At 46.0% G+C, this 144179-nt stretch overlaps 1 protein-coding gene across 1 annotated transcript; it reads left to right on the forward strand.

The window, feature by feature from the left end:
• The first annotated feature begins 1275 nt into the window (after window positions 1–1275).
• On the forward strand, window positions 1276–98828 carry LOC144137954 (allatostatin-A receptor-like). Its single transcript, XM_077669994.1, has 3 exons — window positions 1276–1830; window positions 91569–92628; window positions 95836–98828. The coding sequence occupies exons 2-3, from the start codon at window positions 91660–91662 to the stop codon at window positions 96139–96141; spliced, it is 1275 nt and encodes a 424-aa protein (XP_077526120.1). The 5' UTR covers window positions 1276–1830; window positions 91569–91659; the 3' UTR covers window positions 96142–98828.
• The last annotated feature ends 45351 nt before the right edge of the window (window positions 98829–144179 follow it).

A 144179-nucleotide genomic window follows, 5' to 3' on the forward strand; every position in this document is an offset into this window, starting at 1 on the left:
TTATGAATCTAGGAAGTAGGATAAGTGAATGGCAGTGGACGAGGGAAAATACAGATTTTGTATTGTATCACCCCGATCAAAAATATTCCTTGCTTGTAACAATATATGGCAGCGGGAGACAGCCTTGATCAAACTTGATTTTAAACACGCTTGCCAGTGCAATCGGTTGTCATCGACTAAGCCGAGGTATGTAAATGAATGGGTACTTTCGAGTTCATAATTACTTTTTAATACTGCTGAAATTATTGGTAGCATGTCGTGAAATATAATGCATTTTTGTTTTCCCCCTTGAGAATGAGTTGATTTGTCGTGAACCAGATTCATATCTTCCCTAGTTCGGAATTACTTTCGGTCTTTTTTTCTTGTGTATTTTCCCCCGTAAAAATTAATGCTTTATAGTCCGTGTTCTTCATTTTCGGTATTTTCGCGGTCGTTATTTTTAGGTGTTTGTTAGTTTTGCGATGTTGTATACGTGCATGCATGCAGTGTGTGCGGACACCTTGTGTCTGCACTTAATTTAATGGGCTTAATTTCACCCCCTTCTTCCCCGCCGTACTATCCTTACAGGCATCTGAGCCAGCCCCTTCCCTAATAAAGTTACATCTATCTCATTATTTGTGTACAGCAGTAGCCTTGCACAACGAGATAATCATCAGTAAGTCGTTACGTTTAATATAAAGAACACAAGGATAAGTAAGGACAGATCCCTGCGTGACCATTGGGCGTATCATTTTTTCCGAACGAGTGCCACCCTGGGTAACAACCTATACTAAAATGACTTATGCAACTACAGGAGAACAGAAAGATTTTATTTCAAAAGCCTTCGTTTGTAATTTCTTCTGAAGGTGAGAAAGTTCTGTGAGGCCCCATCGAGGTTTAGAAGAGGTCCGTATCGTTCACTGGTTGTTGTGGTGAGATTTAGGTCTCATGCGTCAAAAAACTTTTAAGGTTGATTCGGTTGATTTCGAAATAAAAGCGCAAAACTTTTTTTGTTGGTTTGTTTGTTTTCCTGGAGCAAAGTGTAAGCTATAAAATCATTTCCCTGCCCTAAATTTCAACTTAGGTAACAAAGACATTGCTATTTCACCCCTTCGCCGCACACACATTTTGATCTGCCCGCGCATTTCGACTCGCTAAGCGTTTCCTTCCAACAACGCGAGAGGGCGCTTACCATCAACCTTACGGCGCGCCCATTGGCTCTGCGGCGTATAAGGGGCGGGGCAACCCGGCCACTTCGCGCGGTGCCCTGATAGCTTTGCTCTCCCTCTGCTTCACTGTCACCTCTTGCCCAAGAGCTGGAGGAAGACTAAAACAAATCGCGACTTGCGATGCCACCAGACGATAGGGTTGAAGCGCGCGAGAGTTGTAACTTCCGAGACGCGTAGCTCGCACTCGCCGTCTGCTTGGCGCCGCCGCTGCCACCGGCGCGTCGTGTGCTGCGAGAGGAGTCGTCCCCTGCCTTCTCCGCTTTAAGAGAAAAGTCGTCTGCTCGATGCGCTGCGGCGGACACGGTTAATAGGCGGGCCACGTACTGCAACCAACGGCCGAGAGGAGCGCTCGGGCACCGATGGATGTTTTACGGGATTACCGTTTCATTCCACGTGACTGAGCCGGCGCCTGGGGAGTAATCGACGCCGGAGAACGGGAAAAAAGGGAAAGACTGAACAGGGAAATAGGGAAAAAAGAGGAGGACCTCCGTCCTGAGTGCGCAACGGGAGGGCTCTCCAAGCGACGGCAGTTTCTGCGCGCGGCCACTTGTTGAACGAGTGCCCTGTGGAGTGTATCCAGCTGCTCCTTTCGACAACTCGGCGCGCCGTAGATTAATAAAAGGTGAGTTATTTGAGTTTTTCGTCTTGTTGCTTAGTTTGATACTCTGAAGAATATTCGGTGCGCCACCAATTGACTCAAATCTGGTAATATGATTCTACACTCAGTTTTCTCAGCATGACGGGACAGGTGCCTTTTGGCGTTGTTTTACTGAAACTATTTTTCTTGCGTATACCTGGTTTAAGATTTCCTCCACGATCACGAAAATGTTCCTGCTCGGTTAGTACCTATAAAATGGCTTTTCGTATAAGCATTTGAAATGCATTTCGTAGGATGTGAAGCCTCCTCGAAACACGTAAAGATAGTTATATATTAAGTCACCCTTGAGCAGCACGATATTATTACAAGAAAATTCTTAACGATGTATACCGACAGCCTGAAAACTTTTTCAGCTTGTACAAAATGATATACTGATTGGCTTTAGTGCACGAGTATTTGTGAAGCCTTTGGCTAGGACTTAATTACAGCACAAGCTTTTCTTCAATAATGTATACTACTTCTCACCAAAAACATCAGTTCCTATCTGCAGTGTTATAGTTATTACGGGGTGCTTTAAGGACTAAAAGTTCTTAAGCACTGCGGCGGAAGCAAATTTAATTAGTTTTACTTGCTACACAAATTTTACCTTCCTGGCTGCACATTAAGCTATCAACGAGTATATTTTGCGTCCTGTAAATTCTCTCTATAATTTCCGGCCATGCTTCCTCCTAGGTTAGAGAACGGTACATTTGGAAAATGATGTGCGCGTCGCTTTGTATAAATTAAAAAAAAGTGCATTTGTGTTTAACTTACCCAAAGCCTGCAGACTTGATTACCTTTATATGAAATGGAAGGAATATTACCGCAGCTTTCTAATAGGCGCGGCTATACGAGCTCTTGCGTGGCTGCGGGTGGAGATGTACATATGCACCCGGCTGAAACAGCAGCAATTAAACCCGCCGGTTTTTATTAACAGTAAAAAAAATAAATCTTGCACACTTTCCCGTTTTCCTAAATTATATCAGTTATGTAGTTTTTAAAAATTTTAGAATGTAGTAAAATTTCAATTATTAAGGCCACTTATTATTACTCTCTGATCTCGGGCACCTATACCAGGCCGTTTCATGTTCTTCGTTTTCGCTGCAGACAGTTACGAAGCAAGCTTAAAATAACGAGCGTGTAATTTTTTCGGATTGAACTCTTTGAAGGCACCTTATGTGGTTTTGTTCTGCCTGTTTAGGTGTGTAGATTGACATCTCAAGTACATATACAGGTTGCTAAGAACTTTTGGCCACTTAGAAGTATTTGGCGGAAGCTTGAATACAATAAAACGATCGAGAATATTTCATTTATGTCATTCCAGTTCCTTGTAAGGCGTTTTCAATCACGGAAAAAAATTTGGCGCGAAAGATGCTTGCCGCAACACTGAATAATTCTTTCAGCCTAATGCACGCAGAATCTTCGCTAATATGCGCATGCAAGAATTGTAATAAAAAAACCTGCATCCATAAAGAAGACAAAATTCTCATAATTAAAAAGTTTGCAGCTGTAACCCTACTAAAATCTTAATAATGTGTAAGTAACTGTTTCAACTAGCCATCTTATTCTGATGGTTGAAAAGACGAAAATGAAATTCATACAACTGTGACTATAGGTCGAAACGTTGGGTTCCGCAGCTACAGAAAATATCTATTTGGGACCCGGCAAACCAAAGGCAGAAAAAAGACGTTCAAGAATTGGTTGTGCCCATGAAAAAATCCCTAGGGTGCAACGTTCCAAAGAAAACTACGACGTAAAGGCTGATTCTTTTCCCTTCTCCATGGAATGAGTTCAATTAGATTGTGCTTGACTTAAATTTCTCCATGTGTTAAAGCAAAGAGCCAAAAAATAGCTGCAAAACGCAGTAAATTCAGATTACCCTTTGCTATAATTAGGTATTTTTTAGCAAGGCCAAAGACATAAAGGTTAGCAAGTTTGTTCTAATGCATGTGCAGGTTTGTTTTGGGCTCATGGCAGTCTTTACAATACAGTTGAACCTGGTTATTGCGAATTCAGATCTACCGAATTATTGGCTATAGCTAAATAAATACGAGCTTCCGTTGCTCACGCTTCATTTCAATGTCATTTATTATTTTATAATGAAAGTGAAACGTTCATAGCCGCGCGCGCTATCCGATATAACAAAGGAATATTTGCCCAGTAGGCTCAAAAGGTGCTTGGAAAAACTCCCGGCGTCCAAACCTGCAGAAGCAGAAAAGGCACCTTTGTTCGTGGACACTGTGGAAAACTTCATCCTGCTGTGTGCTGTGAAAAGCCTGCAGGCAAACATAACACCCTTCCTCGAGAAAATAGAAACGCAGGCCTGTTTTGTCAAATGAACTTTGTTCTAGCTGTTGTGATTTTCCGCTGCATGTTCCGGTTCAATGAGCTTGAAATGCCTCTAGGGAGGAGATAATGGTTAACTTGTTTATAATATGTTCCAAGATTGAAATATTGCGTTTTTGCATCAAGGATATTCCTGGGAGCCAGATTACCAACTAGTTTGAACCCATTTTTGCTCTACTGTCACAACGAATATCGTTTAAAACAAACTTAATTACTGTCCCGATTCTACTTCGGTATAAGTTCGACTGTAGGGCTTACTCTGCAGTTATTCGGCTGCATGTAGAATATTTTCGCGCAGCTAATATAAAGGACGAAATCTTACTTTGTGATCACTTTCAAGTCTAACACGTTGCGCGACCAAGCTCCAGAGTCATGGAAACTATCTCATAGAAATACATTGTAAGTAAAGTTGATAGCGAATTATAGAAAAAAATGTTGAGTATCCTGGAAATTCTTCTAAAGGTTTTCATCATCACCTCGGAATCTTGGGTTGTGCCAACTATCACTTTCCTGAAGAGGTCTTACTAGGTTCCTGAGAGGTCCAAATTTTGAGCGAGACAGGTGGGAAGAACAATTTTGTTTAGAACTATTCGTACCCGCTGTGATACTTCGTTCTCAAAAGTATCGAGCTTTGTGTAACTACGGCAAGCAATATCTACAGCGTAACGTTTAATATTTGGTTTTTGCGTGATATCTTCTGATATCTGGGTATGCTGGTCACAATTTTCTTTGTAGAATTTTGTTCCTTCTGCGAACGTTATATCTAAATTTCTAACAAATGAAAACGAATTAAAACAAATTTCTAAATAGCTTTCTACTAGAACAATAAAATAACTTCTCGGCGTTTTGCAAACAATCGCAAGCAAAATGAGCAAGCATAATGTGCGACCTACATTGCATTCGCGTGAATATCAAAAAGTTGTTGCTTACAACTCCAGGAAAAACACATGACAATATATGAAAGATATATCCTTATTTTTTATAACTCGTGTATATTAACTATTTCATGTATCACCCTGTATTTTCATGTGCTTCAAAAACACCTGGCAAACTTCAATACTCCTATAAAAATCCTGCCTCGTGTACTATAAAAATAACACCTTATTACCCACAGACTCGCATTCACTGTTTTTGAAGAGCACGAAGAACGCCACAAAACTCAAACACTCGACAAGCTGTAAGATTGTATTCCTCATTCAATGCTGTTAAGCCACGCAGTTCATTAGTAACGAGCACTGATAGCGATGGTCGCTTCACGTAAAACGTCATGTGAAAAACCGCCGAAGAACATTACGCCACTTTTACCTACTAACTGTCTTTTGTGACTATTGGAGAATACTTCTTGCAGATGCAGATATTTGCGAAGCGAAAGCGCCAACTTTATATGACGTAAAAGAGCGAGAGAGAGAATAAACGTTTAATTGAACCAACGGTGGGGTGGTCTCGCAGTCCTGGCCCTTGACAGCAGCCCTGGCTCGGGTTACCATAAAAGTCTCGGCAGCCTGACTGGAACTAGTCAGCAGGCCCTGCAATTTTATTTTTCAAGTGATTGTACGATTTATCACCTTTTCACGTTTTATTACACGCCATACATTTCGTCTGATAATTCGTACCACAAAAACATGTGAACACAGTCTTTCATTTGTTGAAATGAACCGGCTAGATTTATTTTCAAGTCTAGATTGCATATTGTTGTGCCTAGTTATATTAGGGCCACTTCCATAGGCCTAATGCACTTTGCGATAACACAGATAAGATTCTAGCCTCGTTATCTCTACACTGCTCATCCTTAATAAAGTAAGTTATTTGTAAGGTGCAATAAGATATTGTAAAACAAAGTAAGGAATCCACACACGACGAAAGTTTGAGTGTCATATTTTAGAAATGTGAAGAAATTGCATTCATGGACTACAAGCTAATACTCTTCCAGCAGGTAACGGTGGATTTATGGCAAATTTTACTTCAAATGTTCTCCTCGGCAATAAACCCGGCCGTGAATCCTACATTCATAGATTCAAAATTAGAAAAATAGGGCCCACGTACAAATATACATATTGACACTTCGATTGTTGTTTTTATTGGCATGTCAATATATCGTGCGTACGTACAAATTGAAGTGTAGCTGCATTGGCACGTCACTTTTTTTCTACTCAGAGTTCTGCCAAATCTTCAAGCAAAGGCGGATTTCCCCCAAAGGCCTTTTTATTATTGCTATATTGTAAGTTAGACGTACACATTTTGAAAATCTAATATTGAATGATGCTTCATTAAAGGAGCCATGAAGACAAAATACAAGTTGGATTTATTAGAAAGACTGCTTAGTCCCGATAACAATGATACCAATATCATCTCAATCTTCGCACAAATAACGGAGATATTAAAGAAAACGTGTGAAGCAGTCGCGACCCCCTAGCCAATTTCCCGCAACTTTTCTATGACGTCACGGAACCTTGTTTGTGCGATTGGCGGCCCCCTAACTGACCTGTCGCTACGACACAAGACCGGACGTCTGTAATGGGGCCTCTAGTTCCATTTGACCGCATCACTTGAATGCTAACGTGCAGTTAACGCACTGAAAATTATGTTTTATTGTTGGCCCGTATGACGTCATTCTTGCTCATAACACGTCACTGTGGCGCAAAATTTGAAAGTTTTTATATACTTCTTGCTTTTTTTCGTTAAAAAAACATATTTTGTGGCTGTAATGTAGCTGAGTGAGATACTGAATCCTAGTTCTTTCAAACTAAACGAAGTTGTATTTTCTCTTCATGGCTCCTTTAACGCAATTTGTTCCAGCCCTTGTGAAAACAACTGCACAATAGCCCGTAGTCTGTTCAGAGGTACGTAACAGGAAAATTCTCCTAAAACCATTTACTCATCGCCTATGGCCTACAGGTTATCATACAATTAAACAGGTTCTAAAAAGTGCGTGCGGCCGTAGTTTATTACATAAGAACCCCGGTGCATTTAGGGAGATTAGAAAATGAGTAAAGTGTTCTCTGGTTTTCGCGTCACATTTCGGTGCCCGTTTTCTTCCATGCGGTCCGCGAGGGTCAAAGCACCCTTAACAAACGCAGCATGAAACCTTCGATTATGAAAAACAAAAGCAAATGGCCAAGAGGCAGCGTCATTAGGCACTCGGAATCTGGAAGGCGATACAATGACGACATAGAACAGTCATTAGTGTCACTAGAAAGGCGATCACGGCAAGGTCTTCTGTTACGAATTAATGATATGAAGCCACTGCCAGAGAAGCAGCTAGGAGAGGATTCGCTTTCACAGCACTGTTGCTAAGGTACGTCGTATCTTGTGACAAGTTTTGTAAAGCTCTAGATGAATAACTGCTCTCTTTTTGTACTTCAGTACAGGCTATGTTTGAATAAAGAGGTCGCGGACACTTGCTCTAAACAGCCGTAAAACGATAAAAAGCCGTAAAAAGATGTAAATAGAAAGAAAAAACTGAAGGGTGTTTACATGCCTCAGTTATTCATGCTGGAACCCAATATTTTTTATTAGATTTTTAAGCACCTATAATACAAACTTACGACACTTCTATGTAACAATATTGCCTGTCGTTATTAAGACTAGCGCTTTAAGTACCGCAGATGCACTTGGCAAAGAGGTGTCGGTTTTTCAGAGCTGCGGCCTTTATAAAACTCCGGTGTGGTCTAACTTCTGCTGAAATCTGCGCCAAGATGGGACATTTTTGCGTCCCTCAAGAAAGCAAACGAATGACTCCGATGATGTAATGTACAGTCGTGCCCAATGTGAACATTTAGAGCATTATTCCACTTCTGTTTGGTACTATAGTACTTGGTAATTAAGTGCACATTAGAAGCAGGACAACTTACTGTACCAAAATTAGGATTGGGTGCCACTATCCGTTCTTTTGAACTCACTGTTGCGATGATACTAGCCTCCACCTGGGCGAACGAAGCGCGACTTTACATGGCTTATTGTGTAAGCGGGGCAGACGCGACCAGATGGCCGAGAACCAACACTTAGGGGAAGTTGACGATGGACAACTAGTCGTGCCATATTGCTATTTAACCTTTGTAAATCATTAATTCGGAATCTAGTGGCACTGTAAAGCCGTGGTGGTGAAAGCAAAGAACTGCATGCGCTATTCGCAGTGGCCGCACTAACGATCACAATTGCGCCAAATTGCTTTGGAGCGCCCTTTATACTCTCTGCGACTCCAAACTTTTGCGTTTGGCTGATTTCATTTTCACTACCCGGTAATGAATTTTAAACTGTTACTGCAGGACATAGAGGTTCGTCCACTCGAAGAAAGTCCCTCGCTGGTCGCGTGCCTTCATGGCCGGGAAAAAAGCAGCTGTAAGCGTTCCGTTTCGGGTTGGTCTGGATGGAATAAAAATAATAAATACACTTCTTTATTGATAACTAGGCCTTAGGCCATGCGATGTTATTTGTAGGTGAGAAAAATAAGGGCGAAAGTTTCAACCGTACCTTCGCGGGACAAAGATACAGCGTTTGTTTTTGTTTTCACGTTACATGAAGGTTTAGAACATTCCTGAAAACTTTTATTAACCATAATATACATAGATATATTAACTTTCTTGCCTAACAACAAAAAATACGGTGTTCGCAGCCACGGGCCTTTTCAGCCTGTTGGCGAGCCCTGCAAAGAAACACTCGAACGCATCTTGGCTTTACACAAGGACGCGATCACTGAAGCGCAGCTCCCCTATACACTAGCGCCAGGATTCCGCCTAGTGTGTATCAGTGGAAGACTGTTAGATACCGGGTTTTTGTTTGCACGCGCAGAGGTCGCGCTGGGCAAGCATGCCAGAAATTCGCTGAATGTCGACCCACGGCCTTGACATTGTGCCGCACAGGGGACGACAGGAAAATGGCTGGGAGTATAACACGAAAACTCCGTTGCTTTCAAACTCACTTTTGTCGTAAAATATAGCTGTAACATCGCCTTAAACACTTGGGAAAATGTTCTACATGTGGTGGACTTTTTTTCCTTGTAAAGTTACTTTGAATATTTAAAACTGCCTTCCTTGTCTTTTTAATGCCTGCTGCAAAGGGGTTAATTAGCCTATTTTGGAGCGGATGTGGCCACAGATTGCGAAAGTGAGGGTTTAGCTCCGTAGCATGTTTCGCAGTGGTAAATAGGGTAAAGATTCGCCTCTCGTACAATCCGCCGTCGGCATGTAATGACAATAGAAGCTGTGGTTAGCTTTCTTGTGAGTGACCAGAGAACATCCGAACTAACCCATTACAGTGGACGGTTTATTGATGCCACGAATGAAGCTTTTAAATTGGTGTCTTGTGTGGTAAAGCTGTACCTGCGCTGTGAATGTCCACTAGTTGATTGCTATGGAATAATATATTCCGCCTTGGTGTTTTTGACGCACGTCAGTATACCACAGTGTTGTTCTTCTCATGCCCTCAAAAAGAGAAAGCCGCAACACCCGAAAATTGAAATCGCAACTTCATCCTCGTACAACGCCATAGCAACAACGTACAACGAGCCTTCAGGGTACCGCTTGATTTCTTCGGGCCATACCAAAGCAGTAAAGAACAGCCACATGATAATCGGTTTGCTGTTTGCCTGCATTTATTCATTCGGAAATGCCTACCAACAGCACGAGGCGTTCAGGGGTCACACACGCTTGAAGTAGAAAACGACGGACAAAACTAACAATGAAGTATGTGTACTAGTTGCCGAGTGGAGTTGCGGTACTAACTACACACCCACCCACCCACTGCCTACTCCCCTCCTCCACACACACATACAAACGCACACATGCACACACACACACACACACAGACGCACACACACGCATACGCCCATATATACATGCATATACATATTCGGCGGCTACGGTGTGTCGTATACAAAACTATCCTCTTCTCGCTGGCCCACGTTCTGTCCTTGAGCAATCTCCACAGCAGTCTGTTCCTCAGCGCATTTGCCGGCGAATAAACCTCTACGCAATATACATGGCTCAGAACAAATAAAGAGCTGTAAATCCTACGATAAGAACCAGACAATAATACAGTTACCTGAAAACACGCTACACCATAATTATTTTATTCCTGCAACCTCACCCCTCTCATGCAGGCGAAGAAGGACAGCTGAAGTTGTTTTTATTCACGTCTTCCTTCTAGGACAAATGTAGGGCACGTCAATATGTCACTTCGTGCTGTTAGTCGTTCATTGTTTCGTGACGAGCCGTCAGTCGGCTCGAAGGAACTTTGAGTGTCAAAAGCTCTGCGCCATAGCTGCTCACCAGACCTTTACACGATCAGAGGGAACGAAACTTTCGGCTGGTTTTTGTCCTTCTTGATGAGTTTTCGCTGCTAGTGACGTCATTCTTAATTAGCGAATATGGACGTCGTTTCTCGCTTTTAGCGGAAGTAGTTGTAGATGGTTTTCATTTTTTGCTCTTCTCTTGCAGCGAACTCGGTGACCTTCTAGGAATCATCTCTCTGATTATTCTGTCCTCTAGATGACTCTGAGTATGCTGTCATCCGATGGTGTCAGCTGCGTTGTAGGTGTTGTGCAAGTCGTTTCAATCCAGCAACAAAACGTAATGCTGACGTACACTTGATGCTATGTTGCTTGTTATTCACACGCGTTGTAACAAAATTCATCGTTTGCCACTTGAAATATGTAGTCATATCAATAGAACTTGATTAGTATAAAAGTGCAAGGCTAAAGTAATGCGGCCATCAATAAAGGCTTAATTAACCAAATACACATCAATACACTGTTCTGTCACGATTCATTTCATATGAAGCTAAGATTTTCTGCCTATCAACAGCATGTGCAGCCCAGAAAAGAACAACGACCTGTACACAGAATCCGCATAAAGAGCATGGCGTGAATTTGTAGGCTGAAAAAAATCCCACCCCAAAAGTTTTACTGCCTCTCTGACAGCACCACTTGGAAACTCAACTGAGTAAAAAAAAGGTGATAACGTGATGGTTTGGGGGATTGAATTGGCTCAGGTTTTATCATTTTATTTTGCAGTGCCAATGCAAACCACCCACACTGGCAGCCGACCGACTAGTCGGAGATTGGCGTGATTTATGGCGTTGAACTTTTTCTTGGCACCCCGTAAATGCCATCAATCTTTGGCTAGATGCGACCGCCCGTCTACGATGCGCTGATGGCAGCAGTGAGTTAGGTGGGGCGTGTGATAAGCAAAAAAAAGCGCCTACAAACTTCTGATAGAGCACTGAGCATTATAACCGAGGAATTCATTGTCTGCTGTCATAAATGTTTTTTTTTTCTTTTCGCGGTGTGTTGCTGGTTAGACCTAAGTTTTTTGAAACCAAAACAAAGAAAGCACACAAGCATGTATGCAGCCGAATTTTCGGCCCTCAATGCTATGCTTTCTTCGGTGAGATTCAAATTTTCTTGCAAAAAGTGGAAGAACTTCACCTGGCTAAGAGAACCATTTGTTTTCAAACGAACAACCACAAGACAAAAAAACACTCAATTTGGGGAGCATGACCAAATGCTTCCTACCCAAACCATGACCAGTGCCAGAAATAGTTGCACGCAACAAACCATAAGTGCTACGCCTTTTTCTGCTTGGATGTACGCGTTTTGTGCGCCTTTATACTTTAGATAACGTTTGTTTTGTAACTAATATATTGAGTTTAAAATTTTTCGAGAAGACAGCAGTGAAATGATTTATGATCACTCAAAAACGGCACCAGTAGGATCACTTCCGGAATTACTTGTCGGCAGACCATTAATTAGGAAAACGGTTGGGCAATACTTCGTAACCGTAAAAACGATTGTTTCTTTGAAAGTTCTATTGTTTATTTTAGATGCGACTGCATCTGATTCACTCGCCTTGTCCCTCCATACGGCGTTGTCCGCACCTCCCCCTACACAATAAAATAAAAAAGTAGTTATCGGCGCCCGGTTTCGATCCCGTGACCCTGTGGGCGGAACGCGAGATACATGGTGCTGTTCCCAGCGCCTCAAAACCGAGACAGAATTTAAATGCTACGAACGCGCCTTATAACCTTGACTCATTCAAACTACGTCAAGATGCTGCTGATACAACGCATGATGGGGCAATGATTAACACTTGCAGTAAAAGAAAAGAAGCTCCCAGTTAAAGCAACAATGATGGAGTAAAGGTCGTTGCGACAGCGAAGCCCCAAACATACCACTTAGAGAGATTGACCAAGATTGGCCAATAAAACATAATAATAATCATAAAACATAATAGCCATACGCGTTCCCGACACGTTTCACGCGATTTCAGAATCAATCCAACGGTAACACCAAGTCAACCCCACGATGCGTCGCATCTACACAAGGTTCCCCTCGCGGGGAGGTGGGCGCAATTTTTATATAAATAGGTGTATGTTGGTGCGTGTTCATTAATTAAACTGTTTTATGTTGAACGATGAGAGCGATTGAGCTGTCAAGTTATATAGCATCTTTATTGAAAAACGTATAGGGAATCACATTGCGCCTAAGTCCCGAAGCATACGCAACCCGATACCGCATGCTGCTGAGCAATATTTCAGACTGGTCGCAAAAAGGCGCCACAAAAGTTCACATTGTCTGAGAACTCACTGATATGCAGGCGAGATGTTCACACCGACTCAGACGCGTCATACGGCAGTGAGAGCAAGAATGCGCTGCTCTCACGTGCCCTTTAGTTGCTTAAGGTCTTGTAGCTGTCCACAGCCACCACATCCAGCCGCCACATTTATGCACCAACCAACACGTGCTTGCTTGTAATTTGCGATTCAACGTGCTTCCTAGTAAATTGGATGAATGAAACTGGGAAGGACCAGACTTCTGTCCAAGCAGAAAAATAGGGGTCTGTGCGTTTCCCTCCTATAGGAGACCACGTATTGGCAGCAGACGGGCAGTTCACAATCTTTGCAACTTCACTGTGTACTACGTAATTAAGAAAAGTAAGCCGAACGCCGTATAGACTGGCCTGAGCGGCTACTTGCCATATTATATGTTTGCTAACAGTGTTGATAAAACAAGAGGTAAATTCGTTTCCTGTAACCAAACTTCCTCCGTGCATGGTCAAATAGCCGGCAGTCTCGTTGTAACAGCGACTGCTAGACTGTAAACTTATCGTGACAAGTAAATTAAACTCGACATACTATTGCGGGCGTGTTGGCGCCTAATTTTAGTATTGTACTTTTTCAACATATTATAATACAAAATACAGAACATCTTGCAGTACCGCTGGAGTGAGCGCATGCAATTCTTTGTTGACGCGACCCGATAGGCGCATGCAATGTCAGAACGTAGCTCAAGACAGCTTCACCGTAAAAATAAATCTGCTGAAACTTGAGGAGGACAGCACCACCGAGTGAACCTATACAAAGCAAACAGAATGAGGCAATCCTACTGCAAGTAGGTCATAAATGCCAGTGCTGTTTCAAGCACTTTTGAGGCGCATAAAAGGAGGGTGTGATTTTGGGCGCCTACAGCCGCCTCTCCCGTCAAATTTGAGTCATAACTGTGACATTATAAATGGCAACTAATACAGAAGCGTGTTAGGAGGCGTACTGTCCATTGTTACTAATTTGGTCAATACTGCCCTTTGCGCCGTCTGTATTATTTTTTTACTAAGGATTTTTCAAACCTTCGTCTTCTACAGATCTAACGGTGTTTTTAAGAACCCTTTTTTTGAGCGGACGTTTTGTGCTTCAAAATTTTAGACAGCCCGAAACCGTTATACACTTCGGCCCTTATAAATAACGACGAGGTTCACATTTTGTTATACGGCAATTATGCAAGGCATATAAGTTAAAAGAGCAAGTTCTGCACATTGAAAGCAGCACAATATATTCACACCTTGTCGAGGACAGTGGAGTTTAGTACACTTTCTGTTGATATGTAAGCCGACATTCCTAACTTCGTTATGACCTCTCGGTTGCATGCGTGTTACATTGCCCAATGTTGACTCATTCTGGGCCGCAGTCAGTGCATGGCAGGCCATGGGTTGCTTTGACGCGACCTTCAAGAGCACATTACCGCACAAGCACGACGTATGCACCGCCATTGTTACCTCCGCTAGCGCGCACGACAGGTCCGATGACAAGGTGTAGATGTTGCGGCAATTGTTTAAGAGTTATGCCGTGTCAACTGCACTATTTGTTGATTCAAAGCGTTTGTCTCGGAGCCGCCGGCTATTCGAAATTGCTGTATTTCCGCAATGCAAGAAAAGATCTACACCCTTTTTGTCCAGAACAAACATCCTCAGATCAAACCAAAAAGAACCTTGACAGGGTGTTTTTAGCGATAAATCACCCTTTTTAATGGTTGCTGTAGTATTTTTGGTAGGCTTTACGGGTGTATAAACGACAAAACACTCAAAGAGTATTTGTTTATGCTTTTTGGTGCTGGAGTGTAAAGGGGCTATTTATAGATAGTGATTTACTCCCTTAATGGTGTAAACCATTTTACTGTTCCGCCAGCTATAGAGCTGCAGAAAACTACTGGGTTACTCAGCCGGCCGTCATGGCTTATGTTCGAGTGACGGTCCAATCAATGGCTACCCTGCTGATGGCATGGAACTTGTATCCATGCGTCCTTAAACGGGAAGGTGCAGCGTCGCCGGTGAAGAGACTCAGGCCCGCTAAAAAAAATCCGCTCCTTTACTAAAGATGGTTGAAACGCAAAGCTTCCTTTGGTTAAAAGCCAATGTTTTGGACTTAGGCCGTTCCCATTTTACCTTTAATCTTAGGGTTTGAATACATTGTCTTTAGACATGAGGACGCTCCTTGTTTCAACCACCCTTCACTTCACTCATGACCAAGAACCGAGTTCGAAAATGTTGGCCTTTCTGCAGTTTGTTTAGGGGCAACGCCGTCGTCATTGACGCATAGAAAGCTCCCCCTTAAAATACGAGCGGCTACCTCATGCTTTTGCTTTCGTAGAATAATACGCATACCATGTTCTCTATTGTGCAGCCTCTTGTCGCTTGGTGCAAGCCATCCCTGTTTGCTGTTCGTTACACTTTCGTGCGGAGCAAACGGATGGGACCGCACGAAGGATCGAGTGCTTGCGTCTATAGCATTTAGTAGCACACACTTTGCCTGGTGTAACCCGCAGTTAAGCGTATCGGCGTTTCTGTGTGCGCCCAGAAGTACTTCTTCCTCAAAAGACATTAAAAGTTTGTGCCCATGCTCTAATGTTTTCCGAAAACTTCCAGAAACAAGCAATCTGGTGCATGCAGCAGACCAGTTCAATTATATATATATACGAGCCACAATTCTCGGTATGCTTTCTCAGTCGAACGGAGCATGTCACGACAACTACTCTTTTTCTTGAACCATGTGGTATCGTCCTCATGGCGAATAACAGAATGCATGACCCTACAAAGTCCTCTCCGTGACCTCACCCCAAATAGCCAACGTCTCTCGTCGCTCGTTAACCAAGCTTCTCGCAACTGCATTGATATGATGGAAGCGAATAGTAATGGAGTGACCCTCAACTGGATGAGCCCCCCTTATACCAAAATGGCGGCACGTCTCCGTTCGTGCGTGCCGGCGAAAGGAACACATCATTTCTTCGGTGGAGCCTAGGCAGCGGGATACCCCGTCGAAGGGCATGGAATATTTATGTTGACCTTTCGGGAGCCGGAACGCCTGCAAATGCGTCACGTTGCGGCGACAGGGGAATTGATTATCGTCCTGACTGGGGTTCTCGAACATCACTCTTGGGCTCGTGTTTTGGTTATGCTTTTTTACATGCATGTGGAGGTATTCGCATCCGAATAACCTTACCTGATTACAGGGCCAGCGCACATAATAAACGTCACCCAGAAGAGGAACCCAGCACCCCCGTTCGTGCCTACTTATGCAGCTGTTGTTATCTTAGGAATGAACGGAAACACTCAGTGTGCCGACGAACGTGATCTTTTTGATTGCGTTCGCAGGGCTGTTAATAAATTCCGTTCTGCCTCTGCCCCTTTCGGCACCTCTTATCATAAGAAAGACGAATGGAATAGCAGCTGCTCTCTTTATTATATCTGGCGTGTTTTCTTTGTGTGTTACTGGGATACAGACAAAAAATAGCGATCGTCTGCATTGGAACCGCGGTCAGGTGAACTTTTTGCAGTGTCCTTAAAGGAGCCATGAAGAGAAAATACAACTTCGTGTAATTTGATAGAACTAGGATTCAGTATCTCATTCAGCTCCATTACAGCCCCAAAAATGTTTTTTAACGAAAAAAAGCAACAAGTATTTAAAACTTTCAAATTTTGCACCAGAGTGACGTCTTATGAGCAAGAATGATGTCATACGGGCGAACAATAAAACATAATTTTCAGTGCGTTAAGTGCACGTTAGCATTCAAGTGAGCCAGTCAAATAAAACTAGAGGCCCCATTACAGACGTCCAGTTACGTGTCGTCGCGACAGGTCAGTTAGGCGGCCGCCAATCGCACAAACAAGGTTTCGTGACGTCATAGAAAAGTTGCGGAAAATTGGCTAGGGGGTTTCGACGGCTTCACACGTTTTCTTGAATATCTCCGTTATTTGTTAGAAGATTGCGATGATATTGGTATCATTGTTACCGGGACTAAGCAGTGTTTCTAATAAACCCAACTTGTATTTTGTCTTCATGGCTCCTTTAAGATCCTTTCTTACGCACATCAATTTTTTTCCAGCGTTACGGCCTGGCACTAGTCTGCTTTTGCACCAGTAATAATTATTTTAATAATAAGGGAGTGGTTTTACCTTTATTGCCCAGTCCCCGTGGGGTCACGTGTCATGTGCTCTGTGTACGCGAGATGAGTATTGACCAGTTAGAGCTTGCAGTTAAGCGTTTATGTTTAGTAATGTGGCGAAGTCTAAAAACGTAAGACATTTTTTTCTTCTCGTGGGACTTTTTCTCGTGGGACAAAACAAATTAAACCCCAAAGTTTTAACTAAGAATCTCAATTGACACGTTTCCGAAATATTCCGGTTTTCAACCTGAAAACCAGAGGGCGTAGGTCTGTTTCCCAAAGCAAAATAGAATTAACGAGTTTTGGCTTTTATTTCTGCGATCGGCTGCACTTCCACCGTGATGTCGGGGATGAACACGCGCTAAACCACCTACGGTGAGAGATAAACGCGCGGAAAAAAGTACTTCTTTTCATAAACTAATAACGCGTGTCTCCGTCGCGATGTTGCTGTATACAAGCGAGCGGAGGTTCTGGAGGTACAGAAATTCCAACACTGAATCCTTTATCTAGCTGTAGTTATCCCTTTATTTGTTGCGAGAAACGCACATTAGTTCTTCTCATAACTTCTGACGATCCAAGCCTACTCAGTGTTTTGCAAAAGTACACCGCAGATGAAACCCGCAACTATTAAAGAAGCGATTTTGCTGCCCTTATCTACACGTGACAAAAGGAATCTATATTCACGTGTAGATAAGGCACAGATGTACTGGAACCTTGAAATCCGACAAAGTAAATATGGGGCTAGGTAGATATTAAGCGCAAACGGAGCAGGTCCTTGGAAATATGTTCACACACTATTCATACGAGCGTTGCAAATTGGCCGAAAGAAATGGAATCTGCCCTGCACGTACTACATAGACTAAACTGTATGCTTGCTTTCCGGCCTGCTTTCCCGCTACTGGCTTGCCGTGCGGGCTGATTCTTGTACATCATCTCCTGGACATCTTTCCTCAAATTCGTCCGCTCAAAGTTTTTCCCTTCTTTTTCTGCGCCTCACTTCAGCTGTTGACAAAATTCATGACCACCAACTCCATCGGCACTCTCAGTTTCTGCTGCTGTGCTAATCCAGTTTGCTGTCTCGGTTTACTTAAGGGATGTATAGCGCAACAAAAGGACGAAGGACGGAAAAAAACACGCAAGGACAAAGCGCTAAGTTTTAGCGCTTTGTCCTTGTGCATCCTATCCGTCCTTGCCCTTTTGTTGCGCTATACATCTCTTAAATATGATCGACCGACTAGCCCAACTCCATACCTTATTCTCTCGGTTTGAAAACTTCTTTGGCAGAACCTTCCATCAAAAATGAAAGCAAGCACTTCACCAATGTCCCCATTCTCCGTCCACATAGAGGGTTATATATGCCGTACGTTTTATTGACCTGGCAAAAAAGGGCCACGTTTTAGAAGTGGTGGCTATCCCCTGTAGCTCTAGGGCTCCGTGCACCATATTAGAGAAGCTATCAGCCTTTGCATAGTGGAACGTACACTTAGAAGTTGTGCCGGTAATGTATTAAAGGGTTTCATCTCGGAGGTGGTTCCACTACATAACTGAGTGCCGGCCTTGTGGACGAAATTTCTCGACCAACTAAACGTTGCGAAAACTGCAAGTAATTTTGTTCTGCCGCACAAAGGCTGATTTCGGCATTAAACGTTTATTCTGTTTTGTTTCGCATTTGCTTTCCCAGACAAGTTATATGCCACAATCACTCTCAGAAATACTATTCCAAGAGTGCAAAGCACAGTAACAGTTCATAATCGGACGTTGTCGCTTGGGGGAAAAACAAATTTAAAGGGTAATTTACTATTCGTTTAATGATTAAACCCCACCGTATTTCAATTTTCAAGAAAAAAATGTTTTATTTAAAGTTATGGTCGTCGAAGACAATATTTGATTAGGCAGAAGTTTAGGAGCCGAAGTTCGACCGGTCCTGGTAGAGATAATTGAGTTAGGGGAGCGAGACCGTCCTTAAGCCCAGAAACGAAAAAAATGCTATACTAGACAGCACATAATGTCGTCAGCCCAAGTAGGCCGGAACTTTAATGCGTGTTTCGTCTAGGTAAACAGCTGTCCACATCGTTTAATATGATCCAATATATTATAATGAAAATAAGCAAAAGTGGAAAAATGGGGAATGATGACGCATCTGCGGGAGCACGTTCGACGTAGATAGTTGCTTTAAACAACCTGAGTCGTAAGCACATGTCAAAAGGAAGGGAAATAGTTAGAGTCATTTCTAAGCTACTTAAATTATACAGCCATGCGTTGCGGAATTCCTTGGAAGTTACTTGTAACTATACACCAATGCTTTACATTGAATATACAATGTCCCTATGACCAGCTCAAGACCGGTTGTGAGCTTCTGAATTGAAGTTCTTTGTTGTACTGGTATGGAATACTTCTGCTCTTTTACGCAATGTATACCGTTTTAAAGTATTCCCCAAGCCAGCGACTACTCAGCCGGGGTTGCACAGTTGGCGAGCTCCATTATTAGCTCCTTGGAAGCACCTTGAGCTTTCGTGGCGGGGAAGCTCTGGTTTTCGAAATGAAACAAAAGGTATCTTACAAAAACTAGTGCTGCTTGTTGGGTTTAGCTAATTTGGTATTTAAAAACAAAAAAATATTGTGTCGTGAAGTTTCTCACCTAGCGTTCGTTATCAGAACGAAATGAAGAATGAAATCTCAAAATCACATTTCAGTGCTTACAAAATCGGACAATAGAGGGCAACTGGGGCGCTCTTGTCTTGCTGACGGCAACTCTCCTGATGTGCTCGTACTATCACTTGCACGCAAGCTATCCAAGTGATTCTCAGGCTGATGCTCATGCTTATGCTTCCTCATGCTTTGTTGCCACTGTGCAGCTCACTAACGGAAGTCTCGGGTAACTCAAAATCACGCAACAAAGAAGAATTCTCAATCAGCCCTTCCGGGAGTTCTTCAAAAAATAGGCATTTGAAAGCATATTTTGTGTGATGCTTTACGGCCGTATTGAAATATTCCCTTGCTCAGCGGCATTTTATGGCATGTGGAGTCTATGGCCACACGGCAAAATAAAAAAGTCATGATCAATGCACGGGTAAGAAATGGTAGGCTGTCCGCCGTGGACTGCAAGAAAAGCGATCGTTTCACTCGCGGGTGCTATCATGCATTGGGACCAAAAAACATTCATCTGAAAACAAAGCTGGTATTGATTTTTAAGAAACAGCAGCATAAACCCTATTTAATGGGCTATTACTGGATTTCCCGTCCTCTCTAGTCTCAATCAAATCATGTATGCCGGGCGATTGTAGCACTTAATAGACGCTGTCATTACTCTGAGTTTATTCAGAGTGTTAGCGCAAATGTGTTCTTGTAAATCTTCAGATGTCTTGTTATTTCGCCACACACAGAAGCACCTGGTGGGTGGAATATATTGCCTTCCTTGTTTTCCTGTTAAAAACCAGCAGGGGGAACAGGCATATAATTTATATTCCCTCGTATCACGCGCAGTGCAGTTTTACCAAATTTTGGTGGTATCACAATTTTTTTTTATATTGAGCTAGCGGGAAGCTTACCCCAAACCCAGCTTCCTACATTTCTGCCGCCATGCTGAAATCCAGTCAGCGAAGCTTCGTCCTTTTCGTCCAGCAAGAGCACATTTAGTTACAGCAACAAGGCGCAGGGACTCAGCGGCAACGCTTATAAAAATACGCGCTTCTAGAAACGGCGAATGCAATAGTAGCTGCCATTACTTCCCGCTGTGTAATAAGTAGTGGCGCGGGAGAAAGCTTAAGTCCGGAAGGACCACCGCACCGGAAATGGAGCCGCAATGTCGTTGCCAGAGGCCATCTGTCAGGTCCTGTCCCCGCCTGACAGGGTGCCATGGAAAGACGACGTGGCACGTGGTGAGCCAGATGGTGCCGGAAATCAATCGTTCCCGCGAGACGGCGCGTGACGGTGACGGCAACGCGGCAGACGTGCTTGACCTTCCACGTGCCTGCAGGATACTGCAATGATAAGTGTGTATGTGCCATTTTTTTGCCAAGCCAGGGAATAATTTCGACGAGACAGACAGGAAGGCGACAGAAGGAAAAGGCAGGGGAATAACTAGGCTGCGAAGCCCTTTTGTAAACCTGACTGTGGACAGGAAAGTACGGATATTTGATAACTAAAAATGTGCAGCAGAAAACAGGACATCCCGCACGCACAAGATTTTTCACGTTACTGTTGAATATACATCTCGTCCAATGACCAGTATACCCGAAATACCAAAAAACGAGATACGTTGGAAGAGCCACTACACAACAGACAATTAAATACGGCCAAAACAGATTTCCTCGCAAGCACAGGCAACTCGTATATGGACGCGGGGGATTGGAATGACCAGCCTTCCTGCAGACACAACCCCAAACTAACGCCGTGCTTTCATTACCGCCTTTAAAGTATGACAATGGCAGCATTATGATGAGAGTGAACAATACAAAGCTCCAAATAGTGGCATTCGAGGACATGGTAATGCAATGACGCGCTGTTGACGGGGCAGCTGAAAGACCCTTTCAAGGGCGAGGCGCAGTGGTATTAATTGTCTTCAACGCCTCTCTTCTTTTCCGGAACAAGCCGAAGTGGCTTTTTTTTGTAGCAACAGGACAACTTTTCTCATAACTTGTGCAACTACGAGGCATACACATTGTAATTTTACTAAGACGTCTGAACGTACGCGTGGGATTCCTATGCTCACTAAAGCCTTAACCACATGGACGCGAAATCACGCGTCGCGCGAGCGTCGGCTTCGTTCGGCGGCAACGCGCGGACGCCCAGGAGTGGGCGAGTAACCGCATGAGCCCGGCGAATTCGCTCCAGCCGCTGGGTCGGCTTGCGTTGCTGGACATGTTTGTATTCACCATGCCATTCGGTTGAAGGCATTTAGGAGCAGTTATTGTCGATTGTTGAACTGCAGTTATCAAGACCCTAACCTTATAAAAAAATTGCGGGGAAACGTTGACATGCTGCGAAATGTATTTCAAGTCATTACCGTCAACTCTGAACAAAATAAGATAGGATGATGAACAAAGATGCATCTAGCGCAACTTTACTTGCTTCTTGATTTAACCTTGCTGTTATATACTGACCACACCTTCGTGAATTTAAAGTGTACGCAAAGCAAATTTCGGGGCTGCCTTGATACTGAGGTTACCGTCGAACGCCACTTGTAGGTTAAACGGCAAGGCACTCCGGTCCCCATTGTTTGCCTTGTAAAAAAATGTGATGAAACCTACATGGCAAAAAAAACAGTGATGTTTTGCCAAGGCTCGAACCATAGGCTTTCAAAACAAAATGCAAGCACTAGAGCACCCAAGCACTTGACCACGCCAGAAGACTAGGCAGGATCGAAGAATTTGGTACCCTAACATAACAGAGGCTGCCCACGAATAATATCGATTGTTTTGCGTTGGTCGTATTTGAGAGATTTGAGCCATGGTAACGCCTGTTTCGTACGCACCGAACTTGGATCCGTGTAGTTATGCTAGTACTACAAGCGATGTAACCACAGCCCACTTATTTGAGTCAAGAAAAGCTATCGCCCAACCTCGGTCTCCCCTACACAATCACGGTAGCCACGAATGAAATGGCATGCACCGCTAGCATTCTGGCGTTGATAAGGCCAGGTCGTCACGCACCAATCTTGCCGAGAAGCCCCATCATGCTAATACTGCAAGCGACGTACCCAGAGCTCCCTTATTTAAATAAAAAAAAACTATCACAAATACCCGATCTCCCCGATGAAAGCCAAACAAGCCACAAAGGAATGAGCGCTTTCGAACCGAAATAGCTTGCAGTTTCTCTCAAGGCAGCCCATAACCGCAAGTTAAAAAGAAATTTATTGTTTTCTGCTCAAAGGAATGACCCCAAAGCACAAGCAGGATGTGAAACCCGACCGCTGCTGCCCGCGTTCCGCTGCTTTCTCGCGCTGCGTCGACGCCGATATCTGGCGAGCGTAAACATCGCCGTTGCTCGCGCGTCAGCACCCACCGCCGTGCATTTTTGGCGACGCGCGCTGACGCGCGTCGATGTGGGACGACGTCGACGCGAGAAAACTCCGAAAGTACGCTACACGTGGTTAAGCCTTAAAACGCCATTTATTAGCAGGCGTCGTGTCAGGTATTTTGCTACTCATATCAACACTAATCATCGTCACAGCTGCCGATGAAGCGTTTTTACAATACCGCAAGCGGAATCTCATGACAGTTCCTGTCGGGCAGATGACGTGCGATGGGCCGAAATTAACTCTAAGCCGTTTTAGGTTTTAGCTACAGCTTTTAGGTTTTTAGGTTTTAAAGGTTTTAGGTTTTAACTAAGCCGTTTTAGCTACAATTTAAACCAGCCGTTCGTTTCACAAGTGGAGAAAAAGCTACGGAGTATAACTATAGACAAAAACACGTGTTAAAAACCCCAAAATAAACAGTGGCAGGAAGAGATAACCTCCTTTTGTACTGAGAAATCTCATTGAACAAAACACCTCTTTCGTAGCTCCAGTATTGTTACAAGTTGTCTATTAAGGGGAATGTGATCTCCCCTTTGGCACTGTTTGACTCTATCAGAGTGCGCTACCTTCTTGCTAGAGTGATGCCTCGTTGGTGTTCAGCAAACTTGATGACGATAAATAACGTGTATAAGTAAAAAATCAAAAGCAAAAGAAAAACATGGGTAACATCTTTGTAGTTAAGGAAGCCTCAGGTCGTAGCCACGGCCCCAGCGCGGGATATCAGGTTGATCCTATCCTCGAGGTGAGCGATAGTTAGCCCACACTCCCACTGGTCCTTGGAAAGAGAAGGGAGATGATTAGGGGGGTCAGGCTATTCCCATACGAAGTGATAGCTGCTGCTCGTTGTGGGGCATTTCGAGCAGACGTATGGGTGTGTCTTGGGACACATGTGGCGCAGGATGGTCGAGTTGCTGCTGTGTTTTTGATCCTAGCCATGTGAGTTATCACCATGAAAAAACATTCTACAGAGTTCCGGTTCTTTCCTATCTTGCGCACAGCAACATCTGTTCTCTTGCTATTTTTATACCGCAATCGCATGTGTTCCTATTTATTTATTTATTTATTTATTTATTTATTTATTTATTTATTTATTTATTTATTTATTTATTTATTTATTTATTTATTTATTTATTTATTTATTTATTTATTTATTTATTTATTTATTTATTTATTTATTTATTTATTTATTTATTTATTTATTTATTTATTTATTTATTTATTTATTTATTTATTTATTTATTTATTTATTTATTTATTTATTTATTTATTTACTCGGGCGCCCCCCACGCCCGAGTGCATTATTGAGGGGAGTGGTACATCAGGATGTTCAAACACTTACAAACAAAAAATATAAGAAATATGCACAAAAACTACACGACCAATGAAGAATAAAAACATCAGTAAAGTAATAAGTAAACTCATAATAAACACCACATATTTCGACTAAGCCTTGCGATTCCAGAGGAATGCGTACGCCCACTGCCGTTTAAAATTAAACGGATTCACGGTGTGATACATTTAGTTTAGGCGCTCCACGGTAGGCGTATACAGCCCGCCGAGTGGGCTACCATCGACTGTTTTAAAAGCACTCTTTTGTTGGCTTTTCGTAATCGTGCAATGCAGTTTTATGGAACTGCGGATTTCTATAAATTTTTTCAACCACTACATTTAGTCGCTTTTTTCTTTGCGCGGTGCCATGTGGAGTAACTTCAGCGCCTAATTTTAATTTCGTCCTGCAACGTATCTCTTTTCCTCGTCTTAAAATTAGCCTGAACAAGTAATACCACTCGCGAAGAACTTCAACTTTTCGCGCGGAATGCAATTTAAACTTTCAAGCGCGCCAGGAAAACAAACATCGCTCGCTCCCCCTAAGGCGCTAACCGGAAAAGCGTCCTACGACGATCGGCGCTTTATTTTCTTTTCTCTATTACTTCGAAGCCCCCCACGTGAAAAAAGCGTGCGGTTACAATAAAGCGACGCCTGGGAACAGCTTGCGAACCTGCGCGGGCTACAGGAAACTGTTCTCGCTAGAGCGCAGCCTTCGGGTTTCCATCCCGCAATAACAGGAAGGGCTGCGTATAAACATAAAACATGTAAAGGAATGGTTGCGCAACGCAACGCACTTAAGTGAACTCGAAGTGATGCTGCAGTTCGCATCGTCTGAGACGCACACGTGTCCAAGCAAAACGGCAACAAGAAATGAAGCGTGAAGCGATGCTTCTACTCGGTGGTTTCCACTCAGCGCGGTTACACCTTCAGGCTCTTAGGAAACGAAAAGGAAGAAAAAAGACGCTGCGCGCGGGAAAAAATACGTTTCCAAGTATGCCCCCTTTGGCGCCGAGTCAAGTCGTAAAAAGGCGTGGAAACATCGCCTTTATGACTTTTGACGTCTCCGAGGGGCGTAATGGTGAATTGTTGGGAGAAAGCTAACGACGGAGAGCAAGAAGAAGGAAGAAATCGAAAGTAAAGAACAGAAAGGAAAAATGATTCGAACACATCCGAAGGGTGTCCGCAGAGATAAACGATGGTCCGGCGGGTTATTTTGAGTCCCCGAAACTTTTAAAGTGCGCACTACAGCGCTTTATGTCTTCCTCGCCCCGCGCTTTCTGGTCTCGTCGAAACCGAGGTTTCGCGGAAGGGTGAGATTAAACGAACACGTAGTGGGAACTGGCGGAAATTTTAAAACGCACAAGCAACACAACTTCGCGTTTTATTTTTATATCGGGCGTGGTGGAAAAAAAGAACAACTTCTGTCATTCCATTTGCCCAACCTCGAATTTTGTTTTCGGAAAGACAGTGTTCCTGTCATCATTGGAGATCCTGGTTCACCAAGGTTGAAATTTGCTGTCTAAAATCTTGAACGGAAATGTCCGCCCAATTTCCGCCGGGACCGACGTGGTGTTGGAGGTATTAGTATCTAGTTTCCTGTGGAGTAGCACAGGGTTGGCGGGTTTTAAAAGGATCTTCTCCCAGAAAGAATGTGTATCTCCTGTGGTTTTCTACCAGGAACTGTTACTGTTATTGCGCTGTTTTCCTACAGCGACGGTCAGGGACAAGTTTAGACTCCGAACTTCGGTGTACTCTCTTCAAATTTGGTGTTTCCATTGCATTTGGAACATTCCTGAGGAATAGTTCCTGGGTTACGTCACAGAGAGCGGCAAAGAAAAAGGCACAAACCTCTACTCTGTTCACAAAGAGCATTAATTACCGGCGGTGTCTTCAGTCACTGGTTAGCCTGGGAAACCAATTAAGAAAGCCAATACAAAAAAACACATATCTGTGTTTCAATCAAGCGTGAAAATAATTGAATGTTTTTAGCGTGAGACAAGAAACGAGAAAACGAAGTACCCAATTAAAAATTTAGCACCTTGAACATGGTGGACAATAAACTGGGGGGTATCCTAATGCAGTTTTTGAAACTTCCAAAATGCTACCCAAACAAACCTCACGGATGCATTTCGCAAATTACAAAAGAGCCCGTATCCAATAGCCCGGTATTCTGGAGCCCACCGAAGGGTCCAAATTGCATATTTGAATTTCTACGAGCACTGACAGCACAGCTCTCGGAATTCAAAGCAGAGAAGGCTTAGCTCAGCCTGTTTCTAACTGTGCTACACCCCGCTTACGGGCATTAGCAAGAAATTACTTTGAAGGCAGATTTTCAGGGCAGCAGGATATTTCCTCCCTTTACGCCATACACTGCACTGATTCAAATCAAGCAAAACATAAGAAAGCACGACCCACCAAATCCACTCCGTGAAGGATGATGACAAGGTAAGCTTATAGCGAACTACACATACGTCACACCCGACTTAGGGAATGGGTACGTGGACGTTTAGATACAGAATTACAGGATTACTCTGTTCAGCCATCGCGATAAAGTTGGCGTTGCCGTAAGGCTTGTTTGCCCATGCAGAATTGAAATGCGCCGATCCCAGCATTAGTCCGTCCAGCTTTTGAATCACTTCGTCCTAAAAGTTGGGTAGAAACAATAAAAGAAATGTTCTGTCGTCGGGCTCGGGACGTGTCCTGCACTCGAACCCAGGTTCAGAGATTTTTTCGCGAGGAAAACGTACACCGCGGTGTGTTCAAAAGATGTGCGCTACCGATAAAAAAAAAGGCCGTTAGAAACATGAGAGGGCACAAACCGCAAGGTTTGTTTAATCATGTCGCTTCAAAGACACGTGCAACGTCGGAGGTTTAACACGCAGACTTAAAGAACACACAAAACCGTAGCCATTATCATCATCATCTTCATCATCATTACCAGCCTCTCTACGCCACCTGCAGGAGCAGGGCAAAGGCCTCTCCCATTAATCTCCAATTACCATGGTCGTGTGATCAGTGTAACTAACTAATACCCACAAACTTCTTTACCTCAACTGCCCATCTAACTTTCTGCCACCCCCTGCAACGCTGTCCTTCTCTGGGGATCCACTCTGTTACCCTCAATGACCAACGGTTATCTTAGCTTCGCATTACATGCCCTGCTCACGTCCATTTATTCTTAATTTCTACTAATATGTCCTTAACACGCGTTTGTTCCCTGACCCACTCTGCTCTCTTCTTGTCCCTTAATGTTACGCCTATCATCTTCCGCTCCATTGCCCCCTAAGTCGATCTCAATTTAAGTTTAACCCTCTTAGTGAGCCACCACGTTTCTTCCCCGTAGGTGAGTACCGGTAAGATGCAGCCATATTATCTCCTCTCAAAAAATTGTTTCCGTCCCAGTAATACTAGTCTACGCTTATGAGCGTGACTCGAGTGTCTACGACATTTCAAGAATGCTCGACCACTCTCTACATGTCGTAGAAACTTGAGTCATGGCCCGGGTGCTAAAAAGAAGGTACCCTTCGCCCAGAGTAGTCGGAGTGGCGCTGGCTACCACCCCCAAGCACATGAAAAATTACCTTGACATAAATACAAAAGAAGGTGGAGGGAAAATAGTCCCGCCGGTAGCGTAGTGGTCATCGCAACAGAAGTGCGTTCTGGAGGTCGTTGGTTCGGATCCCAACCGGCGGCATTTTTTCACCACTTTCTGTAATTCAGAATTCTTTATCTGTTTCAATGGCCTACTACATTCTCCCCTTTGCTTTCCGAGGTTTTCTTGACTGCCACTACTTATTTCGGTCCTCTCTCTCTCTCTATATATATATATAGTAAGGAAATGAGGGGCTCGTTGAGGAAATACAGAAAGATAGGGCAGCAGTCTACAACGCCAAAGGAGGCATAGGAGTGTGGTTAGTCTCTTTTCTTTTTCACTACGGTTAATTAAGTAAACTTTTTTTTTTAATATACAGAAGAAAGAAAGAAAGAAAAAAACGCGCCCAGAGTGGGGACCGAACCCACGCCTTTCGATCGCTCTGAACCTAAAGGCGCAGATAACTACGACAAAAATAGAAACACACAACTGAACTCGGCTTCCAGCGTTTTCAAAAGCCATTCTCTAGGCCGCGTGACATGACAACACCTTCTCACCCTCTACCTCCAAGAATTGACCAAACTTCACTTTCCGCTTACCATGTGTGCAGCTAAAAATTTTCACCTTTTTGCCTCCCCAAATTATCCACCCACCCACTCCCAAACCAATCCGGCTCCTACACTCCCGTTTTTTGCTCTCTCATTATCTTTCTCTCCTTGAGGACTGTCCCTATATAAAGACTGTCAGCCAGGGCAGTGTTTGTCCTTACGAAAACAAGTCTGTTGCTGAAAAGTTGGCAACAACAGTTGTCGCTGACTTTTTTTACTTTTCTTTTCTTGTGTTCCCTATCACCTAGCAACTTTACTGCTCCATATATATATATATCGAAAGGCGTGGGTTCGGTCCCCACTCTGGGCGCGTGTTTTTCTTTCTTTCTTCCGTATATATAAAACAAATGGTAACTTCATTAACCGTAGTAAATAAACAAAAGAGCCTAACCACACCCCTATGCCTCCTTTGGCGTTGCAGACTGCAGATCTACCTTTCTGTATATATATATATATATATATATATATATATATATATATATATATATATACAGAAAGATAGGGCAGCAGTCTACAACGCCAAAGGAGGCATTGGGGTGTGGTTAGTCTCTTTTCTTTTTCACTACGGTTAATTAAGTAAACATTTTTTTTAAATCTACAGAAGAAAGAAAGAAAAACAAGCGCCCAGAGTGGGGACCGAACCCACGCCTTGACAACTGTTGTTGCCAACTTTTCAGCAAGAGACTTGTTTTCGTAAGGACAAACACTCCCCTGACTGACAGTCTTTATATAGGGACAGTCCTCAAGGAGAGAAAGATAATGAGAGAGCAAAAATGGGAGTGTAGGAGCCGGATTGGTTTGGGAGTGGGTGGGTGGATAATTTGGGGAGGCAAAAAGGTGAAAATTTTTAGCTGCACACATGGTAAGCGGAAAGTCAAGTTTGGTCAATTCTTGGAGGTAGAGGGTGAGAAGGTGTTTGTTGTCATGTCACGCGGCCTAGAGAATGGCTTTTGAAAACGCTGGAAGCCGAGTTCAGTTGTGTGTTTCTATTTTTGCCGTAGTTATCTGCGCCTTTAGGTTCAGAGCACATTATGGGGTCGCCTTGCCGTCTTAGCTCTGTAACGGTCGATGCTACTGCCGGAATCAGGCGGCGCAGTGAGATAACGCACATAAATGGAGTCTTCTGTCCAGGCGTCAGGAGGTAACGCTGACGCTTCGAAAACCACGCGGTTTCAATAATAATAACCGTTCAAACTTCGTCGACCGCTGGCGTTTGTCATGCATCTCCACGTTATTTAGCGCAAAAAAAAGTGCAGCTACATTGGGGCAAAATGTATATGTAACCCAAACATCATTTAGTTAGGAATGCTCGTTGGGTTCGTTTTTACGATAGTAAGCGAAAAAAACGGCCACGAAAGAAAGAAATGCCGCGTTCGAGAGGACGCAGAATAGGTCCAGCCGCCCAGAAAAAAAATGGCACGTTCGAAATGCCGCGGAAGTGCTCGAGACGAAATTAAAGCAAGCGCAAAAAGAACTCCCGCTTGCGCAGTTGCAGGCAGGGGGCGTGAGCGCTGCGAATGCGGGAAATTCGAAATTCATTCGGTGGCAGCAGTGAGCGGATAACGGCGCTACAGTCCATTTTGGCGAATGACTTCTCTGCACTTCTGGCAGCTTTCACATTTTGTGGAACGGCTTGAATTTCTTTTGTCTCCAGCATGCAGACACCTTCCGATAACGACTTCCCCTATGCCCTAATTGGCTTCCGGCCAATATATATATATATATATATATATATATATATATATATATATATATATATATATATATATATATATATATATATATATATATATATATATATATATATATATATGTATATATACAGAGAGGGAGAGAGGGAGAGAGAGAGACAACATGAGGGTTGGCAGTCAAGAAAACCCCAGAAAGCAAAGGGGGAATGTGCTAGGTCATATAAACAAATGACGAATTTTTTAAGTCATAAAGAAAGTGGTGGAAGTATACCCGCCGGGTGGGATCCGAACCCACGACCTCCAGAATATCGGTCTGGTGCTATAACCACAAGGCTAATGGCGGGGCTGTTTCCCCAAAACTTTCTCGAGAAGTTATGGTAAGATATTGTTATTTGTTTCCTGCACTTGGGGGTGGTAGCCAGCGCCACTCCAGAGACCGGGTATATATATATATATAACATAACGACACCGCAGTGCAAACCTTTCAAGCGTTGATAATTTGCCTTCTAAATAGCTGCAAAGCTGCCGCCACAACTGCATGTGCTGTGAACTAAACAGCGTTATTCGCGACGAATTTAGGATTTTACACTTGCAAATCCGTTATTCCGAAATACCTTACTTCCTAATCACATGCACGCACGCGGTTCCCGCACACGTAAATGCAACTTTAATAAAACAATGTCAAGTTATTAAGGTAAATAAAATAATGGCAAGCTTTCGCGCATACATCTTGATGCACGGGTGCTTATCGTGGAGACGCAAACCCCAGCTCCATGAAAATGGAAGAAGCGGCACGAGACGTACGCTTCGAAAGAAATGAACAAATAAGCTAACTTCGTCTGTGAAGAACGGGAACCCTTCAAGGGGATAGAGAGGTAACAAGGGCGCCCTGAAAGATCTCTTGGTCGGCGGCGACGCGGTTAAGGTGAAACTAATCCCGCTGGAAAATGGTGGGTAGTTGCTTTTGTGTAGGTATCTCTGGCCTGAGAGACTGGAAGCCGGATGAGGGGTACACATAAAAAAGGCACCGAATCAGAGGATACAGCAGCGAACAGATTAGTCCGAAGAGCTTTCAGGGTACGGTTGGATATCAGAACGGGTATTCTTGCTCGTAAGTGCTTGAGGCCTATTTGGGAGAGCTTTGAGAGCTGTGCCAGCAGTTGCCGACAACATGTAGGAGGCAAACGGTTTTGTGGGCAGTTATGAAATCATTGCAAAAGCGCCGGCAACCAATCCCAGCTGAAAAGTTACAAGAAGGATCCATGCGCTACTGGGCGCGTCTGCGACTGACGTTTGAAAGACAGGTTCCCGAGAACCAGAAGAGAAGGGTAATAAGGGTTGTAGCGTGGGAAAATTACCGCAAGCAGCCTGAAGATTGAAGTATGATATGATAGGATATGTTTTATTTCTCTCAAACAAAGTACACAAACAAAGTACACAAAGTACACAACGAGAGAGGACGGAAGGGAAGAAGCTGCCATATGCAGCTTGAAGACCCCTTACGCCCCACTTAGCAGTTATGTGATTAGAGCAGAAACACAACGAGACAGTTTGAAAAATATATGCAACTACAGAAATTCAAATCGGTAAAAACATTGTTATACAATTCTAAATATATACAAGTACACAATCCCACACAAGTATCATGTAACGGTGAAGAAGTAACTTCCTCCAAAGGTAGACTTAACTCGTCTCTCTCTCTCTCTATGTATATATATATATATATATATATATATATATATATATATATGGTAAGATCCCTAGAGAAGGCAAGCGTTGCAGGGGGTGGCAGAAAGTTAGATGGGCAGATGAGATCAAGAAGTTTGCGGGGATAAATTGGTCACAGTTGGCACAGGACCGAGGTAATTGGAGAATAATGGGAGAGGCCTTTGCCCTGCAGTGGGCGTAGATAGGCTGGTGATGATGATGCTGATGATATATAGATGTATATATATATATATATATATATATATATATAGATGTATATATATATATATATATCTTTTAGCAGTAGAAGAAACCTCTCGAGGAACCAGAAGAAATATTTGAGAAAATGGTTGACTCACGATTAAAACCAAGAACAGATGTTTACGGACGTTTCTACGGGATGGCTAGTCTTCAGTCATCTGCGTAACATACAACCTAGAAGAAAGCACGCTTATTTAGGTGCAGAAGGTGTGCTACAGTACACCCTTGTTAAGAACACTGGCGGGTTGGGGCGAGGGTACAGAGAAATGGTGGGCACTGTACATTAACGTGCAAAGTTTTGTGACGTTGTGAACCTCACAATCTCTCCACGGCAAAGAAAAGAAGAAATAAAAGAGCACAAAAAGCAATCCATTCCATGTTTGAAGCGCTGACAGACGAAACACGAGAAGAAACAGTTGATAGAAAGCGCCCGTCTGGTCCTCTTCTTCTCGTGTTTCGTCTGTCCGCTCTTCAAACATGAATCAGATCCAACTAGCTCAAATTTTTGTTCTACTACAAAAAGCAACGTTTCATAGTAACAGGAAATGCGGTCCCGCGGGCGACAAGCTCTTGTCTAAAAAGCAAAGCAATAACTAACTTCATTCTATTGAAAAACGACAGGGGGGGAAGCTGGTGAGAAACAGACACATAACATACTAATTACAAGAACAAATGAATGGTGCAGCGAACGTCTCAAAACACGAAATGCAAAGTAAGCATGCAGGCTCCCAAGAACAACACATACAGAAGAGAGGCCACCGGTGACACATCCATTTCTGAAAATACCAATGTCCGGCGGCGTGAGAAATGTCAGGATAGTTCACAAGTTCACAGGAGTCCTAATGGCGCACGCGCCAGTGGCGCAGCCAATTATAAGAATATGTGCTTGTAGTAGTGTAGTAGCCAGGTGTGTCCTGCGTGGATGTTGCCATAAAATCGGTCACCAGTAACGGTGAAGAAGTTTCCGCGTATGTGACCAAAGCATATCACAGCAGAATGGAAAAATAGAACGAAGTGGGGAATAAAAAATTCTAGAGTTAACAAAACTGTCCAAGTAGCGAAGCGGTGGGGAAACCGCGAATGGCGAATGGCGAACGGTGCGGTGCGTTCGCGGTAACAATGTCCCCCCCCCCCCCCCCCTCCAAATGGACTGGCAACTGCAGTAAACGCCCCCCGCCCCGCTCACCTAGAGTAGGAGGCTGAAGCGGAGATGTACTAGAAAGACCGCTGCTATTCCGCGGAAAAAAAAGAGACAAGAAAAAAAGGTGGGGACGTATGGTGGCCGACAGGTGTTCGGTATAGTCAAATAAACAAACAAAGCAAAGAAGGGTAAAAATGGTAAAAAAGGTTTTTGGCACCCAGCAAAGAAAACATTTTCCCACAACTCCCATTAATGCCAGAGGAGGCGGAATTGAACTTGTAAACGAGGTACGATTCGCGGATTAATCGATCACGGTGAGAGCGAAACTTAGATTCTAATATCGTAGCTCTGAGCTGGTCAAAATAGTGCCCAGGAAGGTTAACGCGTTTTCTCAACGGGAGAGATGGCGAAGTTTTAAAATGTGACTTGTGATTATTAAACCAAGTTCTGAACGACGTTTGTGTTTGCCTCAGGTATTCTAGGTGGCACACCATGCACTACACGGCACTCCGCAGACGGAAGGTCACTTACCATCGTATGAAAAAACGCATTTCTCACACTTCGGCAACTTAACGCGTTACAAGAACCAGGCTTAAGGTGAAAGGGTGCCTTTTCGCGAACTTTATGCACTTTACTAGAATCAAGATTTTTGAGAGGCTGCTATCTTGGATACTATAACAGGGCAAAATATTCTTGTGTCTCGCCAGCGCAGACAGCGGTTAAATTGTGCGCTGATCATAAAAAGACGGAACTTTTCGTTTTCTAGCAGCAGGATTCATCACCGACATATCGATAGCACAGATAGAAGTGGAGACGCACGACTACACGCCGACATGACGGCCTAGCACATCAAAACTTACGTCTGGAACCGAAACTGCACTCTCACATGGAAACGTACGGAATTTTGCAGTGCGGGCGAAAAAAAAAACACGTAAAGGGTAGTTGCTCTCTCTAGCTGGTGGGGTGTCACGCTACACAAGCAGAAACAAAGTGACTGCTAGGTTAGCCGCGGGATGGTGCTGGTACCAGCCCCGCCGTTCATCATCATCATCGTCATCATCATGACAATTTCGTGCTTAGGCCATCGCAGACGTTTCTATTGATCTTGGCTCCTTAAGGTAATGCTACTGTTCGCTAAATTAATCCATTTCTCCGACCCATTTTTGAGTAAAAGTACTAAAAACAATGACCTATCCCCTCGCCGACTTTGTGACATCAAGGTAAACCGCCGTTGCGTTTCGTTACATACAGCTCACAAACACAGGGGCTTCAATGGGGGTGTCAATGGGGAATAGAAAAACTTCGTTAAATCCAGGCATTCGTTTCATAGAGGTTCGTTACATCCAGCTTTAACTGCAGTACTATTACAACTAATGTTTAACAATATATATTGTAAGCTATGACTAAGGCAGACATTAGCAACCGTATGTGGACATTCTCCTCAGTGGCTATGTGCCAGATGCTATGTGCCACCAGCCTCGCTCGCCGCGCACATCGTCGTCCACGCTATCATCATCGGGACGTTCTGGAATCTCTGCGCGCTAGCCTGTCGCTCTCGGCCGGATTAGCTTAATAAACCGGTGCCCGACGACTCCTGGCCTGTGCCTCACAATATATATATATATATATATATATATATATATATATATATATATATATATATATATATTTCACTTTCTCTATCTCTTTCAAACAACTGGATCTGCTTGAAGGATAAGAAATGAACTACCACATCCTCCCCTGTGCTTTTCTTGGCTTTCTTGACTGCCTACCCTTATTATTGTCTCTCTCGCTCTGTATCTAATTATATATATATATATATATATGTATATCTGGAATTCACAAGCCTCAATACCGACGTAACAAGTTCAAAAGGTTTTCGAAAATGCAAGAAGGGCAGTAGAAATGAAAGCGAATACGAGCACGCAAAGCTTTCCAGGCAATAAAGCGGAGCCATCGTATGTGCAAACCGAAAAAGGGGGCGCCAGAGAGAGGATAAGTTGGAGTGGTTGGAGGGAAGGAAGAAAAAAAAAGTGAAAGTCGGCGTTAGTGTCCCGCAGCAATGTAGAGGCAGAGAATAGTAGCCGGGTTTCCCGCTGTCCTCGCCGGGCCGGCGCACCAGCTGGTGGGGAATTATCCGAGAAGTTGAGCGCACAGAGTCCGAACACTCAGCCGGTTGCCCCGGGGGACTCAGATCCGGAGCTTAGCGCCTGGTTGCGGCGCGCGCGTTCTTGTAGCTGCGAAGAAAAAAAGGGGGCTGAATAGGCTAGGCACTCAGCGGGAAAGCTACTCTCCAGTGTCGACCTAGGGAAGAATAAAACCACTCGCAGTGGAGCTGGAAAGATTGAATGGTATCCTAGCAGGAAAGTTTCGGGCATACTTGTGTTTTTCTGCGTTGTAGGAGAATGGGCAACGCCGATTAAGGGAAAGAAGGGAGAACTGAGAGCAATGACTGGCCGCAGCGAGAGTGAGGCTTTGTTGAACTCTAAGGTTTGTCAGGAATGTCTGCTCTTTAATGCGGCAAGTTTTACTGCAAGCGGTTTTGCAGCAAAGTTGTTGTGGTTGAATGTCGCTACTGCCTTAATATCTTCTTCTTGGTGCCCGAAACGTGTTCGGCGCATACTTAAGTTCAGCGTGCTTTGTTACTCCTGAATTGTTATGATATGTACAAAAATGTTTGCGATAAATTTAGAAGTTATAAAGAAATATGCGGAACGCCGAAATATTTTGAAAGACTAAGGATCTTCTGAGTGTGTGAGGGAGTTAGGAAGCCAGGGCGGTAGGGAGGGAGAAATTGAGTGAGGGATTGATTGAGTGAGTGAGTGGGTGTGGGAGGAAAAGGGTAGGCATGGAGAGAGGGAGGGATACAGGTAGCGAGCGAGCAAACTAGCACTCACGAAAACAAGCGCTTGTTTCTTCAGTTTGTATAGCCACAGCGAGTAGTTACCCTATGTAGTGCTGCTCGACGCCATTTCTAGTCAAAAGGTGTGCCTGCTCTAGACAGCAGTCGTGCCTCTCCTGGTGGCAGATTAGAAAATTTTTGTTTAAGTACTTGTATACATGACGTCTACAAATTTATTTCTTATTAAAACAAAAGCTCAGGTGAGTCGGTACATTAATAGAAAAACTAAACGGTGTAAAACAATGAAACGCAAGAAGGACGGTACGAATGAACACAGTGCTCTGTCTGTTCGTACCATCCTTTTTCTGCTTCGCTTTTCTGTGCTGTTTTTGTAATAATGGTTGCTGTGTTCAGTTTCTAAAAAACATTCTTCGACAGTATGCAGCATTGGTATACAGGTTTTGGTTATTTAGGGGCACACTAAAACAGTGTCTACAAATTAGAACTTCGCAACCATTTATCTCAATGATTTACCGCGGTTCCCGTCACACCAAAGCACTGAAATCACCGAAATACAAGTCGACAAAATCGTAATTTTTCTGAAAGGCCACAACTCTTTCGGGACAGACCAGAAAAGTATGCGGGCAGTAATATTTTCCTTTTAAATCGATAGCAAACAAAAATCTCATGCATGGAAAACAGGGAGATTTTTATTCGTATATGAATCCCTGTGTCGGGGCTAAAACCATCCTTCAGAAAGAGATGATGCTAAGTAGTGAAAATGTAGAAAAAGAAGCTCTTCTCAGACAAAAATTAAAGTTGTTCCACTCAATGTGAAAGCTGTCAGAAGTGCAGAGCAGTGATTCGCCATAATGGGCTGCAGCGCCGTTATCCGCTCACTGCTGCCACACAATGCATTTCAAATTTCCCGCGTTCGCAGTGCTCGCACGCCCCCTACCTGAAACTACGCCAGCGGGAGCACTGTCCCTTTTGCGCTTTGCTTTAATTTACTATGCTGGACGGGTTTGGCGTCATTTCGAACGCGCAATTTTTTTCTTGCGAGGCAGCTTTTTTCGCTTAATATCGTGAAAACCAACCCAACGAGTGTTCCTAACTAAAGGAACGTGGAGGCTGCCGGTTGTATACACAGATTTTGCCTGAAATGTACCGGCAGTTTTCTTTGCGCTAAATAACAGGGAGATGTATGACAAGCGCCAGCGGTTCCTAGATTTCACGGTTATGACTATTTAAACCACGTGGTTTTCGCAGCCTCAGCGAGACTCCCTTAGCCCAGGATAGAAGGCCTAAGTTGGGTCCGTTATCTCGCTGCGTCGCCTGATTGCGGCAGTTGCATCGACAGTTAGCGAGCGAGGACGACAAGGCGAACCCATAAAGTGTTCTGCACTTAACAAAAGCCCACTTGTCTCCTCACAACGTTCTAACCTTCAAGCGTCACCGCCACTGAGCTAATGTTTGAATGAAGAGCTTCTGGCGACCGACTTTGAGGAAGTACAATTGAATTCAGGAAGGTACATGTTTCCGCTACCACCATACCCGCCCGAGAAAAGTGAATCGCGTCGCCGAATAATACATCTGCTTGATATATTTATTTTTGAATATATAAAGTTTATTTCTATCAGCTTGTTTAGAGATTTTCTGTGGCGGTTACGCTACATTTCTAGAAACTGTTCTTACGCTCTTGATGTGGTTAACGTTAAGCCCTGCCTAATTTGCGTTTGCTCTCGCCGGCCTCAGCCAATCGCGGAGCTGAGCGTATGACATCATAGGTCGTGTTGCGGGGAATTATCTAGTGGTTCGCAGGGTCATTCTTTTCTTCCTAATTATATAGCTGATTTGAGCGAAGCGTGCGTTAAAAGTCGTGTCAGTACAATTCTAATGAGTCAAGCTATCGAATGATCCAAACTTGTGTTTTGTAGGCGTCGCCGATTTAAGGGATTTATGCACAGAAGTTTATTCTGGTAGGGAAGCAGTATTTATTCAAAAAATAGTGAACCATATGTCAGAAAATGCTTTTCTTACGCGAAATAGAATTGACACATTTGGTTTAGAAGATAAGCGGTCTGCTGAGGTGCCCACCAGTCACTTTAAGTGGAAGGCCGCCAAATAATCTTTGCTTCCACGCAGCCGCGACGGTACATTGCACGATCCACACATAAATGCCGTTCTTCAAGGCTGCGATTTTGTACTGCACATACTGTACTGTAACGCACCTGCGCTTCGTGCAACTTTTTGGCTGGTGGTCATGTATGGTGGCCACACTAGGTGGCCACCAACTTCAGTGACACGGCATTCTCTGCTAAATCTTCCTAGCTTGCTCAGTATGAGCTACTTATACAACATATTATCCCATGCTCTCAACTCAGCAAGGACAAGACACCTTTATTTCTATAAAAATCACTGAGGATCATCGTGTGATTCGCGCCGAAGACAACAGAAGCGGGTAGAAAACAGACAAAGCACGTTCCATCGGAACTCCTGCAGTTCCTGTATCTAGCTCCCTAGATGAGCAGAGTTGCGCGTACATCCGCCATCTTGAGTTTTTAAGTCGTGCGGGAAAGCCACCCGTCAGGCGCGTAGGAGCCGACGCCGTGCCATTGTGGCAGCGGCCGGGAGGAGTCGGCGCATGCGTGTGCCCACAGCTGCGATACTGCCCGACTGCGGGTATAGTTGGCTGCTTATCAGCTGAGCGGATTCCGCTGCCGCCACCACGGCAACCAGCGCCGGTCACTTCAGCAGAACTGACTAAAACGGTGTCTTGTGCGCAGCCCTGAAAGCGGGCTTCGCTGCCTCAAGGTGGAACCCGGTGCATGTGGCAAACAGAGGCGCAGCTCTTGCGCTACGCAATATACACGATCTCTAGAAATTTCAAGCAAGCAGCCCCGTCTCTATGAGAATGGCAAAAACTTGAAAAGGCGGCATGTGTGAGAGTCGATAGGCGGTGCTCGCCCACTTTAAGCAGAAAAACATGAAGAAGAGGTGATATTTGAGAATCGCAATGTTTAGACCCTTGTAGAGATAATGGTGTCTTATGGAGGTAAATAATAAAGTTAATGTAGCTTCCTATAGTTTGGTAAAGACAGCTTTTACTCTTTTGTAACAAAATATCTCCTCAGAGAAGCATTTGTGAATGAGGGCGAAGTCTATTGTGAAGGGGCTCGCGTGTAGCGGTCCGTGAGGATACACGCAGTTTCTTTATATGCAGTAGAAGACTTTATTGCCTTCACATTTTCATCTAAGACTTCTTGTATTGGCGGAAAGAATGTCTTTTCAGACTGAATGTCTGTCCAGTATTAAAGCTGACGGTAAAATGAAGCTAGGTTTTAGAGCTTTATAGGGAATTATTAGTAGGCTTTACAGCATTCTTTCTTTCTTATCAGACTGCTTATAGGGCACCAAAACACGCCTTTTAAAGAATGCATGGGTGGGTAGAAGTCGAGATGACTCAGAAGATGCTTGTGTACTGGGTTTCGTACGCACACATTGGTCTTTAGAGGCGTTTATTTTAAAAGCCCATAGGTCCTTCATATATTCAAACAAAACCTCCTGTATTTTTTATTCATATAACATAAATACACTTACGGAAGTTACACATATCGTTGGGGGTAAGAAAACGTTTATCCTAAAACCCAGCACCAGTTATGGAAATACAAACATATTCCAGTCGAAATGCATAGCATCACGACAAGGGCACGCAAAGAGGGGGCAACAATTATGCAATTACAACATTCGCATGTTCACGATAAAAAAAAATACAATCATGAAAAATGATATGCACAATTTATAAATTGACGAATGACTGCAACTCTTTGATGGATGAGTCGTGGTTAATGAGGATGATCATGTTACCTGGGAGTTGATTCAAGAGACGAATACCAAGTAAGAGTTGCGAGAAGAAAAAGCATGTCTACGCGCGAATAATGGCTGGACTTGGAACCCATGATCTAGGCGAGAAAAAATATAGCTCTACTTAGCCAACGACAGAAAAATGAACGACGGGAGCACTTGGCCTATCGTTCTTTCTTGTGGCATTGTCGAAGTCGCGCTGTATTTTTTCGATCATAATGCACCAGGTTGCCGAAGAGGTTCATTTACACGAGAAAAAAAACATGATTGGAGAGTTTTTGTGCGAGAAGGCAAAAGAAGACTGGCTGTGGCACAGCCTATCAAATACCGATAAAAGACTATGATGTAGCCGGTGTTGCAGAGGTGGTATGCTTAGGGCTTTTTCATGTATGCTATGCTTCATGTACGTATGTAGTTCCTGAGGATGAATCGTGCCGCTTTAATTTGGAGTGCCTCAAGTTTATTTTCTAAATACGAATGGATGGGGTTACAGATTAGTGCTGCATATTCTATCTTTGATCGAACAAGTGTTTGGGGGGCCAGAAGTTTGGTGGTCGAGTTAAGTGAATGCAGATTGCACCTAATAAATCTCAGTTATCTAGATGCATTGCTGATTATTGTATCGATATGATGGAATTGCTCCCAAAAGTGTCTTCTCGGCAACGCATTCCAGTATAGTAATCAAGCCAACTTTTATTGTTCGTCATATATGATATTTTTATAGGTACACGGTAAATTATGAAAGTATTTATTCAAAAACCTCCAAGCCCGTCCTATTTAGAGCTTAGACTGCTGATATTGTGGCTACAAACATCTTCGCAGCAGTAAGACGTTCGTTTAGCGATTTATGCGGTTGTATGGGTGTATTTACTTTAAGGCTCTAGGGATATCGTGTCTTCGTAGAAGACATTTTATATTGCCCCTAGGAAAAAGATATTCTTAGCAAGCTCTTGGGATGCGGTAGTGAAGCTGATGTTAATGAGGCTGAGCTGTATAACTCTTCAAGCTGTATAACTCTGAGCTGTATAACGGGTACACGCAGTTTCATCGAAGTATTTACTAAAGCTCCCGGGCTTTTCTTTCTTTGGTAACAGACTGCTATGGCGCACCTGAAAAAAAAACATCTTGGCAGCAATTCACGCGTGTGACGTCTTGAAACTTACTTTAAAAATGCTCGGTGAATAAAAGAGCCTCTCAAACTTCAACTCGGTAATTCTCGCTTGCAAGATTCTATATTTGTTCTCCGTTTTTGAAGCGGCCAACTCATGACCTAGCACGTAACATCGCCCGGGTGTGCTCTGCGAAGCCCATACACGTACATCAACAGCTGTCAAGGTGCGTCGGCCTTGGAGGGATTGTGCAACCGTTTTCTGGAAGCAGTACCCTTCCGGAAACCGTAAAGCTGGTATTTGTGCAAAGCGTTCCCGCAAGCATGCTGCGTCTTCTGTTGTAAGTAAAAACGAGCCCGTCACTAGAAACAAATACAGCATGGCAACAAGCTAAGCAAGTATGCCCACGTTAGCTCCGCGTAATGTAGTCGCTCCGGGTCTTTTATAATGCAAAGATATTGGCTTGCAGGATCCCTGAAATGGTTTATTGGCCCGCAGAAATTTTTCACTGTCGCTTGAGAGCGAACGCACTTCAAGCTGCTGGTTCTACAAGTCGTTCACCAAGTCTTCTCTACTTTTCCCTGCCAGTCGCTTCGAGTGCGCCTTCATCCGCCTCGGTAATGCGTTTTCCACTGATACTGCCCCTAAGCTCATCCAATACTAATGGCGTTTCGTCGTTAGTCGTTATGGCTAGATGCTGTACTGATGAGACGTGATCAAAGGAAGAAGGCACCCTGGTTTCCCGCATAGTGCATCAGGTTTTTTTGTGTCTACGTGTGGGTGTAGCGAGGAAGAGTTGGGACTTGTTCCGGGTAGTGATGAAACTTAGTTGAACTAACGCGGTCAGACGTGGATGGCCGCAGCTTTCCTAATCAAGACGAGAACCAAAGTGTTTCGGGAAATTATATTCGGAAAGCTCACCAATCATTCCATATTTTACGATTCTTTAACTGCAATAACTATACCGATTTTTGTTAGTTGAGAGTCATTTCACAGCCTTGTGAAGTTTAACAGTTTCTTTGCTTCCTTAATTGAAACTGGTATTGTAAAAGTAACAACGTCTTTGATGTTTTTAGCGCAATTCTTCGCCGTCCAATAATATCCTAAGTTTAAACATATGTAGCCTGTCTCCAAAAAGAACGTCCGCCTAAACTAATTAAAACTCAACCTTGTGCATGTGAGTGTACAGTGAGCTTGTGTGATAGCCGATGGATTATGAAATGAATAACTCATGCACATTGCTTTGGATTTGAGAACCCTTTGTTTAAAGGTGTCTTTACCCGGGCGCTCTCCCAAAAAACGCCACACTCAACACAATTTTTTTTTCATTTGCAAATGTTAATTCCAACCTATTCATTCTAATGAACGGTGCGATGAATACTGGTTTGTTTTGCAAAGAAACAAAGGTCCTTCCCTTCTGAGGTGCTTTGAGCTTCGGCTGGAATGGCTGAAGTGGGGCAGATTGATGATATTTGTCATGAAATACGACTGAAATGGTTAACGATTACAGCTGCTGAGTCTTCAAAAACATATTTATTCCTTTTCTGACCCCAAATTACATATTTTGTTAAAGGAGTAGTTCCAATGGTTACAGCCGTAGTTGCCCACATACTGACATGAAATGCGAAATACGAATTCTTTATAAAGTCGACGTAAAAATCGTAAAGATGCTGAATTGCGCAGTGAATTTGTTTTCAAGATATCTACATTACTTGCAGGCTTACAGATCATTCGCAAAAACGTTGGCACTGCCACACACCGTATTCTGCTGACGCGCCACAACTGAAAGAACTTCCAAGGCTAGAACCACGTAGCACTTATTTCTTAAACCTCAAGCATACAAGAACACTATAGAGCATAAGGACCACTACCGGCGGATGACACCACAGGAACATTACACTACGAGTTCATAATAAACACTACACAAGGAACATTAAAATGCGCGTACTCCTGGATGATGTGGTACTACTAATGAAGGATAATTGTCGTTAATTTATACCACAGATCGCCCTGTAAAAATGAGGCTGGAGATCCAGTGGAAAAGAGAGAAATTGCTGACTAATGACTGGACGTGTACTGAATCACGAGTACAGGTCCTGATGACGCGGAAAGGCCACAGCATAGATTGCGGCAATGTGAAATAAGCACGCAGAAGATGGGGTGGTAAGAAAAGCGGCATTCGGATAACATTGTACTTTCGCATGTATGGTCACACATTGAGTGAGTTTATTTCAACAATCTAAAAGCGTCTTCCGAAACCCGTTTAAATACTAAACTTAGCCGAAGTACCGTTATAAAAAGCTTAAAATTTGGTTCGACGTCTTCAGTTCGACTTCTATAAAAGCTTGCTTGAAATTCATACCGTCACTAGTCAGAGGCAAATTAAATAATAAGAAAGCCTCCATCAAAAATAATATTTCACCTGCTACAAATCTTGCTTCATAAAATTGGTGCAACAAATTTCAAAATATTTCAGCCCAAAATATTTCATCACCAACACCTGCATGATGAACCAATTTGCTTCCATTGTACGTTTCTTCTCGCATTGACCAAGCTCACATGGTCGGCATAGCATCGAGCCGAACGAACGCATTTCCCCAGTCATTTATTCCTCGGACATCTTTAAAATGGAATCGCCTCTCCTCACACATAGCAACCATTCTCAACCATACGCTTTTCAAAAATGCCATAGTCAACATTGTATAAACCATTCCTCGTTGTGTGCAGTTACGTTTGCATGGTGCGTTTTTTTTCTTTTGCCTAATTTTGTGCAAAGACCAATTTTTTGTGTATTACCTTTGCTGCTTTTTTGTTGTTGTACTCATGAGTGTAACCACCCCCCTCTATAATACCATTGGCCATGAGGGTATTACTAATAAATAAATAAATATATCAAGGAACGGCAAAACTGGTAGTTTTTAAGACCCAGACTACACAGACTACATAGACAAAGACTATACCAAGACGCAGACTGCACAGACTGCGCTTACGTACCTGCCGGATGCATTTCTAACAGCCAAGTCTGATAACGTCAACCGTGTCACTTCCAATGTCTGGCGCACGGTATGACTCTTCGCCCAAACCACGAGTGCCTATTACGGAGGTGAGGAACGTGACATTGAAACTGATAAGACATCCCTCAGAACACAGCTTTATCGCAACGGCTGGTTATATACGGCGCGCACTGCTGTGCTAAGCCAATCGAGCCTATTTAGGTCGAACCACGCCACTCCATAACTTGCCTCTCGAGCTCTCGAAGCCAGGGCACCCAATATCCCGGTGGCTTGATTAAAACTCGGGGCTTCCGGTCCGACGCCACTGATGAGGGCCTATCGTGGGGCTGCAACCCCAACAGCGGCCTCCCGGATGCCCCGTGATCCCATTTGGTTCAGAGCAGCGTGTCGGAATTCTTAAACAGCCGCAATCAGGGTGGCGTTACAATATGCATCGCCACCCAACTCCCTTAGTCCTCCGCTCTTCGGAGCCTTCGAAAACCTAAAGCATGTGCCCCAATGAGAGGACTTGTCGCGGTGGACCGAAGGCCAGGAGGAAGGGGGCGCAGATAAGCCGGGTGAACAAAGCGCACTGATTACGCAACCAATCCACGTCGCACCGCAGGATTTATGGCCTTCCCTTCAACCCGCACACCCGGCTTTGAGAGGGCTCAGGGGTGCTCAATTAGTAGGAGCGAAATTTACTGCCCGTATCATGATTACAGCAGGCGGAGATCCGCTGCTTGGTAGCGGCGGGGAAGTGTCTGGTGTAACGCGACCGTTCAGAGATCGAAGCAACGTATACGTTACAAGCGTTCGCCAAGTGCGACGAAGCGTATCTCGAGCACGTGGTGGTGGGCGGGTGATCGATTTGTCGAATTTCTACTCTGTCTTTCGAGTTCGGGAGAAAAGCCAGTTGCCTAGAAGCGCGAGGCATGAAACGTGCCATCCCTTTTCAGCTTAGAAAGCAATTGTGCAATGGGAATTTTCGATGCTATACAACAAATTTGGCTTTTATGAAGAGCGTCAAGGTATTTCTGCACCGCTGTATATGGCACCGCAGACTAATTTACCAGAATAATTTCACACGTTCTTACGTGGTTGCATGAGGAATATGCTATGAAAGGGTAACTTCAAGCGGAAAACAGCATGATGCCTTCCTAAACTTAAAAAATATTCAGGGAAGATTGCACTCCCGCGCAAGTATAGAATGGCGGAGCTGTTGTACGCGAGAATTGCCGGACACATAGTTACGTTTCGGCCCCAATTTTTATTTTCATATTAGCGGTGCTAGTAATCGTCATCATATGCATCAAAGAGGTCGTCGTCATCTTCGTTGGGAATGTTGGGATCCGGAAATCACCCCACGAAAGAGTGGCATGCTCGTAGCCATGTGTTCCAGACAATGCAGTGGCCGCGGTGACTTCTCCCAAACAGGGTGTCTTCTCAACTATAGCATTACGTCAGGAGTTTTATTTACGTGCTCGGTAGCGTATCACGACATCCCAAGATCTCTTTTTTTGTTCTGCAAAAGCCACTGCGCAAGCCTGGGACTCGGCGGTCACCGAGAGGCACGCACCCACGAGGGCTCGGATTTTTCTCGCTCTTCGGTGTTTCTGTCACATTTCTTGTTTTTTTTTTTTGCTAAATCCACTCCGGGTGGCCGGACGCTCGGCGGTAGCTGAGAATCACGCGCTCTCGAGCGCTCGGAACATTCGTGCATACGTTTCTGAGACCAGGTGCCTGCCCTGTTAGCTTTCATTATTCGCAGTGTCAAAAGTGCCGCCCGACGGCACTCTAGCTGATCGTTGTAGGCATGGCTAGTGTGCCGTCCGAAGAAATTCTAATATTTAACACTAGGCTAGCACCGGCCAAAGAGTCTCTCGTTGCAGTGCAGGGGATCCTCCTCAGCTTCTTGACCAGGAGTTCTGTGGTTCGAGACCGGCTCTTGCCTCGGTTGTTTCTTTTTTTTCTTTTTGTTCCTTTTTTATTTAGTTGAAGTGTAATTTTTATGCCTTAGGTTAGTCTTGGTGTTCTAAATAATTTTTGTGTGCGTTAGGTTATCTTATGTTATGCTTAGGTTAGGTTGCCTAGCTTTACGTTATCTAGGGCGATGTACTGCCAGACGCGGCAATATTGCCACAAAACACCGGTGGACGTCGATATAGTGGAGTGCTTATAATACCATCGGACGGTACTCCAGTCACGGCCTTCATTCTTGCATGTGCTTTTTCCAGCACACTATGCTCCTTTTTTAATCCCAAACTCTACTTTCCACTTTCAACCAATTCTATTCTGTTGTAATGCCCTCTTTCTGCGTATAAAAAGCTAGGTTCATACTTTTCTAGTGTTTTAAGCGGGCACATTCACCCTCGTCACGCCCGATTACTGGGCAATCACCCACGTGGGTATGTAGAAGTCACCAGGAACTACAACAACAATTTTCTCGCTCCTCCGGGTTTTTGCCAGTTTTTTTTTTTTTTGCTAAATTCAGTGCCCGTGGCGGGGGAGCTCGGCAGTCGATTAAAGGCAGGCGCGCTGACAAGAGCTCGGCATTTTCTTGGTAATATTTCCTGCAAGAGTGAACTTACCGCCAGTAAGCAGTAGTGCCACTTCATTTTCCATTGGGTTCAGGGTAGGGGGGTGGCGGAGGCCCCTTGCGTTGTGAGGTCAGAGATCCCCAGAGCCAGCTCGCAGAGAGAGTGAGAGGGGAAAGGGGGAAAGGGTCGCGCGGACACTCACAGAGGCAGTGGAATAGTGGTTCCAGCGCGCCGCATGAGATCACCATCATCATCATTTAATTACCCTTAAAGGCCCTGCCTAGGGCATTACATAAGGGGGGGGGGGACAAAAACGAGAGCTTCCGATGGTCATGATAAAACAAGGGGAAAACACAGGGGCAACATCAAAGCCCCGTAAACACGACAACAGCAAGAACAATAAGACTACATAAACATGACAACAGCAATAACAGGAGGATTGCACAAATGGGGGAGGCGAAAAACATGAAAGCGTATACATGTTCCGAGAAACAAAAGAAAAAATCAAGACAGGAGGAAAAACAAATGGAACACCAAAGAGAAAGATCGGGCAACATGTAAAGCAGAGAAAGCCGTTTGGGGGGAGAACCAAGAAGGGACTCATCCCAGCAGCCGTTTGACGGCATGAGGTAACAATGGCTTAAGAAAAATAAAACGAGGTAACAATGGGGTAACAATGGCTTAAGAAAAATAAACGAGGGAGAAAATACAACAGATTTAACATCATTCATGAAAAGGTGAGCCAGAAGTATGGAGGACACACAAGCAAAGTTGGCGCACAACAGGCTTGTAGTGATCCCTTCAGTAGTTTGAGCGCATGTAGTCACAAGAGGAAATAAGGAGGACACGATACATCGGGCGCCAATAGGAGGAGGGTGTGTCAACATGAATCAGATTACCGCATGAGGTAACAGCGATAAAAAAAGAGCAAGGAGAACACGATACATGGAGATGCAGTGAGGGGAAACGAATTGATGTGGGTAAGTGTGCACAAGGAGAGTGCGGTGTGGGAAAGTGTGGGTTTGTAAGAGCCGCCACATGTGCGCTGCCAGCGGAGTAAGTGAAGGGTGCGGGGGAGGTAGGCTCCTGCGGATGAGGCGGTAATGTTATGTCCCTGTGCGTAAGTATATTCGAGCTGGACATTTCGGTGACGCCGTGTGTAGGCGTAAAGGAACGGGAGCCCGGGATATCATAGCTCGGGCGTGTTGGTATGCCGTCTCGTTACAATCTACGCCGGTGTAGGCCGGAGTCCACAGCAGCATCACGGGATGGGCAGGGCGATTCTGAAGAATAATTTTAGGGCTGCTACGGAAATGCCGACCTTTGTGTATTTTCGTATGGCAGTTTGAGAGTCAGAAAAAAATATCTGAGGGTTAGATAATTGAGTAAGGGCAAGGGCAATGGCCGAGCTTTCCTCAGTTACCGAAGAGGTTATGGCGACAGTAGCTGAGACCTGAAGGCAGGAAGGGTGGGGAAGGCCGCTGCGTCTACGTAAAGACTGTGCTCAGAGGGAGAGTAGAGGGAGAAGTGTGCTTGGGCTCGGGCTAGACAGCGTCCACGGTGGCAGTCTAGATGCATATTTCCCGGTATCGACTAATGTGGAGACGTGCGCGGAGAAGGCGGGGGATGTGAGCTGGAGGATCTAGTAGAAGCGGGGCGTCGGCACGAATTCGATCGAGGATTTTCGACCAGCCGGGTTCTGGGAAAGGCGTGTGAGCTTGGCCAGGCGATGGGCTTCGGTTAGTTTGTCCAGTGGTATTGTGTATACCAAGCACAACAGCTTCGATGTTAAAAATGGCAGATTGACACCTATGTGTACGTATGTTACGGCTGTGCCGCTGGGCACGAACACTTCAGGAAATCCAGTAAGAGACAATCGTAGTTTGATATTCAGAAGCGTCTGTGTACTTCGTATGACCGAAAACATTCAGATAAAAATTCCCGCTTTGAAGAATTCAATCGTCCTGGTGGCTTTTGTAAGCCATCCATACGTGCACTCACCCCTATATGTGTTAGGATCTTTCCACCTAAGTCGTTATTTACAGGTAAACGATGTAACATTCCAACGTAGTATATCCCTTTCAGTCACCGTGTCTCCATAAGGAGACACGAATTTCTTCGGCGTTTTCCTCGTGAAAACTAAGAGAGTTCATGCTGCAGAGCCGCGCGGCTGGTGTTCGAAACCTACGGAAGTGAAACGTGGCAACATGTGATGTGTAATGGCGGAACCGCACTTATAAATATCGTTTTAAAATGGACACCACCACGTTTTGTGGGAGCTCCGGTGTGTTGCCATCCTAAGTTCTCTTTTCCTGCGGCGTAAATTATTTATAAAGGCTAAACGCACCTGTTTCATGAGCAGAAATTATTATTTCTCCTCCTTGTTTGCAAACTGCCTCAGGATATTTATTATTTTTATTGGGAAAATCAGAATTGAGTAATGGTGTCTTCATATGAGGACATGACGCCATTTGCGTAATAAGCGTTCTAGAGAGACAACCTTTTTTTCTTACCTCTAGACACTTGACACTGCTAAACCTCTAAGTATGGAATTTTTCTGCAGTGAATATATTAATTCGTGACTGAAAGGGATATAATGCAAATAAGCGTCGGGAAAGTTGCATCTATCACTTTTATTTGAGACTTATGAAGCATTATGATGATCTACACATAAGGGAATAACTCTAGAAGTTGGCGCGGGTTGCCTTTACTGGTACACCCCTGAGCGAACCATCAACGTCCCAAATGTGCCATTAGGTTCGTAGCTGTATTTTTAATCTCTGACATGGGATTCACGTGGAGGCAAAAGAAAAAAACGCCCCTGGTCGAGATTTCACGAACGTGAAATATCTCCAGTTGGTCCAAATAAATCCGGAGCCCTCTGATACGAGCGCCTCATAGACTAGGAGTAACTTCGGTGTGTTAAGCCTCAAAATTTGACTTGGGCTCCGCAAATAGCGTCCTTTTGTTCTGCTGGAGTAATGGCACAAAGCGTGACAACGTAAAAATAACTGAAAAACTGTGTTAATTCGGGCTTTTTTGTACATACTTAGTTTGATAACAGCGCTAGGACAGGACACAGAGAAGGCGACACGAGAGTGGGCGCTGACTAACAACAAAGGGTTTATTTCGCCGGAGCTGAATATATACCCTGGGAAATAAAAACAATAAAACACACAAAATAATAAAATTGCGAAGGCAAGGGCTTGTTTCTATAAAAACGCACATGCGCTAAGATTACAATCAATGACTTAGGTAATCGTGCTCCTTTTTGTGCAAGTCAATTGACGCCATGCTGACGGAATTGCCATTTCGTGAATGGATAATGTGGGCCTCAAAGATTTCCCTGGTGCGTTGCTCCTTATATCTTCTTAGTACACGTGTCTGTTCAAGTCTTGGCGTGCATCCACACTTCGTACAGTGATGGGCTAGATTGCTGCCTTTTCCTGTTTTTTGGTTTCAGGCGTGTTCCCGTAGCCGGTCGTTTAGGCAGCGGCCTGTTTGGCCCGTGTATGACTTACCGCAGGACAGCGGTATGTCGTACACTACCCTCGATGAGCACTCAACGAATCGCTGTCCGTGCTTCTTAGAGCAAGGCCGCGTGGAGGTTTTTTCCGCATTTCCTCGTCGGCAGAGACCGCTTAATTTGTTAGGGGCGCTGAACACTACATTTACACCGACTCGAGCAGCAACCTTCTTGAGTTTGTGGGAAACTTCATGAATATATGGAATGACAGCCCACTTCCTTCGATCTGTCTCTTCGCGCTCTTCCACTGGTTTTCGCCTTCGTAGTTCCTTCAGGAGGGTTTCTGATATACTGAACATCATGGGAGCGGGGAATCCTGCCTTTGTCAGCCGTTCAACTTGATTAGAGAAGCTGGGCCCCATCTCATGCCAGCAGGATCGGTTGAGGGCGTTGCGGAGAGCCGATATGGCGATGCCTCTTTTGACAATTTTTGAATGCGCTGACTTGAAAGGCAGTAGGCTCTTCTTGGAGCGAGGCGAGTATTTCCAGCACACGTGCTCGGGGCGCAGTGTCAGCATTAGGTCAAGGAATCTAATGTGGTCATCAGAAGGTTCTTCGGCCGTCAAGGTGAAGCCCCGAAGGGTGGATTTGAACAATCTGAGAATGCAGTGCACTTGTTCCTGACCACACGAAGTTTCATCGCGCTCATAAAAAACCAAAAAAGCATCCAGGTATCGAAACACCCGCTGAGTCCCACTACCGACCAGGCTTTCGGCAAGTTTCCTGTCGTAGCGTGCAAGCAGCAAATCGCTTAGTACCGGAGAGAGGCAAGCGCCGATGCACACACGACCGAAGAACCTTCTGATGACCACAGAATGGGGGGAATATTACAGAAGCCGCACTTAGGCCAGCAGTAACAGGCGTCCCCGCTGACGATCCGGTTTTGTTATTTTTTGGCGATGCGAATGCCGACATGCGCTGAGGCTAATTAACCGAGAGAAGAAAAAAATGGCGAAAAAGAAAAACATTGACGCGAAAGAGGCAACATATTGTTTCCACTCACTAATTGCGATAGACAGCGCATTGGATACCCGAAAGCGTTATGCTCGCACCGACATAAGATAAAACTTGAAGTCGCCGTCTGTTATAAAAGACGTTCCCTTGGACGTGACGTGGGTTCTGTAATTCTGACCGTTGCTTCACCTACACGAAATGGTGATTGTGCCATCCCAAGGTCCCACATCACCTCGTACAGTTAAACAAACCCGCACAGTTGTTATGGCAAATTAATCCTGATGACAGTTGCCTGGCTATTCTGCGGGTACACCAGCTTCCAATATCGACCAAGAACCCCACACTCCTCAGGGCCGACCAGTACTGATGAGGCCTTCCCTTCCACAAACACACGATAAGAGAGCACAGCCGTTTGAGTTGAGTGCCGCTTGACGTGCACAGGACACGCCATCAAAGTGATGAAATATTTTGGAGCTCAGCAGTATACTGCCGGGTCTTCAACGTAATTTAGGTTCCTTTGACACAGGCAGCCATGAATTACGTTGTCACTGTAACTTGGAAGAATACGATAAATTTTCTCCCAGGAAGTCACTCTCGCATCGCCAGAGTTGTAGATGCCTTTGTTCGTCCACCTTGAAGTATTTACGTTCGTGTGTCTGCCCTGTTCCTGTTGTTTGTTCTTCCTTCAGAGTCACCGGCAATGTGGTTCTTGCCGTAAGTTTCATGTGCATGTAGTTACGCTGCTACTGAAAGAAGTAAAAATTGAACATGAGGCAATCTGCCCGAGGCACATTTTTTTTTGTCCTAGAATAGTAAGAATATTATCAACGAAAAAAGCTGCATTCCTAAAGTATTTATACAAGTATGAGACACGCGCATTTCACGCTGTCGGAACATTCAACGTTAATACTCACAGAAAAAAAAACTACTTCCGATACCGAGGAGCAACTCCTGATTGTTTATAACAGGTTCGCGTGGCCAATTCATATCCCAGGTTAAATTGTAACAATTGAAATTATACATATTGACTATATTTTCTTCCACGATTTCAGGAAGTAATATCAGCAACCGAAAGCAATTGATGGTGTGTAGTTATTGTGGTGGTATTTTCAGAGATACCAATTTTAAATCGGAAATTTCCTCCGCTTGCTGTCACGTTTTCTGTTTCGGTTTGTCATCGTGTCATGTTAAAGTCACAATGACCAAAATAGAAATAACTCTAAACAGTTATAATAAGATGGGCAACCGTTGGCTTAGTGGTATTTCGAACTGAAATAACGACCACATCAGTCCCAAGCATAGACACCCTGCCAAACTGACATTAAACGACACTTGTTTCACTTATAAGACAAAGGTGATCCCGGGGATGTGGACGTGCTTAGAGAATGTGTGACATGCTGAGCATATCACTATGCGCCCCTTCGATTACTAACTCGATCCTCTAGCTTCACCACTTAGCGAGCACTCTGTCTTATGGACCCTAACGAAGAATTTCATAATGTAACCCACATTGTGGCCTTATCCGTCCTCCGTAATACGTGACGTGGAGGCAATAGGTGCTAATACCGGAATTACCTGTGCCCTTGCATTAGACAGCCCATCGCATCACATCACCGAGCCCACCCACTTCATTAAGCGCAATAAAACGAATTGCTGGTCAATTCGGTTGAGTCGCACCAAAACATGTACCCACACCAAACAAGCACAGCACAGGTGTGGTGTCTTCCGGTAGTGCATGGAAATTTCCTGCAATAGCTTTAAATGTACAAACCAGGAAGTGAAATTATCAGAGTGGGTTGGTCGGCCGACGTCGACGGTCTGTGATCGATGATCCGATGAAAAGACGACTCGCTGGCTCGTTGGCGGACGGCACATAGTCGACGAAGGTCTACTCCAAGTCAACTCCAAATGTACAATATGTACAATTTATTTACACTACGTATTCACAACTCGTGGCTCGTCATCGCAAACAAGAGGTGAAGTAAGGCCCGCGTCGAGCGGGGCTCGCAGCTCCTCTCCTCTACTTCTCTCTCTGTCTCCTCTGCCCCTGTTCCCCCTCCACCGGCTTTTCAAACAAACGAAGTAAATACTCCTTCTTCGAAATCTTACATCGCTTTCAGCTATTATAGAGTGACCGACGCGTAAGTAGGCGTCGTCTCCGGGCCCGCTCATCGGGTGGACACAAAAGCGCGGCGAATAACAAAGAAGCGTCCGTGGTTTCTCCTTACACCCCTCGCGTCCAACTCAGACCGGCCGGCGGGGAAACAAGCACAATACAGGTAAACAAGCCAACCCCAACGAAAGATGTCTAGCAGCTGGGCGGTTTTAATTCCGAAGTGAGGGGCCCGAACATGACACCTCCCAACCAAGAATTTTATCCGTACACGTGCTGTACGTACAACATAAACTCTGGTGGTGGGTTATAAAAACCCGATAGACGAAACAGCAAAAAAACTCACTCGTAGCAATCGCTATATAATTTACTGCATGCAACACTCTCAAACGTACTGTAGCCTAAACGCTCCGCAGGAATAAAACGTAAGTTCTGAATAGTCCCAAAGAACACTTGCAGCAAAGAACAAAAAATACAACAAGACTCCTCACTTTCCTCACGAAAGGCGGTGTGCCTTCCGCAAACTCCAAAACTAAACGAAAACGCTCAACCACAAAGAATATACACTTCAAACTGTCCTTGAGGGCACTCATTAATTAAAAAAAGAGTAAACAAACTACCAACCAGCCTCCAAAAAGGCGACAGCTTTAACATTAACACACAAAAGCGATCTCGCTTTATACCCGGCACACGCGGAAAACCTTGCCCTTGACGTTCAGAGGCTACCAACCGCACGAAAGGTGTAAACACTTTTCAGTACAACTGAAGTAATATTACAAAGCGCAATACATGCAGCTACAAACGCATGCAGGATAATTCTTTCACTCCAACAAGAGAAAAAGACACTCAAACACTGCAAAAAGCAAGGACTACGCCTTCTTCTGTAGCAATGAAAACATGTTAAAGAAAGTTCGCATCGTCTCTTTGCGCACTCGCGGACGAATGTTCTTTCCGAATGCGGAAGAAAGATTGTTCATACCTGCTGCAGTTCACTGGCTGTGCGCTTGCGGTGCACTCAAGGTTCACTTCGTTGCCTGGACCAAGCATTCAAGGCACTGTCTCACGCACAAAAACCACGGATGCTCGCCTCTATCCTACACCTCGACGCCCCATTTTGGCGCCCCTTCTATGGTGACTTGTGGGCGCCACTTCTATGGTGGGCGCCCCTTCTATGGGTCACTTCTATGGTGGGCGCCCCATTTGGGTTGTATTGCGCTCATTCGGACGACGCTGCTAGCACCATTGTCCGAATGAGCGCAATACAACCTAAATGGGACGCCCACCATAGAAGTAACGGTTTAAGCCGATGGGAGGAGAGGAAGAGGCAAACGAATAAAAGCTAGAGCACTCGGGGCCAAAAAGCAAGAGCTCGTACTTAAACAAGTCCCTGGGTTGCCCAGAAAGCCCACCTAACGAAAGCCCGCTTTTGGTCCCACCCAAAATCGAAGTGGGCCACTCTAAATGCTCTATGCCGGAAGGGTCACTTCCCCTTGCCATCATGGAACTTATCACAGGATTTTCTACCTGCGTCTGCACGCCGCGGTACTGCACTTCGCATGCAACTAAGTGCACCGCCTTTACATAGTCGCAACACCGGCTTTTGGGCACTCGGCGGACCAGCAAATGGAAAACACGCGAGTCGCGACATCGCCAATTGTGCCGCCGGCTCCCTTGATACGCCCTTATCGTCTTCTGAACCGCATGCCCCGCAGCGCCGTCGCTTAGTTGGCCCTCGGACTCACATGCGCCCGACACAAGCTCGAGTCTGCTCACCGGCAATACGCCGCCAACCGATTCCGCACACTCGCCACCCGGAGTGCGTCGTTCGGAACTAAGCCCGACGATAGGCATCACAACACCACCCCTCGGGGCGCCTATCTCTGGTTCGGGTTCTACAACATGCGCTGCGGCCTCACCCTCTACAACTGCGTACATCAACTCCAGCTCGAGATCGCACGTACAGTCTAGTAATGCGCAGCCTACTGCCAATACGCACCCATCTGGGGCAGGCGCTTCTACACTGCGATCAACCTCGACGGCACAAAGACTTTGCTCGCAAGCCACTAGCGCAAGGAATTGCCGCACAATTGGCTTGCTCCGCCTCCCTCGCAAGCCGCTGATCCAAAGCCCGTGTCGCCTGCTCAATCTTGAGCTCGAGCTGCTCGATCGCAGCGAGGGTTGCAGCCATTCCCTGCTCTATCTGCTCAGGCGACAGGACCACCGCCATTGTGAAAGCTTTAAGCCAACCCGACTCAGCAAAAACTACCCTGAATAACGCGCAAAGCAACTTCCACTTAATACACTCGTACAGCAGCGGTCGCATAAAGAAGGGCAAAGGGACTCTCTTTGCCACCGCTGTCCGCACGCTGTCCCGGGGGGACGAGCAAGAGGGTGCCGAGGACGGAAGACCGCTGCGCCGCTCTTGATGCTCTCGTTCACTTGAGCGCTCCAAGACCCACCGTCGCCGGATCCAGGTGCTGCCTCATTTATTCCAGCTCTCACCCTGTCCGCAGTTACCTCGCTGGTGTGGAGCGTTTGCTCCCCGGCGCCTCTGGCGAAGACGTTGCACCACCCCCCGAACTCCTGCTCGGACCCTCGAACTCTCGCTGACGCCGGGTGCTGCCGTCGAGAATGCAGCTCTCTCCTGTTGTCCGAGCTCGTCCTCGGTACTGCAGCCTGGAGCTTCTGCTTCCCGGGGTCTCTCACCAAGATGTCTACCCGGACTCTGGCCTCGTGTCGCCGCTGCAGCCTCGATTGTCTGCTCCCTGAAGCCTCTCACCAGGATGTCGCTTCAGCCATGGAGCGGCCTCCCCGTCGTCCACCGGAAGGCATCTCGACCGATTCCGGTCACGGTCCCAGTTAACTTTCAAAGGTGGATCGACTTCGACGACCGATCCACCTTTGAAAGTTAACTCTTGGGTACACCGCAAGAACTAGTCCTCATTGTCGTCGTCTGTATGCACCCACTCTTTACCGAAGCGTTCCCTGGTATGCAGCACGCAGTCTTCCTGGTGGATATCTCAGTGTGAGCCCGCTAGAGCCAGGTGTGCTACATCTCGTCCACTCAGCAGTAGGCAGCGAAAGATAATTCTTTTTATACCTGCCTTAACCCACTTGGCTACTCTACCACCAAGTCGTTCATACTTTTCGTCTACCGAACTTCTCAAAATTTCCTTATCCACCACATATTCTTCCCCATCCACCCACTTACAGTCCCCTGGTAGCCGTGGTTTCCTACAACGGCCTGATTCAATATTCTCCATCTCGACGCATAGGCTCACTGATCCGTCACCCACCTCCGCAAACAATCCCTTCAAGTAACGCGTGCTTTCGTGCGTTGCCGTTCGTCGACACCCTCAAGCGGGATGCCTTGTGACTTGTTCCCTCCCTCCGCTGTGTCCACTTTCCATACAGCCTGCCGTGAGTCACCACCAAAATTACCATCATTACCATAATCATCATCATCATCTTTGTATTTCGGTGCATTGCAGAAATAATGATTTGATTTGATTGTAGTGTTTAACGCGAAGATGCAACGCAGGCGATGAGGCGCGATGTATTGGAGGGTTCCGGATTCATTTGGACCACCCGGGGGATCTTTAACATGTGGTGAAATCTCATACACACGGGTGTTTGCGCTTTTCGCCTCCGTCAGAAAAGCGGTAGCTGCGGGCGTTGTAAGACTAATGCCTCTCTGGCTTGCGCTTCTACAGCCTGCGCAAGCTGCTGCTGAACGGTCCCCCTACCACTTCGATAGCCCAGACTCGTTACAGAACTGTGCTCATCGACTCCTTTGGCTTGGGCATTTGCTAAATACTCTACGTCTTTCCACCCTGATATCTCTCCTCACCAGAATCTCTCACGGGATCGACGTCATAACAACTGTGGCTAACCTACCACCGCTCGCTCCCGCCATCCGCAGGCGCACTTCTCTCCTGCCGCCACAACCTCCTAACACACTTTCCGCACGTCGACTCATGAAACGCGAACTTTACGTCTAAAGCAGGACTGTCCCACTTCTCGCATGATCCTCTAAACGATATGTCGATTACACCGGTGGTAGTGCCGGGGTAGTGAGTGGTGAAAACGTGGCCTTACTACTTGACGCCTCAGAACTTGGGTCTCCTGAGCACGCTGTTCTCTAGGAGTGGAATATCACGAACTTAGTTTCCAGAACCGCCGCCTTAGCTCCCAGCGGCAACAGAGTCTACGTTCAAGCGGGTTTATTCACCGCATTTTAGTAATTAATTCAAACCCTGGCGCAATTACTCATCCCCCCGTGACCAACTTTTTTCCACCCAGATTAAGATGGCAGCTCTGGTGGTAATTCCTCCCAACGTGGGCACACGGATTACTGAATGGCTTCACCCGTCGGATTAAGATCGTACATAAAGCGTTACTGGTGGTTGTCAAGCTGAGCGCACGTCTTTCTTTGGTCGACCCGTCGCCTCATCCTTTGTCGATTTTCCTCTTAAAGTTTTAGCTCTATAATTTGGAAGACCTTACGACCACGTCCTCCTTCTTGCCAAGGTTTTTCTAAGGCCATTCCCAAAACACGAATGCTCCCTGACGTGGCATTAGGTGATGATATGGCGACCGCTAGAACCAGAGTGATTTCTAAATACCATAGAACGCGCCCCTTCCACAAAAAAATCTATTAACTCGTGAGTAATTCTTCTGAAGAGGCGATCGAAATTCTCCGTATTGCGTCCGTATTTTAACGACACAACGCCTATTACAAACATGGGCCCCATGTTTGGGTGGTTCTAATCAATGGAGCTGTCTCCACCGCCGACCGTGAACATCCAGGCTTCCGATGAAGCTCTCTATGAACAGGTGCACCGGATCCACAGGAGCATTATCCATCACTACGTGGACCTGGGGAGCTTAAGGCTGTAATCAGGACATGGACGTAGGTTCTGGGGGCGATAAGGTTTGTTCTCTCTGTCTCCTTGGCTTGTCTACGCGTGACAGACACATCAGTCATAACAGGTCAACAGGGGTAGGGCTGCCGCCTACGATACCCTACATCCAATCTGCGACATAGACTTGGCTATTTTAACGGGAAACAACTTTCTCCCACCCTTGCCTCTTTGTTTTTCAGCAGCTGTATTAAGTTGCCCGACATAACATCATCATTTTGACGGTAGTTTTAGACTACACCGAAAGTGTGGTCATCCCTGTTGCGGCTTTTATGAGCGTGCATTGGAAATACTCATGAACAGTGCCAACTGCATCATGAAAGTCAAGATCCAACACCTAGATAAAAAAAAACACGATCAATACCGGAAGGCATTGAAGACACCATAGAAGGCATCAACACATCTTATATAAAAAAATATGTGCTTGCTGCCTCACCATTTCAGACTAATAACGTAGGCTCCCTGTGCAAGTTTACCGCTAAGGCGCAGCCAGCGCCAAAACTTTGGAGAGCAAGAAGTGGATCAGAGGAAACAAGCCGACGGGGAACAAAATAAATTAGGGGTAAACAAGGACCCAGACGAGCGGATGTGTACGCTAGGCCTACAATTTTGTTCTCGCTTTGCGTGCAGTTCTGTCGGTTGCCCTCTATTTTGGTGTATTCCCATTATTTTTGTTTTCTTTTCAACTCTCAGGAGCCGTTAAGCGTACGGTATCTGCTTACTCGCTGCAGACACCGCCTGAAATACGCTTCCAGCAGCACCGGAATGTCTTAGTCTCGCATGGGCCGCGGCAGTCCACAAACGTGGTGGCTGCTTTTGGGATTTGGTGATGCCGTGGCCCTAGCTATAAATTAGGTCAGTGCATAAACCCGTCCGAAGACAGCACTTCCAAGCAGCCTTTTTATGGCGTCGGACAGTGTGATAAATCGCTTATCGTCCCACGCAAAACGATCGCGCGGACCCGACGCACTGGAGCCTTCCCCCATATTTTAAGGCTTTTGTGTCTGCGCCACTGTCAAAACAATGGCACGCTTCGTTCTATAAATCCTTATCTTGTCTATGCACGATAGGGCTGGCCGGCACATCGTAAAATCGCGTCTGTAGTTGGGAGCCCGCGATTCGTTCGCAGAGGAACAGATACCCAGGGACTAAGCAATTCCGCGTGTAGTTAACAGTTAACCAGAGGTGTAAATGTGTGGTGCTGCGGTCGACAGCGTTGCAAGCAAGTGGTCTGATACCTTTCCTAATCTGGTCGGTGCCACCTACGCAGCCAACTACCTCAGAACTACCAACTACTTCGGGACAGCGGCCAGCCTTCGGAACCAAGCCTGCTTCGAAACCACCTGAAGCAACCGATGCGAGACAATGCTAGACACAGCGGTTGCTGTATGTGCAAACAAAAATGCGTGTGCTGCGCCTCATGCACAGAATACGGCCGTATTAAGAAAAAATCAGCGCTTATAGTATAGCCGGGAATTGACTTAGGTATCCTTAAATCGCAGTGTTTACGCACCGCATCCACGCAATCTCCTTTATCAACATGAAAACTTTGGCGAGTTGGTGATGCATGTTGAACCACAGCGCAAACAAGACACGGGGCGATGGCAAGAGGACACACGAAACGCTGACTTACAACTGGATTTTAGTTCCTCCAACGATTCCAAATATAAACGAAACCGAAGAAAACAAAACATGAAGAAAACACACAAAAACTTCGTCATAAATAAACACAGAAGAAACCCCAAAACTAACCATTATCGGCACGTGTCCGGTTAAGACAGTCTATCTCCTTCTTAGTGAGTGCAATAGACGCTACACTGATGCAATTCTAACCCACGCGCACTATTTCAGTGGCCTTTATAATTTCTTCAGTCAGCGTGTTCAAATTTCTGCCGATAACACGGCAATCTTAAAAAGCCGAGTTGTGGGGCTCTTAACTACGAGACAAACGGCCAAGGCCTAAGAAGCATGTGGCTGTGAGCCCGTATCTTCATGGCGTGTCGCCAAACTTAAAAACGATAGCTAACACAGTTGGGCAAAGTAATGTGCTCTTCTGCACAAAAAGAAACTGTCAGCCCTCTCCAGCATGAACCACGATTCGGGGAGGGAACAATCCTCGTGTCAGATAAAGCGCAGACGCCCTTCATTGATTGCGTTGAAGGCGTCGTTTACAAACCTGCCTTCAAATTGTGGAACGAGGTATGTCGGTCAAGCCGTAAGATTCCTCAATGACCGCCTGCGAGAGTGCCACAATAACGTTAAAAATAAAGCAGCGGTCATCTTGCCACCCACTGCGACACATGCGTCTGGTAGCCGCTGTTTGAAGATTGTCGCGTTATCGGCAGAAACTTGAACGCGCTGACTCGACAAATTATAGAGACCGCTGAGATTGGAAGCTTGGGAGAGAATTGCATCAGTGTAGTCTCAATTTCACTCACGAGGAAGGAGATAGACTATCATAACAGGGCACGTGCCAATGATGGTTAGTTGCGGGGTCGGTTCTGTGTTTATTCATGCGGGTGTTTCAAGTGTTACTTCATGTTTTGTTTGCTTCAGCTTCGTTTATATTTGGCGTCGTTGGAGGTAACAAAATCCAGCTGTAAGTCAGCGCTTCGTGTGTCCTTTTGCTGTCGCTTTGTGTCTTGTTTGCTCTCTGGTTCATCAAGAATTTTTTATTCGTTCCCGATAAGTGTAGAGAAAGGATGAACCAAGTACTATGGCTGACATCAATCCTCAGCGCATTCGTCGTCTAGGTAAGCAACAGCGTAAATGACGGCGACCATGAAGCACTCCTGGTTAACCCGCAGCGGTGGATAAATAAATTTTGAAAATGTCGCTCCGCTGTTGACGTATGGATGCGGAAGTTAATCTGGCATGCCCCATCCATTGCACGGTCAATAAAAACAACAATACCAAGGACAACTAGGCGGCACTTGCTCGAGCCCTAATCTCGCGTTCACCTACGTTGAATAGCGTTTTTTATAGGGGAAAGCACCTGAAGGCAGAGGCTAGCCCGTCCGGCGTCCGGCGTCCGTGCTCACCGCAGAGAACCGTGGAAATCAGAGCATCTCTGAACAGAAGGTTCACAAAAGGTTAACAAAGGACGGAATAAAAGGTTCACAGAAGGTTAGAGAAAGAGAGTAACAGAGACGCATAGCACCGTGTAAATCGGAACATCTGTGAACAAAAGGTTCCCAAAAGGTTAGAGAGAGAGATAAAGAGAGGGCGGGCTCCTGGAAAGCCGTGCTGCTTATGCGCGTGGAGCATTGTATTGAATTGGATTTGATTGAACTGGATTCGATTGGATTGACATGGATTGAATTAAGTGTAATTGTATTGAATTGAATTGGATGGGAAATCGTTTGAGCAGCACCGAGCGCTCTCACGGGTGATTACGGTAAGAAAGATTCAAGGCGCTTCGCCCACTAATCATGATTTACTTCGTGGAGATGCGTAAACGTTTTTGCTAGGCTCGGTGGCAACCTTCAGGACAACAAAAAATGTACAAAATATGCAAAGTTAATGCTCACTTCCCTCCCTGTGCCCGTTCCACGAAGTGGCTGAGTGTCGGGCCCAGAGGATAGCTACCCATGTTAGGGGCGGAATACCTCTTTTATTCTCTTCAGTCTAGGAGTTCGGGCAGGGACTCAGACACCCTCGCTAGGAATGCGTCCTCTGACAGATCGGATTTACTGCATGGCGATATCGTATTGAGCTTCTGACAACACACTGGGATGCCGCCGTTTTCACGCCGCGGTCGAAGGCAGAGCAAGGAATGTCGAGCCGTGTTGTAGTTTGTTTTCGTCGCATAACAAATGGGCGCCTGACAAGGACCTGTCTGCGGCAGGGTGTTTCGATTAAGCCCGAAGACTGATTGTATCGTCAGAGGACATGCTTGCGAAACGAGCATTGTGTTGGGTTCTTTGTAAGAGAAGCAGGAGTTCTTTTTCTGTCGGGCTCATGAGGGATGCCTTTCTCTGAATGAAATTGTTTCTGCCGAAATTCTATTTGGGAATGTTGGATTCCGTCTTTGGTTCCGAGAAGCAGAAGTGCAGTTTTTCTTGCTTTAGGGGCGGTCTCAACGTTTGTTAGCTCAAAAAAAAGATCGACGCATTAGGAGGGTGGAAGTCCCTTAATGTGCGTCAATTGCGAGAGGTATGCAAGAATAGCGAGAAGTCTGCAGGAAAACTAGTGAATAATAGGGGACTTCAACACTGACTTGCTATGAACTGAGCGGTCAGTTTTTTAACATTACTTCAACGATTTCCGTATTTGGTATTGAGCCGGTGGTCCGGGAACCCACAAGTGAAAACCTCTTAAAGATAATCTCACCCATGCCTGTGATGATCATGTGAGCATGTGAGCAACCGACCTATCTTACGAGTACAGCCGGAAATGTAATTATGCACAAACACGCACATAACTTCTACGTTGTGAAATAATTACAAAGACCAACTCTTTACTATCGGCTCATACTCATACTGTCACCATGTTAAGTATGTTTGGTAAACAACTTGTTAGCTTTCACTGGAATTTTTTCATTCGACAAAACAACAGTACCAGTGCAAATAACAGTTCCGTTCGCACTTAGGCCAGTTGAAGGAGGAGTGTAATAAAATGGCAGTAATAAAAAGAAACAAGGGCTGACCATCAATTGCATACCTCCGATGTTTTAGCGCTGATAAAATCAACCAATATGCGTTGCAGAAGGTGTCGCCGAACCACGTATAACGCAGTGCTACATGAAGAGTTCGGTATGGCAAGAAATATAGCGACCACACAGATTCTTTTGTGAAAGAGGCAATTCTGCGCCTAAAGATTCAAAGTTTTTTTTCCGCAGTATGACTAGAACTTTGTCCTTAGTGAATGAGTTAGGACGTAACAAACGCCTCTCTGCAAAAAAAAAAAGAAAAACATTATAGAAATCCACTTTGATTCTGCTACTTTCGACCTATCCAACAAATTCTCTAAAACTTTTTCACTAGAAAAACGAACCAGTTCAGGGTACGAGTCACAATTTACAACGCTATCATGTGTCATCGTTCTCCTCTACTGCGCTTTCGACAGAGGCTGGTCTTTGCATACTCTGTAATGCTTGATAACGTACAGAAAGCTGATATCTATAGAAATATTGGGTACTAAAAATGGTCATTTTGTTTACATTGAACACAATATAAGGGTTATAAATACTCTTGGCGAGACAGTCTAAATTACGCACGCGTAATTTCTCTCTATAAAAGCGGTAGCAGAGAGTCCTTCAAGCTACCGCCATCTATCGGTTCTATGGTGTTTATCGCAAATAATTAAACAAAAACACGTATTGTGTGTCACGATTGTCTTTGTAACAAAACATGAGTGACTGAGTAAGTATCAATACTAGTTTATTTGCTGCTCGGGAACGTAGGTGTCTTGAAAAGTTGTCCGATACCCTTCATAGCAGCATAGGTCAGAACGAGGATTTGCTTGGGCAATTTCTTGGTGATAAGAAAGGAAATTTGATGGCAGATACAGTGAACCATGATATACTCTGCGATAAATTATAACTTTGTGTTTTCCCCGGACCATTTCCATCCCTGCTCTAAAGTTAAATTCGCGATAATTATCAAGTGGTTTCACTTGAATCAGTGCTGAGGGATTGCATTAGCATTAAGAGTGGTGTACCGCAAGGAAGTATCTTGTCACCTCTTTTTTCTAACTTTATGTTCAAGATTTAGCTACTGTTGTTAAAACTTCAATTATTTATCAATACCCTGATGACAACCGGCTGGTATCCGGCAATTCAGATAATTCGCTTGCTTTTTGAAATCTTCAAAACGATGCTAGAAATGTAGCCGGTAGGTTTGAGGCTAATATAATTACCGTACATCCCCAAAGTCGACCCGTTTGTATCCGAAATCGACAGAAAACAGTGCCAAATGACTGGTTCATTCTGTTACACAGATCTAATCGTTCATATTGTTCCTGTAGACGTATTTTGTCCTTCGAGTCTGGTTAATGCTTACTTGTATATTTTGATGGGAATCTTTCGTGGAACAGACACATGACCCACATATATAAAACATTGAGAGGTGCGGCCAGTATGTTGTACAACTTTTAGGTAATTATACTTTTCTCTGTTCAAAAAATACTTGCTCAACCTTTGGGTCGCAGTTTTTGCGCGTAGGGAATGTGCTGTTTTTTCTACTGCTCCACTACCAGGAAAAATAGTGTTAAGAGTATTTAAAAAAAAAGCCTATCCCAGAGTGTTCTTTATAAATCACACATGCCGGATTCGGACACTCTATTTAGGACAAGTGGCTTAGCGTGGTTTGATATTTTTTTAAGCCTATTATTGTGCTGAACTCTAAATGTAAACGTATACCTCTGCGGCATATACGTCATTATTTGACGCCAAATGTCTGTACCAATTACGGATTGGCCGCAAGGCCGTATCACACACCTGCTACTTTCGATGACTTGCGTGACAAACTGTTCCCCCTAAGTACGCGGAAACAATTGCGTGCTGCCATTCTAGCATTACACTGTTGCTGATGTATCTATGTGTGCGCGGTGAACACTCGGTCAGTTCTTTGATTTGTGAGTGTATCTTGGTGATGAGAAATGTTAGGATGGTTTGCAAGAGTACGAATCGCTTAAGAGCGCGTGATGAGTTCTGCTGAGAAATGCTAACGATGCCATTATAACCAATTTTTTTATTTATTGTGTTTGTTGTTTATGTCTAATAATTTGTCTTCCTTTTGCTTATCTTTTTCTCCTTATTCTTGTTTACTTTTTTGTCCTCTATTTATTTGTCGCTATCAATGAGCACTTTTGACAGTAGCGATTGCCGCCGCTGCTGGGTGCCACCGCACAAACCTACCTGTTGGCTTTGGCTGGCCCGTTGAAACTGTGTATGTGCTCCCTGATAATAAACTGATTATTATTATAATTTTTATTGTCAACAAACGCTCACACAATATTCTTAATCTCGGCGTAGTTCCTTCCCCTTAAACACGTCTCAAGTAAGAATCATCGCGCCATAAGATTAGTTTGTTTATATATTTTATGGTATCTATATTTACCCTGTTATTGATATGATTGTGTTCCATTCAGTTGCACGTATTTTAAAAGTAGTGCACGGGTATTTTACCACATTCCGACAAACATTTTGTTAGAGGTTGCTTTGGAAAAACAATTACTGCAGTGTCAATGCTTGTTACTGACAAGTCATTTGGGTGGCGTTCTCTTTGAGAAGTTCTAATTTAAAACAATCATCACCCATAGTAAACGATAGGATTATATTTAGATGTGTTTACTCATTTCTTCATCCCCTCGCCTATTTTTGTCCGGTCCAGAACCTAGCTCGCGCCCTTCAGGCGCACTGACAATGGCATGCCGCATAGATGCCCCACCGACAATACAGTTCGTTAATGCTCGCTAACTTGAATTTACACGTAATTCAAACTGACGCCCGGGTCCCGGCGCAGCAATGTAATACAATGACGTATAATTCCAAGGCATCGGTATTCACAACGGTTATTTCGAAATTGCAGCCCCTGGCTTAGGGAGCTCGTAGAACCGAAAGCTTGGCCCATAGTGAGCACAAAGTGTTGCAGAACCAAACCAAATTTACTAGAGACGCGAAACAATGAGAGAGAAGCACAAGCAGACGCACAAGTTCGCGTGTTTGGTGGAGCCAGCTCACGCCAGTGCAGGATTTGCTTTCGGCCACCAATTTTTATTCTCAAATCAAATTCCGCATCGCGCCTTATTAGGGATGACAAGTCTAGATGTGGTTTCTCGGGGTACTGTCAGCGGGGCGTGGGTAAATGATAGCCAGTTCATTTTAGCGCCCGTCCACCTATTGTAAGTCCGCTTAATCCGATCTAATTTACAGTTTTTTTGTGTAGAAATTAAGGAACTTTTACAGTAGTTAGTGTATCCCGCGCTGTCGCTACCTCCACAATAGGCGCCCGCGCCAGTCAATTGGTGAGAAACATTGTGGGAGCGGCGCCTTCCGGTGCTGCCAGAGACTGAATAGGTGCAAGGTGCAAGGATAACGTACAAGTGGGCATCGCCAAATAATGTGACAGGGAAAAAAAACGTTACACTCACAGAACAAATTACGCCAGCGAGTTGAAGCCCCGCGTGAAGTCTGGGTATGTGCGGATGCCTATAATAAGAAATGAAGCCAAAACGTAAAACGAAGCCAACAGACGAGACGGCTGTACATATCCCAAAAGAAAGGCAGCATGCACGTGAAAGGAACTTAGCGAAAGAATGCCAGCGTTGGGAGGGCTAACCGTCTGGAGTTGGCGCAATCTACGGGGTTGTAGACGTCGCCGCCAGGCTGACCGGCCGTAGATCAACACAGAGTGGAACGAACAGCTTGAAATGAGCCCATTTGTTATGCAGCGCCCCCTAACCTCTTCTAGCGAGAGAGTCTAGACAACTTTCTCGAAGAGCTGGGTTCAGTATGCGAATGCTCGTCCATTTTTATTCTGGATGTGTCGACTAGGCCGAGTGCGGCGCTGCTAATGTACGTGTCTCTCGAGAAGAAAGTCCGTCAGCTTATTTCGGACGCAATCTGCAAACCAGCGCCGCGGAATGTTTTCTGCTGCGTTCCTCTGAAAATAACAGGTTCCGGTGAGTGCTCATGCATGCAGGCCTGTCTCACCTCCGCGTGATCACTCTGTATGGTTTCACTTCCGGAAGCTTGCTTGAAGATCACGCCAATTTTCCTACGCAAGATAAGGTAACAGAACGATAACTACCCGTCACACAAGCCTCACAAAAACCGTGTGGTGAACGCTATCCCCGAACGTCGCGTGTTGTATACTGAGGCTTCCCCTAAGTAGGGTTATAAATCTAACATTTAATGCATAGCGCTACCAGGACACTGCGGCGCCTACTACAAATTAGTGTAATTTCGTTTGCTGATCTCACTGTACTTCCATTTTTAAGCTGATGAACTGAAACACAAACTTTTTCTTCTTACGTGGCAATAAATAATTTGTGATGTATACAAATATGGCTGTAAAAAACCGTGCAAAGCTCATTCTCACGTTCATTTGGGGGCCTTCTGAAAATGCAGAAACTGAAATACGAGGAATAGCGAGAGGGGAAGGCGGAATGAACGTGTGTATCTATTTGGACCAGTGTTGTAGGTATGTATTAGTCGTCTTGTAGGATAGGACCTATGTTTAGAGTCCAGAAACTACATCGTGAAATCACATTTCTCGCTTTTAGGTGGTGTACTGCTGCTTTCTCACAATGTACGCACTTAGGCATGCTTTTGAATGGAGACCAGCGTCTGCTAACGTCCTTGAAGTCCTCCTTTCAATATCTGCTTTCACCCTGACTTGGTTTCCTCTTATAGAATATGCATGTCTGAAGAATTTTGCAAGAAACAACTCTACACGTATACTGCGAAAAGGAAGTATTGATAGACGTCTAATGTGCGTATAAAAATGCTCTCCTCTTTTAGGTCAATTTTAAAAATTACGTCAACATTTTAAAAATGTTGAAAACAAAACTTTGTCCACTTGCACCACGTAAAATACTCTCTGCTTTGTTCGAAATTCCTGGTGAGCTGATGTCCGGAGAGAAAAGACTCCGTTTGATACATTTGGAAGCTATAAGTCATGACTGAAGCATAAACATTGGCACAAAATTGCAACAGAACAAATTTTTGTTCGAAATACGTTTTATAGCCGTGAACCAATAAGGCTGGACTGGCGGTTGTTAACAAGTGGCTGTGGTTTGGAAAACTACAAGAGAGTGAGTGATCATAATGGGCAAAATATAGCGAAATAAATTGGGTACTTGCTTTCAATGTATTCCGCGAGGCATATTATTTTTAGGTTGGTGCCACAGGATGTTTTAAGGATTAAAACTTATTTGGAAAATTTCTGCGAAGTCATATCGCTTCATTGAGCGAAACAACGGCCGCGTATCTACTTGCTTGGCTGCAAATGTCGAACACACAGACAGACAGATACACAGACCTACAGACAGACAAAAATTTATTTTACATTTCGTTGGCGCGTTCCCGTGTGCCTGCGTGCCCGCGTTTAAACTTGGCAATTTATGACCACTGGCATGGTAGCTGAAGGTTGAAAAACGGACGTTTCGCGCATCGCGCTTCTGGTGTGCGCCGTATAACACTAAAACTGTAGGGCGACGCCTCAAACTCTTTTGCTAGCCGCTCGGCAGGTGGCACGGACGTTTCCCTAGAACTCCGGAGATGACGTTGACACTTCTCCGCAATATCCTCCTAGGTTCAAAGATAGTTCTTGGTAGAGAGGTAGCAGCAGCAGGCGAGGAAGTTCACGGATGTGACCACCTGCAGGACCACTGCCAGATGTCGCCACGAGGTGCGTTTTCTACAGTGGCTGCATTTTCCGTTTTTTATAGCGAAAATGAAGCATCCACGTATTGCTAAAAATATAATAATAATCATCACCAGCCGACTCATGCCCACTAAAGGACAAAGGCCTGTGCCATTGACTTCCAGCCGCTTTTATCCTGCGCAGCTCGAGACCACAGTTTACCTCCGAATTTTGTTATTTCATCCCTCCATCACATTCACGGCCTTCCCCTTCTTCTAGATGTATATTTTGGTATCCATTCGGTTACCCTAATTACCCACCGGTTGTAGTTCCATCTGACTACAGGGACAGCCCCACTCCATTCTTTTTCTTTATTTGAAGTATGTCTGCTACTCCAGCTCAATGGTGTACGCAGGATGTTGCTTCAGAGGGGGCCGGAACCCGGAAAAAAGAAGGGCCAAAGCCAAAAAAGAAGCACAACGCAAAAATAACTAAAAGTCAGTAAAAAAATGACCGTCATTCACTGAGGATACATTTTCGGCGACTGTGTAATAAGTACAGGCCGGACTTTAAGGCGCTAAAAAAGCGCGGGGACGGCGCCAAACATAGGCAGGCAAAATAACGTTTTAGGTCTCCCGCATGGTAACTATAGAGACAAAAAAAGTTTACATAAACAAAGACGTGCGCGACGTCTATCTATGACGAAAAAAAACAAGAATCTCATTGTTTATGAATGGCACAAAGGTGTCAGCTGTTGAACATAGCCGTTTAATAATCCCGTAACAGTACTGGACTAATGACAATCCACTACAAGTTCACTACTCACTTCATGTTGAATGGCCACTGTTGCTTGCTCTAGCATCGTGTAGAGTGAAATAAACAAAAGAAAAGTATGCTTTAAATCTTCAAATACTGAATAAAAAGCGCGCAACATCATGTCCGTATGGTGAGAATAAATTAGGACACAACAAAAACAGACACAAACAGTAAATGCAAGACAGGACGATTTAATGAAAATTTAATTGATATACCCTTACATGAGGATTGTTAGGTAACTCTCAAGAAGTTTTCCAATACACGATGTTATTATTCAAATTATTCATGCAAGACGTTCCATTACTGCCAAATGCAGTTCCACAAATTCGACGTTCATTTTTCATGAGTAGTTTAGCAGCCGACCGGATTTCTGATGGAGAAGCATATTTTTGAGCCAGCCATGAGTGGGAGTTCAATGCGTAAGTAAGTGCAGGTGCGCACTGATGTGTCGATATTGGCTCCTAAATATAGCAAGGATCTACTAAGAAAGACGTCTTGCATGCTCAACCGTTGTGTGGAAAATACAGATGGATTTGAGTATGATTCTAGAAACGAGGATGCAACTGCACATGTTTGAGAAGTCTGTTTGAAGAGCTCGCGAAAATAATCGAAGAATCACTGTGAACAACTGTGAAAATAACAGAAAACTAGCACCATTTCAAGAAATTTTGTATTAAAAATTGTGCCGCTCGTCACTGAGAGTAAGCGTCCCCATTTACTGGCGCTAGCGGTTGTTTGCGGGAGTTGGTTGAGCTAGAGGACTAGGTAGAACCGCATAGATTTTCGAATATGTAATTCTGATCGGTAACATGAATAATAAACTCAACCTACACTAGAAAGCTAAGCTCATACTAAATAGTATTCATACAGGCATCGATTGCGAAAATAAGCGTTTATAGGCATTTATGAACAAACGACAAAGTAAGAATTTATAGGCACTATAAAAGCACACTAAAAGCACTTCTTACCCCCCTAATTTTGCTCATTCATCAAAAAAGGGTCGAGGAGCGCAAAAAATTGGCATTTGACTAAAATGCAGTCTTTAGTAGTAAAATAGTTTTTTCCCTAACGGCACCGCAAAATGTCTGGCCGATCAGAAGCAGGCGTCCAATTTCCGCAACTGTGTTGAGTTGTCACTTGCGAACGAACAAATATTTTTGGTCGTCTTAATTGTGCAATAAGCCGAACCAGTGCCCTTCTTATTTTTTTTTTGTCACAATGCGCCCCCCCCCCCCGCCCCCCGACCAGGAAACTCCGCAGAGGGCCGCGACCCCCTCACCCCCACCCCTCCACCCCCTTCCGTACGCCAGTGCTCTAGTTTGTTCTCTGATCCAGGTAGCTCGTTTCGTGTCCCTGGGAGTTGCTCCCAACATTAATGGTTCCATGGCTATGCTTGCTTTCTAGTTGTCTAGTAAGGCGCCGAGTGTCAGCTCCGTAGGTCATAATCGGCAGTGTGCTTTGGATGTAGATTTTTCTTTTGGGTGACAGAGGTCGCTTACTATTGATTATTTGTGAGTGCTTGCTCTGTGCTCCCCAACCCATATATACTCTGCCCCAGATTTTTCTCTAGCGATTGGTGTCAGCTCTTAGCATCTGTCCGAAATATTTATATTATTTTGTTTTTTCCAGCGTTTCGTTTCTTAAGCTGAGTAGACGTCTTTGGAATGCTTATTCCTCTTTGCTCCAACTTTTTTTCATCTTGAATTCCCCCCCCCCTCCCCTCCGGGCGTGTTTTCTGAGAGTAGGTCCTCAAACATTGTTTTGACGTGTTCTGCGTTCTCTCTCAGCAATACCGTGACATCCACAAACCTCAAATGCTTGAAGTATTCCCGGTTTGTTGTAATCCTATGTGTTCCCAGTGAAGCTTTCTAAACACCCCCCCCCCCCCCCCCCCCCCAGACATGAGGTGAATAGTTTTGGCGAGATTGTATTGCCCGGTCTAACTACCTTTCAGATCGGAAATTTATCGTGTTGCTTGTGGAGGGTTTTCCTGCCCTTGCATTGCTTACACAGGGTGGTCAAAGTTAAGTCGACAGCTTTTGTTTTTTTAAAATAGGCGCTTGGATTTACGCGAAGACCACCTATTAAGTGAGGTTATGCGCCCACGGGGACACATAAATCGGAGGCAATTATTGATGCAGGTGGTTTGATTACTGAAACTGATTAATAAACCTTTTAGTGTCTACAGTAACCAGGCATGTTTGTATTGGAAAGTTAGACGCAGTGATGTTTCTGCGCAGTTTCAATTGTCAGAATTTTCCTAGCGCATCCGTCCGAGATATCAAACGGCGAAGTTTAATTGCTGTTGGCATTGTTACGCATGCAAGACAGCGTGCACCGTCGCAAAGCTCCTCCCTTGTGTGACGTGCCTGCTGCGTACGGTGGTTAGTTCGACAATGGGAAGGAGGCATAGGCCAAAAGGGATAACTGGCACCCATTCATTCTTGACTGGCATTATCGTAATCTGCAGTACTCTAACCGCTATCGAAACACAGAACAAAAGGGAGGAGCTATGCGCTGGTATTGATTTCTAGCATGCGTAATCGGGCGAGCGTCAATTAAACTTCGCAGTTCGATGTCTGGGAGTACGGATGCGCTAAAAGAATTCTGCCAAATGAAAGTGCGTAAAAACATGATTGCGTCTAACTTTCCAATGCAAACATGCCTGATTACTGTAGCCACTAAAATGTAATTAATACATTTCAGTTAATTAAGACAGTACATCAATAATTACCTCCTATTTATGTGTCCCCCTTGGAGCATAACCTCACTGTTAGATGGTCTTCGCGTAAATCTACACGCCTATTAAAAAAAAACCCGTCGACTCAACTTTGATCACCCTGTATATGCCTCCTAGCAATCTGATGTAGGCTTCTTCTATTTCCTAGTCTTTTAGTGCTTCTAGTACGGCTACTTAGAGTAAGGAGTTAAACGCTTTCTCATAGTCTATATATTTTATATAAATTGGTTTAGTGCACACTGCGGATTTTTTTATCATTTCATTGACGTCATGGATGTGATCCATGATTGAAAGGAACACTAGAATGTCAATTGTCTATTAATTTTGTGCCTCACATGTGCGTAACATTTTGTTTTTGCTAAACAATGTTCACAAATATACACGCTGGAACGAGATCTAGGTGTTTAGAATTGGCTTTCGGCTTAGAAACGTGGCGGTCAACAACTGTCTCAGCTTTGCCCGGGTGGCTGAATGGAGGGGCCGACAGACTTACAGGCAGGCAGGCCAAAATTTCCGCATTGACCTAGCCCAGAAAGGTTATCGTCTTTAAAATTTGAGGTGGATGGCAGCGTTTTCAATTTTTTTCGTTAAAACGTGCCGACACGGAAGTTCTTCAAGATAATTTCCGAAACGCATTCCGCCTGCGAGGACAAGCACTCGATTTCTCTGTGCGACGCAATAACATCGCTCCACCCTTTTCATGTATCTGTCGTCAACGGATGGTCCGCAATTTTGAGCCGTTCTTGCAGCCACACTGAGAAGCTTGCAGGCCACATTTCGTAATACCATGGGTACCATTTGTTTTCTGCAGCAGAAATTTGGTCGTACGAAATTGTACGCGACACGAAAATCATTGCGGGCGAGGCTTGGGCTGCAAAATTAGTTTTACAGCGGAGGTGTCACAGGCTAGGCTATGGCAAAAACGACGTACTTTTGACAAGTATGTAGAAAACAGCCGCAAAGACAAAACTAAATCATGCGCAAAGTATCATACTGGTGAGTGTTTGGTATCTCTTAATCCATTTTAGATATCTTAAAAAAACAGTATACTGTATTTGGCCGCTAGTAGTGCTCTAAATTTATGTTATGTTTCATTTATCTGTTATGATTAGCTACGTCACACGAAAGTAGGCCACTTTACAGAGTTGCCGCATCTGTTAATACGTGGCCATTTTCGGCGAGAGTTCGGTTACCAAAAATTGGTGTAACTCTTTTTTTGTCAAAACTATACCAAAACAAATTATAAGACCATTGGCCGCTTAGACGGCTCCGATCTCAATGGGAGTTTGGCCTACTTTTTGTGATCACGTAGTTCGCAGTGAAGTTTGAAATATTGCAGAATGCCCGTCAGCTGTAATTACATGCATTTCCACAGAAGGAATCGAAAATCCCTCTGTTCATCCCCTGTAATGACACCTACTCATTCCAAGTTTCTTTCAAGTAATACCTCGAAATATTCTAAATCGTAGATTGCAATAAAAAGTGTCGTGTTTTGTTTATGGCTTGATTGCGTCGAATAAATTAAAATACATCACGGCTCATCTTAGCTGTACGTCCTTCTTCGTGGATTGCGATGGCTGACGAATGATTCCCTTCCTCAATACAAGGGAAGTTCCCGTTTGAACGTATTCCCATTTCATAATTTCCGCTTGTCCCCTCCCGTTTCAACCCGGTGCAGAACGACCTTCCCGTTTCGCCTGTTTCCGTTTGAACCCATTCCCATTTCAACTTTCCCATTTGTTCCTTTCCATTTCAACCCGACGCGAAAGAACCTTCCGTTTGGTATTTTCCTGCTTATCCCGTCCCCGGAATAACGTACCCAGTTTATGAAACGCTATAAAAACATTTTCAGATTGTTTTTTCTTTATTTCCGTTTGTTCAGAGCCGCTGCGATAGCAGGCTCAGTACATCCAGAGTCCTTGAGTGCTTTTAAAACCTAGGGTTCACTTTTTAAATCTACAGACGACATTTCGTTACAATTTAAGCCATACCAATTAACAAATCTACACAAATTACACGAAAACAGCGAAATACCTAAGCTAAGCGTATTTATGTCGCGAGGTTCTCCCGGCGTCTGCCCTCGTTTACTCTTGTTCGGTCGACTGACCCTCATCTCTAGCTTCTTGACATCCACCCCAAAACCCCGAGAAAATTAAGTTTTACTACATTAAACCAACGCCATGATGGCCGTGTCTCGAAAAAGTGTGATGAGGGACTACTAACACACACGACTACGTCAACTCAAGCTTCAGGGTATTTGTCGAAGGACGAGAAAATAACCAATAAAAACCAACCGACCCATAGCAACTCCGAGCGCTGTCCATCGAACATAGGGCGGCCTCTAAGTATCGTTCCTAGGACGCGCACCGAAAATATGCTCAGCGCCGAAGACATTCCCGGCTTTGTGAACCAGGCGTGTTTATTACAAAAGGAGCTGTCAGTCCCTCGTCACATATATCCGTTGTAGCTGTGACACTGTAGACCTGTTATGAATTCGAACTTCACTGCGTACCTTGGCCGGTGCAACTTTTCCAAGCGCCGAGGAGGGCCTTTCTCTATTCATCTCTAGCCCCACGAATGACGCCGCATCGAGGATAACCCCACCGACGAACACTCCCCCGCTCTTTGCCTGTTCTAATTCGGTAATTACCTCCGGCAACTACAGAGACCCTCCGCCGATGTCACACGGTACCCTCGGCGCCGCATAGAACTGAGACGACAAAGGTGCGGCTCGCCCCAAAAGGACATTAGCCACCCTTCCCTGGCTGGGATTTTTTTTATCGGCTAGAGGCGCTACCCGGCTGCCCCCAAAAAACGGTGAAACGCGGAAAGCGCTTTCGCGGCTGCTCCTAGCGCCCCTCGAACACTTCAGCGGTGCCTGCACAAAGAAGCCGCGCAGGCTTTAATGCAACAACAAAAACACAGGACGGAAAACCTCCTGCGCTCTTGCAAAATGTGTAATTGGCTGAGTTAACACATACAATCGTTATTTTTGCTTTTTTTAGGTCTCTCCAATGAACATCTTTGGTTTATAGATCTCTCGAACCCGAAGACAAAGCTACGCTCCAAACAATGAGCATAAGAACGGCTGTTACATAAATTTCAGCCACACATTCGGACACCAACTGCATAAAAATCGAATGCGTGCGTTGCCCAAGATATTGGGTATCTTTCTAGCACACTTTCGCAGCTGAAAATATTGTTTCAAGAGGGCAGTATCGGCTTAAGGCATTGGTAACTTTTATTGGCCTGAAATATCGGTCGATTTCGGAAAAATTGGTACATACAATTTTTTAGTGCAGGACCCGTTGCTTGTAAGCACTTTTTGGGGGACAGTTTCGAAGACGGTAACGCATATTTTCAGAAGTTCAAATGGGTTGGAACGATGCGGGTTCAGATGAGAAGGGCACTTTGGGAGCGGGTTGAAACGGGAAGGACGTTTTGGGAACGGGCTGAAACAGGAAGCGCCCGAACGCGAAGGTCGTTTTGGGAGCGGGCGCACACGGGACGGGTCTAGCGGGAAGGGCGTTTTGGGAATTGGTTTAAACGGGACGGGGTAAAACGGGAATGTGTTCTTTCGGGCTACACCCCAATACAAATGTAAGGGAACCATGACTAGCCATTGGCGGCTTGTGATGCAAGTGGATTAAAATATGGTGCTTGCGACATGCTTGAGGAAATCTTGTTTTACATAGCCGTGGAATGCAGGGCCACTATAGTGTTTGCATTAAATGAGAAGCGCAGTGAAACAATGGCGACAGTATATTTGTCCATAGAAGTATGCGTCCAGCGTCAGGTATGTTGGAATGCACTTGCGGCGATTTTTCTCGAGAAACTTCCTGAAGTAGAACCTTCACGCCGCAATAATACCACTGGCGTGTATGAAAGATATTTTCAAGAGGCTTACGCGAATTCAGTAGTTTCATATACTCTGTGATATCCCAGTAACGACAACTAAGTGATGTAGCATATATTGGTATCAGAGAGATAACCTTACAATTACAAAATTGTGACGGGAGGCCTTTTACTTGGAACTCTGAGTCTTGGTTACCCAATGCTATTTTATTCATGTCTACAAGGCACAATTTATTGACATTGACATTTCATCTCCGCCATGGCGTTTTTAAAATAATACGAGCGCTCTGCATTCGAGGCTACCTCCGGAATGTGGTTCGCAATTCGCAAAATGGCTGCGTTTACTAGAAGGGGTTGTCGGAGGTCTGAGTTGCTCTAGATATCAACAAGTCGTTGCTGCAGCAACCGCTAGGTTAGTGACAGGTGGGCCTCCCAGTTTCACATAGTTAGAGAGTGGCGCTTCGGCGTGGGCGCTTTGGATGCTGGCAATACAACTATCGGCAAAGAACTGCCTAGGCGTTTCACCTCAGCCACGAAATGACCAAAATGTGACAAAGAAAATTAGAAGCTGTATTCTTTTGTTTTTGGGCTTCTTGGGCCCTGCAATATTTATTCATTTCGTCGTTAAGTGTTCAGGTATACGTGACCTGACAGGTGGTATTTCGTACGGTGGTTAGGGCACTGAATCCCCAGATAATCACTGACCAGTATGTTGCGCAAAACTTAATAATCTCATTGCGCCCGAAGTACTTTATAAAGAACGATATCTACGACCTACCGAAGGAGAACCACAACATAATACCAAACCGTGTAGCATGAAAAGATTGCGTGCTCATTGAGATTTTGGGACATCTCAGTATTACAGTGTGCATTTTGCTTGATAACCAATGGCCTTACAAAGGTACAGCTTTATTTTCCCTTGAAGATTTTGGAAACTCCGTACGCTCGTAATTTCACAGGGCTTGATTTAAAGATTTTGAGCAATCGCCGCACTCAAGTGTTCTCAGCCAGGTTTTTTTTTTTTAATTTTGATTTGTTTATTCGTGTACTCTTAGTTTCAGACTTATTCAAGACAGAGATTAGGTCCATAGTCCATTGGCTAGTAGCGGGTACGTTAAAAAATACCTTATATTTGCAGGGACAGAAACGATCAGATTGGTTAAAAAATAGCAAATAAATGAACATACTGTGACAAATCCTAACGCTGTACAACACAATATCAAGAATAATTAAAAATTGTCTCATATTATGACAAAGCATATTCAACACAGCGGTAACAAAAAAGTAAAACGACGATCATTGCGTATACCGTCCAGAAAAAAGGTGGTTTTGTTCTTTACGATACTGTTCCACATATGGGAGCCAATGCATTCATCATCATCATCATCGTCATCACCAGCCTATCTACGCCACTTGCAGGGCAAAGGCCTCTCCCATTATTCTCCAATTACCTCGGTCCTGTGCCAACTGTGACCAATTTATCCCCGCAAACTTCTTGATCTCATCTGCCCATCTAACTTTCTGCCGCCCCCTGCAACGCTTGCCTTCTCTAGGGATCCACTCTGTTACCCTTAATGACCAGCGGTTATCTTGCCTTCGCATTACATGCCCTGCCCACGTCCATTTCTTCTTCCTAATTTCTACTAATATGTCTTTACCACAAGTTTGCTCCCTGACCCACTCCGCTCTCTTCTTGTCCCTTAATGTTACACCTATCATTTTCCGCTCCATTGCCCGCTGAGTCGTTCTCAATTTAAGTTGAGCCCTCTTAGTGAGCCTCCGAGTTTCTGCCCCGTAGGTGAGTACCGGTAAGATGCAGCTGTCATACACTTTCTTCTTCAGCGACAATGGTAGGCTGCTATTCATTATCTGAGAATGTCTGCCATATGCACCCCACCCCATTCTGATCCTTCTAATTATCTCCACCTCATGGTTGGGATCTGGGGTCACAACTTGGCCTAAGTATATATATTCGCTTACCACTTCCACTGCCTCGCCATCTATCTCAAACTGCTGTGCTGTCCCGAGGTTATTGATCATTACTTTAGTTTTCTGCATATTAATTTTCAGGCCCACGGTTCTACTCTGTTCGCCCAGTGCGGAACGCATGCTTTGCAATTCGTCCCCCGAGTTACTTAGCAAGGCAACGTCATCAGTAAATCTGAGGTTACTGAGGTATTCTCCATTAACCCTTACTCCCAGCTGTTCCCAATCCAACGTTCTGAATACTTCTTGTAAGTATGCTGTGAATAACATTGGAGAGATTGTGTCTCCTTGTCTGACACCCTTCCTTATAGGTATTTTACTGCTCTCCCTATGGAGGATGATGGTAGCTGTAGACCCATTATAGATACCCTCTAGTATTCTTACATAATGCTCATCTACCCCCTGGTTCCGTAATGCCTGAATGACTGCTAGGGTTTCGACCGAGTCAAATGCTTTCTCATGATCTATGAAGGCTATATATAGTGGTTCAGTATACTCAGCGCACTTCTCTATCACCTGATTGATCGTGTGAATATGGTCCATTGTTGAATAACCTTTACGGAACCCTGCTTGTACGGAGCCAATGCATTAGATTAACCTTAATCCGTAAGTGTTACGAGAAACCGGCAAAATTATTTTTGTTATTAGTTGCAGCTCTGCCGTTCCCTCTAGAAGAGACAAATATGCTCAACCACATCGGTTGACTGTGTTGAAAATATGTTGTGTAATTTTTTGCTTGTGCTCCAGGGTAAGGGGCAGTACTCGGGTTAACCGGATAGGAGGTTTGCTAGGTCCTATGCTACTTGAAAGGGTCACAATTTTTCGGGCTCGACTATGGTGTACAAATACCTGTTCGAGATGTGGTATACACACCGCCCGAGGACTCAATACAATTAATCAAGGGGCTATGAATTAACAGCCAAGTACAATATTCGTACTATGCCAAAATCAGAACAGTCGCGGGATCTTAGTAACACGTGACAGCAATAATCTAGCTTTGAACAAACTTTGGATTTGCGACTTGCGTTGCATACTTGATTCGCACATAGTACACAAATACTTGTTTTTAGGGACGGGATGAAGTTGTTTGCCGTTTAAGGAAATAGATGACCAATTGGAGCAAAGTCGTTTTCGCCTGGAGTGGAAGATGGTGTATTTCGGTTTATCAAGATTAGGGTAGTCGTGGTTGTTATTGAAGCACGCCAGTACACTTGCAAGTTTGTGATTTTATTCAGGTTGTATGTCGCCGATAGTCACGTCTGTGGAAGTAAGAACCATGTCATCAGCGTACATTATACCTGTACATATTTCAAAACTGATGGGAAGTCTTTGAAGTACAGAGATGACAAAATGGGCATCCAGAACTGAGACCTCCGGTACGTCCGTTAACACTGTTTGTGACTCAGATATGAAGTTTCTAGTTGTCCCGCATTGCCTGCGATCGGATACGTAACTGGTTACAATTCAAGCACTGTACCCCTAAAACCAAAGATTTGGTATTTACTTGTTAATTTGGCATGATTAACTTTGTTGAAGGCCTTTTTTGACTAAGTATACTACCAAGAATATGTTATTGTTATGAAGGGCAACGTTGAGAATATGGCTTAGAACGATTATTGCAGTAGGTGTAGATCTCTTTGGTGTAGTGTCATGCTCACTGGAACCTCTAATGGCAAGGTTTGCTATATTTTTCTTAATATGACCACAGACAAGTTTCTCGGACATCATATTTGTAACACTTAAAACCGAAATAGGTTGTAACTGATACTTTTTAAGTTGTCGCCTTCCTTCAAAATAGGAACTACTGTAGCGGTTGCAATTTGATGAGGGTATTGAAGCCATTGGCTCATTGTCTTCATGTATTGCTTGCTAGGGGGCTGGAGTTTCTAAAACAAAATAGAAATCAAATTACCGTGGCGCCTGCGTCGTGAAAAATGAAGGAAACTCAAAATAGAGCGTAAGACTTAGGGTTAGCGCAGCTGTACGCAACCTTCACGGTCATTACGGAGGTTTAAGTCCACGATTGCAGCCTATTTGCTCCACTGCCGCAACGACCTTTACTTTACCTATGTTCTATAATTTTTAGCTTCCTTTATTTTTGTGGAAGATATCATTATTGAAGATCACATTGGAGGGGCGTACGCTATGACGTGTTTCTCGTTCTGAGAGACTGTGGGCGCGATTGCGACGAACGCTAGAGTCTTTCTCGTTCCGAGTAAGTGTAGTTACCATTACGGCCTATGGTGGAGTTTGTTTTCTTCCCCAATCTTGTACAATCCTCTTACGTGGGTGTGGCTTGGCAAACGTGTGCAGGGGAAACTGTGCGGTCTTCGAGAGGCCAGAACACACGATCGCTAGGCATTTACGTTGTTTTATTAACTGCCGGGTGGTTGCCGCGAAACCTCCGCTCAGGTGCGCGCTCCCAGCAATTTTTCGGTATTTGAAATGCGGACACGAAAAATTGCGATTTGCTAAACAGCTTCGCTGTTTAAAAAATCTGAGCCATCTCCACTAAGCTGAAATCGAGGGAGGGGCAAAGCATGCAATGTATGAGTATATTCTTGGCGCCTTGGCGTTTTTGCCGACGGAGACGAAACGGTAGGGGGGCAGAGGTATACAGCTTTGCTGAAAAAGTATCTTGACATTGAACCACAAAGCTCTCTAGCGCGAGGCTTAAACAAGTGTCCCGGTGTTCTTTTAGTACGCGTTATGTTTTAGTGAGACGGGTAAACGAGTTTCATAGTGTTTTATCACCGTGGCTACATGACACGACGCTTACGGCAACGACAGAAGACGCCAACAGCCCCAGACCTAAGGGGTTTCGCCCCTAAAACGCGTGTGCAAACAAACGCTCGTGAATGGTCCTAAGTAGGGTGACGAAGGCTTTAAGGCCTAGAGCTATCTCACTTTCATCGCGCCTAAAAGCGCTGTGGGCGATACGAGCTGATAAGCTTGAGCAAAACGACCTAGAGATCTTTCCAGGGTGCTTGCTTCCCGAGGTACGCCCAGCCACTGGCTCCATTCAGCGGTTCATCCGGCTTTTTATATTTAGCACCCGGGGTGCATGATCCGGCTACTACTGGCTGCGTGGCACTGCTTTTCGTGTCCGCCGTTCTAGGGACGGCACGTCAGTTCTAGCATTGGGGAAACCAGAGTTTGAAGGCCAGAAAGCAGGGCTCCAAAACCCACACGCTCGGCCACGACAATATTTGAAGATTTCCACCTACGACTAGCGGCCCGCCTTCGTTTCTTGCTTGTTGCGCTGTTCTGTAGACCAGGACTCGGAGCCGGGTAGCGCAAGAAAGACAGCATAGCCGCCGTTATACGTCGACGCAATACATGTCGTAAATATGGCGGTGTCATTTAGCACCGTCATACTTTCTTTAATTAAAGCTGTACAAGGGATGGCTACCGTATTCTCAAAACAACTAATGTTATTGTGAACGCTTCATCCCAAAAGTGACAACTTCAAGCTACTATAAATGAAAGCAAATAGATAGAAGCAACCACAGTATGCGTGATTTGCTTTGAGACAAATTCAGCAGATGTGGGTATACGGACACCACGGCGTCCGGCATGCGCAAACCGCACATGGTGTGCTAAAACATGCCTTGCCCTTTTCAGCGGTAAATGGGTCATCTGGCTTCTGGTTCTGGGTAAATCGGAGTGCAAACAACGTAACAATATTCTAAAACTCTGAACTGGTTTAAGGCCTAATCTGTGTTTATAATGAACAAAAACTGCATCTTTCTTCATGAATCTTTTAAAGATGTGAAATACAATTGATGTGTAAGCAGGGGAACATAACGAGAGGTGGGATGGCCAGTGCACAGAAGGAAAGGGAAGAAGGTGGAAATGATATGGGGGGAGGATAAGAAGGAACGTTACTTGACAGTGGTGGCAGCAGAAATGATATCGTCTTTCTACGTCGAACGCCGCTGAGCAAGACAATGTTTTCTTTCATGCAGACACGAAACTAGCGATGACCGCATGGTCCCTCACACGCTATCCCACTAGGTTGCGGAAAAAAGACCTTGTCATTACGACATCTAACATGCACCAGGACGGCTGTAATGAAAGCACCGTCGTTCCCTTGATTATCCTGCACGGCGTGCCCGTTAGTGTGGGATCGTGTCGCCGTTAGGATTATTTTGTGTCCCTGGGCAGTTATGAAATCGATAACACTGTGTGGCAACGTTGCCGAAATCCGTTATCATGCGTGACCGAATGCAATATTATACGGCGACATAATCAGGGTGGGGCTGACAAGGTCTTGAGCTGAATTGAGACAATTAGGGACACGAGCGTAGTATATCACGTGGTTGCTAACTCTCATTTCCCGATAATGGCACTATCGTTTTTAGTGATTTCAGCTAGAGGGAACTTTTCGTGTGGCCTCCTCATTTGTGGCTTTTTGTACTTAACCTTTATATTCAAACACAACAACTTCTCATTCTTTCTCAAAGTCAACGCTTGCGCTCGCTTTTCTTAGGTCATACATAAAAATGTGGTTTTAAATTCAGACTTGTTCGCTCAAAAATCATCATTAAACTTACCCGCTTGGTCAGTTTACCTTCTAAACAGTGTTTACACCGATAGCGCAGTCGTGCACCGTAGTATTTTTCTCCTCTTGAATATTGAAGTAAGTAAAAAACGTTTACAGCAATTTCTTGCAAAGTCCTAACAAGAATATTTACGTTTCAAAAATTATTTTTTCTACTATAATGCATTCGAAAATAACAACACCGTCTGGTCATATGTAGCTTAGTGGGAGTTAACAAAATCATTATAAATGTCCTTCTGTTTCGCTGTTCGTAGGAATAGAACGAGCAGGGCCCTTTGCCACTTTTCTCACCTCACAGATTCCTGGAGCCTTCTAAGAGTTTAAGCTGCTATTCAAAAAAAAACGTTCCTCCAGATATACCTCCCACTCCTGCGATATAGCATAGGTGCAGCCATTGAAGCAACCGAAACGCACAGTTTCCGACCTAATACTGGTGGCTACGGGATGCAACGTCAATTTCGTTATGTTAGCTTTCTAACGGTGCTATGAAACCCGCATTATTCACACTTTCACATTAACGTGCACGTGTACGCATAAAGCGATTATATTTTTTTATTTGGGAACAGATAGCGCTTGTTGTGGAGTTTATCGTGCCGAAGCTACAGCTGTGCCGTTAAGGGTGCTGTAGTGGAAGGGTCGAAATTTATTTTTAACTAGCTCGGATGTTCAAAGGGGCCACGAAGACAAAACACAAGTTTGGTTCATTTGAAAGGTTTCCTCGTTAGAACCATACTGACACCACTTTTAACGAAAACGTGGCTCAAATAGGCTACATAATTAGGAAAAAAAGGAATGGCCATGCGACCAACTACCTCATTTCCCGCAACAGAACCTATGATGTCATACCAGACAATTCTGCGATTGGCGAAGACCGGCTGAAGCAAACGCAAGTTAGGCAGGACTTATAATCTTGCAGCACGAGCTATATTCGCTTAAATGTAATGCATATATTCAATTTAAAGACGTAAGAATGGTGGGGTAAACATAGAAGTTACGAAAGTACAGGTAAAGAGAGAAGTACCACAGCGCGCTGTTGTTGGTACTGCACACACTAGGTTTGTTATAGTTGCACGGCAGTATGGTGCTTTCGGGTTGTCTGACACGACACCGGCCGATTGGCGTAAGCGACGTCGTCTTACGCGACCCTGTTTGTGGAGTATACCCCATGTTTCACAAAACGAGCACTTTCTAGCATAACAAAAACAAGCTTGGTGCAAATACGGTCAAAAACAAAACAAAGACGGGCAAAGGCCAGTCACAGTATGGTGGCGCTATCTGTGAGGGTTGACGGTAAACAAGGCTTTGTTGTCCTCTGAAAGATTAATGCCGCATTCGGGTTGGCTTGAAGACCTCTTTTTTCGACATAATCGCAAATGACCTCCAGAAATACGCGATTTGGCGGGATATTCAAAATTAAATTCGATAAATGCATACTGACTAAAGCGTCGTTTGCTGCCGGACAAGCGCTGGGGCGCTATAAAGCAACAAGTCATGCGAGTAAAACAAACTTGTTCTTTGTCAGCATGACCCCTTTAAGGCACGCTCAAAGGTCGTAACACAGGCGTTATTGTCTTTTTGCCTCTCTGATAAAAGCGGCCAACTCGCACTGGCAAATGAACCACGACGGCGGATAACAATAGATTGTACAAGTTTTAATATTGTATTACACGACTGGGCTTCCTTACAGTATCAATGATGTCGATTAAATTTTTGTTACCGACTACAAATGTTCGAAAAAACTTTCAATGATTTCTGTTTTAATTAAAAACTGTAAATTCTACTTTTGGAGAGCTTTGGCCTGTTTCCGCCGATCTCCAATGGGCAAGTTTCGTTGGAAGGGGGGTGGGGCATTATGTATTTTAAGAAACTTACATGCCTTTTTAGGAAAAACAGGAGTGTACTGCGCCAATTTAAGGCACCTCAATTTCTAAAATAACGCAGGCGCTGGTAGTCGCGGTTTTCGTATTTGACCAGCCATTTTTTTTGAGCCCGTCTCCGTCGCAATGATCATGGCTCTGCCATGCAGACAAGAATCGCCGAATCTGTGTCGGTAGCGCAGGAACTTCACCTTGTTCTTCTTAACATTTGAAGTAGCCCACTCTCGACACGAACAAAGGAAGGAAAGAGAAAAACCACGGAGCTCAAATTCAGTACCAACTACACAAACCACTCACATTCAGCACCAACACAAAAAGAAGCCACGAAGATCCAGTACCAAAGAGCCCAGTTGTCGACTCTTCGTTGCCTTTTTAGTTTTCTTGCTTGATTATATACTGAGTGTCGCGCTTAATTGGGAAGCTTACTTCCACATTTCAATAGATAAAGGGGCTTTCTGAGAAAAACATTACCCAAATACTCGTTTCCAAATTTCTCATTTTTTTGTTTAGTGATTTTTTTCCTCCATTTTTATAGTTTTGCACTGATTCTTAGGTTTTTGTGAGTACAGATAGTGTGGAAATAATTCTGGCGCTGGGAGGGAAGAGCAGAAAAGGTAATGGAAAGTCCGGTAAATAAGCAAGGCGTAGAGATCGGTGCTACCCGCAATTGTGCGCAGGCGATTCATTGGCCGTTTAGTTATAAAGAGTGGTCTTTCATACATTTGGTATGTTAAGTGTCCACTAGTATTTTCAGTCCGAAAACACTTATACATGACGTTACTTCATTTCATGAGAGACGGTAAAGGACAAGTCATTGCGTCCCGTTTGATGAATTTGTCACATTTTTCCAACCAGTACGATAAGCAAATTACGGCACGGGGAACCCTCCTCACGTTCACCCTGATTTGTGGCAGTTTTGTACACTGATCTGACTGCAATATTTGAAGCCCGACAAATTTTCACTCAGAACAACGCCAGTTACATTTATCAAACAAAATCTCATAACTGAAAAAGAACTACCCTGCTTTCGAAATTCGCACTGGAGAAATTTAAAACATGAAAATAATTGGTTCAATAAACGCTTAGACCATTTATGAGAGAAGGAAAAAGTTGAACAAACCCACAGAACGAAAACTTGTCAGAAGCTATAAAATCACAGCGCAATGCACTAGGGTTGTAATCAATGAGAAATATTTTTGTCGTCCACCCAAGGTTATCTGAAAGTTTTTTTTTCAGTTTGGATAGGCGTCTATGCGGCCAAAATACACAATTGTTTTCTGACGTGCAGGGTAAAACTCACAAGTTGGTATGCAGAATGCAAAGTGGCGTCGTACAAATGTCCCCGGAAGCTGTTACTTCCGCTTTTATCTGCCGAAAACCCTGGCTAAAATAATGAAGGAGGTCTCTTGATTCGGCATATTAGATTTAAAAAAATGAATTCGACTCACATTGATCCAAATATCACATAACACGCGACCACACAGACGTAAGGTAAGCAACAAAACACAAGTGTACCTCGCGCCAGTGAGTCGTGTCGATAATTGAAGTATACAAAGCAGAACAAAACCGAGAAGCTGGCGGTCTTATCCCCACACAACAGAGCCCAACAGAGCGGAATAAATCTTGGGCCCTGTTCGGGAAGCCGCCGCACGAATCCGAGGTCTAATGCTAGAAGCTGATAAAACCGGAAAAGACGCACCGGGCAACCATAGCGATACGCGACTGCTAAAAGAGAAAACCAACAAAAGAAATGCTGAGGCATCTGCCTCTATTGCCGGCTCGCTGAGATGTATGTGGGTGCCGCGTTGGTGTTAGTGAGGGAAAGGATCCTAAGGGTAGAATGGTCGGGAGAACAGACGCCGCCAATCGTTCCCGCTGGTTGAGCGAAATTCGGGCTTCCCTTGCGGCAAACGCCTGCGTTCTTTCGCTGTCGTATGCACTCACTTGTTCCTTACCGGCCTTCTCGGAGGATGCGCCTGTACTCGGGCGAGAAGACATCGTAATTCAAACGCCTTGAACCAGAAGAGCTGCGGACTAGTCAGGAACCAAGGCGGTCTTCACGGAGAGGTGCAAATGCCAGGTTCCCGGAACTCAAGGAAAAGTGATGGTAAGCGGCGCAGCAAGATCGCTCCGTTCCGCATCAAAAAGCAGCGGCAGTCTGGAATTCGGTTTTGGTTGTTAGTTATTCCGGTGTTCTCTGCTTTGTTCGGTTGACCCGAAAAGAAAGGAAATGAATGAAAGAAGTTCTTTGTGAGCACTGGAATTGTTCTTGGGATAAAAAGAGTACGCGTGTCTCCAAGCAGCTGGTTTTCCCGGCATTGGGCTTCCCGGCTCGGGCATGCAGGGTATCCTTACAAAAAATTGCTTCTGCTGACAGGGGTCTTTGTGTGAGAAAAAGTGTCTTCGCGTAAGCATTAATTTTGAAAAAAAAAACAGGTTTTGCATTGCCGAAGTGTTTTGGCTCCTTGGAGGCCCAGTAAGGGCCAAAACGAGCCTCAAGTCGATTGCTGTAAAAGAAGAGGAAGGTTAGGTACAACCAGGATATGTCTACGAAAGTTAGAGCAGGTTTAGAGTTGATTTGAGAATAAACAACGGGACCCAATATTTCTCTGTGGAACATCTTTATGACGGGGCAGTCTTCTGCAGATTAAACGGATTTAGCGTCATGTTTATTGTGTACGCTTGCAGTAAATCAGGTTTTTCCTAGAAGGACGACCGATGCTGTAATTTTTGTTTTAATGCTTAGTGCCAATATCCCGGAAGTTGGCGCGCCCTTCGATATGTGCCTGTCTGGCCCGTAAGCATTATTAGGTCACTTCTGCTGTCCAATCTTCTATCAGTTTTTATGAACACATCACATGAACTGCTGCAATGTGTGTTCAGCCACGAAGATTTTTTTACTATTAGTCTCCAGCACCTGCTTTTGAAAGTGTCATTAAAGGGGTTTTTGTACTGACTAAAGCGCTATTCAACACCATTGATAATAGTGCCTCGACGCCACCTTACCTGCAGGTGTATGTACGGAGATACGTTTAACGCCGGTAATCTTAATTGGGCTAGATAAACGAGAAAATATTCATTGGTCAAGTGCACGAGCAGTTTACCATGAACTACACTGACAGAGTCCTTCCAAACTACTAAAAAACTGGAGGTCCCTCAACTATTAGTGCAAAAGAAAGCACATTTGAAGCTAAATGTAAATACATAAATGGGAGTAGTCCCGTTCTTTTAGGGATACGTGCTGAGTTGTTTTTTTTTCAATGGCAACTGAAAACTGAACGTGGTAAAAAGGAGAAAGGAAGGCATGAACTTGCCCAAGGTAAAGCAAACAGAAAAAGAAGTATGCTCACCAGTGTGGTTTTCGAGGCAGAAGAAGACGCAGTCGTTTTTATTGACGTGAGGGGTAGTGAGGTGGGGACGGAGAAGTGAGTGGAGCGAACTTTGCAGGACGGAGTTTCAGGTCCCCGACCTTCGCTCTCCTGATCAGCTATCGCTGAGTCTCGTGGGTGGAGTTTTCCAGGGCTGCTTCCCATGTCTATGCTGCGTTGCGAACGTTGGAGTTCTGTGTGGGTCATATAATGAAGAATCTTCACGAGGCGTGGATGAGATTTGCTACCTCTCCACATTGTTTGCAGTGTTCACCTATGGTGTTTTCGAACATTAGAGCAAACCTGCACTTCTGTATGAAGGTGCTTGAATTTTTCCTAATGTCTGGATTTCGTCGGCGTTAAGTTCCTTGTGTGTTGAAGAAAACCTCTGTCTACTTAGACAGTCTCTGGAGAGAAGTCCTTGGAGGGTCTCTGGATCTTGAATACTGTACGAGTGCTTTTGTTCGGCGCGGTACGTTAGGAACATCGCTACCTCATCGGCCATCTCGATTCCATTTAGTCGCTCGTGATCGGGGCACCCGATGATGGTGTGCGCTTGTTTCAGGATTGTAGAGAGGACCTTCTGCGTAGAGTGGGGATTCTGCAGGCCCCTAGGTTATTGTGGCTACTTTCGTGTCCGCGAGTTGAAAGACTTGTCCTTGTGTTCGCTCCATCTTATGGCTAGTGGGAAGGCGCTTTCCTCCGTTTTTCCCGTGTCTAAAGGTCTGTGATGGTTAAGCAGCTTATTACCTCGCCTGCGTGGTCCCACGCTTCCGCTATTAACTTCCGGTTTGGGCGTATGATTGCATTCGCGTAGATTGTGTTGCGCTGGAGTTGAAAGGTTTTTCTTGTGTAATTTATTCTCGTAACTATTATGTCTTTGTGGAGGGTTGGGTGCATGTTGTTGGGTAGAGGGCGCGGGGCCAGTCTTTTGCGTTGAGTTAAGGTTCCGATTCTTTGCAAGTGGCTCTTCCTGCTACAGTTTTTTAGGCGATCTTTCTGGGCCGCTTGCATCGTTTTTCTTAGCTCTTGCAAGGTACTGAAGATGCCCAATGCTGATAGTGAGTCGCCCGATGTATAGAAATGGAGTCCTCATACTGCATTGTTTGCTATTCTTATGTTTGGCTGTATATTTTCTTCTTGGGCTCTTGTGATTATGTGGAAAGGGAGGGTATATGCGGTTCTACTCATTATGAGCACTTGTACGAGTCTTGATGTTGCCTAAAATTGAGTACTGACACAAACTTTTCTTGTTAACTTTTTTTCGCAGCTATAAGTACCTATATAGGATACTAGTCATGGAATGACAAATTCGACGGTCGATAGCCGCCCAAATAATTGTTTACAACCTTATCTATTTGTGTCAGTTCAGGTTTCGACTAAATGAACACCGAAGCGGCTGCCATGAGAGGAGAGCGCTTGCGACATGGCCATTCTCGTTGCACCACTACTGCTGTTGACGCGCGCGCTCAGACGGGCCGTGGTTTGAGCAGAAAACAAACATTTCAATAGGCTCATCAGCATCACGGACTCTACAAGAGCCATTATAAATCTAATATGTGGCCTTATTTTCATAGAAACCAGGAAGATTCTACCAGCCCAACGAAAAGGCCAACATAGAAAATTATGGAGCACAGTACACGAAGGCCTTCAAGGAATTGAGAGAGCCGACTCTCTAGCGAGGAAAATCAACAGCCGCAGGGAAACGGACCATTCTTACACGCTCCTCCCTTCATGTCGCTTAATGAAAGGCTTTACGCTCAAAGGCAAGCGAGAAAGACCATGCCCGCACCGCATCAGACGTTAGATGCCAAAGAAGCACGAAACATAAGAAAACTACAAACCAACGTTTTCCCACACAAATCCAGACTGTCTCTCATGTTCCCAGAGACATATAATGAAGAACGCCACAAATGCAAATTAACAGCAGACTTATTCCACACAGTCTGAAACTGCCCACAATTTGACAGCAGAACACCTACCAAACCACTAGAAAGTCCTGGGATTTTTCACTCTCCAGCTCAGATTTTCGACACAGCGTGAGCTGCTAGAGAGAGCCAAGCGTGGAGCCTTTGCTACTGGAGTCCTGGAAATAGCACTTCACCCATAACTCTTTCCACATTATCTCCTCCCTATTTTCAAATAAAGTTTACTCTCTCTCTCTCTCCACAATCTCCACGCGTAGAGTAGCAGGACGTCAGTCCCAAAACCATGACATGTACACACGGCGAAACCACGCGCGCTAACTGCCGGCAGCGGGTTGGCAGCGTCATGGGAGCCCTCAAGTCGGCAGTATGGGGCCAGGGGTCGTAGATGGCGTTATGCTGATGCTGATTGTGAAAGGGTATCCGATCTGGGCTTTCTCGGGCGGGGAATGGTAAAATGGATTTAAATTGTGTTAAGCTGAGCGGTTATTCTTAAAACTTGCTGGAAGATATCTCCATATGCAATGAAAGCATTTTACGTAGTTATCATAGCTTTAAAATTTTGTGTGAGTACTGCTTTATTCGCTCATGCCTCTGTAGATTCTTGTTATTTTGTTATTACACCACCAAGTTGGTTTGTCGTATTCTTGAGGTTCTCCGTCGTTGCGTTAATCTGGTTGTTGCTTTGTATATGATGCCCGGTTTTATAACTTCAGTTTGTAAAGGAAAAAATTCCCCTAATTATTTCTTCTGCTTCACAGATTTTAACTCTGGGTGGCTAATGTTCGTCGCACTTGCAGCTTATGGTCCAGTTGGTATGTGAAGTACTGGATTTGTCATGTATCCTGCGTGTCGTGCCGTCCCTTTCGTCCTCGTTTCTTGTTTGCGTTGTGAATTCAAGATTAAGACACCTCCACAAGCCTGATCAATTGAGATGTAAAGCGCACCTGCACTCATTCAATGGGCCCTGCAGATGGCGCTTGCAGTGCGAAGGCGGGAAACTTTTTTTCTCTCAACAAACCTACATTCACTTTATGAAAGAAGCGAGATGGTAGGGGAACAACGTGACTAGTAGTCGCGTAGAGTTCTGTGGAAGAGGCGGCAGTTGATGGTCGTTTTGAGACGGCATTCGAAGTAAAGGAATTAGGTACGCGGCCAATTTAAAACGACATTGTTTTATTCCGGGGTCTAGCAAGATCTGAATGACGTCATATCCGTCACGGACATGACATCGCCAGAAAAACATCGACTGACGCGGCTGCGCCGGGATTTGAACCATTTCGCTTTTGTGTTTTACCGGTTCCTATGGAAGAGGAAACAAAACATTTTATAAAAACGCTCGTAGCAAGGCGCTCAGCAATTTGCAGGAACTGATAAGAAACCATGGTTCACTCTTGCTCGGTTTTCTTCCTGTTGTAGTACTAGGATGAAGTGCAGGATGAAAAGTGTGAAATGGAAAGAAGAAAGAAGAGAGCAGAGAAAAGATAATGAAGTCATTCACCATTTAGTGGCCCAAAGGAACTACCACGTAATGGGGTGTTGCAATACTCCATGATTATAAACATGCATTGCTGAGCCACCGATGTGAAATGAAAAAAAAACCTCTGGGAAATTACGACTGCTCCAAGGATTGTGAATATAGCACAAGATCGTTGCTGATTCGCACAAGCAATGACTATTTAGTGGTGTTCCAACAGGGATGGCATTCACTACAGCTTGATCTACGGAACCAAATTTGTGATATCAAAGCATTTAGCAGAAGTAAAAGGAACCCGAAATGTACGGTACCCCCTTATTTATAACTATACCTCTTGCTTTGGTTTTAAATATTTGCTCGCAGAAAGCTACTGGATTTCGAATGGTCACACGCATGTTTACACCTTACACTTGGTTTTCGTCAGACTAGAATACGGATCATAAGGGTGGTGATGCATCAGTGGTGATGCATCTACAAATTCAGAAATTATGGGGCAAAGCAATTTTCTACGGACTTACGGAATTCCCTTTGTTCTGCTGTTGCAGGGTTGATGCTGAAGGAGCTGGCCTGAGCTCATGAAGACCTGAAGAAAGGATACTTAAAGTTACAAGCCTTGCAGTGGTAATATCTCGTGCCATGGTATCAGAAAGCCCAACTGAAACCGGCCGACGAGATGCCGACTTTCGTACGGCGTCCCCTGGCTACCAAAACTACGGCAACGCCAACCCCATCAAGGCCTTGGCAACACTGTTGAAGCAGACAGCCGCAGCTGCCGCCTCAAACCTCTGCAACAGCTCTGCGCCGCCTTCGTCATGCGGAGTCATAGAAAGAAACTTAAGTCATCCTTACAATGACGTTGAAGACGACGAATCCTACTATCCAGGGAACCGCTCTGTTGAGGAAGTCTTGGCCATCGCAGTTCCCATTCTCTTCGGCGCCATAGCGGTCATAGGCTTTTTTGGCAACGCCCTGGTGGTGCTCGTCGTTCTCTGCAACCCGCAGATGCGTTCCACCACAAACATCCTCATAATAAACCTGGCTATGGCGGACTTGCTGTTCATAGTGTTCTGCGTTCCGTTCACCGGTTGGGACTACACTCTCAATTACTGGCCTTTTGGCGACATCTGGTGCAGGGTCGTGCAGTACCTCGTCATCGTCTGCGCCTACGCCAGCATATACACCCTCGTCCTCATGTCCCTTGACAGGTTCCTCGCTGTAGTTCACCCAATCACTTCCATGTCCGTGAGAACCGAAAGGAACGCCTACCTGGCGATCATGCTCACGTGGGTGATTATTCTTTTGGCGTGCATACCGGCGCTATTCGCCCATGGCATGATCGTCCTCAACGATAGCTTTTCCTCTTGCACTTTTCGCGTGGACCTCGGCTACAACATCGCCGCCTTCCAGATATCCTTCTTTATGTCATCCTTCGTCATCCCGCTAGCCCTTATTTTCATCCTGTACGTCCTCATGCTCAAGAGGCTGTGGTTCGGAGCAGCACCCGGGGGCCGAGTCAGCGCGGAGAGTGTCCGTTCTAAGAAGAGGGTTACTCGACTCGTCGTTGTGGTCGTCGTAGTCTTCGCGGTTTGCTGGTGTCCTGTACAGGTTTGTGCTTGTCTGCTCATATCTGCAAGCAAGTTTGTCTTGTCTAGCAGGGCGGAACCAAAATTAAATTATTGCTCTTTTATCGACCAAAAATGGCATAAACGTACGTTATGAAGAGAGAATAAAGCAGGTATAATTTTCCAGATGATAGCCAGTACGGGCCACGAAGCCGTTGCGTAAACCGCAAATGTTAAACGGCTAACGTCCAGCGGGTAAAAGCTTCTCTATAACAACGATTTCAAATCCAACTATTTAAATCTTAAAAGTGCCGAAGCATACTCCTTACAAAACACATTTGACACAGCAGGGGTGGGCTTAGAATTGACAACGCAGCATTAGTTGTCTTCAAATCCCGCCAGGGCGAGGCAGGATAATGCTGAAAGTACGCACGCTGTCGTAGAGACAAGTGCGTTACCAATAGTAGTTACTCTGAGACACCGTATTTTTGTCTCTGAGGGGGGTCGCTTTCGATATTCATTAGTAAGGTTAGAAGTGCTTTCAAAAACAAAGTGCACAGTTGAAAGGCTGTACATGGTTTTGTTTGCTACTTTTGTCAGTATCCCCTATTGCGATGATAATTTGAGTGTAACGAAACTTGCTGGCGTGTTAGAAGCTCTGGCCTAGTAACTTATGTTCGGAGCCACACCCCTAACCACAAGACAATTTAACGTATAGATATTGTTTCCAAAAAACTAATTCCTAATAGCTGTCCATTGTCACTTTCAGCTGGGGCTTCTATTTCCGGGTGATGTTCAGAAAGTTGCAGATATTACGAAACCCTTAATAGTTATTTAGGGACAGTTCTGCGCTTCATAAACCAAAGATAATTTAATTTGGTGCTTTTATTACTCATAAACAATCCCCGAATAAATGCGCTGCTAATAGACTATATTAAAATATAACGTAAAGATAATCTCAGGTTCCCTAACGTGACTTCCCTAATGATGTGTCGGGTACGCTACACGAAATTTCACCAATAAAAACTATATTAAGATATTTGAAAACAACATTAAACATATTCTGCTGCTTTACAAGCCAAAAATGTTCTGCGGAAATGCCGGGATTGAATGGCGGTACCTAATGCTCGAGTATCAGCAAGGTAGAACAGAAGATAAGGTGGCCACGAACCTCAACGTCCTTTAGTATTTGTTGAACCGACAGAATGGTGTTTGCAGGCGTCTACCACAGTAACGCACAAAGTAGAAGGGAAAAAGTGTTTGCCACCCGCCCCTAATTACATGTAAGGGTGGGTGCATCACGGAATGTGACTGTGTGTCTTTACGCAGTTCGAAGAGTTGCGGCTCATCCGAAAGTATGGCAGGAGCACGAGTGCGTTCAGGACATTTGTGGGTGTTGGTTGTCTAGAGGGCGTTTGCGTTTGTGCGGTAGGGCTTACCCGAAGCGTAAATTAAGCAAAATGGAGAATCGATGGAGGGACTTCGTTAAATACCTAAGTTGGTTCGAATGTCCGTACGAAATGATTTTGCAGGAATATGGCATGTCTCATATTTGAAAAATCTTTGGCTTGGAGCATATATACAAGCTGTGTACGTCTGATTAAAAAAAATGTAGTAGCAAACTTCTCACCGCGTTTCAATCCTCTTTATTCCCAGTCGCTGTGCGCTGAGCGGAAGGATATCGAGCAGCATGAAATTCTAAAAAAACGTGCTTTGCGACATGCCCATGAAGATTTTAGTGCAACCAAGCGTGCATTGTGAGATAAAAATAGTGACAGACGGGATTAAAGGACATCTGCGAAACCTTTTATTATACGGAAACGTGCTCAAACCTAATGGATTTGGTGGTACTAACAGAATAGCTGCCAGGAATGATACTTGAAATTTTTGCCATGTAAACTAAATCGGTTCGAAAGAGCAAGAACCAGTCACTGAACGATCATTCTGGCAAACAGGAATGCTTCATAACTCGTGCCAGTGCGATTTCGTGATCAGATGTCTCGAAGCACTGGTTCACTAACGCAAAACCAACAAATTTTGATAACTACAACGTTATAAAGCTTTATTTTATTTTGTTTTGTGTTTTCTGGAGGCTGAGCAAAATTACGCAGAGTACGAACCATTTCGGATAATATGTCCTTCTCCCGTGGTAACAAATGTGGCCAACCAGTTCAGGTCACAAGAAGAGTTGGGTTTCTAAAGATTGTTGGGGAAAACCAACCAGCCTCTTATTATTGAAGTTACATGAACCAGAACGTACAGAAATTTTCCGAATTTTGGTAGTTATCATTTATTTTGTTTAAAATAATTGAAATGGCTTGTTGGCCAGTGGTTAGACTTGTAATAGGGTGTGCAGTAAAACATTTGACGCTTACTGCGGTTACTTACTGACGAGTTGGTTCATTGTGCATGCTGAGTTCCAATTACGATTGTAATTGAACACGTTATTCCTGGAAACAGTTTTCAGTATAGTTCTTGGCTTCAGTCCTTAACATGCTGTTTGGAGACTGAGGGGACTTGCAATCTGACAGGTTAACTGTGTAAACAAGTTAACTTAGTTAAGACGTTAGCAGGTTAACAATTAACTAAGACTCGCCAACTCCCTAGGAAATATTGTCATTCCTGGCATACTCTAATTGTATTTGTTAGCCTTGGGTAATCCAGTTAATGTCAGCCTACATTTCCTGGCATTATTATGCCTAAAGTTTTCATACAGTGAGAAAGTATATGTCAGGCGGACTTACGGCTATTTATTTTTTTTAATTATTTGTACTTTTATATTGAAAAAATACGATTTTATTCGCTGGTAAAATGCTCGCTGCTTTTTTTATAAAATGAGTGGGTCAGTCTTGAAGACACTTTCTGTGAAAGTTCTACTTTTGCCGAAGGAAGTAAATTCTTATGTTGATGGTCCCATAAAATGAATATCAAGAGAATATTTTCATTGAGGCACCATATTCGAGGTCTGAAATTTTGAGAAGCAGCTATCGAATTTCCTATAACTACAATCATGTGCAGACAAAAATAGCCATGCGGCGCCAATAGAAGAGGCTAGGAAACAAGGTAGGCGGAGTTATGTTTCCATGGACAAAAATAAACAATGGCCATGCTGCTTATTTAGTTTTAGGGTCAGACCCATGATTCATAGGAATGTTCTAGAAACGAGTTTCTTAACTTTCTGTGTGCTGCTTGCTAAAAAGAACCCCGAATTTTTGGTCAATTTTTTATACTCCAATTTTTTGTATTTCAGGTGGTGCTGGTGCTGAAGAGCGTCGACCTGTACGGACTACCAATGAACCCACCCAGGATCGTCGTGCAGATCGCGTCCCAGATCCTTGCCTACACCAATTCTTGTGTAAACCCGTTCCTGTACGCCTTCCTCTCCGACAACTTCCGCAAGAGCTTCCGTAAGGTCATCTTCTGCTACCGGAAGAACTCCACCGTCACGGGATCTTGCCCCACGCGGACGCGAAACGAATACGTGGACGCCGCTGAACGGGAAACACTCGCCAACTCGGGTACGAAGAGCGCCAAGATTACCAATGACATCCTCTAACACGACGCGGGGGAGCGTGTATGTGCGTGTCTGTGTGTGCGCGTGAGCCTCAGCTACATATAAAGGGAACTGAATCGAGTGTGTGCCGAACAAAAAAATATTTAGGGGCTCACCGGTGCAAAAATATGTCGATTGTTGCTTAGTGTAACATGTCAAAATGTGTCTGTAGGATGGCCGTTCGCCTCAGCACAGAATATCGGGCGTGGAGATTGCCGGCAAGGAACGTTGAACCGACAAGCTGGCCGGTACGTCTTTTAAAAACGTACCAGGGTAGCTAGAACCAACGATATTTTGTAACAACGTATTTGTGCTTATTTTACCATGCTGTGGCTACTCTCCGTGGTTGCAGTTCTCTTCTACGCTTCCCCTTGGGGAAAAGAGGATAGTCTTTAAACCGGTTTCAATGGGAATGATACGCGCCTAAAAAGTACCCTGCCCTTTGTTCCAGTCGTAGTATTGTGTATTGCTGTGGTAAGGCTTCTGTACGAAGTCGAACGCCACAAGACTGGATTTTGGTGTTTTGATGACTGAAAGCAGCCTGTATCCAGTGAGAGAATTTAGGGAATACATGCTGGGATAATCTCGCGAGTGTTTTTCGTAGCTCACTGAAATCAAATCTCGCATCATCCGTGTAACGTTCAGAAGCGCTTCTGTTTCTTTTCTTCGACATAAAAATAATCAACCATGCTGCCTAATAGTTTTGCTGACAATTTTTTTGCTTTTAGTATGAATATAGGATATCCTTACTGTTCTCAAATGGAGAGAGAAAAAAAAGGGAGGGACAAAGGGAGAATGAAAGGTTTGTTCGATCAAAACAGGGAAAGGAAAATTGAACGTGTTCCGCCTGCTAAGTTGAGCAGTCCCTCAAGTTGCGCGCTTATGTCACGTGTGGGTCCACCACCGATAACTGACCGCAGGGTAAGGTTTACTACGATCAGTCAATGGACGTAAACACATAAAAACAAGAAAGCTAATTCAAAAAATAAATGGATTACTTGGTCCTTCGTAGCAATTAACAAATATTTGGCTTAATATTATGGAACAAATTATATGCTTACAACGCCATTGCCACTGACTTTTAAGGGTTGGTTGGAACTATATGTTTCTGAAATACTTAGTGAAAGCTCTAACTCGTATGTTTTTTCAGGACACAGAAAACGCTCATTCGGAGTAAGGAATTCGGAATCAAAGTTAGGATTTTTTTGTAGCGACGAGCAGCGAATTCTTTGGATGGGATTCTCAAGTGAGAATACAAGCGAACAAGCATGTTTTCTTTACTACAATGGAATAGCAATGACCCATTTAACATTAAACCCTTGGTTTCAAAGCTCTACGTTCATATTTATTGTTTTGAGTACGTGACACTGGTGTGGGACCCGTGTGATTTTGTGACATATTTCCAAAGAATCCGAACGGTATATAATGGCCTGTTTCAAGTTCAGTGTTCCAGTACTCGCGAGAATAGCTATGCACTGTATTCAATTGCATGTGTTTTTGGGCACTATTGCTTCTAAGATCTCTGCTCAACAGAAACACAGCCAAACACAGTGTCGAAAACTGTTAAGAGAATGTTGATGAGTCTGTACTAGTTTCACTAAAACTTTATTTTAAATGTAAACGTATTGTTTTAAAAATGCAGCGTTCCTTTGTAAAAGATAAAAACATCTTGCAACATCGCTCTCCCGGTAAAAAAAACACAATGTTTTCGTGCACCACAGCAAAATGACGAGCTTTGCACCAGTGACTGCATGAAACAAAGCAACCGAACTGCTTCGGGAACCGTAGTGTCTGTTTGATTTAAAACCAACGTGCAAAAAGTGTGTGCGGAACCAATGTGTTGCTCCATCTTCTCTCGTGCGGCCATCACGTACAAGGAGAAAATCAACGTCGCGCTCCTCGTGACCTGCAATTTTCGTGCTGCTGAAGACTTTGCCACACGGTGCTTCGACTGTCATAGAAGGATGTATGTTCATCTTCTTTTTCCTAATGTTTCCCCTAATGGTGTGACTCGTAAATGTTATCGGGCCCGTCCAACTGTAAGTGTATGCTATGTGTGCTTAACGTTCCAGACCCTAGGCTGTTGTCTCTCCCACCAAATGAAATACATATACATATTGCTGAAACTGGACAGTGTACAAGTAAAGATAGATGCGCACTATGTATATAGCAAAATTACCTTTGCCCAAAAGACCTGTATATTTGCCTCCAAGATGTCGCCACTCTGTCCTTGGTATCCTACAAACGTTACTTCAAGGATGTTGTGTCTTAAATTTTCTGGGATGTTCAATTGCCCTAACTTGTTTAGGGTACAATGTTCTTGTTCAGTAAAACTACGATGAATGGAGAAGCAGTGTAGCAAATAAAGAGAAGACAACACTGCGGAAGTGTGGCTATTAACTTTCAGGAAGTACAGCGGGTAAATTTTCCTGGTGGTTCTAGTTTTTTTTTTTTGTGGTTTTGCGATAATGGGCTAAGCAGAGGCCATAGCGAGCTGAGATCCCAGTTATCAAAACGTGTTACGACAATTTGCCATACTTGCCTTTAACAGTGTCGTGTTTGGCTAGTGTCGCTGTTTGTTGCCACTTGACATATTTACTTACATCAATTAGCAGGTCATGGAAGCGGTTTCAGCCGCCGTATTTCCAGAAGTCTGCCTAACTTGTTTAATAAACTTGGTTTAAACCTTATCCAAAGTGTGACATCTTAGTTTTGTGCGTCCTGTTCATACTATGTGGCGTTGTTAGTGCTTCTGGGGCGTATCTGTTCTACCCCGGTAATACAGTACAGGTTAAACTTCACATTAAGGTTTTTTTTTATTATGATTGTGTTACGTATTTTATACTGCCACAGGTTCATAATGAATGTTTTCTGTCGGCTGGCATTTATAACACTACCGCGCTTATGTAGTTTTGTAAGGGAGATGGCCGATAAGCTTTTGAGGCAGCGAGACACACGTAGGCACTGTTGTTATTGTTGTTTCATCAGATAAACTTTAAATTCTCTCCGTTTTCTTGTAGCACTAAGAATTGCTTGCCAAATTGGGTAAACTCATCAGCAGGTATTTAGAAAATGGCGTAAAAATGTTTCATTTTTATGTGCTCAACTGTGCCCAGACAAGGAAGTACGGTTGAAAGCGTTCGGTGCCATTGTAGAGTAGAGAACGTGAAACAGCGTTTAGTTTTATTACGTGAGTAAGTAAATTGTGGAGCTTCCTGCTGTTACTTCTTTGGTGTTTGATAGATGGATAACTGGTTTGTTTGTTTTATTGATTGATTGATTTATTTATTTATTGATAGATAGATAGATAGATAGATAGATAGAGAGATAGATAGATAGATAGATAGATAGATAGATAGATAGATAGATAGATAGATAGATAGATAGATAGATAGATAGATAGATAGATAGATAGATAGATAGATAGATAGATAGATAGATAGATAGATAGATAGATAGATAGATAGATAGATTGATTGATTGATTGATTGATTGATTGATTGATTGATTGATTGATTGATTGATTGATTGATTGATTGATTGATTGATTGATTGATTGATTGATTGATTCTGATGCGCCGGAACTACACGGGCGGCGATGAGGCGCGCCGTCGTCAAGGGTTCCCAAATATTTTCACCACCTGCGGCTCTTTAATTAAAGAGACACCATAATGATTTGGAAACTTTGCGGCATTACGAGCACAAATTGTAGTCTGGAGTATGTAGGCCATGTTTAGACTGCTCTCGCTACGTTTACGGGACTTTATTAAGAAGAAAAACCAATTAAAAAATGCTGTCCTCCTTTCTACATCCTCACCAGTTTTCGATGGCGTTTCCTATGAAGTAAAAAAAAGGCATTTTTGACGGCGCTACTGCACGGCTCAGCGACCTTCGAACAGCGTCAGTCGGCCCAGCGTTTAGCCCATGCACCGGCCGCCGACGTGTCGTCGCATTTCGCTCGCTCAGTTGAAATTAAGCCACGACACGCTTGTGAATGGAAGAATGGCCCGTTCTTTAGCTTGTTAGCTTGTACACTGTACCAAGCTCCAAGTCAGGTCGCTCCACACAAGCGCACATGTGACGCGCCACTCACTTGTACGCTAGTAGGAAAATCTAAGGCCAATCGGAGAATTGTCAGCGAAGTTATTTTAGGTAGTAAGGAACTAAATCAAACGAACCTTTATCGTACAGCGTAAAACTAGGGTGCAGGAGGCACTTTTTTGGTGTAGGCGAACAAGCACAGCGGTCAGGAGCACGACCAGACATCTGTGAACGCTTTTCCGTCTAAAATGCTATTGCTAGAAATGAGACATTGTGAAAATTTGGTATGCGTGGTGCACGAGTGCTATACAAGAAATAGTCATCTAAACTGCTTGAAATGCTGAAACTAAGTAAAATGTAAACTGACAATACATTACATACTACAGACCCTGTGGTACATTTCTGCAGAGCTTGCAAAATTAAAAAAAAAACATAAAACTGCGTGTCAGAGTCAAGCGCAATGAGAGGACATTCATCCTCGCCGCATGTGTAAGCCGGTTCAAGGCTCTCCACCTTTTGCTATATAGAAGTTCCATTCGTATTTGTTTGAAAAATGGAGGTGGAGAACCTGCCCTTTCATATTGAGAAAGCCGAGGATTTGGACGCCTGAGCATTGCTTTGAAGCTAAGGACAAGCTTAGGCTTAGCAGTTAATTTTTATTAGGAAAATTCTCCCGCACAAACAATTAGGGCGAAAGATTTATGGGCCCTGTTCTGCAAAAAAGCGCCGTTATTGTTGTCGGCACAGGGACATGGCCGCCGCTGTAAGGAGTAAATTAATAAAACACAATTCGGACATAAATTTGATTTTCAACCCGCGCCTCCACAGTCTCACTCCGATTCTTTACCGCCTGAGCGATCGCAGCACGTTGCGAGCAGTCCAATCAAAAATTTTCGTCGTTATTTTTGTTCCTTTCTTCGTATCCTGCGCCCACTTGGGGCATTCTCCCGTGAACGGCACCTTTGACGGTTTTGTGTCCCGCTCCACAAAATTCACACAGCGGTGAATTGGAGAGAGAAAAAAAAAACGTTTATTGTGAGAGCATTTACGGTGAATTGGAAGCGCAAACTTTTAAAAATAGTTCTTGCAGCGGGACAGTTGAACGTGATGGCACGTGCGTAGAGCACGTGCACAGCAGCGGCGCAGTACTCTGATTCTAGCGAGGCCGTGGCGAGTGACAGTGTGCTTGCTGACGTAATTTGAGCAGTAAGACGAAGAACTAAAACGAAGGACCCACGAAAATAGGGTGTAGGAAAAAAAAGCGAGTCAAAGGTATTCGTGTGAAAGGATGAAGAAACAAAATGGAAGAAAGAGAAGCAAATGCGAGCTAGCAATGAACAAGTTGTTAATAAGTATCGCCAGGCTGCACAGCACAGAAGCGAACTTAAATACCCCGACGAATCCCTTTGCTTAGATTTTCAAATCAAATTCATGCCTCACCTTCCACAGAAGGCGACCGCCATGCATCCTGATTCGTCTTTGAAGCCTCTCTCGTGTCCCTCTAGCCCTACGCGCTAGTTCAACTTCGTCGTATCCTGTATATAACCCATTAGAGACAAATTGAAGGTCTTGTCATAAAAATGACTTCTGGGCAATATCCCTTTACTGTATCCTTCTCAACCTGAACATTACATGTAGTTGATCTTATCTGAAAAAAAAAAACTATTTAAACATGCAGTGAAATTCGGTGAGGAGGGCTGTGTATTCCAGCAGAGGTGAAGTAGTTTTGGAAGTGCCCCCACTAAAACGTTAGATTTAGCATCGCTATTGTGTAACCAGCCAGGTTATGTCCACCGAAACTACAGCGCGTGATTCCTTTAAAATTTCCACAGTATTTGGGGCTATGAAAAAAGGCGGGGAATGAAGGGTGCCCCACAACTGCAAGATGTACAAAACTGCGCAAGATAAGCAAGGACAAAAAGACAGAGGCACAGCACCTACTTGCCAGTGAAATTCTAGTTTACCACGTTGACCGATCCCCGTACAGAGGCACCTTATGGGGAAATTTTCATTTTGTCGACAAGACAATTGCTTTTGTCACAAAATACGCATTTATCCCAAATATAACCGTCCTTACCCACCATGAATACGCAGAGAACTTTTTGCTATAAAACACTGAATGGTCACTGAGGGAACAACGCTGGTGTCCACACAGGTATTTTCTGTAGCTTTCAAAAGAACGTCAAATTCCTACTGTCTATGAACGTAGGAATGCGATGGCCGAATTTCAACATCGGCTAAGACTCTTCATGTGACTGGACATGAGTGTATGCGCCAGTCTTATATCTACATTGCTTTCTACACGTGATGGAGCTCCATAGAAGTGTGTCATCATTGTAAACATGCAGCCGAACTGCGAACTGCGCAGCTGGAATGGGTATGCGGGAGGTCTTGGCCTCACCATGCGGCACAGCTGTCACCATCAAGCCACTGTAACCTGCGCGCCGTACCACCACACACACCAAAAGCACTGCTGCCCCTTCAACGCCCCTTGGCGCCAAAGGAGACAGGTTGCAAATTCAATACAGGCATATGTGTAAAATGAACGTATTCTCTACAGCCTTCAGTTGGAGTGCGCTTCAGCTTCTCAAAAATGTATAGGCGTCCTCAAAAATTTTGGCTTCACCCACCAATATTTGCAGTAGCAGTGGCCTTTCGCTTCGTGTTCCTTTTATGTATTGTTACTCGCCCACCGATAAGCCTGCTATAGTTCGGCTGACCGCACCGTCAGTGAGTGGGAGGGCAAGAAGGGAAGTACAAAGCAATTCCCCCGCAGACTATCCAGCAGCACGCCACACTTATACCTTTGCTGTAAATAACAAACCAATTATTCAAATATAATATTATAAGTTAAATATTCTTATAATTTACGCAGCTGAGTGATGCATCTTTCAACCTTTTTATTATTGTTGCCTCTTACTCAAGCATTTGATCCTTGTAACGTACACTCGTTAAGCATGGCTTGTGTAGTGTTAGCAATGTGAGTCTATTTTTTACAGGAAACGCTACGTACCTGCATAACGTCTCAAACGTATAGCCGCAAAAAGAACTTAAAGCTAAAGGCAACATCCCATTTTACAAACAACGGTGTCATATCAACTCTCTCGCTGTAGCTTTCATTCCTGTCAATAAACTGCTGGGCAGTTCTTCTACACGGTTCATAACCTCAGCGCAAAACTTCCACGTGTAGCCACGATGGAACAGTACCACTGCTCTCTTTCCGGACATATTAGGGATAAGAAGTGCGGCCTTATTTATATCGGAAAAAAAGTACCAAAAAAAAACAACATGACATGAAGGCATGTGCTTTTTACACCGCCTTCCGGCAAGCTTGAAAATATATCAAATTTTCAGCCACAAGAACTAGCTCTACCTCTGAGGATTTGGCGTGAATAGTTTGAAGCTTCATTCCCGAAGCCTCGTTCGTGAATCAAGCCTCATTTTGTAGTTTATAACTTCTTTTGGACCCCTTGATTCCCCGAAGAGGTACGGGAGCGACTGGACATGTAACGGCACGCCGTTACGCATAACGCCACGCTTGATGCCTAACATCGTTAACCGATACCTGCTGCTCGAAGTACACTAAATATAACGTGGTATGGCAAGTCGTATGGCTCAACACGTGGATTACGTAGTATTTAGCCCAAAACCTACTATGTTACCTTTGAGTCCTGCTTTTAGATCGTAAGTCGCGAAGTGAGTCCATTTTAACAGTAATCAGTTTTCTCCTCATAGTGAGTAAAGATTTAAGTACCGGTTCGCACGTACGGGATAGTCGGTGCGGTTATTCTAGCAGAGGGATACGACAAAGCAGCCCATACATGAATTGATGTTTGTATGCTGTCAGCGCGTATTTTTATGGACGCTTTGACATACAATAGTGAATCAACAAAATAGTCAATGACAATTGTCAGTTAAATTTAGCGCGATCGTGTGTCTCAACGCTGTAAGAACCGCGTGCTTGCACTAATGAGTACCTCCGCTTAAAGCAAACCAGGCACACTCTAAATCTTTCGCCTCCTTGCAGCTCAAGCTTGAAAGTCACGGCCCACCAGAGCTGAGGTTTATTTATATATCTAAGTTCGTACTGCTGTCTAAGCAAGTATCTAGATTTTGCCTACTGTATCCAACTTGCGAAATAAACTACCCAATTTTCGAGCGTACAGCCAAGCTTGAACGTTTTAACTACGTGAATTTTTCCCTTCTTCAGTTATTTCTGTCTTGTCTGACTGGTCTAATCCAGGGCGAGGCGTTCAGTGTGAACTACGCTAATGAGGTAGTCTTTCATTTTGCGTTCCGAATGGAAAAGGCAGCAATAGCAGCTCTCATTTGCTTGTTCTGGCAAGAAAACGCCCCAGTGATCCATGCCTAATTAGGCGGTCCTCTTCGAAATTTCTCTCCTACATTTGCATTGCAAGCACGAGGCAACAGTAGCACAAAAGGGAATGAATCGCTATGTTGACGGCCAGAAGCCGCTCATCTTTCTGTAATCTAGTGTAATTACGCTAGAACTGAGCATACTAACAACTTCATGGTTTACATTTAACTAAAAATGCAGCTTTCATGATGTCCTGCTTGGCTAATCTGATCAAACTGGAAACATAGGGCCATCTGAGAATTGATGGCAAAAACAAAAGTACTGAATGAGACCAAGCGTCAGGTAGGTAGTTTATCTAACCTTCATTATTGGAGTTTCCTTCTTTACACGGCTTAAGTTCAAATACCTTTTCCGACGGATCAACAAGTGAACATGCGGTGAACATACAAAAAAAATACTAGGATAGACAAGATAAGATCAGTTTCTCTCTGCACAGTAGAGTCGGCAAAAGGGTTTTCTACAACGCGCGAGCGGAGTGCTCTTGACTGCGCAAGAGATATCTTTTGGTGACGCCTGGTTTGAGACCGGTAGAATGTGTGCATGCGCGACCCTCATCAGCGCGATGACTGGTTTCTTTGTCGCTGTGCCCGTCGTCTAGGCTCGTACCTTCTTTTGCTGTTATAAGCGCTGCCTGCGCTGCCAGGCCGGGAAAACACAGCGCAGATTAGCGATTGTAGTACACTGTTCGCTGCGTTTATTTACGTGCAGCGCATGATTGTCGCGGCGCCCTTTGCAATTTAAACAGGAGTTTCTGTTTTAGATGCGACGCTGAGAGCATCTCTTGTCGGCGGCCCTGTCCTTCCTGCGTGCGTCCGTTGTGTTTGTCCGCACCGTTGCGCCCCTCCTCCTATTGCCGTGGTAGCGCGCCCTCTCCCCCAACATCTGTGGCGCGGGCAGTGCGGCGCGCTTTCTCACTCCGCCGGTGGGCGACGCTGCGCGCGGCGCAAGCGCGCTGTGCGCATGTGCAGCGCCCTCTCTCTCCGCGGTGCCGCGCTCCGGCCAGTCTCTCAGTCGACGGTCGTCCACGCTACGCTTGTTCTCTCTCTCTCTCTCTCTCGCATTACCCGACAATTGCTCATGCAATTCGAGTAATCGACCCAACGGAAACGCACAATCGAACCCCCTTCAGCGTCGCATCACACCAGGGTTCCCGCGAGGGGAGGTGGGCGTAATTTTTTTTCTGTATTCGAGAAAACGAACAAAAATTGCCGAAAACGCGTCGCTGCCGGCTTTCTAGAGTGACCAGATGTCGGTCCGTGATCGCTTGCACAGTGCAATAAGTATTGTGGCGTTAGGCCGTTAGCACCGACGTGCAAAGCCGAACGCACATGCCGGATAGTGGCTCCCCGGGTACTCCTCCAACGTATATTCGCAGAACGATGACGCAATGAACAGCTGTGTGCCAAAGCTAATGCAGATCAAAAACTCGCATATCGTGTGCTAAGGCGGGAAGTCTCAGCTTTTGTTTCCGGCCCGGCAGCGCAGGCATGCAGCGATTATTGGGGTCAAGCCAAGACGATCGGCACAGCGAAGAGGGACGCAGCCATCGCGCTGATACGGTCCGCGCATGCGCACATTCTACTAGTCTCAAACGACGGGTGATCACTAGGCGGCTCTCGCGCAGTCCGGAGCACTCCGCTCGAGCGTTATAGACCTTTTGCCGACTGTAAAAAATACAATACGAGAGGGGACGGGAGGAAGAAAGCTGTCCTTTTTTGCGGCTTGAGCCCCCTTTACGCCCAACATAATTGCAAGAATAACCCCTACATAGTAATAAAAATTAGCACTGGCTTAGCTCGGCTATGGCAGGATATACGGAGCATGAGCTAAGGTTCAGCTGGTTATTCTTAGCTTTCCTGCCTGTCCAGGATTAGCTTGATTATCATGCTTACCGCTGCTTCAATGACACACACACACACGGTATACGCATTATGTGACACATGTATATTTATCAAGCGGCTCCGGCGCAGATTCACCAATCACCCCAGAACTAAGCTGGTTCCACAGGTGCACGGTGGTGTTGCTGTGACGCACGAGCCATCGGTTCCACACCCGGTCATTCCTCGTACGCTCATCACGTGGACCGGGCCACCACGGGCGAAACAGAGGTCGGTGAAGACGCTGGGTGCATGGAGTGTGTGAAAGACGCCGGGCACGAGCAACGTTTTGTGTGACGTGTGGCGTCAGTGCTCCTCGCGCATGCTCAGCACGTCTTTCCAGGAGCCGCGCGAAACTACTCCACCTCGGCCAGTGTATCTCACGCTACAATACAACTCAACGCTGCGTCCTTCACATTGTAAAAGGCGCGTTTTAATGCGTAGGAGCAGAACAAGCTTTCACTATAAAATCACCAACAAGAATCGATTCCCTGTAGGAGTGTTGAGGTGTGAATTCGATATTTGTGCACTCTGAACTAGTAAAACCATAAATATTTATTTGTCTCTATATTAAGTCAATAAACAGCTGACTGCCGGCGGTTAAACATATTTTCTTTATAACGTGTCCTTGACTTCACGAATTCCATCGGCAAAAAATAATGGCTTTGCTTCAGGCATATTTAGGCTACAAAATTGGAGTTCTCATGACATTCTTTCCGTAGTCCTCAACCAGACATTGTATCAAAGCTACGGCGTACACTTGTCCGACTGCAGTGAAAAGTAGTAAAGCTGCGTCTTGGTTCAAGCATGAACACGTGAAGGTTACTCTCCTCCCCAATTTGGGCCCACTGCAAGGAGAAACCACCGCTCTTAAACTGGCAAGGGCCGAAATAGCAGAATTTATTTAAAGTACACCATGAATGTGTCTGTTCAACAGAGGAGTATCGAAAAGTAACCCATAAACTTGTCTGTTTCTCTGAGCAGTAGCAAAGCCATGGTTTGGTTCAATCCTAACCCCGCATATGTGGTCCTCCTGAACAGCAGCAGCTGCACCTCGTTTACTTGTTCAGGTCTTACAAAGTATACCGGTACCCACATCATCAGGTTCGATAAGAACAATAATTGCTTTTCTCATGGAAATCGATTAAGAAAGTTAGGCACCAAAGTATGCTGTTAGGCCTAACGGTTTACGGTTAGGTAAAAGTAGATAAGCTCCAACTTGACTTTACGACGTGCCAGAGAACGTCGCACTCATTCTACGTCCAGCTGCGGATCTCGCTTAAAAACGGCAGACCTCAAAGCGTAAAATAACCCCTCTCTCGTTATCCCTCTGTCTTTTCTGGCTTGATGTAATTCAACTGTTTTGGTATATTCACATCACACTTCAGACAGTGCCATGAGCGAAGGAGCAATGCCAGCTTTCGTACCACGTACCATGACCAAAAAAAGTCCGAAGACGCCAATGTATCCCTCCTAAGTTGAATAGGCAGAACAGCTAAAATGAAATTGAATACATTTGCGGCTACGCGGCGTAGAAGAGAGAGACTGGCATTGTACGTACGATGATGGCACAGAAGCGCAGCAGAAGCTGCAGTTAGTGCGGGTACGCTCCACGCATACCCGCCTAGTTTGCTGGAAACCGCCGTGCCTCCGGGTAACACCAAGACTACGCCTGCGTATACTGCTCCCGTCTTCACTTTCTTCACAGTGCTTTAGCGGTGACACACCGCTTTGCGAAAGCGCAAGTACGGTGACCTCGCCGTCTCCAATGGTTTCGCGACCAAGCATCTGGGTTTCTGTGTCACCGCTGCACTCGCGACTCTGTAAATTCTCAAGCATTGCCCAACAGCGCGTGCATCATTTTTTGTGTGTCATTGCTAGGCTTACGCTGCTTCATTAGCGCCCTGTTTTACAGCAGCAAATAGCTGCCGTACCCGATTAATCTGCCCTTCATTTCTTTCGCTGTATTTGGCGCATCACTGTCAATTGGGCTAGTTGGTACTTCCTCATGATGAAAAAAACAGCGCAAAGACGCCGAACTAGAAAAAGAAGGCAGACGCGGCAAGCGCTGACTAATACGCTTGTATTTCTTTCTTTCGGGTGTTTTTTTAGATGCGACTGCATCTCTTTCAGTCGCCTTGTCCCTCCATAGGGCGTTGTCCGTCCACACCCCTCCCCCTACACTATAAAAAATAATAGTTAGTGGCGCCCGGTTTCGATCCCACGACCCTGTGGGCGGAACGCCGAGGCACATGGTGCTCTTCCCACTACGCCACAAAACCGACACAGAATCAAATGCTACGAACGCGCCTTATATCCTTGACTCATTCAAACTACGTCAGGATGCTACTGATACAACGCATGATGGGGCAATGATTAACACTTGCAGTAAAAGAAAAGAAGCTCCCAGTTACAGCAACAATGATGGAGTAAAGGTCGTTGCGACAGAAGCCCCAAACATACCACTTAGAGAGATTGACCAAGATTGGCCAATAAAACATAATAATAATCATAAAAGATAATAATCATGCGCGTTCCCGACACGTTTCACGCGATTTCAAAATCAATCCAACGGAAACACCAAGTGAACCCCACGATGCGTCGCATCTACACAGGGTTCCCCTCGCGGGTAGGTGGGCGTTTTAATTTTTCTATCAGTATGCGTGGAGGAATGCGCTATATGCTTATGTTCGTAAGTGTATATATGTATTTTCTTGTGTATTATAAATTCAGTTGTTAGTCAGCGCGTGTCCTGTCTCCTTTTTTACTAGTTCGTTGTCGTTACGCTGTTTTTTCAATCATGAGCATCACTTATCAAACCAAAGCTTGATGCGGCTAACTCATCAGGGTGTCATAGCGTCGCGGTCGTTGAAGAAAATATGTTTTGCATTTAAGATAACTTTCTCGTATACCATCTGTTGCCCTCGGTCTGATGCAGTCGCCCTCTACCGCAGAAAATCCTAGAGCAATTGACCGAGAGGACATCTTTGTTATTACGCGTTGCTTCATTCCCTTTTTGATTGTTTTACAATAGAGTGATAATCAATTTCGAATTCCAATCTGCGCTCTTAAAAAAGGCTTCAAGGAAGAAGAATGGTTACAACTAGCCATTATAACTCGTGTGCGATGTAACCTATTCTTAAATAAATTGAATGTCTCTGTATTGGTCATATAACTTGATAACCGTGGGAAGTTTTATCTCTGCAGGCTGGGTTGTTTACCACAAAAATTTGCACTCGGCGCGGTGCACACTCCTGGCTACGGCTTTTAAAAGCCGATAACAGTGAATTTCTTCAAACAGGCTCCGTGTTTTCCTAATAGCCGTGGTCACGGTATTTCACTTCGACAAAACAATTGGCTGCCTGTCATTCCTGTCATTAACCCCCAGTATTGACATTTCTTCAGCGTCATTTCCATCCCATCCACTTTTGCGCCTATTCAGCCCTGCATGCCAGCACCCTTTCGACGCTGGGATGAAGGGCAACGGACGCGTCGGACGGTGGGGGAGGCCAAGAGCCGCCGCTTTCCGGTTGTAGCTAACGTGGGAGCAGCGCGAAGTGAGCCCAACAGCTGCCACCTCGGGTTTCCGTTACCTTTGTTCGCACGTGCTCTGTCGTTTCGGGTTGTTCTGTCACTTTCTCTCCGCCGGTGGACGGTGCAAATTTGCAATGACGCGCAGCATTTCATACGGACGCACTATTAGGATGATGGTACCGCTTCAAAGAAATTCCAGCGCATCACATAGACACCGTGAAATGGGCAGCCCAGTGTTCGTTGGCCGGGATAAAAGTGTTGGTCTTCCCTATTTGAGTAGGCCCATATAAGCAATTTTATTTTGTTTCCCGCACTAATTTGGGCTGCAGTCAAGTCACAAAGATCGGAAATAATCTGTTCTTAAATAGCTATTCGCACCGCTTTTTTCCATTGTTCTGTAATACTATTTCTTTGTTATTTTAACAGGATTAATCTACAATCTTATGGATAGCGTTTAGGGTCAATCATCTTTCTTTTGTACCTTGAAAGTAAGAAAGTTACCTTCCTCTTTGTAGCGTATATAATTTCGCTGGTTCTACAAGCTTTTAGACCAGTCTCTACAATGTAGTCTAAACGTGCACATCACAACGGGCGAAGAAAGGCACCCGATCTGTAAAGGTTGAAACTGTTACGTATTCTTCCTTTCGTTCTCGTCGTCCCTTATCGCCGATAACGGAGAGAAAATATAACGCCGCAGAGAACCAATTGCTAGAAAAAAAAGAAATGATATGCTAATTGAGGCCAAACATGCTTGCACTAAACTGTGCACTCATAAATTCAGTAATACGAACCTACAGTCAGCTTTTGAGATGCTTTTCTAATTTACTATCATTTTCTCTACTTGCCTGATGTTTTCTGAAAGCAACTAGAGACCTGTTTACCGGCATAGAAAAATTTCAAGTCAGTTTTGAGCTGCGTTTAGCATAACGCAATGTCTTAAAAGTGTGCGTTTAGATATATATGTCAAAGTTACTTTCAAGGAGCTTTGCAGCCACTGTGGCCGAAGCACGTATGCTAAATAATGCGCACCTGATAGGCACATAAAGGCATGGTGTGGCTTCATTTTTAGATATAAGAAAACACATCAGCAGGACAAAAATAAATTTAATAGTGCACAATCGATAACACGCGGGTCGACTTTACAGCTGTTCAGACAAAACACAGGCTGTTTTAAAAGCACGATAAAAATTCGTCCCCGAAGGGACGACCGTGTCTTTAAACAGAATGTGGAGGGATCGTCAAGGAGAAGAAAAATGCAATCGATACTGTCTGCGGATCGAGTTAGTCGTCCCTTGGGGGCTGTGCAGGGGAATCTAGACGTGCTTAATGATGCCCCACATGGAGAACTGAGGCGGCGATCGTTGAAGATGTACGCTACAAGAATCACTTAGGCTTCTTCAGACGTAGAACGGCTCAACGCCGATTGATTTTCGAGGGCAATAGTCCGAAAGAAAACCCCAAGAAGCGTAAAGTCATGCGCCCTCATATGTCTTTGACGGCGGTACGAAGCGCAGTCATTGTTAGTTCCGTTGGCTGTGACTGGAAGAAACTGTCGGCGATATATATTCTGACCAGTTCCGACCAAGCTTTCCAAAGCAATAATTTTAAGCAGCTATAGTAAACAATCGCTCATCCCACGAAACGAATGCATTCCACCCGCAATATACCTTTCCTGTGAGAATAAGTGTGCACAAAGTGAAACTTTACTGGCGTGCGTTGTAAAACAGTGTAAAATGATAAATCAGGACAGTCAGACGTTAAGTATTCCGGCGTAGTTAGTGACGAAATGGGAATCGCCAATGCAAGACCCAGACCTCACGCTTGAAGTACACTTCTAGAGCATATTGAGTGTGCTTGTTAACTCCTCTATATAACATAATATGTAAAAAGATCATTATATAAACGTATTCTGCACATTGTAGAGTACAGGTTATGCAAATAAACAGAAGCAATGAAATTATATCCCAACTGTTACGCCTGGATTGTGTGTCCGTACGACTATTCATATATTTAAAGTGTCCGAAATACAGAGGGCACTTTTTTTAAATGGAAGGGAAAGAAAGGTCGACCAGACCAATAGGCTCTGGCATGCTACTCTGTGTGAAGAAAATGCAAAGAGGAAAGGGAGTAGGTAAAGGTTGACATGAGTGATGAATATGATATAAAAGTGACGGTGCAGCTATATAAAAATAAATCTACCGTATGTACTGAACTCGGCGCTGCGATCGCCGCAGTGAGCGGACGTGTCTCACATCGGCTCCGACGGTTATGATTATTTGTGCCTAGCCAATTGGAAATATCGACGAACTTCTGCTATAGGGCAACGCTGCTCGACCTACGGAATCGATCGACACCAATTTCGAGTGAGCTGCATCGATTTTCATCTATTTACTGGCGAAGACACATCGGCCAACGTGGTCGGCCAGCTAGGCCTAACCTAGGCCTAGCACGACTTCGGGCCGGGCGCGTCGACGACGGCCGCCATGACGGAGACGGCAGCTACATTGGAGGAGATGACGACGACAATGGACATCGGCACCACTTTTCTACCTGAATATAGCCCTCAAGCACCTACGATGCACGTGAACCACGACCACGGACGGGTGGCGGTAGCAGTTACCGGCACGGACCCATCGACGGAGGAAGAAGACGACGAGGGATGGCAGGTGGCGAGGAGGCGGATGCGGCGGCAGGCGATCGGGGCGGCCGGCGGCGATGGCGGCCGCGGCGGCAGCGGTGAGTCGGTCCCTGTTGCTTTGGCTACTCCTCCTGCAGCCTCTATAAATCAGGCGCGTTTCGCGAAGCAAGTCGCCGTTAGACTCACCAAGGCAGCACGCATGCCGCATGCGCTGCCGAAAGAGGAGATCAAAATCATACTTAGGCCACGTGGCGGGCTAAACGTGGCGCGCACCGAGGCAACTAAGCTCATGGAAGCCATTTTCGCGACGGCGGGAACTACCTTACAGGAGTCTAGAAAAGACACTATTTGCACCAATAATGCTCAGAACATCATCGTGATAAGTACCCCGCACGAACATAGGGCTCGAATGTACACAGGCATTCGCCAGCTCAGAATCGCGGGTAGGGAATACGAGGTCAGCGCGTACTCGTCGGCGCCAGACGGCACCGTAAAGGGCGTCATTCGAGGCATCTCGCTATCAGATACGAAGCAGGACTTACAAGAAAATATCGTGAACGAAGCGAACCCACTCGCGCTCGAAGCGCACAGGATCGGAAACACCACCACGGTAATAGTGGCCTTCGCGGGTACGAAAGTACCTAACGTAGTGAAATACGGAGCTGTGCTAACGAGATGTACCTTATACAGACAACACTACGAGGTGTGCCACTGCTGCGGCAGACTAGGCCACCGCGCAGACGTGTGTCCCTATCCGGACACCGAGATATGCTTTGCGTGCGGAGCGCCCAACCCGGGCCCCACACACGAACAAGAATGCACACCCCGCTGCAAGCTATGCGGCGGGGCGCACCCCACCGGGGTGGCGGGATGCAAGAATCGTTACAAGACCCCACACGTGGTCAAGCAGCGCCGATGGGAGCGCAAGCGGGCGGAAGAGCAGCGGCGAGTGCCGCCATTAGGCCTAGCCGACTTCCCGCAGCTGCGAACGGTCGGAAATGGCGCGAAACGGACGCCACATAGAAACGCTGACGTCAACAGAGCGGCGGCGGCAACAACAACAACGGCTGGCGGCGCTCCGGCAGCACCCGGAGGAGGCGAAACGAGCCGCCGTAGTGGCATTGGAAATCAGGTCAAGCCCAGCCCGAGAGAGGGCGTGACGTGGGCTGCCGCCGTGACCGAGCCACGACCGAAGCGGGAAGCCAACCCGCAGGAACTCAAGAGTAATGCACCGCAACAACAACCACCGCAACCAACTCCGGAGATGATTGCACTCCGCAATGAAAACGCGCGCCTCAAAGCACAACTCGCACAACAAGAGCGGCATCTACAAGAGGTCAGCAGGAAGCTAGACATGCTCCTTGCCGACCAACAGCCGCAACATCAGCAACACCAAATCCCAGATCTATCACCAAGGACAGCGCACAGACAGGCACAGAGACAAGCGCGAGCCCAGGAGCAAGAGCAAGACCAAGAACAAATGCAGACGCAGGAACCGGAACAGGCACACGCCGCGGAACCGCGAGTCGCAGAACCAATTGAAGAAGAAACAACAACAACAACAACGACGCAGAACGGAAACACAACCGAAGAAGACTTCGGCCCCAGGGCGAAAAGACGTGCTACGGTGACAAATGCGATCGAAAGACGCCACCAGCAATTGGAAGAGCGCATGGACCGTTTTGGAATGGACCAGGAGGCAATCAACCGAAGACTAGCGGCGCTAGAGGCAACGACAGCAGACATGAACATTCGCATGACCAACATGGAACGCATACTAGCGCAAATACAACAACTTCTAACGCGACCCGACGAGCTAACCCACCAACAGCAGCAGCAGCACCCAAGCAAGAGTCGTCCAACATGGCCCGAACAGCGATAACGCGAGAGCTCGTGGTGTGGCAGTGGAACGCGAACGGCCTGCGCAAAAAGAAGGCACTCTTACAACAGTACATCAGACAAGCCGGCCGGCGGCCACACGTAATACTCCTACAAGAAACGCACAGCGAGGCTCCCCCGGGCCTGCCGGGGTACCGCTCCTACGCCAGCCCGCCCAGTGCAAGAACGACTGGGAAGGGTGCGGGACAAGGGGTGTGTACCCTGGTGAAGAAGGGACTCACATACATCGAGCACGGCCTGCTTCAAAACAGTGCCATCGAACACCTAGCTATCGAGGTCGTCACGGGCCGCAAGCGAAAGGAGAGCGTCTTCATCGTGAACGCATACAGCAATCCCAAGCAATTCCAACAACGGTTTCGAACTCTCATGCACAAGACGAAGCAGTTGGCAGGGGACAACACCACGCTCGTGTGCGGAGACTTCAACGCACCGCACACGGCGTGGGGGTACCCGAAGTCCACGACCAAGGGCCAAAGCCTTTACGAGGAAGCCATGGAAGCGGAGTATCAACTACTAAACAACCCATCGACACACACGAGACACGGCACATCCACGCAACGAGACACTAACCCAGACCTGCCATTCTGCAACGCCGCCGGGGCTCGCTGGCGAAACACGGGCGAAACGCTGGGCAGCGACCACTGCGTCCTCGAGATTGCGGTGCTGCTGCACGGCAAAGCGCCGACCCCCCGCAAGCAAGCGATGACGGACTGGACCAAGTACAGACAGAAGCTGGACGCCCTGACCGAGCACATAGAAGACATCGACGAATGGACGCGTGCTCTCAACACAGCGACACAAGCAGCCACAACAGAGGTGGAAGCGGATGAAGAGACCCCACAAGTCGACAGCCGATTAGCGCACCTGTTGGAGGCGCGAAACTCGATGAGGGCCAGATGGAAACGACAACGCCACAACCGGAAGCTCCGCAAGCGCATCGCCTTGCTGAACATCGAGATTGAGAAACACAGCGAGGTGCTCTGCCGTCAGCAATGGCAGGCGGTCTGTCAGGAAGCGGACGGCCAGATACACAAGAGTCGGACCTGGCACCTACTACGCCATCTATTAGACGAGAACAAGACGAAGGGGACACAACATCACGTCCTTGCCCGGACACTACACAAGGCGAAGCAGGATCTCGGCGAAGCTGAGGTACGCCGGCGAATCGACAACAAATACCTCCCACCCACTCCGCCAACCCCCCTCCCGAGTTACGCGGGCGAGGCCAACGCCAAGCTCGACGCCGACATCGAGGAATGGGAGGTCCGGGCAGTCATTCAAACCATCAACTGCAAGTCAGCACCGGGGCCGGACGGGGTGTCGAACAAAGCGCTGCGCAACCTCAGTGACGCGGCAATAACGGCGCTGACGGGATACTTCAACAAATGCTGGCGAGCGGGCAAACTCCCCACCAGCTGGAAAGACGCCAGAACGGTTCTCATCCCAAAGCCGGGCAAGACGCCGAGTATCGACAACCTGCGACCCATCTCCCTGACGTCCTGCGTAGGGAAGGTTCTAGAACACGTCCTCCTAAACAGATGGCAAGCGTACCTGGAAGAAGAGGGCCTATATCCGGACACGATGCTGGGTTTCCGAGCCAAGCTCAGCACGCAGGACGCCATGCTACTCATTAAGCACGAAGTCCTAGACCGACCGACGAGCTCCATGGACAATCGAGCGGTACTTGGCCTGGACTTGAAGAGCGCGTTCGATAACGTTCGCCACTCAGCCATCTTACAACAGGTCTCGCGCCTCAACATGGGGGAGCGTTCCTTCGCATACATCCGAGACTTCCTGACGGACCGCACCGCGACGATAGTGGCAGGAGACATGGAACTACCCAAGAAAAGTCTGGGAAGCACGGGAACACCGCAGGGCGCCGTGATCTCGCCGACGCTGTTCAACATAGTTATGATCGGGGTTGCCGAACGACTGCAGAGCATCCCGAACGTCGGACACACCATTTACGCAGATGACATCACGCTGTGGGTGTCCGGCGGCAGTGACGGCGAGATCGAGGCGTCTCTGCAACGCGCCATCGACGAAGTCGAAGACCACCTGCAAGGCACGGGCCTCACGTGCTCCCCGACAAAGTCGGAACTAATGATCATACCACCGAAACGAAAGAGTCGAGGAAACAAGACGGAACCCGACATCAACCTCCGAACGCGAGACGGAACGACAATTCCGCGAACGAAGACGCTGCGTATCCTCGGGCTACACGTCGATGCACTCGGACACAACGGCCTCAGCGTCACCAAGCTCGAAACGAAGATAATGACGGCAGTAAGACTCATCAAGAAAGTGGCAACAAGGCACGGAGGAATGAGAGAGGGCAACCTCCTGAAGCTGGTTCAGTCATTTGCGATAAGCCACGTGGCCTACGTCGCGGCCTTCCACGACTGGTCAGCAGCGGAGAGTCGAAAGGTTGACGCTCTGATACGCAAAGCATATAAGATGGCACTAGGCCTTTACACACACACCAACACGGAGCGGCTCTTAGAGTTAGGAGTTCACAACACGTTGAGCGAAATAGCAGAGGCACAACGCACAGCGCAGTTTACGAGGTTAACACTGACTAGGACCGGCAGATCGATACTGCAGAGAGTAGGCTACCAAACGAGGCTGCAGGGGGAGGGGGACCGGGCGCCGCTGCTGTCACTGCCGCGCGGGCTGCTCGGCCTCATGCAGATTCCGCCAGTCCCCAAGCACATGGATCCAGAGACGAATCGGGAACGCCGCCTTGCCAGGGCAAAGGCCCTCACTGCCACGCACGCGGCGGACACCAACGCCTACTACGTCGACGCGGCGGCGTACCCGAACCGCCAAGGCACGTACGCCGTGGCCGTGATAGCGGCGACCTCAGGGGAGCTGTACACGGCGGGCAGCGTGCGGGCCCAAGACCCCAGACAAGCGGAAGAGCTGGCCATCGCGCTTGCCCTGACTAACCCAAAGTGTGCGACAGTGCTGAGCGACTCACGCAGTGCGATCATAAACTACGCCACAAACAGAGTGTCCTCGTGCGCGTCCAGGGTGTGCGGGGCCCTACCACAACGAACAATGCCAGTGACCATCAAGTGGTTCCCGGCGCACATGGGCCCGGTGGGAACGGGAGCGAACCGTAACGAGGAGGCAGACCGAGCAGCGCGCGTGCTCACCAGCCACGACGCTGCCCCGAGCCCTCGTCCTACGGAAGGCGAAGAAGAGGACGATCACACCGAGATGACGCCGATCGACACGTACAAGGAGGTGCTGGCTTGGTATCGGGAGGGCAGGAGAGCCTACCCGCCACCGCACCGAAATCTCACCCGAGGAGAGGCAGTGCTGATACGCCAACTACAGGTGCGCGCGATATGGACGCCAGTGTTCGCAAAACACGTGTGCCCTGAGATATACCAGACAGACGCGTGTGCGGTGTGCGGCGGCGACCGAGCTACCATGAAGCACATGCTCTGGGAATGCCAACCAACGGACTCAACCGCGGATCCGCTACCACCGCGCCTGCAAAGTGCGGTAACCAGCACGGACTATAATCTACAGCGAGAGGTCGTTCAGCTCGCGCTAGCGGCCATCGAGCGCCAGCGGCCGAACCCGCTGCCTCCCCCCCCAGGAGGCCGGCGGTAGTAGGTAACCCTTTTCGCAGGCCAAATAAAGATGTTGTTTCTCTCTCTCTACCGTATGTACTGCACGTTTAAAAGTTTACCACTACGGGGACTGAGCTACAATCGTTTTTTAGGCAAAGATATGCGACTTTAATTTTAATGGCTTCGTCTACCGGAATTGGCGTCGAACAAATCGGTGGTAATAAAGGAAGAAGTCCTGCTTTATATTTCTTGTGTGTTTGTCATACAGCTTTCTTCAAGAAAGCCTAACTCTAAGACTGAAACAGATTAGCTTATTAACATACGTGGTATATTTTTAATTCACGCAAAAAGGTGTGTTGAAGGAGAAAGGGAATGAATGAATGAATGTGCTTTATTTAAAGGAAGCACGAAGCCCTTCGGGGGGGAAGGAGGTAAGTGGTGAGGGGATGAAGATGGATACCACTAAAGTTCATTGTGGGATCATAGATCCTTTCGAGGGCGTCTTCGTTCTTGGGTGCCGCCTAAAAAAACATGGTCAGGCCCGCTCTATACTGCTCTGTAGAGACCACTCTCTAGTGCGTATCGGCCTATTGATCCCAGTAAGGATGCGTTACTCCGGAGTAGCTGTAAGTGCGCTTGAGCGTCAGATGGCAGTGGCCACTTATCAAGCAGGGCGGCTCTGCCCTTGTCGAATACCTAAACTTTATTCGGAGAAGACAAAAGTGCAGCTGAGAGTTGTTTGAAGAAATGATTTCTGAATAACAGAACGTTGAAATGCCTTGAAATTTCTCTTTCACGATGATATGGTGTACACAAAACGCTGTTTATAGTGAAATAAATTCAAACATTAACTCGCGATCACCCTAACGGAGTCTTCATATGACTTCATTGTTCTTTAAACAAAACAGAGGCGCAACAACCTTTTGAAAATAACATAACATAACAGAACTTTATTTCAGAAAATAAAATTTGAAAGCGGTACATTTAAAACCCAATAAGGAATTTGTTTGCAGCTGATTATACGACTGTGAGCAACAAGTATTTATAAGACAACCAACGGTTTTTTGTCATTTAGTTTAAGCGTGCCAAATGTACGGGCCGTTGCGATCAGTGTGGCTACCAATTTACAAACTGAGGACCAAACGTTGTAACCAATAATATCTGGTGGAGTGCAGATTTTAGACACAGTCAACTAAGAGTGATGCACATTTATCTGTTACATAAATTCTAGGAGCTGTACAGGGTTTTATGTTGTAAATTTGTCAGTGCTCGTTTTTTGTATTTTCTTGCAACGGCGACAAAAAGTGGCGCAATTCGTTCAACTTCCGTAAATACCCGACATGCAGCATGGGTCATGATTGCTAGACGGAAACGTTTGCTCATAAAAGTTGTTTTTTTAGGACACAGGGTCTGAGAAACTTTGATATAGACAGGGTGCGAGTAAAAATTCTTCGTGATATTGCCAGCGATTTTTTCAATCAGTGGTAAAAGCCCTCGCTGAGAATACGATTGAAGGTGTGGTTACAATAAATTTTCAAGGCACTTTGATGAAAAGGTAAAAGAGTAGGCATAGCAAAAAGTTCACCGACAAAATATTTTTTACCTGCTTCGGTGGATGAGCATGCACATCAGGAACTTCTTGAGGTTGACAAATTTAGGAGCCGGCATCTGCAACACAATGCCTGTTGCAGTGCCAAAACACCAAGACTGCAAGCAAACGGGCAGCCCTAGCCAGTAGTGTCTCCTGGAAGTAAAAGGGTAATGGCAGATTTGGGCAACCAAGAAACTTCTCAAGACCCGTTTCCCACGAAAAAGAAAAACAAAACAAAAAAGGTCATAAAAACACAGCAATACAATATTGTAATGACCGCGAATGGGACTTGCATGGCGACCCAAGAACGCAAGAGGCTGACCTTTTAGTCGATTGTCTTCTCGGGGCAGCCTCGGCCAAGTCGCGAGCACAAGAATTGCCCGGCTCAGCAAAGGAAAGGGGTTTGAGCGTTCCAGCAAACCGCTTCAACCTACGGATGAGCGACTTTGTTCTTAGCGTTCGTTCTGGGTCATTTCTGTGGCGTTGTGTGCATGGGTGCTTTCAGTAACGATGCACCGCCCAACGACTGTCTGGGCCAGCTGTGAATCGCCTCTTTTATAATTATTTGTTCGGCCTTCTTGTGGCACATGCTGACATCTATGTCATACTGATACGCTGACACCGCCTCACACCTCGATCAAGCCACGAACAGCGCTTTTGTGGTGCGTTCGTTTAAAAATGATTAGGTTTGCTCATTAACGTTGCGAGTACATTTCCACCCTGAAGATGCAGCGCATCGTATCTGTGTAGCATAGTGCGCGCAATCATTGTTGGAACAAATAAAATTTCCAACAAAGCATACACAGCGGATACAAGCAATGGTAAAGAAACAGAACGAAGATTTCAAACCAATACAATCATTTGCACCCGAAAGAAAAATGTACAGCAAAGGAAATGTGGGGGAACTAATGATCTGATGCAATGTACGCAGAAGGTACAACAAATCGTATGCACATTTCCGGCAAGTGGCGCGAAAGGTTGTACGCACGAAGGCACTCGATAATCGCGCGCTACACTTACGGTTGCACGACTATGTCTCCTTCTCATTCACGCCTTTAAAGCTATTGACCTATGAATGCCTGTAAAAACACTGCCAGCTACTAACTTTTGTACCCATATTACATAACAAATTCAACGTAAAGTAAACATTTACGAAAACGACTTGCGTACAAAACTTAAATGACCTATTGATAGCAGCACAAGTCAACAAAAATTGCGGAGGAACCGTTTATATTCAATTTTACGTTATTTGTATACATTGTCGACTCGTCTGTAGCGTGTAAAACAAATAATTTACGTAGAAAACAATTACGCTCAAGCTCTCATATTTCAAGGCCTACATTTATCAAAAGTCATTTCCTGTTGCGTATTATAACTGATCTAGTTATGAGGCATACCGGGGTTATGAGGCATAAAAGTTTGAGATTTAGGTCATGTATTCATTTTGAAAATGGGGCCAGTGATTCACTATTCTACTCAAGATTCATGTAAAAGTGATAATGGGTATAAGCTTGAGGTCCAACTTATGTTTTGAATGGCATGCGATTTTAATAGTGACCGTATGCTAACCGCGCGCGTAACGGAACGTACGTTATCCAACACCTCGCACTTTATGGACATGTGAAGCCTAGGGAGTTCTTTTTTCCCGAACATCAAAATGCATGTAATCATCGTCACATGGTCATCAAAATGCATTTAATCATCGTCACATAGTCTTCTCTAAAAAACCTGTCAGGCTACGTTAAAGATTTCTTTCGTGGTAAACGCACACCTAAATTGATGTCCTCGGCGGTAGTATAAGCACACAAAGGTCAGGGCAGCCTCGGGTAGGGCAGCCGCTATTCGCTAGAACCTCGCAATTGATGCGGGTTGTGCATATTAGCGACCGCAGTGGGTTGTTTATCCGGAACAAATTAAAACCCTTTTCGCGTTAATCGCACTGTGGAAGTGGCCCATCCCACGCACCGCTAGCGCTTCCACAACATGCTGGTTCACCACCCTTCAATCATTTTTTTTTCATTTACTTCGGTTCAACTTTCTCCTCGCTGTTTTTAATGAGCCGGCAGGCTTTTCTTTGTAATTGCGGCGAACCACTGAAAACACATGCATATATTACAATTAACGTGGTTGCTTTACGGGTAACCAGAATTGTGAAAGGATTACATCCCCTTCAGTCATGTGTTACGAAACCTCTGAAAACAAAAAGTTGATGGTGGATACGAAGCACTGAGTAGTCTCTGCAGAATCCCAGAGCTGTGATGCGAACATGATTACTAAGTTAGATACAGAAAATATCCACGTCGTTTCGATGAGCATGCAAAGAAGGGGAAATTTGAAATGATGTAAAGTTATAACCCCGCCAAGATATCAGCACGACCTTGTGTCAAAATAATGCGTTCGTGTACAGATTGGGAAGTTGTGTGCCGTCTCGGCTTCACCCCACCCTCCTCCTCCCGGGATTTTTCCACTTCGCGTGAGTCCCAATACCCACACAGGGTTTGGTACTTCCACACGATGACAGACCAGCGAAATGTTATTAGCGATGCTTAATCATCATAATAATCAGCCAACGCTTTTCACATGGTAAACCGCTGACTGAGTTGAAAAAACTGGCTTCGGCATCTGTGGTACCAGAAGCTGGATCACCCTACAAGGTTTGGATGTTAAAAATTCAGTCAACCCCGAAAGAAAAGGGGGAGCTTTTCTGAGATAGTGCGACATAGATGCTTTAAGCTAGGTTTCCAAAGAGATCAATATAACGCAAACCTTCAGTTATTATTTCACCGACTCCTTTTAAACGCTGCTCGCGCAAAAAAAAAAAAATGAAGTTGAAGAAAGGAAAAAAACAGTGAAGTTGAATACTTGGGTCTGATTTATTTAGGCTACTCAAGCTGCTCAAGCTGAATATTCTAGCGTTTCATGCATCCGAAAATTCCCATGTTCCAATTTGTGAGCGGCGAAACATCTGAGTTTTTCAATATTTTCGTTACACCACGTTGAGCATCGCTCATATGAATCTATCTAGTTGAAGATTTAGTATGGGGAGCCAATATTACAAACCATTTATTTCAAGCCGATTCAAGAAAACTGCATCTTTCCTTTCGTAACTAACATTCAGGAAAACGCAAAAAAGTCCAAAATAACTCCGTGTGCTCTTTTATTGTGAATGATTTCTTACCTTGCCGCAAAAAAAAAAAGATACGCACCCGAGTGACAATATACTGCCTTCATGAACCGACGACACGCTCGCGGTTAGCTTCGCGAACAAAAGCACGCAGTAAAATTTTATTGTTTGTGACTGGCGCGAAATTAGAGAAATGACAGGCTGCGACATATCGTAATCGTTCCTTCTAACAAACAAGCGCAATTATTTTAAATTTCGCTTTCCGCTGATGTGTAGGCTAGTCAGTAAATCAGTTAATATTACTGAAGCACCAAGTTTTTGTGGCTTGAGGGCAGGTTTATATGAGACACCTGCATCTGAGCCCCATGAGTAAGGTTGCAGAACTGAAAAGCCCGCCGAAATATTTCATTTCTTTCCTGCCAGGCTATTTTGCGTTCGGGCGTGACGGTAACAAAGCACAATGAAGTTTCCATTGTGACAGGCTGGCCACCGCCAATGTTTAAAATTTTTGACGGTTGCACAATAACGGCCCCTCTTATAACGCACTGACTTCAATGTTTTACTTCACCGTTGATGTGAACGCCTTATTACGAATTCCAGCAGGAAAAGAGTATTTTCGGCGCCTTTATAATGAACGTATACTTCTTCAGATACTTCTATCGGCTGCTTCCAAGTACGTTGACTAAAATATTTAGGCCAAACGCCGCCTTTCTTGACACAAAATAGGGGGCTTTTAACATACACCCTAAAGTACAAAGCATCGTTACCATTGGAAGAGTTTGGATGTCGCACAGATTGTCACCTCGACACTATGTTACTACACAGCAACAAGCTTTGGTTACCGGCCGGGAGGGACTGCTGCTTGTGAGAGCCTGCGTGCTGGCTGTGCTCTTTTCTTCCCTGCTGTGGGGCCTGGGTTGCCATATGCCTCCTTGCGGGACCAAGCGATAGACAATACGGCGGAATCCTAAACTTGGGAAAGCATAAAACAAAGATCGCCGTGGAACTCCCTCACGCACGCAGGAGTAGCAGAGTCATCGCAGACCCATGGGTGAACTGTATGCTAAGAAATTCAGCAGGTTATGTCGTGTACGCTGCATACCTTGCTTGCCGTTTGTATCGACTGCAAAGTGCTCTACTGGCTATCCCACCAACTGATACTTGCCTCTCATGTTACGAAGATTGTACCAAAGGTGATGATTTATTTGGTGTGTGCTGAACGCGCTCAGTGTCCCTTCATTTAGGTAAATGGGCTCGTATCAGTAGAAAAAAAGTGATTGTTGGGGGAGATAGGGGCATGTAATAGTCTGGCGTGAAGCCGACACCTTAACGGGCCGAAGAGAGAAAAAGAGAGAGATGAGAAAAAAGAAATGAAAGAAGAATAGTGAACGTAGTTGGAAGAACAGGAAGATAGGTAGAAATGAAAAGTGAACGTGATTAGAAAAAGAGAAGAAAAGGGAAAATAAGGTGTTGGTGAACCCCCCCCCCCCGCCCCCCTTCCCCCCCGCTTCGCCCTCACAACAGTAGGGAAGGTTTGCTGGGCGATAATCATGCGCTCAATGAAAGCTAACAGAACAAATGCAGAACATACGTAGACGGGGTTGAATGGGGTGAACAAACTGAAAGAAAATGGCCCAAAAACAAATAAGACACTACATGGGGAGAAAAAGAAATAAAAAGCAAAGAGTCCGTATGGATAGCACACTGTCAGACTTAAAATGAATCTGTCGAGAGTTCGGTTGATAGACTTTAGCAAAATTGTGTCCATTCATTGTTCAGTTCTGTACACTGTAGAAGGGGAAAGAAAGGGGGCTTAATGTCTATGTCCGGGCGCGGTAGTCACAACGACCCCCCCCCACGCACGCACGCACACACACACCCACACACACGCGCGCGCGCGTGCACACGCACACGCACACACACGCACATGCACGCACACACACACGCGTGCGCGCACACGCACGCGCGCACACACGCACAACACGCATTTACACACGCACACGCACGCACACACACACGCGTACACACGCACACACACACGGACGCGCGCACACACGCACACGCACACAGACACACGCAAACACACACACACGCACGCACACACTGCAGCGAAAATTGGCGTCACAGCCCCGTCCACTGTCGTCGCCACAACTTCCTGAGTTGCCTGTATTGGTGCAGATCGGTATGTTGGGAGGGAAGTTCACCGAAATTTTCGATGCCACAAAGCTCTCCGAGTCCACGTGGCTTTTATTGCCGGTGTCTGGGTGGGTCATATGAAATTTCTTGAAGGTGCCTAAAAGCAGTTGAGCAGAGGATTTGGAGCTTGAATTCACCTCGCTTTCATTTTTGTGGAGACAAGGAAGAGTAAATTAACACCTTATGTACGAACACAGGGAATAGACGAAGTTAAAGTGTAGATAACTGCGGAAAAAGGTGTGAACTGCATCCAATTGAAATAGCCAACGGATGACGGAAGATTTTGGAGAAGAGAAGGAAAGCTGCAAGTGGAATGAGCTATGGTGCAGGAGGAATCGGTATAATTGAGAGCGCGGACGAGCAGAGAGGAGAAAAAAATGCAAAACGCCGACGGGGATCCCGCGCCAGGGGGCATTGTGTATGCCCTCGTGGGCGGTAGGAGCAGTTAAGTTACGAGTCCAGCCCCGCGGCTTGCAGGTTCTCCCGCAGCGCAGCGTGTGCGGCGTACAACCTCCTTGGTGGCGTCGCCCCCCCCCCTGAGCAGGAGATGGGTTGGAAGGAGCAGCGTGTCCTTGGTTCTGCACACAAGTCTGAGGGCCGCGTATCTCCGCAACCGCTCAACCCTCTCCCCGTCGTAGCGGCTCCAGTGCAGAAGGGCGTGTTCTGTGTTGCTTAATTGGCCGCAGGGAAGGCAGAACGGCGTGGCTTTCCTTGCAGAGAAGTGGCGGCGGGCTTTGGGACCATGCAGCTTGTCTGCAGCCTGTAGAGTAGGCTGCAGTCCGCGCAGCTGTACGAGCGGCTTGGGAGGCGGCTTGGCGGCTGTCCCGAGGCGAAGTTTGGGTCTGGGTGTTGGCGGCACGCGTGTTCTGTTACGCAGTCCCTTGGCGGGCCCTGCGAATGGGCCGCTTTGACGAGGCTGGCGGCCTCCTCGTTGCCGGCCAGGCCGACATGCGCGGCACCGAGTGCACGGAGATGTCGGGCCCCTCACCCTTTAACTGCCGCAGTTTCTTGGCCAGTTGCTGCACGAGGGGCCCTTGTTTTGGGAGAATGGGTAGGCTCAACAGAGCGGTTCTGCTGTCGCAAATAATCACAGCGTGTTGAACTTCGCGTTCTCCGCGAGCGCGCCCGCCGCGACGTGCAACACAACGAGATCGGCTGTTGTTGAGCTGGAGGCGAAGGCCTGCTTTTGCTACACTGCCACGCCCATTTGGGGAAAGACGCACACGGCGGCGGTGGACTTCGGTGGGCCAGTGAGCACGGAGCCGTCAGTGAAGAAATGCGTTAGATCCTCGTTGTTTTCGTGTAGCAGGCAGGCCGTTTACTGTGGCAGCGCCCCGAGGGGGGCTGCTGTTTTTGCTCCGGACGCTGGGGAAGGTGGTGGCGATGCAGACGGCTGCTTCAGCTGCGTCTCAGTACGGGGTTGTGGGCGAGTCGCTACGGGCTCCTTGTTGGCTACCAGCTCTCCAAAGATGGTCAGGAGTTTTGCCACGTGCGAGTTCGGGCGCCGCCTGAACCGCGAGAGCAGCGCGGGGCCGTTAGGGGCGAGCTTAAAGGCGCGCCATGAAGTTGAGCCCGTAACGGAGCGCCTGCAGGCTAAGCGGCCAAGCACCCGCCTCGGTTAGAGTGCCGGCCACCTTGGAATACCTGGGCAGCCTGAGGCACAGGCGCAGAAAGGCTCTGTGGTCGCGCTTGTGTTTGTTCCAGTTGGCGGGTGTGATATTTGCCTACGGGAGCACGTACATGGCGTGGCTGACGCCTGCGATCAGGTAGGTGCGCATGGCCAGCTCGGACCCGCATACATGCCCTCCGCCCCTCCCCCCGACCCCCCCCCCCCTTACCCTACTGTCAACAGTTTGCACACCGCCTGTTGGCAACTGGCCATCTGCGAGCGCACCTTCTCCACGTGGGTGATCCATCTCAGCCGGTGGTCGATGGTGGCTCCCAGATACTGAAATATGCGCTGCAAGCAGTAGGGGCGCCTTTAAAACAATTGTCATCAAGGGGAAAAAAGTACCCTACAATTCGTCTGTCTGCGTCACACAACATTCAGAACAATGGTCAATCACCTGCTACTGTGCCTGCAGAAATAATCAACGGCCGTTCTCAAGAGCTGGGTTGCTGGCGTCACCACCTTTATGGCACACCATTCCGTGGAGCATATGGCAAACTCATAGGCTTAACTACCGCAAAGATCTTTCAGACTAGAACGGGAAATCAAAGCGCTCCAAAAAAGGGTTGAGGCTGTTGAGCAGGGCCATAACTAAGGAGGTATTGCGAGGCTTAGCAAAGAGCCGAACGACCTGCAACCATAGTCCTCAGAGAGAAAGAATCTCGAGCTCCCGGTTCTTTCGGATAACAATGTTGGAGGCTTCCACAGCCTACCAGCGCGCCCAAACAAGGTGACTGTGGCGTTTGTGGGATATTGTCGACGATCTGTCAAAAAAACTTGGCTTGCACCGCGTGAGAGTCGACGTCAGGTTGAACGTAGGATACAACTTTTTGATAACTTAAGCGCTGCTGACGACACTTTGTTGTGGAAAGTAAATTGAAACTCGTGAAGGGAACTATCTGTTTGCATGGTCTTCCGACGGGAAGAAGGATGGTGGAGCACGCGCAATTCGGACCTCTTCCACGAATGACCTTCATAAAATTTAGGAACGCGTTTCTCATTGCACCGATTTCATTTGGGAAGTAGCGATATCATGGTGTCACTATTTACGGCCGATTCTTTTAACATTATTCTAAGTAGTAGGAACTATTCTCCCCAATAAACTTTATCTGTGTACCACCAAAACACATAAGGCCTCAAGTACCGGACAGACGTAACTGAGGCCGATCGCGAGCACGTGAATTGCTTTTTTGATATCATTGAATTTACGGAAATTCGGTTAAGCTCCGACCTTCAATTCGCTCAGTTTACTAGAAACGAAAGTATTTCCGTACACAGAAAAACTGATGTTAGTGGCGATGCTTTGCTGTACTTAGAAAAATCCCTTAATTACAATACTTGGCTAAAATTTACCATAGTACATAACGTATATTTTCAGTTCGTAGAGCATATCGTAATATTGCTATTCTCGTAAAATTATGCCCTCCACTTGTTAACACGAAAAACTTTTGAGTTTACTGAATCGTTTCTAGAATCGGCAAGCAAGAATAATTCGTTAACAGTGATTTTGGGTACATAAATATTAACCCTCTTTGTAACAGCACTCCCAGAAATAGACCACCTGAAATTATGCTCTCATCTAGTTGTGACAAAGTCATAAACAGCCCTACGCATGTAGCCTTAAAGGGAGAAACGTTAATTGACGTATGTTCCACAAACCATGCATGAATACATTGCCGTCAGAAGTCCTTTTGTCCAGAAAATGCTAACCTCTATTTTGATTCCATTAAAAAAATCTAGAAACTGCAATTTATTCGGGAAGTATTAAATTCCCCAAACCATTGTTAAGTTTTGGTCCCTAGTAGAAGACACAAACTGGGCTTAATCAGACCTGTTCACAGCTTACCGTGCAAAACAGTAGCCGAAGGATTTTTCGGACGTGGAGGGTAACAAAAAATAGTCCGAATAAAAGAGCAGTCGGAAATATTCGTGAATTAATAACCCTATGGGTCAACTACCGGTTCCTCGTGAAATTCCGGAATATCCAGCAAGTCCGATTTCCCGGAGTCCGAAAAAACGGTAGGCCACTGTACCTGGAACCAGTACTTCGGAGCTACGAGAAAGCGTTTCCGCATTTCCAAGCACAGCAACAAGCACTGCAACGCCAAGAAGGAGCAGATTACACAACTACTTCTCATCCGCATCCCTAAAAAATCTGTGGTTTTCTGATTTCTTTGATTCAAGAGATAAGCAATATGTAGTTGAATGTTAAAATTATCCAAATTGAGCAAAGCGCGGATACAAAAAAGAAGACATTGCTATATTATCAAAAAATTTCTTGCGGAATCGTTATGTAAAATCTATAGTTATGGGTACCTTTTCCAGTACTTTTCTTGCTGATTCTGAACGCATTTATGTGTCCGTGTATGAAAAAGTTCAAGAGTTATTAGTTTTAACTTGGACCACGACTAATGAGAGAGAGGGAGAGAAATTCTAGTTGAATGATGCTGACTAAGTTTAACTGTGAAGCAGAGACCCTGACATGGTTTGTCAAGTGAAAATAAGATGAATGAGAAAAAAAGAAAAAAAGGCAGACCAAAAAGAGGACTCAACAAAGTTGAGGACTGGAGAGTTTAGTAGCTTGGTTTAAAAAAATAATGCAAACGTTGTTTTGTGGGGTGCCCACCCGTGTAAAGTGTTAGCGTCAGCAACGCACACGTGTGAGCTTATAAATCATAAGACTAACCAAGTCGCTGGGCAATTGTGGTTGTAATGGCAATGCCGTAATTAAAAATAAGCATGTAACTTCTCCTGAGAACGGCAAGCATAATACGAAATTACCGGTGAGAAGAATCGCAAAACTATGTAACGACCGAAAAACAAAAGGAGAATCTTCCAGAAAGCTAGCCGCCAACATGTTTGGCTGACGTACGTATACGTACCAAACGTACCAAAACAATGAGGCGCAGAGACAAGAAAGATGGCGAATTAGTCAGCGTGTCGTCAGCGAAAATGCGTCGTCGTAACACGAGAGTTTTATGGCAGTGAAGAACACCAGCCCGTCCCGAGCTCGTGAATGTCGCCCAGGGATATGTAGTGCACTGGAAATGCTGACAGCAGGCAATAAAGGTGTCCCTCCAGCCACACGTCCTAGCACACGACGTACACGGTACAACTCACAATAATTTTTACGACATTTCATGGTGGCTATGTACAGGTGCCTTGTCGGTTTCACTGGTGGTTTTCTGGGCGTGAATGAGGCTTCTTATATGTTTATAGCAGTGACATATTCGGGTCGTTGGAATCAATAGACAAAGGCAGTTTTAATGTGCGCTAAAAACCGTTCACCATGAAGACATATATCGCCATTCTGAAAGTTCCGAGAGCATGGTAACTTGAGCGACTGTTGAAACAATATTTGGTTAGACTGCCCAGACTCGAACTTTCACTGCGTACCTAAAACCGGTTGTTGATTCTTGGCAACGGGCAAGTTATAAACCCCATATAATATAAAAAAAAAGATAACACTCCTCTTTCAGTTACTAAATCTGTATCGATGATTTCTAGTTCTACCTAATTTATTTCTGTCTTTTATTCCTCCGGTATTGTAAGGTAGCCTTTTATGCAAGAAATTTTACACTTTTGGGCTTTTCCATCGTACTTAGGTAATACTGGAGGCCGAACCACGGCTCGCTTCCACTGTTACTGAGCATATATTTGGAGCAGCGAAGAATAGTCGTTCAGTTGGAGTAAGCTTCAAATGGTTAACTAGATTTTAGGGGCGAAGCACCTCAGGACTTCACTTTGACAATGGCTTCTCCTTTGGCGTACGTGTACACTGTGTTGCGCATGCGCGAGGAGCATTGAATTGGATTGGATTGGATTAAATTGAATGGTATATACTGTAAACACGCGTTGTCACACATTTAAATGCGCGAGTGGGCAATGACACGGGTGATTTACGGTAGAACAATCCCCAGTGCTTCGCCCACTCGTCATGATTCACTTCGTGGAGATGTGTGATTTTTTAGTCTAAGAAGCAAATATATTACAGACACTTCGACTGCATGAGTAAACATGACTCATGACTGAAATATGTAAACAGAAGTCGCCTATAGATATAATACAACGCCTTACATGCTCAGTAGTTTGTAACATAGTCGCGTGCACATACCTACGCAACCAGGTGTTTTCACGTGTGCGGTGAACGCTTTTGTCGAGTTGTTATGTGAGCTTGCATGTATTGACGTCATTTCAGTTTATGACGCAGACGCAACATGAAGTGAAAGAGGGCATCTCAAAGCATCTGACCCCCTAGCATAACTTTTGTTGCATCGATTATGAAGCCTATTTGAATGCAAAAGTCAAACTTATGCACCCCTCCGTCTAACGACGACGATGGCCGAACGCGAAGCTTTCACCTGACATACTATTTGGCTGTCGTCGAAGTTCGGACTCTGTTTCAACCATGTCAAAATGGAGCAATCGGGTAAGCGCCGGCCTTATAACGAGAGGGACTCAGCTTCGATTGCGGCCACTGAAGATTTCTTTTTCACCTCACGCACGACCATCCATCATCGTTGTTAGAGAACGTTGGCTTTCCTTCAGGGCATTCTCGCGTTACAGACGCCATCAGTGAGACCACTGAAGCTTCTCTTTAAAAGCCGGCATCCCGCTTTCCCAACCGAAAAAGTGGCAGTGCTTCCTCCCAGTAAAGAAGGAATTCCAGCGAAGCCGGAGTTTTGGTGGGGTTTGCTATGTTCGGCTTTAGCTTGAATGGGGTTTTCCTACATTGGAATATAAGAAGAGAGGCACGATCTTCACGTCGCAAACAAGGCATACACATCTGGTAGGTGGAGACAATGACATCTGTGGTGTGCCGCTCAGGTAGCCCCCGAAAAGAGCGTGGCATTGCAGAATGTTACATGGGAGAGAGACGCCGGAGGTGGCGAAGAATATACATTACTGGGGAAAGAGGCGGCATCATTGGTGCGGTGCATAAAGTCAGGATGTAGGTATACTCCCTCCGTAGACGGCGCACCTTCATTGTGCAACAAACATTGTGCAAAGCCAGTTTGCGAAGGTTCGGTTTACTCTGATCCCCTTATACACGGCTTTAACTCTCAACACAAGTGCATCGCTGCGAAGATATATTTTCTTAGGGGCAATATGAGCCGCCCCATACGCCTTATAAATCTCAAGAAACACAAAAGGTGACCGTCGGCGACGTTAACGGCCGCTTCAATACAAGTGGTAACAAAATCGCCACGTCTGTAAAGGAAAACAAATAAATACAAACCCATTTGGGTTTGTGGGGAGATGTCCCCGAAGAATTTGTTTTCCTAGTCTCGGTGGAAGTATCCTCAGGGATGCACTGTTGTACACGTGCCAGAAAACTTAAAAAAATTATAGCTCCCGCTTTCCGGGATAGATCTTTTCGAAGCTAAACGTAATGACGGTGCATTTATACGTCTAACAGCGCCCGTATAACGTATGCTACTCACGCCAAGTATAGGAATCGAAGCACACCTTTAGATGACCCTTACAATTCGCCCTGTTTGACGTGATCGCCTTGAATTTGTGTACATAATGACAACATAGCATCCCCTTTTGATTTGACAATTTATTCCCAGGGCGTTTTCCGTCATTTGATATGCATTAAGGTATGTTAAACCTTCTTTACGAGTTTATGGGGCATCAAATATGATGTGAGGTGATGGATAATGTTGGGTAATGATTGCCTCGATTTCGCTGAATAATATCTATTGCGATTGTAATACATTTGTGAGAAAGTGACCGCAAGTCTAATTCGAGTTACTGGGCGCCAGGTTTAGCAGCTTGGGTGTAGAGGCTTCGCGCCCTGTGCCCAAAAATGGTAAAGTCCTGTCCTCGACGTACGCATGTTTGTAACAGTGCACTAGCACGAGTACCAGTTGCGAACTCTCCCTTCTTTCCCGATTGTGTACAATCTGGAACATGGTGCCCTTTTGGCCCATCCCCTTCTGGTACAGTCTCGATCAATTGGAAGGTGATCGCTTGAGCAGGTCCAGATACAAGCAGCAGCGTCATGTTACGGGTCGTAGTATGCTTGTATCAGCAATCACACTACGAGGAGAAAATGGAAGAGTATCTTTATTTTTAAAGTTCTGAAATCGGTGGCAATGTATTTGCAAAAACCCTCCTTTTGATGCTCCAGCGATCACCTTCAAATTGGTCGTGACTGCGCAACCAGCTCCTCGAGTGCTTTTTCGCTGTTTGTCGTTCATCAAGAGTGTTCTCATATAAATGCTACGTAACGCACGCGTAATCACCTCGCCATCCTATATGTTGTTGGGAATGACCATCCCACCGCTGCCACCACTGTTGGGAATGACTATCCCAGGGCGGTCGCCAAGGTTGTGACTCGCCTTCCTGCTCGTCACCGAGGTGGGGAATCAGCCATCCCGACGCTGTCTCCGCTGTTGCGACTGGCCACCCGAGCGCAGTCACCGGTGTAGCGATGTTGCCTTGCTCCGTCCGCTATCGACGCGGCGCAGAGCCGAGCGAAGAAGTTCTCGAGCCGACGAAAACTTGAAGTAACATTTATATACAGTATGTACAGGGTAAGCAAACGTTACATAACTCGCACAAAGGCGACAGCACCCCTTTCACTCGGTGCCTTTGAAGAGAGTGGTGCCGGAGAGAAGCCGCCGAGGAAAGCCGACGATAAGAGTCTCCGGGCTTCTTTTATAGCCCGGGAAGTTCGTTGTGGCCCCGAGAAGTCCGAAAAGCTCCAATCAGGGCTCTCGCTGCCTGAAGTTTGAATTCCGACGAATGGTAGCGAAGCGGTGAGTCAGCTGCGCCGCCAATGGGGAAAGGGAGAGCGATGCCGCCGCCGTCTCCGTGACCTCGCCTCCGGGCGTAGCGACATGCCCTTGTTTGGGTCGTTCTCCGCTGAGGGATTCGGCCGCGCCGCAGCGTTTCGAGATGCAGGATTCGGCCGCGCCGCAGCGACGAAAGGGAGAGGCGTGACTCAGCCTCGCTGTCGGCGCGTCGCCTCGTGCAACGCCTTTGGGCCAGGCGCTCTGGCACAACAGCACCCCCGCCGCCAGACAATGCGCCGTGAAGACGAGCTGCCTCCACGTGGCTCGGATGCTGGGCGCGCTGTTCGCCAGGTTCATCCAGGTACACCTCCAGTGTCCCAGGAAATGGGCGGCTCCACCAAGTTCCTCTCCTTGAACAGGTACCACCTGCCAGGTCCGGATCACAGGTACCTCGCGGTGCTGCCCAGGTGTCTCGACCAGCTTCGTCCGGCTCTTCCGGTCTGTCCTCACCACCGGTTGCTCATCGTTCTGTAGCTTGCAAAGAACCGACCGACAACAGGCCACACCCAGCGCAAGCAAGCACCCTCTGTCCTCTGTGAGAACACCAGACTCTAAAACGTGACAAACTCTCCTAGCTAAGTGTCTATCCCCAATTTGGACCCTCTACACCAAGAGACACATGCGGGACGTAAAACTCTTAAAAGAAGAACTCACACTAAGTGTCAAACGTAACACACGACATGAAAGATAACTAAGGTTGATTACTTGAAATCACACGGTGCGGAAAAATCAACTGAGGCAGCAAATGAGGGCAATAATTTTGCTCCCATCTACCTGCTATGATAAAAGCTACTCACGAGGAAACGAAACGAAAGACACGGGAGGACGAATGTAGCCTTACTTAGAACGCACGGCTTAGTGCGTCTGATTTAGCGTTTCCGGCTACATAGCACGCAAACTTCTGCACTGCCCACACTACGCAGCCACATTCCTTTCCGGGAGTACTGTAAGCGCTCTTCCCGGCAAGTTAGCTTAGTAACGACAAACTGGTCGTTCCCGGCAGTTAGCATCCTCTTGGCATAGTAAAACTTCCATGCCACGATTGCTCAATCGCACTGAATAACGAACCTTTCGAAAAGTCGTGGACCGTTATAACTGGCTCCTCGCCCAAGGGTCGTTTTAGCGCTTAAAACGCGTTATCCTTCTCTGTGCCCCATTCTACCCTCACTGGCTCAGTCTTTCTGAAGGCGTCAGTCAAAGGACTAGCCAGTGCTGAGTAATCTCTCACTTAAATCTAGCCCTATCCAGTCAAACCCGAGAAGTCCTTATCTCGGACTTAGTGGTTGGTCGGCGATAGTCCGCGACTGCGGCTACTTCGACGACTGACGGTCTTCGTCGGCCGCGCTACCACAACCACCTGCCTTATTTCGGCGCAACCTATGTGACACTGACTGTCTGACTGATAGCCCTGCTTTGAGCCTGCTCAGCACGACTCGCAAGTGCTCTACTTGCTGCTACCATGTGCTAGAAAAGCTGGCGCCATCGTCGATGTAATGGAGCGCGCACTACGACAGGCCACAAAACACCGATCCATTAGTTTCGACTCAAGAGGCCACACGGCGCGCGTTTGAGACCGAAACTCAACATGACGGGACGAACTGTCCGAACGGGGAAACAAAGAACGCAGCGTTACAACTAGCTCTTCCCCACAGGCTAGTTTCGTCATTCGAAACTTTCTCTTTCCTCGGTCGTATACAAGCCTCGCAAAGCAAACGCCCGTAATCTCGCGCGGAGCTGACTTCAAGGCCAACATAGCGGCAGGCACGCATGCCTCCAAATAGCATTTCCGCTCATAGCAGAAAGCTCTGAACTTTCGCTTTCGCCATGGGGGCCTTTGCTCCACTAGGTTGGAACGCGGGTGAAAGTGCCCCACCTTGCTTTCAAGCAGGCCATCGCGAACTGGGGACAACATCGAGTCCACCTCGCAAGGCTCGACCACCTTGGTTTCCCTGCCGATGGGGATTACGCAACCCGCTTCGGCCGTCGGCGGCTCCACTAAGCTTCTGCCAGAACTTTCGGTCCGCTCACCGCTCGGCCTTCGTTGCTCGCTTGTCTCTCGTGTCCCGTTCGCAGGCTTTGCCACAACATCGCCCGAGTTAGAGCTCGCACCCGAAAGAACACCTTCTGTTTCCGGGGGCTCTAGCGGCTTCGTCTGGCTAGCCTCGCCGTCCAAACTTTCACGAGAAACCTCGCTAGCTCGCGCACTGTGCGCGATCCTGTTGGAAGCCGTCTCTGAGGCCTCTTCTGATCCTGAGCGTTCTGCCGAGATCGTTGAACCTGAGACCGACACATGAACGCGATCAGCGGACCCGTACGGCCCTCTGTCGGACGTCTCAGCAAGTGCTTTATCTCGCCGTGGCCTCCGCGATCGGCTGCCGGCGGCGCGCCGTTGCTCCGGCCGTTCCAATCGCCCGGAGAGAGCGTAATTCCGAAGAGGCCGTTTCGCCGTTTTCCGCCGCACCGCGGCGCGCTTAGCCTAAGGTCGCTTTCCGTGGCGCAGGCGGGCGCACAGGAGGAAAACTCGGCCTTCACAGCCTGTGTGAGACGTATAATCGAAAATTACAACCGCTCATCAATGCAGTAGATAGAAGTAGTTACAGGTGCCATTAATTACTAGCCGTTTAATTTTTGACGTGGACTGGGGCCGCTGTGAAGCGTAAGTGAATTCATTGCACATCAGTAACTTTTATTTTTCTTGTCGCGCATATTTAAAAAGATAAGGTTTTATTTTTGGAAAACTTGTATTTGTTATTTTAGTACGTGAAAGAGCGCGTGATACAAAGAAAGAGCGCAGTGCATTGATTTTTTTTGTGAGTACCAACGATATCACTTTTATTGTTTGCATTCATTCAAGAGAAAAATTGTTAAGTGAAGTGTAATTTTTCACGGCGCATAGGTGTCTTACAAAGCGTTGTTCCGATCCAGTGTTGGGTAAGACAAACTTCCTTCAATGCTTTCGTTGAAGTTGCCTGGCTGGAACTGGGTCATTTTTTTTATTTATTATGAGGTTTAAAGCGTCGACGCTACATAAGCGATGAGGCGCGCTGTAGTAGAGGGCTCCGGATAGCGGTGTGTAATGCACGCCAGAAAAACTTGTAATTTTCACTCACAGCAAATAATGAGGCAGCGATATTGCAGTAGCTACGTAAGACCACTAAGCACACCTGGAACATTACGTCATAGTAAACCAAGACTCAAGAAAAATTGTCGCTTCGTACACGCGGTTGCTTCGTTCATGCGGAAGACAAGCCTAGAGCTCTCGACTATTGCAATCACCTGCCTATAAAAAAACTCGAGCGCTTATCAGTACTACGCTGCTCTCTCTCTCTCTCTCTCACATACACGCGCACGCACGCGCACACATACATTCACACGCGCGCGCGCACGTGCGAACTTACGCGCACACATTAACACGCGCCGCCAACCCATCCACATACGCACGCACACGCGCGCACCTTCACACACACACATGAACACGCGCCGCGAACCCATCCACATACGCACGCACACGCGCGCGCACGTGCGAACCTACACCCACACACACACATTGACACGCGCCGCGAACACACCCAGAAACGCAGGCACACACACACGCATGCACACGCGCGCGCGAGCACGTGCGAACCTACACACACACACACATAAACACGCGCCGCGAACCCACCCACATACGCATGCACACACCCGCACGCCACACACGCGCACGAACCCCCACGCACACACACACGTAACATGCACGCGTGCGCACGCGACCGCACACGCAAGCACAGGCGCCGTGAAACAACACGCGCGCACTGTGGCCAAGTACTTTCGAAACAGCCTGCAAGGCATAAAAAGGTAAAGCGCCGTGAAAGCTCGCGAAAAGGCCGCAAAAGTGACAAAAGAATTCAGCACACTGGCATTCAATCTGCACGAAATGCGAAAAGAGTTGGGGCTGCCTCATTCGACTTACACGTAACCAAACCGGCTGCATGAAAAACGAACATGTGCCTTTTAAACAACGTACGTACCTTAACATAGTACTGCTTGCAGGAACGAGTGAAAACACATCGAGCGCATACTCAAGGTTTGTCTGCAGTGAAAACTCGACAACGAAGACTGACGAACACCTGAAATCGCAGGCAGTGTCGGTCAGATGAGCCTCGCTTCAACCTTAGGCTAACGGCGCCGTTCTACATGGAGCGAATTTCGCCTGCGAATCCGCTGGAACGAACATTCGCACTTGCGAAGTTCGCAATGCCTGGAACACGGTGTAGGAAGGAGAGGTGACTCAACGCGGCGGGCGAGCGCGGCGAAACTTGGTTCGGCGCGGACGCATGCGCTCGTAGGTGGCGCTACTCGAACGAGGGCCATGCACTGCGGGTTTTCGGTAGCCACGGGCATGGAAACGCGCCTCGTACTGCGCCGTATAGAACGCGCGCTTGGATTTCGGTGGCATGAATTTATGGTCGCTTCAAACGAAAATACCCTTTCGAAAGAACAGAGGTTCTTAGGGACGTCTCGGGTTAGTATGGGAATTTTAAGGCCGAAGCGCATGCACGCTATTTGGGGCGCGACAGCGACCGTAGCTTAATTCACTTCTTTGCGAAGACGCAGCCACCTCTGCGAGTAATTTAAACAGTATGGGCAAAAAAATGTTGCGGTGCACCAGTGCTGTCCACTACGGTCACGGTGACTACGGCATACGAAGGCAATTTGAATTTCGCTGAACTCGGGCACACATGAATCAAATATCTATTTTAGTTTTGCGTTGTTACTTTTAAATGCAGAGCATTTCAGTAACTCACGATGTCACCCGCGTTGGCGTCCGTAGTCCGCACGCTCACTGCGCATGCGCGTCGAGTCGAGGCAAAAGCGAACACATCTCTCGCGAGGGGCATTGGATTGGATTCGAACACTCTCTCGCGAGGGGCATTGGATTGGATTCGATTGGATTGGCTTGGATTGGATTTGGATTGGATTAAAGTGGATTGTGTTGGATTGTGTTGCGTCATAGCCGCGGCACGTTGCGTCATAGCCGCGGCAGACGCGCTTGGGCCGGCGCATGTGCAGTACTCTCTCTTCCGCGGTTTCCTCTCCTTCGGGCGCGCTGCGCATATAACCGGTGTGCCGTTCTCCGGCCAAGCAACATCCGCGGTTGGCTCAAACACCTAGAGTCCACGCCGCTTTACAAGTACGCCAACGTCGTCGACTGGGACCGGCTTACGCAGTCCCCTCAACGTATATAAACGGCGGAGCGCGCGTTCGGAATTCAGTCAAGGGCGTCTTTGCATGGCTTACGCTTGACGTGACGCTTTGCTTGACTCGAGTAGATGCGACGCATTTACTCGAGTTCCCCCCGTGGGAAGATGCGGGCGGCTTTTTTGCAAACTAGTTTTTACAAGCTTAATAAGCTTTTTCGAACATATACATGTCTATTGCACTGTTTTACACAAAAATGTCCCCAATAAGAAATATCGAGGAAATCACACACCATCAAACAGCAAACTCTATTTAGGACGCTTGTGCCCATCAAACACCAAACTCTGTTTAGGGTGCTTCCAACTTTTCCAACTTTTGATTCATAAACACAATAAACCCGCCGCAGTCTTTGCTAACTATACGAATAAATCGGGACGGAAGCGTGCAGCAAGATACAATACGTGCCTTCCATAATGCATTGCTAATAATGCATAAGTACTTGCGTTATCAGAAGAAAGCAACGCACACAAACACAGAATACCTAGAAATTGCAACGTCTTCGTCATTACTTTATAAAATCACAGGTTCCTTTCCCCGTGCGGTGGCACTCATTTACGCAGCCGTTATCGCAGGGACTCCGCAAAGTGATAAAAAAATTTCTGATCTCACTGATTTTGAAAGAAAAAACAGGGGATAAGTCGTCAAAAACAAGTGAAAAACACAATGATACTGTCACTGATTTGTTGCATAAGATATATGTGATAATAAGTCACTAAAAAACAAAATAATGAACAATTATGTTGTTTAAGTGCTACACATATCTCAGCCAATATTTAATACATAAACAATGTTTTTTTTTTATAGCAAGGCTACAAAACCATCGCCTTGCCTAAAATAACGCAGAATCGCGAACAAGAACATCTGTAATAAATTAGGTACATTGCGTGCTTGCAACCAAGGATTTATATATACACACCCCCCTAACTTCGACACCCCCCCAAAAAGATTCCTCAACCACAAGCACCCTGCCTAGGGATTTATACAACACCCCCCCCCCCCCAAACATCCCACCGACACCCCCCAAAATCGAAATTCTGCATAAACCCCTGCTTGCAACCACCCCGTAAACAACGCGCTCCGCCTAAGCGTTTGCAGGGGTGCTACTGACTAATTGCAGTATGGAGCAATTTTTGGAGCACAAATATTTAGGTTTTGGATCAGTTTTGGAGCAGCCAAATACAAGTTTTGGAGCACTTTGGAGCAAAAAATTATGAATTGTATAGACATATAGGAGGGTTTTTTTGGGAGGGAAATAGCAAGTAACAATGCGTTGCATCGAGAATGAAATGCTGCCTTAAGAAAAACTAGTAAACGTCTAAAATTGGGACACTGAACACAGTCAGAATATGATCACAACTTGTTTATTTGAAATGAAACTGATGACCCCACTGCACCGCATTCTAGAGCGTCTGCAATTCTTCATTGATAGCTGCCAGCTTGGCCATGTTCTCGGCAAGGCTAGAATTAGCCTCAGAAAGTAGCACCTGGCCACATTCAACATCATCCATGTTCCTCATCAAGTCATCAGGGGCTCATCAAGTCACACCAGACTTGATGAGCCCCTGGGCCCTTTCAAGCATTGCCTTTGACGAGTCCAGTCGTTTTAAGTGCGAATGCACTTCTTACGCTACCCTGAGTCACGCTTCTGCCGCCGTCCATCTTCAGCCGCTGGTGTTATCGCGCGCGCGCCTCCTCGCCCTTAGCAACGGCGCGGAGCGGAGGGGAGAGCGTGCGTAGCAACGGCGCCATGACGTAGTACGCCACGTGACGTCGCGCGCTCTCGCCTCCTCTCCCCTTCCGCTCGCCGTGACGTCACGCGCTCTCGCCTCCTCTCACCTTCGCTCGCCTGCCGTTTGCGCGCTCTCGCCTCCGTCTCCCCTTCGCTCGCCTGCCGTTTGCGCGTTCTCGCCTCCCTCTCCCCCTTCGCTCGCCTGCCGTTGCGCGTTCTCGCCTCCTCTCCCCTTTCACTCGCCTGCCATTGCGCGCTCTCGCCTTCTCTCCCGCTTCGTTCGCCTGCCGTCGCGCTGCGCGAGGGTTTAAAGGCGAGGCTGTCGCGGCCCGAACGTGATCACGCTGGGGTGTTAATGTAACTAACGGGCAAATGCCACCAAATTTCAACAAACTCCCCCTCATAGCATCACCCGTGCATTCGCACTTCCTCATGCTCCCCTTCGGGGAAATGTGGGGGAATTTTTTTCAAGGTGCGAGTCCCAGGGAGCGCCCAGGGCAACCGTTCCGCCAATGCGAGTAACGCGATATTCAGCCACACGTGTACCGAGTGGTACCTGTGACAAATGCGACAAATGGCGCCGAAGAGCAACGCCTACAAGCATACAAGGCCCGCCATTCTCGCGCTGTTTTGGTACACCCGCCAGGGGGTGGTAACTGACAAAAAAAATGCAGGCAGTCATTTTGGAGCACACTGGCGCAATATTTTGTGTTTATATCAGTTTGGAGCAGAGAATTTGCCTTGGCGCAAATTGGCGCATTTGGCGCAAGAATGGAAGCCCTGCGTTTGCCGAAATTCGTCTTTGTACCGAAACAACCGTATCCCGAAAGGTCCGTGTCCCGAAACGACCGTGTCCCGAAACGACCGTGTCCCGAAACGACTGTGTCCTGAAAAGTCCGTGCACCGAAAAGACCGTACCGAAACGCCCCGTACCGAAACGTCCTGTACCGAAAAGACCGGAGCCGCCCTAGCACGCACCGTCCGCGGCTCGCATGGCCCCGATATTCCTAGCGCCCTCTGGTAGAAAGAAGGCGAACCCGAACAAGTTCTCGATGGAGCTGCTCTGCTGCGCCTCCGAGGCGATCAGTCACCTCTCCTTCCTACACCGTGGCCTGGAATTGTCGTCTACATGGGGCCTGCGAACGCCGCGATTTTCGCATATCAGATGCGCCTTGTTTCCAGACTGAATTAAGTTTGCCACCAGCAAAGGTTGTTGTGATTTTAACAAGGGTGGTTTTATTTTACTTTCTTGCAAGTTGTTTCTGCCTGAATTGCGGTTAATATAAGTTTAGTTGCGGTTTTATATAAGAATCGCCAATTCTTTATCAATATACGCACACACAGCAGAAAAGACAAACGTTTTGGTGTGCCCACGCTTTTGTCGCGCTCGTACAAGCAACGCCATCTGGTTTCCAAGCGTGCAAGTGGTGCCGAGCTGTGCTCCTATTGGCCGCAGGTCCGGCCCCTCTACGCCGCACACGCCGCACGAGCGGCGTTTGCTCGACCGCTTCAAATGTTTGGCACTTTGCCGCAGCAACGAAAAAAGGTGGTTTTGCCGCACGAGCGGCGCCGCATCAGCGAATTCGCAGGCGAAATCGCTCCATGTAGCACCCCTTTGCTCTCCGTGACGGCGGTACGGTCTCTGTCAACGTCACTCGCGACGAGCTCACCGGATTTCTCTGTCGGCCCTGTCGGCAGCGCTTCGACCTTGAGCTCGTCTTCGCGTAACGGCTGATCGGAAAACGGTGGCAACGTACTCTCCGTGTCGCCCGGCTGCGTTTCTCCACCGAAGGGTTTCACGCAACCCGCCTCAGCCGCTGGCGGTTCGACTAACCTACCGCGAGAGTTTTCGGTCGGCTCGCAGTTCGAGCTACGTTGCTCGGCGTCCTTTCGCGTCTCGCTCGCTGGGGAAGAGTCAACATTCTCCGAGAGCTTCCCCGCTTGCGAACTCGTAAGTGCCATGCACTGGCCACTGCTCGCGGACTGTGCGCGCGTTTCGAAATCTTTATTTCGAAGCGGCTTCTCTGCCTCCGCGCCGTTCTCGCTTTCCTGGCTCGCTTCTCTGTCCAAGAATACGCGTGCGGTCGCTTCGCCTTTGGCCTTGGACGCTCCGTCTTCCGGCCCTGACCTCTCAACAACGAACGGCGGCCGTTGGTCCTGACTTCTCGGACCGCTCGCCTGAACTGTTGGACAAGTCACGCTAGGCGCCGGCGAACCCTGCCGGAGCTCCGACTCTAGCCTCATCAACTCGAGCTGCCTTTCGGCTTCCCGTTTCTGCCTTGTGGCTTCCCATTTCTGCCATTCAGCTTCCCGTTCCTGCCATTCGGCTTCCTCGCGCTCGCGGCGCTCTTTCTCTTCGGCCTCCTCGCGCTCACGGCGCTCTTTGATATCATCCCTGGCCTCATTGACTTCCTCAGCCGTTACGTTCTCCTTCCGCATGATCTCAAGGATCGCATGCTTCCGTTTCGCACGGCCTAAGTCAAGGCCCAGCTCCTCGCAAATTTCGATGAGTTCCTTCACTTTAAGGTCCTCCATCGTTTGCACTGGCCTCTTGCTGCTTACCCGCGTTAGAATTTCCTTGCCGCTCCTATACTATCGAGCTACTAGTAAGGCACGCGCAAGTAATTCTCTGCGCTTTTTTGTTTACCTCTCGGCACTAGCTCTGGTTTCAACACACTCTCTAGGCATGAAACAATCAAAGCTATACACAGTGCTTTACACAGCCCTTCTCTAAACTACTATAACCTGTGCTAGAGAAGTCTGGTGAACTGAGAGAAAACGTCGAGCGCTTACCACACCAGGTAGTAGCCGTTGCCGGTCGATCCTGCAGCTGCCATCCACTGTTGGGAATGACCATCCCACCGCGGCCACCACTGTTGGGAATGACTATCCCAGGGTGGTCGCCAAGGTTGTGACTCGCCTTCCTGCTCGTCACCGAGGTGGGGAATCAGCCATCCCGACGCTGTCTCCGCTGTTGCGACTGGCCACCCGAGCGCAGTCACCGGTGTAGCGATGTTGCCTTGCTCCGTCCGCTATCGACGCGGCGCAGAGCCGAGCGAAGAAGTTCTCGAGCCGACGAAAACTTGAAGTAACATTTATATACAGTATGTACAGGGTAAGCAAACGTTACATAACTCGCACAAAGGCGACAGCACCCCTTTCACTCGGTGCCTCTGAAGAGAGTGGTGCCGGAGAGAAGCCGCCGAGGAAAGCCGACGATAAGAGTCTCCGGGCTTCTTTTATAGCCCGGGAAGTTCGTTGTGGCCCCGAGAAGTTTGAAAAGCTCCAATCAGGGCTCTCGCTGCCTGAAGTTTGAATTCCGACGAATGGTAGCGAAGCGGTGAGTCAGCTGCGCCGCCAATGGGGGAAGGGAGAGCGATGCCGCCGCCGTCTCCGTGACCTCGCCTCCGGGCGTAGCGACATGCCCTTGTTTGGGTCGTTCTCCGCTGAGGGATTCGGCCGCGCCGCAGCGTTTCGAGATGCAGGATTCGGCCGCGCCGCAGCGACGAAAGGGAGAGGCGTGACTCAGCCTCGCTGTCGGCGCGTCGCCTCGTGCAACGCCTTTGGGCCAGGCGCTCTGGCACAACAATGTCGAACCATGTAGGCGCTCCCTTTCCCAGACCACATGGCGTGATCTTTTCATCGTGTTTTGATTTTTCGATTGATTATGAGGTTTAACGCGCCGCAATTTCACAGACGATGGGGCACACCGGAGTGCAGGGCTACGTGTTAATTTT

Source organism: Haemaphysalis longicornis, unplaced genomic scaffold (genome assembly GCF_048455015.1).
Source record: "Haemaphysalis longicornis isolate Haplotype H1 unplaced genomic scaffold, Haemaphysalis longicornis Haplotype H1 scaffold_5, whole genome shotgun sequence".
Classification (NCBI taxonomy): domain Eukaryota; kingdom Metazoa; phylum Arthropoda; class Arachnida; order Ixodida; family Ixodidae; genus Haemaphysalis; species Haemaphysalis longicornis.

Coding starts and splice junctions, on each gene's coding strand:
- LOC144137954 (XM_077669994.1), top strand. CDS start 91,660: ATGGTATCAGAAAGCCCAACTGAAACCGGCCGACGAGATGCCGACTTT. Junction 92,629..95,835: donor TTTGCTGGTGTCCTGTACAG/GTTTGTGCTTGT, acceptor TTTGTATTTCAG/GTGGTGCTGGTGCTGAAGAG.